This window comes from Chlorocebus sabaeus, unplaced genomic scaffold, assembly GCF_047675955.1.
Source record: "Chlorocebus sabaeus isolate Y175 unplaced genomic scaffold, mChlSab1.0.hap1 unalloc_scaffold_217, whole genome shotgun sequence".
Taxonomy (NCBI): Eukaryota; Metazoa; Chordata; class Mammalia; order Primates; family Cercopithecidae; genus Chlorocebus; species Chlorocebus sabaeus.
This window is the reverse complement of record NW_027327501.1, coordinates 154,461-298,639: the sequence shown is the minus strand read 5'-3', so window position 1 is coordinate 298,639 and position 144,179 is coordinate 154,461. Positions and strand designations below refer to the sequence as shown.

The window sequence follows — 144,179 nt, the reverse complement described above, 5'->3', positions numbered from 1 at the left end:
GTGGTTGCTGGGAATGGGAGGGTATGATTATGAGGCCCCGTGAGTGGGTTTGGGGCTGTTGGACTGTTTTGCTTGTGTGATGATTATGGGAATACTTGTGCCGAAATTCACAGAACTGAACACTGTCCACTTTACAGTAATTTTTAAAAGGTGGTAATATGCTTATTTTCGGTACTGTTTTTAATGGAAGATGGAGTTTGCAGATGATTTGTCAGGGCAAGCCTGTCTCAAGAGTTTGTAGACGATTCGTTAGGGGCCTGTCTCAGGGCCGTTGGGTTGGGTTGGGTTGGGTTGGGTTGGGTTGGAAAAGCCTTCCCTGTTGCGGGCAGTAGTATGGGGCATGGAAAGGATATTGCCAAGGAAACACGTAGAATCCTTTGAGGAAACGTGTATTTCTAACTTGCTATAAGATAGAATTGGAAATTGTAATGGTTTTGTTTTCTAGAGTCTTGGTGGAATAGGGAAGACAGTGTAATAAAAGCTAATTTTGAAATGAAGAATTTTAAAGATTTTCAATAGCAATAGCTCTAGGAAGTCACCCTGGAAATGTTTTTAAAGATGTTCAATAGCAATAGCTCTAGGAAGAGTCACCGTGGAGTTGCTTCTTGAGTATTGGTTTCCTAGCTGTATCTTCCGACTTTCATTTTTAAGTTTTGCTGTGAGTTGAGGATGTGTGGGAATAGTCATCCCCAGGTGTTGGGTAGAAGTGGCCCTGCAGGGGGTGTGCATGTGCCCCGAGGCCTGAGGCACTGTTTCAACCTAGCTTGCAACATGGGTACTCTTGTCAGTGGCTGGAGTAAGAGTACCAGCCTGGCAGGCTGGGGAAGCCCCGGGGTGGTCTGGGCACTGTCCTCCCTGCCTGCAGGATGGCAGCTGGAGGAGCTTGAAGGCTACCTGCCTCGTGGCTGTCAGCGCAGCAGCCCCTCCTGGCCCTGGAGCAATCTTTGGGTCCATAAGTCTCTGCGCCGGGACTTGCCTCCTGGGACCTCTGCCACTGTCCTGAGGGCCCTGGTGCCACTTTCCCGGTGGGACCCAAGCCTCAGGCAACTGCAACCCCAGATTCAGTTGCTTTCCCTGCCGTCTCATTGCAGCACGAGTGCTCACCTCACTCAATGTAGAGCCTCAGGTTCCTTCAAGATCCCCAGAGATGGAATCTCCCAATTTAACAAGATAGTTGGTGACAAGATTTGAGCGACACTGATTTAACTCAGCTTCCAGAGTTTAAGTTCCCAAGACACAGTCCTGCTCCTTCCCTGGCCTCATCCTGTGTGGCTGGTGTGGATGCGGGGTTTCCAGAGGGTGCGGCTGAGGCAGGTCAGCAGCAGGGGGACGGCTCATTATTGATCGCTCAATGCCTTGAGGATAACTAGAATTAATGACCTTTATAGGGCTGTAGTTTTGGAGTATATATATGTGCGTGTGTGTGTGTGTGTGTGTATATGTGTATATATGTGTGTGTGTTTATATATATATTTAAACGAGGTGGACACGGTTATCACTGCATTTTTCTGACATGAAACTTGGAGAGCAGAGGGTTTAGGAAACTCCTGAAGCCACACTGTCAGCGGGACCCGGGCGGTCTGGCCTTAGAACTCACGCTGGTCGCCCCTCCCTGCCACATTGTGGGGTTTTTCCTGCTTCTGGGCAGCATTTGATAGCTTGTGAAACAAGACCAAGACTTACTATGAGTGGATATGCCATTATCTGAGATCCAGAACGTTTCCTGGACATGGCGTTGCCGATGTCACGTAAGGGAAGGTAAAAACATTTTCATTGTGGTCGCTGGGGCTCCTGAAATGGTATTTTTCCCAGTGAAAGTTTACTCATAAAAATCTTTTAACTCAATACTATGTGAACAGGAAGAAATGTGTTGGGCTCTAGTTAAATGTCTCAGAGCCACAGAAGTAAATGAGGGCACCTTCCGAGCACAGCCTCCCGGAGGAGGCCAAGGACGTTTGTCTGGAGGGTTTGCCATGAAGCAGGACTTGGGCAGGGCTGGTCTGCCTAGGGAGGCCTCTGCCATGATGTAGGTTAGTTGAAGTAGTTGAGGGGTGGTGGCGTGAGGTCGGTGGTCCCCGAGGAAGCCCCTAGCAAGGCTGGTTTCCGTGGGATGGAAAACTGCCTTTCAGTGGCTTTAATCCTGGCTTCACGGGTCTGATATACAATCCTGCACTTGGATACTTGGATCCCAGCCAGGTCAGATGGCCCTGAAAGGACATTCGGACTGTGACGGCTGCACCCATTCTCAGCATCTGTAGGGTCTCCTATGTATGTGTGTGTTTCCATTTTCTTTCAGCACAATTTCTGCCAGTGAAGTCGTGAGAAGTAGAAGGAAAGGTGGAATGAAGATGTGATTGAGGAAAGTGTGGTGTGGTCTTCGACCTTATTTTGCTTTGGTTGGTGCTCAAGAACTCCACCTGACCTCAGAACTGAGCGTTTCTGCCAGGAAGTCCTGCCTTTTATCCTGCCTCGAGGCCTGTTGAGACACTCCAAGAAGCTTCATTAACAAATTGCCTTTTCCTTTTACAGCAGTTGGATATATTTGCAGTAAAACAAAGGAATAACCCCCCAATATGGTGATGAAATGCGTTTAAGTATAGATAACATTCAGTCTTGAAGGGCCTGGGATTTTAATCATCTTTGGGTCATGTAACAAGTGGTGTCGGTGATTAAAATCTCCTGACAGCTTTGTTCTGCCACGTTCCTCAGTTTTGAATGATGATCTTCCTGGTTGTACCTTGGAGGGGCGTTTGTGTCAGTAGAGAGCAGAGTGGTGGTTCCCAGAGGCTGGGAAAGGACAGAGGTGAGGCCCCTGAAGGACACTGGTCTTCCTGGTTTAGGGATTTGGGGCTCAGTCACCTTCCTGGGTCCGTGTAAATTATACCCAGGATCATTTTCACTCGCCCCACTTTAGTTGAGCATTGGAGCTTCAGGATATGTGTGCCCACGTCACCTGGGCCATGATCCTGGAGTTGGGTGAGACTGATTCCCAGGTTTATAGAATTACTCTGGGATTATTGAAAACAGAAGCACTTGAGGCATTCATAATGCTATTTCCTGAACATAATTTATGTTCAGTTCTTCAGAAACATTTATCTGAGGAAGCATCTATAACTTTTATTTTCTGCCACTCAGTGCTAGAAAGAATTGTGCAACACTCAAGTGAGTGGCATTATTCCTCTCCCTCCACCATGCAAGCAAGATTAAAGGTACCTCTGGCTCCCCTTAATCTTCTCATCTGCGGGGCGCCTGGCGTGGCAGTGTGCTGCCTTCCGTCTTCCTTTTGGGGAGAATTAGTTGTGTTTGTGTGTACTGCTCAGCTCAGCGCAGTTGTGTGGGTGAGGAGCTTGGATGCTAGGTGACCCTCCCAGGCCTGCCTCCCACCTCCCTAGGCCTTGTTCTAAACTGACAGATAAACAATGTGTTTTTTAAGAGGACAGCAGCAGGGCAGGAGAGAGTTTGTTCAGACTTTCTCCTTGCACTGACCTTTGAGCCTTCATCCAGCTTGGGCACTTCTACAGAGCTGCGTTTGTGTGTTGCAAACCATTCCCTCCCAGTAACCGTGCTTTCAGAGGTTTGGAAATGTGACTTAACTCATCTTCAATTTAAAGCATACTATTAAATTTTAGTGTTGAAACTGATGTATTTTATGGCCTTTATTTGATTTCTCTTGATTTTTTTTTTTCCCCATATGAGACATGGCATCTTAAGGGAGACAGCCTGGTGTTGGCCGCCTTTCCTAAGGATGGAAGTGAATTCTGAAAGCCCTTTATGTAGGCAGCGAAATAATCAGGGAACCGTTATTATAGCTATGCCTGTCCATGTAAAGCGAGCACGACTCATAAGCAGAAAAAAGTGCAGCCCGGGGGCAAGGTGAGCCCTAATGCTGCCTGTGCCTCGCCTCCCTGCCATGAGGAACGGAAGTGCAAGCGCAGGTGGTTGAGTTAGCCTCCAAGCCCAGCCTGCGCCCCCCTCACATCCCTCTGCATCTGCAGGGGCACAGGCCGTGCTGCCACCCCTCGCTCAGTGCCAGGGCTGATGCGTCAGGAACGGGGAGTACTGTCCACCCCTTGCTCAGTGCCAGGGATGATCTGTCAGGATCCCTCGTGCTCATCTGGTCCTCATGTCTTCATCACCAGCCTCCTGCTGGTAATGGGCTTGTTATTACCTTGGTATGGGTAATAACATACCCATACCAACGTATGTAATAACAGACCCATACCAACGTATGTAATAACATACCCATACCAAGCTGTTGTGGGGCGGTGCTCAGTCCTCCGAGGGAATCGGCCCTTAGCCGATTCATATTCAACAGGATCGGGAAATGGGTTCTTGTTCCCTGTCCTGGATCCCAGGAAGCCCTTGCCCTGGACCCTGTCATGCCCGGGGTCTTCCTGAGAAACGCTGGTGCCACTGGAGCACAGCCCGACCCCCTCCAGTTTCTCCGCTTTGTAACTGCACTTGTGTTTAGCAGGTCTTCCAGGACTTAGACGCTGCTTGGTGTGAGCCAGGTTTTGTGTGGAAAGGGGACAGATCCGAGCCGGCAACCAACCAGCCCAGAACCATCTTTTACGCTTCCAGATTCTGTGTCCAAAAACTCACCCGTGGACATTGAGGGTGATGCATTTCTGCTCCAAGACATCTGTGGACTCAGCTGGAGGGATGGAAAGGATGTGGAGCCTCTTCACTCCTGGCCTGGGCTTGGACCTGCTGTGCAGCCTCTCAGTGGCATCAGGGCCCCCTTGTGTCACAGTGGCCTCGGGTTGGTGGCACTGCCCCAGGAAGTCCCAGGCTTCATGATGTCCAGGCTCCCCTGGCATGGTGGCCTCAGGTCGGTGGCACTGCTCTGACGGACGTCCCAGGCTTCATGATAGTAGGGCCTGCTTGTGCCATGGCAGCCTCTGGATGGTGGCACTGCCCCAGGGTGTCCCAGGCCCCAAGGCCAGTGTTCCGTCCAGCGAAGGGAAGTTGTACTGTAAGGTCTAGTCTCGGAAGATGCGTGGGGTCCTATCCTTCAGAGCGGTCCTGCACTCACCACAAATCAAGCCAGGGGAGGCCCTGCCAGAATTTGCAGCTGTGTTTCAGGTTGTTCCACAAGGCCTCTTTTATTTTGGGCTAGTCAGGTATATAATTCTTATTCTCTGGTTTTTTTGAGACAGGCAAAAAAAAAAACCTTTTTGTTGCCCAGGCAGTGGTGTGAGCATAGCTTACTACAGCCTCAACCTCCCAGGCTCAAGTGATCCTCCTGCCTCAGTCTCCTGAGTAGCCAGGACCCACAGGCACATGTTCCACATGTCCCACATGTCCTCATGCCTGACTTATTTTTGTATTTTTTGTAGAGATGGAGTTTTACAATGTTGCACAGGTTGGACTCAAACTCCTGGACTTAAGCAGTCCAGCTGCCTCAGCCTCCCAAAGTACTGAGATCACAGGCATGAGCCACCGTGCCTGGCCAAGTGTGTTTCTAATTTCAAAATTAAGAGGACCTAGAGTCAGTTAATTACGTCTCTACTGGAACATGTTGCTTATAGTACATTAGGAAAAATCATCCAGAACTTGGAAAAGGAGCTGGACAGACACAGCCTTTCGAGGTTGTCTGATGAACCCCTGGGGTCTTTAACCATCTGGAGGGATGTACCATGTCAGACTCACTGCTGTCAACCAGCTGAAGCCCAGGTTTCATGAGGTTATGTGTCAACTTGTAGTCCTTTCTCTGGCAGAGATGCGAGTGACTTCTGCTCAGTGAGAGGCTCATCTCAGGGACTTCATGGCCTGAGGGACGGCAGCCTGTTTGAGCTGATCGAGCAATCTCGCGCTACCCTTCTTTTCTGAAACGCCTATGAGTTTCACACTTTAAAGACGAGTTCTCACACCGTCTTTAAAGCGGCTTCATGCCCGCGCTCCTTGGTAACGATTGAATGCTTTTTATGACCCCTTGTCCCCTTTCTTTGGGGTGTTCCAGTCTCAGTTCTCATGATGTGTTCTGCTTCTGCAGGAATTTCTGAAGCTGCTGAGTGTAGAAAGCACTGAGGAGGCTGTGCTCCCACCCCTGTGAGTCTTCCAGGCATGATCCTCTCCCCTCGGCGAGGCGGCGTCCATGGCACACCGAGGAGGCTGTGCTCCTGTCCCCCGTGAGCTTTCCAGGTGTCCTTGTCTCCCCTCCAGGGGGACAGGAGGAACCTTTCAAACCCTTCTTAAACTTGATTTCATGTCTTTGTTTTAACAGATTTCTTTGCATCTTCTCCCTTATCCAGAAGTGAGGGTGAACGCTGAGTTATTCACGGGAGTCAAGAAACCACACGCAGCCCAAAGTGACGTTTGTTTCCCTGAAATGATTTGTGTGTGTTCACCTTAAAATGCAACTCAGTAAAACAGGTGTGTTTTGAGGAATGACTTTAAATTACTCAGGTAAAAATGTGACAGTTAAATTTCATCATCTGTGCGGGTGTCCACAACCCCCTTCTGTGATTGCTTGTGAGTTTGTGACTTGTGGTTATTTTTGAAGAAAGAAAATCTGTTGCTGAGGACTTCGAAGGGTGTGCTGGGATTGTGTAGGGTGGACATCGGGGGCTTCAGTGTGTGGCTTCCTTGAAGAGGTTCAAATTCAGGCTGAGCGTCCCTACTCCAAAATGCTCCGAAACCTGAAACATTCCGAGCTTCCTTGTGACGCTCGAAGGAGATGCTCTTCGGAGCACTTTGGATTTCAGGCTGGGGATGCTCAACTGGAAAGTGAAATATTGCAAGACCCTTCTGGCCCCAGGAGCTTGGATGAGGACATGTGGTCTGTGCCGGGCATCCGTGGCGTGCGAGGCAGCCTGGGCTCGCTGCACTGGTTTTTGTAGGAGCCACAGAAGGGAAGGAGGGTCAAAGTGGCCACGCCTGGCTCCTCAGAAGGCTTGACCAGAAGGAGGTGGGCGCAGAGGGCAGCAGCGGAGTCCCCAGCGTCCGGGGCTCCTGTCCCTGGTGGAGTTGAGAGCCTCCTCTAGTTGTGGCCTCTGCCCTGTCAGCAGCCACTGAGGCCTGAAGGGAGAGGGGGCTGAGGAGAGGAGGAAGGATAGGCCTACTTTTGGAGAGGGCCAGCATCAGCCTGTGCTAGCCTCGTGTGTTACTCCTGCATCCAGGGTGCATGGCCGTGCCTCATGGTGTAGCGGTTCCCGGGATGCACAGCGCTTTTGTCTGCAGTAACGGCTTTTTCTCCGACCCTTGGAGGCAAGTTACCTTTTTCCCCAGTGAAAAGAGGTAGAAAATCTTATAGAAATGCATTTGCTCTAATGTCTATTTTCCGATAAGACATGGTCGCTTAGGCTAAATCTTTGGGAGGTCAAGGCAGGAGGATCACTTGAGGCCAAGGGGTTCAAGACCAGCCTGGACAACATAGCAAGACCCCATCTGTATTACAGAAAACTTAGCTGAGTGTAGTGGTGCGTGCCTGTGGACCCTGCTACTCTGGAGGCTGAGGTGGGAAGATCACTTAAGGCTACAGTGAACTGCGATTGCTCCACTGTACTCCAATCTTGGCAACAGAGCCAAGACCCAGTCTCAGAAAGAAAAGTAAAAAAAAAAAAAAAATCCAGAAATGTCATTTTCTTTTTAAATCATCCCAAAAGAAAAATCAGTTTTTTTCTAAGAATGTAAAGGGAAACTGATACGATTCTTTCCTTGCATTATTTCTCCTTTTCAAATATTTACAGTAGTCCATCCACATCGTCTCTCATCTCATTACAAAGCAGCAGGTGTCTTTGAGGTTAGTGGTGTTTCTCTGTGTCGCACCTTGGAGAACAGCGAGCATGAAACCTCTTACCACGATCGTGCACACCGTTTGTAGTCCCAATTAAAATCCTCTCCAGAGACGCCTGTGCTGCTTATTATAGCAGAACTTTGGTTGTGCTGAAATGTACATTCAGCTAATGGTTTTAAGTTCATATCTGAGATGATGCTGTATAATTCCTGAAGCGTATGGGATCAGTAATGATTGAAGATAATTCTGGCTGATGTCATTTAGAGGATATTTTTCACTTCAAGTTAAAGCTTCCTTCGCCATAGTCATTTTGGGATTCATTTAACTATGTGCTTTATTTCATAGTTCAAATTTTCATTAGTCATTTCATAACATAGGATTTTGAAAGCAGATTTGGCAAAATGTTTCTAACAAAATGTTTGCTTATGACGTCCCAAGGAACAACACTCAGAATTGCTGGTAACTGTGGTACATTTTAAGACTGATGATAGAAGTCACTTGAACGGTAAGGGCTGCTTTGCGAGGCAGATGGGGTTTGAACCCTGACCCTCCTGATACACCAGTCCTGACCCTGGCCGCCTCTCCTCTCCACTGGGAGATGAGAAGGGTGCTAGCATCCTCCTCACAAGCTGTCCTGAGAGCCCTGGACTAAGGACTGGTGTTCCTCTTGCAGGTGGCGCAGATCTGGGGGCTTGACGATATACACACTGCAGGCTGCCAGTGTCGGGGTAATCCAGTGTTATTCATAAAGGTGGGATTTGCTTTGCTCCCCTGCAGAGCAGGTGCGGTGCTGCTGTTGTAGCAGGTGTGGATCCTCTTGGGTGGTCCTCAGGTGCAGAAAGAGTCACCGATTCGGATTCCCAGTGTTAGATGTGAGGGGACCATGGACCTCATGTGTTCAGAGGGGAGGAGTAAAAAGTTTTGCTTGTAATTCCAGGACTGTCTATTCCAGGAATGCCAAACCACTGGCTTTCACCTGACGCTGTCGTAGGTGACACGGTATGGAAATGAGGACTCATGTTGCCCATACCTGAGCCCAGTACCCATCTCCCTCCAGGGCCGTGGCCGAGCCCTCCTCATTTCTTTGGGTTGCCAGCCTGGGGATCTGTAAGCCCAGTGACGTCTCCGGTCTCGGCCTCCCTTCCCGTGGGGACAGGAGGTGGCTTCAGGAGACTGGTGATGAATGCCTGAATGAAGCTGACTTGTGACTGCAGTTCTGTCTAAGGGCCTCCCCAGGTGTTAGATGTCAGTAAATGACACCTGTGTGTGGATCTCATGAGAGAAACAGTGGGGGAAACCAAAGCTTGTGGAGTCTGCAGGTTCTCGACTTGGGGGTGTGTGCACCTGTGTACTTGGTGAGGGGTGTGATGTCTGGAATGAGTGTGCAGGTGTGTCACGTTTGTGCGTGTGTGGTGAGTGTATTTAGCAGGTGTGGCTGCAGTGAGCATGTTTATGTGTGTTGTATGTATTTGAGGGTGTGTGTGGAGTGTGTACACGCATCATATTTGGTGAGTGTATTTGAGGGTGTGTATGGAGTGCATACATGCGTTTGCGTGTATAGTATTGGGTGAAGGGGTGGCCTGTGTGGAGTAAGCATGCACACGTGGGGTTTCTACGTGGTCCTCCCCTGAGCCTGCTCCTGGGCCCTGCTGTCCTGGCAGCTTTACAGTTTGGTGCGTCTTTGATTCCGGAAGATTCTGGAAACAAATTCTGAAGCTGTGATCATAAACTTGCAGCCCTGGAGGACGCTGGCTCGTGGAGCCGGCACGAGAGTCTCTGTGCTGGCCTCTCCCTGGGCTGGGCTCCTCCGTCCACAGCAGAGCGTGTCCGATGATTGAGCTGTGCGGGTCTGTGGCTCCCCAGCCTCGAGTCAGCCCTCGGTTCTGGTCCCGCCTCTGTTTTTCTTGCTGAGGGGCTCCGGGAAGTGGTGCCTGGGATGACGTTTTCACCCTGGGGTTGCTTCGCCTGCTGCCCAGGTGCTGGCTGCCTGAGCCCTGCTGCCGTCCTGGGTGGACGGGGCTGTCGCGGGGGCATCCCTGAGCACCTGCGGGAAGGCAGGTTTAGGAAGTGCCAGAGGTGAGTGGCTTCCTCCCACACATGATTTTCTGGAAAGTTCTGGGCCTCATATTTTTCCCTAAGGGAAGTTAGAAACTGAGTTTCTCTTTAGGGGAATGTCTTTGCAGCGTCTGTTGTTAGAATGTTCTCCAGGTGTGGAATACTCGGGGCCATGTGTGTTTGGGAACATCCGTGTCCTGAGCGAATTCAGTAGGGAATGGAGAGAGGCCTCCTGTCAGCTTGGCCTCTGTTTCCAGCTTGTTGAGGGTTGACGGCTGCTGGTATCCCAGCGAGAGTTAAACACTGGGTTGTGTGGGATGGGAACGTTTGCTGTGACAAGGTCAGTGGGAAAGCATCTAAACAAACGTTGCTGTTCTCCGGGCTCCTCGGGGTCGAGCTTGTTTTGTGGGGTTGAGGGAAAGCTACCCTTGTTCCTGTTCCTCACCATTTGAAAGGTGTCCAGGACACGTTGTTCTGGAGAGGGGATGCACGTGAGTGGGGGTCAGGTCGTAAGCTCCGAGGTTATTTGGGACCTGTCAACTGATTTCCTGAACACACAGGTGTTTGGTAAAGGTGTTCCTGATTAGCTAAAACATGTCAACAGGACGTGATAGCTGGTGGTTGTTTAAAGACTATCACAATTTTCCTGTTACTCTTTAAATGCCTGTTGAATAAGGGAAGATTCGCATATTTTTCTTTTCCTGTCTGCATACTTGATATTTTGTTTTTTGTTTTTTATGTGGGTGTGCAGCTAACAGGAATTAGAAGCAGCCTCAGCCCTGGGGAGACTTCAGGACCACCTCAGTCAGTGCTGAAGGGAGGCAGGGATTTGGGGGCTACCTCCTCCACAGGACGGACACCAAGGGCCAGAGGTCAGCAATCTCAGTGAGGTCACACAGACGGGCACACCCAGCACCCTGGCCCATGTGCCTCTCCTTCACCTTTGTCTCTGCTCAAAGCTGCTCTCCTGGGTCATCACGGGTGATCTTTAGGCACATGCTTGGTTCTTTCAGAAGTGGTGTCTGGCTCTGGTCAGTGTGGGCCCTCAGGACTTCCATGTTTTTGGCTCCCATCAATATTGGGCAGTGGTGTATGTTTGTTTTGGAGTGGTAGATCCGGTGGATTTTGGCTTTGCCAACTCATTTAATGCCTGTTCTCCTAGGCGCGGGGACCCTTTCGTAAGCCGCATATTCTCCTGGGTTCTGGGACCCTATCATAAGCCGCGTATTCTCCTAGGCGCTGGGACCCTCTGGTAAGCCGCATGTTCTCCTAGGTTCTGGGACTCTATCATAAGCTGTGTGTGCTCCTAGGCGCTGGAACCCTATCGTAAACTGCATGTGAGGGATCTCGGAGGTGCTCCTTATGATGATCCAATGCCTGACCTGAGGTGGAACAGTTGCAATTCAAAACCACCCCCCAGAAAAATGGTCTCCCATGAAACCCATCCCTGGTGCCAAAAAGGCTAGGCAACAGCTGGCCTACCAGGTGCTAAGATGTCAGTAGATTTTTGGACTTGGGCCTCAGTTGAAGAGGATTAGATTTTGAAAGGTGGGGATTCAAGGCTTCTAAAGGGCACGTTTTCATCTCCAGTGGGGCCTGGGCAGAACTGGGTAGAACTGACCCAGAAGCTGACAACTAGTCAGGCTGGCTCACTGCCTGTGTCCTGTGTGTGCAGCCTTGCTGTTTATTCAATTGTCTGGTGTTGTGGATTCCATCCACAGTTTCAGAGTAGTGGAACCCATTACTTCAAGGCTGACCTTATTTAACTTTATCAAAAAGACATGAAAATCATTTATTAAAAATCTTCCAGATACCTGTATCCTTTCTTTTCCCAGAGGCTTTTAAGTATTGCAACTTAAAAATCTTCAAAAATAACTTTAAAGGAAAACCTCTAAGTACATTTTTGATGAGCACCCTTGACAGCTTTAATATGTGAAGTAAATTCCCTTGACTTTTGTATTCCTAGAAACTCGTTCATGTTTGCAGAAGACTTCGTATTTTCTCAACAGTGGCCACTGTTCAGTGACCATCATACCTGCCGTGTCTCATTTAGAAAGTTAGATGTGGATGTATTAACTTTTCAGACGCATAAACACATGGGCTGTTTGTTTTTGGTTTTGATTTTTTTGGGTTTTTTCCCCCCAGCTGAATTCAAGAAAGGGAAACAAGGAGACCGAGTAAGTACCCGAAAGCGTCTAAGTGGCTGGGTGGGGGATCCTACTATGGTGTTGGATTGTGTTCTGCCAGACATCGCTCCTTGAAAAGCTGACCCTGAAAGGGCTGGCATTGCCCTCACCCTGGGACATTCATCTGTCTCACCAGAAAATGAAGAATCTGCCAGAGCACTGTGAGTCAAATTCAGTCAGAACTCGATTAACTAAGAGGCTTTGTCTCAAAGGCCAAAACATGAGGACACATTTTTAATTTTTAAGGAGTGCTTTATCGTGAGTCAGTCCTGATGTGTACTGCATTAGGAAACCTTTGAACTTCCACGGTCAGGCCGAGAACTCTGAGGGAAAGTGGTTGTGCCCTTCCCACTGATTTTTGTCACTAGCTTTATTCATTTCCTTAAAACCCTTTTTGTATGAGTTCTATTATAGTTTGAAAAAAATTCACTTAGGTAGAACTGGAAGAGTTTCCGAAGTATTAATACTCATGACCCGTTCTGGGTCTCGGTATATGTGTACTCTATAAATGTACATGTGTGTATGTGGTGTATGCATACTACGTGTATTTCCACTGTGCATGTATTTACAACGTATAGGTATGTACACTATATTTGTGTCGTACACACGTGAATGCTGTAGGCATGCATGTACATGTGTATATGTGTGTATCAATGGTCACTATGGTTATATGCACACTACTTGTACACCTATCTGTTCTGCATGTGTACCTACATGCATGTATTTAATGCCATATACATACCTTTGTACGTACACCATGTGGGTATGTGCACATTATTTCTGCAGATGTATATATACATATGTGCACACAAGCATGCATGTACACTATGCACCCTGAATAAACTTCTGGATATGTACACACTAATACATACACATGCTGCATATGTATGTACAGTGTTGCATATATGTATACGCTTTATACGTTAGTGTACTGATGTACGTTGTATACATGTGCATATGTGTACACTGCGCATGTGTATGCATGCTGTAGCGCACCTACGTACATTGGATAAGAGTGTATGCTATACGCATGTGTATACATATAGCAAATAGCATACCTGTGTACATACGGATGTGCATGTGTATGCCATATGCATGTACATACAGGTTATAGTATACCTGTGTACACTGTATGCATATAGATGGGTGTACGTACTATGCATGCACATATGTGTTAGCTTACCTATGTACATTTGCTATATGGATGTGTGTATGCTCTATGCTTTTACACACGTAGTGAACTTGTTTGTACACTGTATTTGGATGTGTGTACACTTTATGCATGTATACCACATGGATCTGGATGTGTGTGCACTCTGTACGCATGTAGTGCACTTATGTACACCCTACGTATTTGGATGTGTGTACGCTCTACGCAGGTACATATGTTACAGTGTACCATAAATTTACACTATGTGGATGTAAATATGTGTGTGCTCTATGGCACCAGGAATAGGGCTCCCGCAGGGATCCAAGAACACACCATCTCGCTGGCACCGGAGAGTGTAGGATGAAAACAGTTGTTTGTTGCAACCTAGTTGAAATTTGGCAGGTTACTATATCCTTTGCAACGATTTAGGAACAGTCACTTGATGGATGTGTGTGTTCCTGAAATCACAAACAACTCTGTGAGGTGTGTCTCATCCCAAGACGAGAAAGGGAACCGAAACAACAATGACTCGGTCACTTAAGTGAGGTAGAACTAACATAGCAGCTGTCTAGCTTTCTGTATTATAACTTTGTCAGCAGCTCAATGAGAAATCGGCACTCATCAGGAAATGTGTCCACTTTCTACTGTTCTTTATTCGTGGCGTATTTCCTGCCTCGTGTTATTCCTCACGATGTAGCGAAATCCCTCCTAGAGTTGTGAATATAAACAGTTCGTGACAAATGTAGTATCTTCTTTGTTAACATTGGAAACGATATGTAAGTTCATCTTCAGATACTGTTTGGAAGGATGAGAAAGAAGATATTTAGGACAAAAGAATAGAGAGCTTTCAAGTAAACAGGGAAAATAAGGACTTTGTGCAAAATATTTCCAAATTTGGAATTTGAGAACACTAAATCTCACATCTAAGATCATAGGTAGTTTTTTGGGGGGGTTTTAAAATTAGTACTTGGTTTTCCATGCCTTTGGGAATTTCAGTCCTGATGGAAGATTGCAAGAATAATCTGATTTTTCAGAACAGAAGGACAGTCTGTCTCAAAGGTAAATTCCAGGTTCTACCATAGAGAAATAGAAATTGCTGTCAACTTTCTGTAAGGTTCTTCAGTTCTTTCCTCTTCTGTGGTTAAAAAACCATCTCTGGGTTTACTCTCAGCCAAGTTCCTCTTATTAGGCTGCCTTACATTTTGCACAGCTGTTGAGAGTCTTCATCATTCGTAGTTAACTCGTCAAAAGCAAAACTTTGTACTAGTTAGATCTGAGCACCTTGAAGGCAGGGCTTTGTTTTATATTTTTAATAAGCAGCAGGGTGATGGCAGGACTGAGGCCCTTCATCCCATCATGCGTTCCTCAGAGCTTTCAGAGTTCTCACTGCGTGCTGAGTGTGGTGTTGGCTGTGTAGCGTTTAAATAGGAATATGAGGCTCTGCGACTTGGGACGCCCTTACCACCTTCATAGAGAGCTTGGTGACAGCTTAGCATGACAGCTTGCACACCTGTTGTGTATACTTTATTACGGCCCCACAGAAAGGGTATTGATTTAAACGTGACTAATTTCTCGTGTTTCTTTTTGCCTTTATTCCTAGTTACAGTCCCGATACTTTTTCTTCCTTTAAAATCTTGCTAATCGCTGGTGAATTAGTGATAAGCTATATTTATGTATTCTCTAAATCTAGCGATTTAATTGGAGGTCATTATTCTTGTACCATGTGTCAGTGCTATGTCAGGATGGTTCAGTTTTACGTTGTCAAAGGATTAACTAGAGCAGGATGCAGTCTTACTGGAACTTGCTCATTTATGAAATATAGGCACTTTATTTTTTGTTATACTCGAGGTATGCTCAAATGTAAACATTTTGAGCCATGTTAGAAGGATATACAAGATTGTAATGAAGAAATCAACAACTTGATCAAGTACCAGCTAATGAACTTTGTTTGAAGTTTATGGAACATGGACCTTGGCAATCAGTTTTCATCTTGACCTTTTATTTTTTTACGAGAATCTTGGTCTGTCACCCAGGCTGGAAGGGTGGAGCACAGTAGTACGATGTCCGTTCACTGCAACCTCTACTTCCCAGGTTCAGGTGATTCTTATGCCTCAGCCTCCCTGGTAGCTGGGGTTACAGGGTGTGTGCCACCATGTCCGGATAATTTATGTTTAGTAGAGATGGGGTTTTGCCATGTTGGCCAAGCTGGTCTGCAACTCCTGACCTCAAGTGATCCACCCACCTCAGCTTCCCAAAGTGCTGGGATTACAGGTCTGAACCACCATCCCTGGCCTGATCTTCTGTTCTAATATAGGTTATTCAGTCTCAATGATAGCGCCTGGTTGTATTAATTTGTTGTAGAAAGCACAATTGCAATGAATCTGGTTGTGTATGTACGTGCTGACTTAGCGTTCATGGCTGCACTGTGAGGTGGGCATTGTTCCTGAAGGAAGGCTGGATGGGCAAGTCGGGGCTTAGATACGGGACTTGTGGGCAGTCACTGTTGTCCCATGACTGAGATCAGGCCTGTCTGTCGCCTGTACCCTGAACTCTTAACACACGAACGAGCAAGTGTCGAGTCGGTGCTCGAGTGTGATGTGGCCTGTGGTGTGTGCCTCTCAGCCTTGCTTTGGCTCGGGGTAACAGGGCAACAGCTCCGTCCCTCGTGCGGCTGCCTGGAAGTCCCAGCAGAACCCACTGATACGGTTTTTAAATGCCAGACATTGAACATTCTCCTTGGTACCAGCACATCTGGAATCGGACAGTGCAGTTAGATTCTCGGCCAACAAACCTGTACAGGAGTGTGTGAACTCTGCATTTGCTTCTCCCGGACAAAGGTGAATTCCTGGTCACTAGTGGATGACAACAGGTGTGGCCTCAGGAGCAGCACGGAGACGGGCACCCGGGTGCAGGAAGAGCATCTGCAAGAGGGGTCGGGGAACGTGACAGACGCACGTGCGAGTTTAGCTGCTACAGTATGGGGTATGGGGTGGGTGAGACCAGATTTTCTTATTGTTGCCCCTTTCTGAAAAGGACCCTGAATTGACTTCTCCGTGGCTCCTCGTGCCTCCTTGTCAGGTTGGAGGAGACTGCTCCCCTGGCTCAGGCCCTGCTTGCGGCAACACGGAAGCTGCTGTTGCTTGCCCTGCCCTCCCTGTGACGTCCTCTGTGCTGTTGTCCGGGAACAGTTCTGTTGAGCAAGCTTGGACTCTGCTCCCTTCTGCTCTTGGATTTCATGTCTGGAAGGCTTGTGTTCTTTCCTGATTTTTGATGATGCTGAGCTATGATTTTGCAAGGATCACACGTGCCCATACAGGGAGAAGCTCCTTTGCAACTTTGACATCTTGTCGCTCTCAAGCAGAGCTTGCTATGGAAGTTGACTCCTGTGTTTTTGTTTTGGCAGAAACTGAATTTCAGTCCTAGGACAGCTTCAGCACACTTGATCCTAGCTCTTCTCTCTCACTGCTCCCCTCGTGTGTGGCAGAAATCATATGCCCTGAAGTTTACCAGTCCCTTCATTTGAAAATCAGTTAATGTATGCGATCCTCATGAGAATTTTACTTTTTATAAAAGCAATCGCAAAGACTGGGTTTTGTGAAACCAGTGTTTTATGTGTATATTACTTGCACTCAAAATAAGCTTTGTCTTCTAAATATTTCATGTTTCAGATTAGCACTGGAATCATGCCCTGGAGTAGTTTTGCTTTTCCACTTTTATTTTTGGCTAAGGTAAACTTGAGAACATTGTGATATTAGGTGTAGTGAGCCCTTTTAGCTGCTTCTATGTCTGTTTTCCTTTAAGCCAGAACCAGCAGACGGATACCAGTTTGTGAGCACCTGGCATCTCCCGGGCCTTTCCTGGGTCTTCCCTCCGCTGTCTCGTGGACAGAACAGTCACTCGTGGAAGGTGAACCTGAGAATCTGTGCGTGGAATTAAGTAAATGTCATAGCTCTCTTCTGTGATGAACTGAATCACATTAAGCCCAGTAAATTGTAACAGCAGGTTTTGCACATACAAAGCATTGAACACCAGGACAGGTAACCAGGCTGCGACACTTCTGGTCCTGCACAAGACCTCCGGTATCACAGCGCATTTAACAAATTGGTAGCATTGAGTGTTTGAAAACGTTGTGTATGTGCCATGTCCGTGATTTTTGAGGGCCTGGAAAAACACCTCTGTGGTTATAGCAATCTTGATCAATGGGAGCTTAAGGTTAGTACTGGGGCAGACTGTGTTTTAAAGAATCAAGGTCTCTCGAGTATGTTTTGGTTTTCCCATGAAGAAGAAAGATGTTAGCTGTTCTTTCCTGGACTGTGACTATCAGAGTGCCCCACCTCGGTCACTCACATGTTTACTTCATTTCCGTTTAACCAGGCTGGGCTTGGGCCAGAGTTCTTCGGTTGTCAAATGTCATATGAGGCTGAGGAACTGTTTTCTGCTTCATCGTTGTCATGTGGAAATACTGTTTTCCAAAGCATACTCTACTTTCTCATTTGTGTTTATATAAAATAATGGAATGGTTATGTTAACTGTGCAGTTTCCTATGCTTGGTTATTTAATTGCAGAAAGATAACGGTTTTATTTTGCTAAAATCTGTGCTAGGAATTGTGCAAAATCTTTGTGAAATGCCCATTTTACTGGCTGAAATTATAGATCTTTTTATAGAAAAGAAAAAGCCTATTGCTACAAGGAGCATTGTCTTTATCGATGCAAAAAACTTTAGGCTTATTGGCCGTGTAGTCAGTAAAATGCATCAGAATGTGGCGAAAATTGAGAAAAGCATTGAAGTTTTAAAATCTGCTATGCAGTTTTCTTCAACTCCCTTGCAAGATACTTAATTTGAATAGAAGACAGAATAAAGTGTTCCCATTGAGGAAAGGGGCAGGAGGACTGTTGATTTTGTTACTCCTTGAACGGCTCTGAGATTGCTCATCGCGAGTTAGACATTTGCAGAAATGATTCAGCAGAGCTGCAGTCATCTTGCAGATCAAATGAAGTTTTTCTGAAAGCTTGTTACAGGCTTAAATTTCTGACCCTTTCCATCCACTGATCTTGTATGATTGGTTTCTTTTTGCACCCATTTGGGTCTGTGAAGCGTCTTCCCACCGTGGTAGAACTTTAGCTCTGATTTCATGCGTGAGTCGGTATCCTCCTCATCTGTGAGGAGAAAGCGCTGCAGATCCTGCGCAGTTTCCGTCCCCTTCCTGCACGCGGATAGATTGGGAGGTATTTGTGGTGTGTGAACTTGCTACCCCCAGAGGCTCCTTGTTCACTCCTCTGGACCGTACTCCTCCCTACTCCGATAGACTGCACTCCTCCCTCCTGGTTCATTCCCTGGACCACATTCCTCCTTCCTGGCTCACCCCCTGCACCACACACCTCCCTCCTGGTTCACTCCCTGGACCACACTCCTCCCTCCTGGTTCACTCCCTGGACCACACTCCTCCCTCCTGGTTCACTCCCTGGACCACACACCTCCCTCCTGGTTCACTCCCTGGACCACACACCTCCCTCCTGGTTCACTCCCTGGACCACACTCCTCTCTCCTGGTTCACTCCCTGGACCACACACCTCCCTCCTGGTTCACTCCCTGGACCACACACCTCCCTCCTGGTTCACTCCCTGGACCACACTCCTCTCTCCTGGTTCAGTCCCTGGGCCGAACTCCTGCCTCTTGTTTCACTCGCTGGGCCAAACTCCACCTTCCACCCTCGTGGTTCACTCTCCTGTGTCCCCACTCCTCCCTCCTGGTACACTGCTCTGGGTCCCCACACCTCCCTCCTGGTTCACTGCCCTGGGCCCCTACGCCTCCCTCCTTGTTCACTCCCTTGGACCCCCACTCTCCACTCTCCCTCCTTGTTCACCCCCCTGGACCCCCACTCCTCCCTCACATTTCCATCCCCAGGGCCCCCACTCCTCCCTCACATTTCCATCCCCAGGGCCCCCACTCCTCCGTACTCCCCTGGGCCGCATTCCTCCCTCCTGGTTCACACCCCTGGGTCCCCACTCCTCCTTCTTGGGGGTTTGATAGTTTCTGCTGTGCTTGTGCCAGCACGATAAGGCTGAGTGGCAGCTCTAGGGCTGTGGCTGCTCACGCCACTGTGGCATTAGTGCAGAGAACTGCGGGGATGCAGCTGCCCTTGCTGTGATGCTTCGAGTGTCATAGTCGGTGTCGGAAGCTGGGTGAGATGTGGATGTCCCAGGAAGGGACAGGAGCCTCCCCTCAGCCTCTGTCAAACACTTCTCAGCCATGCGTGGTGGCTCATGCCTGTAATCCCAGCGCTTTGGAAGGCCGGGGCGGGCGGATCACATGAGGTCAGGAGTTGGAGACCAGCTTGACCAATGTGGTAATTTTTGACACATTAAGGATTAAGGAAAATGACTCACACTCATTTGCCTTGCTTCTTTTTTTTTTTTAATTTATTTATTATTATTATACTTTAAGTTGTAGGGTACATGTGCATAACGTGCAGGTTTGTTACATATGTATACTTGTGCCATGTTGGTGTGCTGCACCCATCAACTCGTCATTTACATCAGGTATAACTCCCAATGCAATCCCTCCCCTCTCCCCTCTCCCCACTCCCCCCTCCCCATGATAGGCCCCGGTGTGTGATGTTCCCCTTCCCGAGTCCAAGTGATCTCATTGTTCAGTTCCCACCTATGAGAGAACATGCGGTGTTTGGTTTTCTGTTCTTGTGATAGTTTGCTAAGAATGATGGTTTCCAGCTGCATCCATGTCCCTACAAAGGACACGAACTCATCCTTTTTTATGGCTGTATAGTATTCCATTGTATATATGTGCCACATTTTCTTAATCCAATCTGTCACTGATGGACATTTGGGTTGATTCCAAGTCTTTGCTATTGTGAATAGTGCTGCGATAAACATACGTGTGCGTGTGTCTTTATAGCAGCATAACTTATAATCCTTTGGGTATATACCCAGTAATGGGATGGCTGGGTCATATGGTACATCTAGTTCTAGATCCTTGAGGAATCGCCATACTGTTTTCCATAATGGTTGAACTAGTTTACAATCCCACCAACAGTGTAAAAGTGTTCCTATTTCTCCACATCCTCTCCAGCACCTGTTGTTTCCTGACTTTTTAATGATCGCCATTCTAACTGGTGTGAGATGGTATCTCATTGTGGTTTTGATTTGCATTTCTCTGATGGCCAGTGATGATGAGCATTTTTTCATGTGTCTGTTGGCTGCATGAATGTCTTCTTTTGAGAAATGTCTGTTCATATCCTTTGCCCACTTTTTGATGGGGTTGTTTGTTTTTTCCTTGTAAATTTGTTTGAGTTCTTTGTAGGTTCTGGATACTAGCCCTTTGTCAGATGAGTAGATTGCAAAAATTTTCTCCCATTCTGTAGGTTGCCTGTTCACTCTGATGGTAGTTTCTTTTGCTGTGCAGAAGCTCTTTAGTTTAATTAGATCCCATTTGTCAATTTTGGCTTTTGCTGCTGTTGCTTTTGGTGTTTTAGACATGAAGTCTTTGCCCATGCCTATGTCCTGAATGGTACTACCTAGGTTTTCCTCTAGGATTTTTATGGTATTAGGTCTAACATTTAAGTCTCTAATCCATCTTGAATTAATGTTCGTATAAGGAGTAAGGAAAGGATCCAGTTTCAGCTTTCTACTTATGGCTAGCCAATTTTCCCAGCACCATTTATTAAATAGGGAATCCTTTCCCCATTTCTTGTTTCTCTCAGGTTTGTCAAAGATCAGATGGCTGTAGATGTGTGGTATTATTTCTGAGGACTCTGTTCTGTTCCATTGGTCTATATCTCTGTTTTGGTACCAGTACCATGCTGTTTTGGTTATTGTAGCCTTGTAGTACAGTTTGAAGTCAGGTAGCGTGATGCCTCCAGCTTTGTTCTTTTGACTTAGGATTGTCTTGGAGATGCGGGCTCTTTTTTGGTTCCATATGAACTTTAAAGCAGTTTTTTCCAATTCTGTGAAGAAGCTCATTGGTAGCTTGATGGGGATGGCATTGAATCTATAAATTACCTTGGGCAGTATGGCCATTTTCACGATATTGATTCTTCCTATCCATGAGCATGGTATGTTCTTCCATTTGTTTGTGTCCTCTTTGATTTCACTGAGCAGTGGTTTGTAGTTCTCCTTGAAGAGGTCCTTTACATCCCTTGTAAGTTGGATTCCTAGGTATTTTATTCTCTTTGAAGCAATTGTGAATGGAAGTTCATTCCTGATTTGGCTCTCTGTTTGTCTGTTACTGGTGTATAAGAATGCTTGTGATTTTTGCACATTAATTTTGTATGCTGAGACTTTGCTGAAGTTGCTTATCAGCTTAAGGAGATTTTGGGCTGAGACAATGGGGTTTTCTAAATATACAATCATGTCATCTGCAAACAGGGACAATTTGACTTCTTCTTTTCCTAACTGAATACCCTTGATTTCTTTCTCTTGCCTGATTGCCCTAGCCAGAACTTCCAACACTATGTTGAATAGGAGTGGTGAGAGAGGGCATCCCTGTCTTGTGCCAGTTTTCAAAGGGAATTTTTCCAGTTTTTGCCCATTCAGTATGATATTGGCTGTGGGTTTGTCATAAATAGCTCTTATGATTTTGAGGTACGTTCCATCAATACCGAATTTATTGAGCGTTTTTAGCATGAAGGGCTGTTGAATTTTGTCAAAAGCCTTTTCTGCATCTATTGAGATAATGATGTGGTTCTTGTCTTTGGTTCTGTTTATATGCTGGATTATGTTTATTGATTTGCGTATGTTGAACCAGCCTTGCATCCCAGGGATGAAGCCCACTTGATCATGGTGGATAAGCTTTTTGATGTGTTGCTGAATTCGGTTTGCCAGTATTTTATTGAGGATTTTTGCATCGATGTTCATCAGGGATATTGGTCTAAAATTCTCTTTTTTTGTTGTGTCTCTACCAGGCTTTGGTATCAGGATGATGTTGCTTCTTAATTGATGATTGGTGTAGCCCAGTAGTGTGAACTTGTTAAGCAACCATTCTTACTGAAAGACTAATCTTTAAAAGTCTCCTCCTCTGGACACGTCTTTGGCTGCTGTAATCAAATGCAATGTAATCAGCACTGGTTAATGGCTTTCCTTACTTGGCTAACAAATGCTCTTCAGAAACTTTGGTTTCTTGTTATTTTCATTTATAATTATGTTTTAAGCCTTCAAATTTTTCTAGCTTTCCTGTGAGTTGGGAATAACTGTGATGGGTGCTTAGTTTGGGATGTTGACATACACTCTATGCCCAGCTACTATGCCACTGTGTGAACACTGATTTGTCACTTTCTCATGAAGACTGATTTCACCTAGTTTGGTAAATTCTATTAATTTTAAGGAAGGGGGTGGAATGCAACTGCTGTTAGGAGGCTTTTTTAAGGGTTGAAGAAATGTTGCCATGATTATTACCATTACAGAAGGAACATAAAAACACGTGCTGCCTTCAGTCATGATGAATATGTAAGTGCGCATCTGTGACTGCAGAAAACGGCAGCCCCAAATCTTAAAATCGTGTGGATGCACCAAGCCCATCTGCAGGGCACTGTGGAGCAGCCTGCATTAGCCAAAGTTGGCCCACAAGCCCTGAGGGATGGTGTCTGAGTTATGATAAGGCTCTGATTTGGGATTAAACAGGCCTCCAAATACTGTGATATTCTAAACAAAGACATGATACTGCCCAGGGAGCCCAGTGGGCACCTGTAGGCAGTGTAGGTGAGAAAAGGCTCCATGGAAGATTCCTGCAGCTCAGCTAGGAGGATTCTGTAAGGCAGTAGACACATCAATATTCACATAGGAGTGTTGAGCTATATTCATTCCTTTTAAGCAGCCAGGCTTGTGTGTGTTTTTAGGGGCACTCACATGGCGCCCCTTCCACAGTCACTGCTGGTTGTGCCTGTTTGATGTTGCGTATTTCTGTGTTAAGTGTGTCCACTCTCCAAATGTATCTCTGTCTCTAGAATATTTTAGAGTAGACCATTTATTGGTTAAACGCTTGTTTTTAGTGAGGAAGAAATCTTTAAAACTGGCCATACAGACCCTACTATAAATGTTTAACAATGGAGTGTGTAATGTTTAACACGTAGTGTTTAAAGTCGAAGACAGTTTAATTTAGAAATCCTGTCGGAATGCCAACTTAAATTACCACCATCCGTATGCATATGGAAAAGAATGACAGTGTGTGGAAATGGAATTTTCTCTGTTTTGTAGAGATTCTGTAATGGATCAGGTACAAGCCTCACTTCATGATTTAAATGCATGAAGCTGAAATTACAGAACTTGACAAAAACATGCCTTTGAATGGTGAGCCTTTATCCTCCTTGAAATAGTGATTCATTCACTAAAAGGTCCACCTGCACCTTTGTCAAACACATTTGTTGCATTAGTTCTTAAGAGAGGTCAGTTTTCCAGACAGGGAGATTATTACTGCTTAAAGTTTGTCCTGATGATGTTAGTGAACAGGGAAAATCCTTTGACGTGGATCGTGTGTGTGTGTTAAATATCAGACGCGGCCTGCCCAACCCTCTGCCTGTAACTGGGAACTTTGACTGTTGGGATCATTGTAGAGAATCTTGAGGAAAGCAAAACAAAAAGCCTCTGGAGTAGCAAAAGATGTAGCTGATTTCATGCAGTAAAACTTACACATTTTTCTTTAAAATGCATCCTTCGGAACCTCAGTTTGCTGATTATTTTAGAATCACTGTAGTCTGCTGACAGCAGTTGTGGGAACAGGTGCATGGCCCGGCTGGTGCAGGAGGGTCTCAGAGCGGAGCCACACTGCTGACACCGAAGGAGGGCCTGGAGCCATCATGCTCGTGACTCGTGCAGATGGCCTTGGCTGACCTCCAGAAGAGGAAACGTCAGTATCCAAGGAGGAAAAAGTGTATTAATTTCATGAGTGTTTGCCTTCGCAATGGCTAAAACCCTGAGTTTGTGGCACCTGCTGTCTCTGGAATGAGGAGTCTTCCCTTCCTGGCAGACAAGCTCTAGATGGGAACAGGAGCTGTGATTGCTGGATTGAAGAAGTTTCCTTCTTGGGGAGGTGGCCTTCGAGCTTGACTCGAAGGAAATTGTGACTGGCAGGAAAGGTTCTTGGAGACAGTGTTTTTACCAGGAGGGTCGGTGACTGAGAACCATCCTGTTCCGAGTGTTGCCATTCTGGTTCTAGACTAAACTTGGGGAGAAACAACAGCCAAAAGCCTCGAGGAATCTTCTGTGATGTTGATCACATTTGGTAGATTTGTTGCTGAGACTCTGAAATGAGAAGCCCGGGAGGTGCAGGTCTATCAGACCGTGGGACGTGGGAGAGCTGCTGCTTCAGGGGTTGGAGTCCCCGTACCAGAGGCTCAGTCCTGCAGAGACTTTTGCACAGTGGGCAACAGCTGCCTCCAGTTGATTGTGAGTCCCCCAGATGAATACCCATGAAAGATAGTGTGTCAGTAAAGACTCAAACTCTGTGAAGCATTTGGAGATTTATTCTGAGCCAAATGAGTTAGCATGACCCTTGATACTGCCCTCAGGAGATCCTAAGAGCGTATTCCCGAGGTGGTCAGAGCCCAGCCTGGTTTTATAGCTTTTAGGGAGACATGAGACAATCAATCAAAATAAATGTAAGATGTACATTGGTTTGGTCTGGAAAGATGGGACAACTGGAAGCAGGGGTGTCCAGGTCACAGGTAGATTCTAAAATTTCCTGATTGACAGTTGGTCGAGAGAGTTGTCAGATAAGGGGTTGTGGAGACCAAGGCTTTGTCATGTGGAAGGAATCCTCCAGGTAGCTTTGGAGATAATAGATTGTAAATGTTTCCCATCAGACTAAGCGTCTAAGTTCTGTCTAATTCCAGAAGGGAGGTGGGGTGATGAGGCAAGTCTGACCCCCCACTGATCATGGCGTGGACTAGTTTTTCAGATTAGCTTTGGAATGCCCTTGTCAAAAGCAGGTGCTGTTCAGATGGCCAATGGGGCTTCGAATTCTAATGTTTTTACAACCAGAAAGTGATTGTGTTTTTTTCTGTAGATGACAGCCAGTGTGGTAATTAATATTTTATTAGCAGATTAATTTGGAAGTCAATGTGTTTTCAAGTGTGTTAATTATTAAGTCATCAACAAACAGAGAAGGGCTTACTTTGAAACCAGCCTGAGACTCAAGAGGCTCATCAAAGAAAACGATGGACTTGGGAGAACTGATTCACGTGTTTACTGCCCCAAGTTTCAGGCATTATGAGAGGTCTGTGCTGATACATTGTGACTTGAGAACTTAAATCTTGACTGACTCTTAAGAGTGAGGCTTTTTTTTTTTTTTTTTTTTCTCTTTAAACGTTCACTGTTTCTGTCTCCTGTGTTTTGTCTTCCAGCCGCTGAGTACTTTAGCTTTGTGTTCACGTGGCGTTGTTCCCTGAACCACTGGCTTTGCAGCTCCTCTGTCCTGCCCGCCTTGATGACGTCTTCCCCGCCCCGTGGGTTTTATCCTGAGGACTGTTCTCTGCTGTGTGGAGTGGAGGATCAGTGGACACTGGCTTTACCAACTCATTTTCTATGTAGCTCCCAGTTTCTCAAAATCATAATCATCTTGGATTCCCTGTGAAACTGGGAGTCAGGCCTTGGGCACAGTGCTGGGTGGCCTTGGGTGCAGTACTGGGGCAGGAGGGAGAGATGAGAACAGGACGGACGGTTTGTCAGGGGAAGGAACCCCTTGCTGAATTCCCGTGTCTGTTTTAGGTTAAAGACGAATGGCCGGGTGGTGGATGTCTCCCCTGCTGCGGCTGGACCTCGCTGTGCTGAACCCTGAGCAGGGGCCCCAGCAGCTGCCTCCTGCCAGGCCGGGGCCACAGGGCTGGGCTGCTGCCTCTGGGGTGGGTTGCGAGGGCTCGTGCCAAGGTGCAAGGGTCTGCACCGCTCCTGTGTGACCTGAGGAGCATGGGGGAAGCTGGTCTGTGCTCCTTACCTGGAAGAAGCTGAGCTCACCTGGGCTAGAGCCTCTGGGGAGGTAGGAAGGCAGAGGCCTGGAATTCCTGCTTTCCCCAGACAGCAAGAAAGCTCAGTGTTGCACCTGCTCTGAGATGCCCTCAGCAGCCATATATAGTTGACTTTAACATGAGGGAAGGTGTCACTTAACCCGGCTCTGTGGGGAGCTTTGGGGAGTACAGGCCCTGGGCCCCAGGCTTTTTAATATGTTCCTTCCTGAACAAAAAACAACAAAAGATCCCTGTGGCTGATGCCGACTGCGTGGGATAGGACATGCCGAGCTTGCGTGGGGCTTGCCCCTGAGTTTTCTTGGTGCTCCTCCCAGCCCGCACGGATACCAGCCTTTCCAGGCCGAGGCTTGTCCTGTTTAGACCCTCACTGGTGGGGTCTGTGGTCCTGGATCGAGAGCCCAAGCACTGCTTTCATCGTTATAAATGACTCATCCGAGATGCACGGTTGCCCCCAAACATCTCAGGAGCATGAGATACAGCCAGTGTCACCGCTGCAAGCTCATAATTCTAGTGGAAAGAGGAAATTTTACTTTTAATATGCTCGTGTGACTCAGATGCAAATATTCAGTTCCCGTTAAACTTTCAAGACTTTGAGAACCTCTGAGATTCCTTGAAAGCCGTTCCTTGGCCCCACAACTAACTCTACTGTGGAAGGAGGCTGGGGTGGTCCGCGGGGACTGGGGTCCTGCTGCCTTCTCCAGGATTCCTTAGGTTTCATCATTACTCCCAGCTCTTCAGCAGGTGGAGCTGATTGACTCTGACATTTCCATTATTTTGTTCTTGTGTTGTCTCAGTTAACTTAGAATAATGAGTATTTACCAGAAATAATTGATGGCGAGATGGGAATTATTGGTGATTCCCGGACATAGGCAGCCTGTATAGATAAGCGTGTTACACAGTGTCTGATTTCTGAGATGTTGGTCGAAACCTGCTCAGCAACACACTTTCATGGGTAGATTCCTGTGCAGGAGAAGCTGCTTTTCCCCGAGACACGGTGGCGGCCCCTGCACTGGCATGGCAGGGTGGCTGTGTGACTGGGCAGGGCTGGACGTGCTCCTGTCCACCCCTGCACTGGTCGCGTACCTCCATACCACATGTGTGTCGAGGGTGCCTGCCTTTGTTCCCCCAGCTCAAACTCATAGAATTGTATACCTTCCTTGACACATTCCTGCATAGAGATGATTAGATCTGGGGGTTGAATCTCAATCTGACAGGCAGGTAGGTAAATTATTCACATGAATGACTTGGGTCCTCCACGTTCAGGGTCAGGAGGCGCGAGGTGGGTTTGGACACAGCTGCCTGGCCTCAGAAAGTTTCTCTCAGAGCCTGTTTCTTTCTCTAGCAAAGTAAATGATGCCTACCTCACGGGGCTTGACACACGGTCAGTACTCAGATGCTGTCTGGTCTTTATTATAGTTGGTATTTGGGGAACAGTGTGGCTGGTAAGAAAATGCGTTATCTTTACAATTTATAGAATGTCATACAAGGCAAGCGTGAAACCGGGACTCTACCCTAATCTGAAGATGCTGGTGCTTACTCTTCTCCTTAAGCATTTTGTTGCAATTCTGGCGTGTGTCAGCCAAGTCATATGACGGCACCGCATGCGTGATGCCAGCTCAGTTACCTTGGAACGGGGAGCCTGAGACTGCCAGGGAGCATCCCTCCTGCCTCCAGCCCTCGGCGGTTTCTCTCTCTCTATCCTTCCCTCTGTCCCTCCCTATCCCCCAATCCTCCTCACCACTCAGGCTCCCCTCCCTACCCCCCTCACTTACTCTACAACAGAGGCCCAGACTTTGACAAATCCCAGCTGGGCCTATTTACTGCTTGGCTGGGAAACCAGAGGGAAAGGGCCCCAGTTACTACAAAAATCGAGAATTGAAATAGAATGTGAGCTACTTTTGCAGATTTTTTATTTTAATCTGAATGTAAAAGGCAAGTATCAACACAAAATCTGTGCTAACTGAGCCACACAGCTCCGAGTCTGCCTTGTCAGGGCTCCGTGGGTTCCCACGCCCTGGCCTTCTCTATGAGTGTCTGGACACGCTGAGACTGCGAAAGGAGCATTTAGTTATGGTCCTTTGAATGTTCCAGAGTCATGTTTAATAAAAATCTTCACGTTTACCCACAGCCAAGTCTTGATTTAATAACAGGTACTGCAGTTCTCTGGGTGGGCCTGAGCCTCTGTTTTAGAAGCAGCCGCACCATCCGAGGGGCAGGTCCGTGTGGGCTGGCAGGCAGCCTGGTCCTTGGAGCACAGGGTGGACCTGACCCAGTCCTGGCAGTGCGGGGCCTTGCAGTTCTAGAATGTAGTGATGCAACCTGTAGCATAAATAAAAAGCCTCATGTGCCCCCATGAGAAGCTGGGGCTTCCCCTCAGTACTGGGGTGTGCTGTGTTTGTGATCGTGCAGATGTAAAAGTGTGAGGGAGATGTCTAAAAACCAGGCTCCCAAAGACAGCCCTTCATGTCTGGTGCTTTCATGTGTGTATGCACACCTGTTTGACGCGTGTACACCTTCACTCGTGCCCGTTTCATGCGTGTACACCTGTTCATGTGTGCATGCACCTGTTTCGCGTGTGTATGTGCCTGGGCATTCACCCTGCATTGCGTCATATGTTGTATTTTACAGATTTTTTTTTTTCAGTTTGTATCGTCAGCTTGTAACGACTTTGTGAAGAAAAGAGGGGGCCCTGGCAGCCTTTGACTTTGAGAAACGTGATGTCACGGGACCAGATGAGACAGCCCGGGTGAGGCCGGCAGAGGCCATCGTGGCCTGGGAGTCCGTGCACATCCACTGTCTGTCGCTGTGTGACAAGTGACCCCAAAACCTAGGGGGTAAGGCAACGTACACGTACGATTGTACAGCTTCTTCAGGTTGCAAATTCAGGGCAGCCCTGCTGAGCGACTCTGGTCCAGTCCCCCGCGTCACCGTGAAGATGCTGTCCAGGGCTGCGGCCATCTGTAGGCTCAGCTGGGCTGGAGGTTCTGCTCCAGGATGCTGTGCTGACGTGTCTGCGGGCAGAGGCCTGGTCCTCCACACCTGGCCCCTCCCTGGGGCTGCCAAGTGCATTCCTGCCCAGGGCCGCTCCTTTCCCCAGAGACGTAGCAGTGCTGGTCTTATGCCCAGTGTCAAGGTGGCCGGGTCAGGAGCAAAGACTTGTTTCCCCTACTCAGAGTCTACTCCTGCAGGGTTGGGCGACAGTGGAGGTCGCGCAGGAAGGTGTTCGCTGAAGACCGTGCTCTGTGACTTGACGGGTGTTCCTCCCAGGAGGGTGAAATGGAGACTGGACGCTGGGAGCGGCGTCCTGCGCGACCCCGCATGTAGTGGGCTCACAGCAGAGCTACGTCCTTCCTTTACAGATACTTTTCAGAGTCTGCCCGCCTTTAGATTCTCTGATTAACATGTCTGAGGAGGGTCCCAGGAGTCTGCCACCTGCCAGGCCAAGGACATTCCCTGCATGTGACTGGTCCCTTGACACCCTGAGAAATGTGACTTGAGAGGATCACCCGAGTTTCCTAAATGAGTCACCTGCCTTCTCTTCCCTTTGCTTTCATGCCTCCCCCAGGCTGGGTCAGTCCTGTCAGCTGCAGCGATAACTGTATGCTGGGGTTACAAGGAGATTGGGGGTGTGTCTGGTCCCCCAGGGAGATTCAGTGACTGAGGATGCTGTCATGGCAGCCAAAATGTCCTTATTGCTTTCACTTTTAGTGAAGTTCAGTGACTACGTTTTCTGAGGCACAACGATGTCCTTGTGAACAATTGGTGATCAAGGAAGCAAACAAGTGTGGGAAAATGATCCTGCCCTGAAACCTGAAAAACGGCAAAATAGTAAAGAGCCCTGAAGAGCCCATGAACCTCCTCATGGGGCAGTGAGGAGACACCTCAGTAATGGCTTAAAAAAAAAATGAGATGATACTGAAGAAAAGGTAAACTAAATTTTGGGTCTCCTATGGGTAAAGAGATTGTGGTTTACATTTTGTAGGCATGTGTTTTCATAATTATTTATTTTTCTTTGTTGGATTTAGAATTAGTAGCAATAAATGTGATTTTTTTTTTAATTAAAAAATTAGGGTACACGAAGTCTAATCCCTTTGTGATATTTCTGTACTGTGAGGCTCCACATACAAAAGTGAAGCCCAGACTGTCTATCTCTACTGAACCAGAGAGAAGTGGTCATCTCCTGCAGGTCGGTCTGGCCTCCAGGCGTCTGGCCATCCTCCCAGTTTTGGGCACACATGCGTCACTGGTGCTTCCTGCCAGGCTGTGACTCTGCCCAGGTTTCAGGAGCAGCTGGAACAGTTTTCCTGGGGGTCCTGCTTTGTTCTGGCTCCTGGAAGCACAGGCTTTTGATGGAAGGACTCTCTCCACCGCCAGGTCAATTGGTGATTGCCCCCCAGGCTGTATTTCTCGCATGGGGCACAGAGAGTGCGGGCGTAGTGTCCTAGCCCTGGAGCCAGCTCTAGGACTGCACAGCGGCCTTGCCTCCACCCCTCATCTGGGAACAGGGCGGTGGGGAGGAGAAGGGAACCCCAGGGTCTTGCCCCTTCTGCATCTTGAGAACACGGGAACACATTGTCCCATTGTCTCTCACCATTCACAGCCCAAGCTTGTGTGAAGTATTTATTTTATAACCTCCCCTGACAATGATGTATTTTATATAAGCAGCACATAAAGTGGTGATTTAATACCCTTATCAAGCAAGATCGAAACAATAGGGAACAGATATCACTGTAGAAAAGTTACTTTATCCGGGAAACATTTGTCTACTGCAGGTGGAAATGAATCATGGCTTCCTCCTCGGCGGCTCCTGATGAGCCTGTGAGATTCTGTCCTGTTCGCCACTATTAGTTTATAAGCTACACCTTTCTTTCTATGACGTTAGTTACAAGCTCTACCTTTCCTTCTATGATGCTTCTTTCTTGCCTGTTCAGCACTGTTACAGTTACAAGCTCTACCTTTCCTTCTGCGATGTGTATTTCTTGCCTGTTCAGCACTGTTAGTTACAAGCTATACCTTTTCTTCTGTGATGTATATTTCTTGAAGGCATGGACTAAATCCTAATTCCACAGTATTCGATGCACATACTCAAGAGATACTTGTTTGAATGAATGGATTAATGGAAAATAGAAGTGGTGACTTCACTTTTAATTCATTATGCCAAACTTTGTTTACACACAAAATTTTATGGTCTTTTGGATAAACTAGGCTTCTGTGCAAGGTGGTTAGAGATTGTGGGAGTGCAGCAAATGGCTCTGTGCCTCTAGGCTCACAAGGGGCTTGAGGGACTTGATGGTGGCACCTGTGTTGAAAACTCGGTTCTGCAAATCCATTCGAGTGATCTGCCAGCACACATAGCCCTGCTTCCCAGCTGATTTCTGCCCAGAGGCTTCTCCTGGACACCCCAGGTGAACATGGGTTCAGCCAGCACTGCTGGACTTCCACAGCAAGCCAGGTGCTGCAGGGATGAGGGAGAAGAGGGGCAGGACCCGGATCTTCCTGGGTCCCAGGACCCGTGTGGGGACACTGGCTGGCCTGGCTCTTGTTGGGGAGGTCAGGGAAATGATGCATGGAGCCTCTGTTGGCAGGAGCCGCTTGTTCAAACATGGATCCCAGGTCTGTGTGTGGGAGGCAAAATAGAAATGTATGTGGATATCATCAGTAACATAGCAAATGTGGGCTTCTTCCCTAGGGTGGCTGACCCTCTCGCTCATCTGCTGAGCAAAGGCCCGGCCTGGCCTTCTGGTCCTCCACAGTGAACTTTTCCCAAGCTCTGTCCACTCCATGGAGATGGCTGGAGTCAGGGCAGACATGAGGTGTTTGCCACCTTTCTTTTTTTTTTTTCTTTTTTTTTTGAGACGGAGTATTGCTCTGTCACCCAGGCTGGAGTGCAGTGGTGTGATCTCGGCTTAGTGCAAGCTCCACCTCCCGGGTTCATGCCATTCTCCTGCCTCAGCCTCCTGAGTAGCTGGGAGCACAGCCACCCGCCACCACGCCCGGCTAATTTTTTGCATTTTTAGTAGAGACGGGGCTTCACCGTGTTAGCCAGGATGGTCTCGATCTCCTGACCTCGTGATCCACCCGCCTCGGCCTCCCAAAGTGCTGGGATTACAGGCGCGAGCCACCGCACCCGGCCAGGTGTTTGTCCGTTTTTGAAAGCTGCATTTAAAGAATGAAATAGACTGAACAGAATTACTTACTTTTGAATATTTAATACTTAGTTTACAAGAACACTTAAATATAGTTAATGTATTTGAATAATAAGGAAGAACTTTCCCTCTCTGTTTCCAGAGCAAAAGTACAAACCTTTACTTGGCAGGGATTTCACTCTGTTTCTAAAAAGCCAGCAAGCACTTTTCCTGAAATAGACCCATCTGTTCCTCTGCAAAGACCCTACTAACATTTTAGCTGTATTTCTGCTGCATCTTCATGTGATAGATGATAGGAAATTCCTTGCTACTGGAACTTCACGATGTTTCCTTTTACACATCAGATAGAAAGTATAGATAGTAAATCTCAGATTAGTTGCCATCTCGGTCTTGGTAGAGCTGCCACCAACAGCCTCTGTCAGTTACAACAGAGTGTGTCTCCCCAGCAACAAGGCTTAGACTGCAGACTGAGCCAGCCTCACCCAGGATTCAGTGCAACATCCTCCAAAGCTGTAGCCGCTGCTCTCGGAGGAGACTTGAGGAGCCCTCCCTTTGATGCCTGTGCATGGCTGTTCTCAGATCACAGCAGCTGCAGCTTCAGCAGCATCTCGGAGGATGCCGGCAGGGGTGTCCTGGGTATTGACACCACAGCAGGGGCCTGCAGTGTCTGAATGAAATGGGCCGTGACACTGAGCAGCCTAGAGGAGTCCACAGCCACGTTTCAAAGGTGCAGCGGCCCGAGGTGAACCCCAGAGTACTGAGGAGCCTGGAGTTGACGTGGCACGACTCCATTGAGAGAGCTGGCTGAATTCTGTACCTGTGGCGGCAAAAGATGGCTGTTTGGGCTTGGCCCCTTCCCAGGCCAGGGCTAGGGAGGTTGTCTGCACAGCTAGTGGGAGCTTGACTCTGTTCACACTCGGGGCTGAGTCCCTCACCTTTCTGTGACCCCAGGGAAGATAGACATGCCGAGCTCTCCTGGAAGAGGCCCCTGATGAGTCGAAGCTGAGCTTCAGGATGGTCAGCCTTGTGGTGTGCGGGACAGGTTCAGAGTCGGTGCTGCTACATAGGGGCCCGGCTGCTGTTGTCACTAATTGGGCTTAGTAGACGCTGCCAGTGGTCGTGGCTCCTGTGGTACTTGGTGGTTTTCTCCTCACAGGAGGTACTTGGTGGGTTTCCCTGCGGTGAAGGTGTCGGTCCTGTGACAGGCAGCCTGGCAGGAGGAAGGCCCTGGTAGAGTTGTGCCCCGAGGCCCCCTTCCTCTTGAGGAACAGGAAGGGGATTTGGGATCCTGCTTCCAGCTGCGCTCCCTTGCTATGTTCTTGGCCTCTGGGGCCGGGAGAAGCTGAGTGCCGGCCCGAGGCCTGGACCCGTTCCACAGCCTCCGCAGCGCTTGTGGTGGTATGTGGGATGTGGCCCTTGGAACTCCAAGCCCTACCCTGCCATGCCCGCCTGTTGGGGCGTCTCAGGCACCTGTGTGCCAGGCTCCGTGGAGGTGTGGGCGGTAGCAAGGACTGCGGTGTAGAGGGGACACGGTACGCGGATGAAGATGAGAAGCATCAGGGAGGCACTTGAGGCAGTGACAGCAGAGCTGAGACCTGCAAGGAGGGGACTGGCTGTGGGTGTTGGGGCTCAGGGATCTGCCTCTACCAGAGCCACAGTGGCCAGTGACGGCAGAGTAGGGGACCGAGGCCCGGGGAAACCGTGCGCACGGTTCGCATCAGGTGTGCAGATCTGCCGGGCTGTATTGCCCTTCTCAGTCCTGGCTGGGCCTGGGGTCCCAGAGGGCACTGAGGGTCCTCGCGTCTCCCTCTTCTTGCTTACCTGTTTCTTCCTGGTCAAGGGATGCTTGTTTATTGCAACTCTGGCAGTTATTCTGAATGTTAAGAGGAGTTTCACAAAATTGTAGGGGAGAGGGACCAGGGATTCTTTTTTCTTTTTTTTCTCCCCCCTGATTTTACATGGAGGTTTCTGCTGTCCCTTAGTGTGGAGGCAGAGTGCAGATGCTCTGCAGTTCTGTCCAGGAAGAGAAGAGCTTCTGGAAAGTCACAGATCTGATCATTGCAATAGCACTGACATTTTTAAATGGGAGAATGCTGATGTCTATAATAATCAGAGTAAAACTTTGGTAACTTCAATATAAAGATGCCGAGATGATCTTAGAGCCACTTCGTCCATAAAACCTTCTACAGTGTGGAGTGTGACATCTCTACCAGCCTCTGGTCAGTGGCCGCCTGTGGGTGACAGAATGCTTGAAGTGTAAATGAGAAACTGAACTTCTAATTTTATTCAATTTTAGTCCAATTTAAATAGCTATATGGGCCGGGCACCGTGGCTCATGCCTGTATTCCCAGCAGTTTGGGAGGTCGAGATGGGTGGATCACGTGAGGTCAGGTGTTCGAGACCAGCCTGGCCAACAGGGTGAAATCCCATCTCTACTAAAAATACACAAAATTAGCCGGGCGTGGTGACAGGTGCCTGTATTCCCAGCTACTCAGGAGGCCGAGGCAGGAGAATCACTTGAACTTGAGAGGCAGAGGTTGCAGCGAGCTGAGATTGTGCCACTGCACTCCAGACTGGGGGACAGAGGGAGATTCTGTCTTAAGAAAAAAAAAAAAGATTTAAAAGCCCCTACATGCCCCTAGTTGCTTCTGTGGGAGACGGCATGGTTCCAGAAGGTAGACTTAGTGTTGAGGACTCTGCAGTGTCAGGCTGGAGACAGTCTCCCTTTCTAGTAGCGTGTGCCCCTGGGCTGCCCCTCTACCAGAAGGGATGGTGACATCTCTGGGAGGTATCTGTGGACTCAGATCGGTGTGGATTAGTGACTTGTGTTACTCACAGATACTAAATTTTATGGGTAAATGAATACCTGGACTTGCTGCAACTTCAGGGTGAGATTCGGGAGTAGAGAGTGAAAAGTGACAAGGGGACCCAGGGCTTGTTCTGCCGCCCCCAGGACCTGCTTGAGGTGCCTTCCCGTCTGAAGCCACAGCACCTGCTTGGGGCACCCCCCCTCTCTGAAGCCCCAGCACCTGGTCGGGGCATCCCTCCCCTCTGAAGCCCCCAGCACCTGGTCGGGTCGCCCCTCTCCTCGGAAGCCCCGACACCCTCCTGGCCTGTGGTGCTGCTTCTCCAAATGTTGCCCTTGGCTGTCTCCCAGGAGTCACCAGCACCCGATCAGGCTGCGTGTGTCACTTCTTCACGGATCTGCGGTGTTGAAGTCGGTGAAGCTCATTTGTCTCATCTTCCTCCTCATGTGCCGTATCTCACCTGTTGTCTGTCCGAGTTCGTGTGTGTGCGTGTTGTGCGTTCTCAGGCTGTACTCGGTGCTTAGGTGAGAAGAATGTCAGAGCAACGGACTGTCTGCTCCAAAGGACGCTGTGTGTGAATCGAGACACGGTTTACTTGTGGGGTTTAAATTTCCTTGGTGTTGGAGGCAATTAGGGGGAAACAAGTTCTAAAAAAGCCCCTGTGGCGGAGGAAGACAATAAAGAAAAACATAACTTTATACACACTTAGCAGTTGATTTAATTTGAAGGTAAATTTTGCATTTTGGGGACTCCTAAAGCTACTATTTGTTGGGATTCCTTGATGAGCTTTTCTTGTTTTCTGTCAAGTAGAAAGTAAAGTACATCGGTTTTGCCTTTAGTTTTGTCTGACTAGAATCTAATTCCCTTTTTCCCCCATTCACATTAGGGTTGGGATTGGACTACAAGAGCTGTAGGATCTCTTTATTTCTGATCTTAAATAAATTTTTTTTTCCTTTTTTTTTTTTTTTTTTTTTTGGTGAGTTGCTATTTTTTCCTTCAATGCACTGTTCTTTGGTTTGGGAAATGTGCTATATTTGTACCATGTTTTAAATGTACACAGTGGTTCTAAATTGCTACTTTAAAGTTAGATATAACATCATAATTAAAATGTCATCTATAAATCAGGCACACAGTCTGAGGTCTGGAGACCCCTCTTGTCACTTCCAGCCGTTTCTCCTTCCCTGGCCACGTTGCCTCTGGCCACGTCTCCTCCCCCAACCATGCCGTGTCATCCCCCACCACGTCACCTCTGGCCACATCACCTCCCTCCCGGCTACATCACCTCTGGCCTCACTGCCTGACTCCCTCCCTCCCGGTGACCTCCGTGGCTCCTGCTGACTGCCCTCCCGAGGGTCTGGTTGAGGCTCCTTCCCCGTTTTCTGCTCCTGAGTGGGTCTCGGGGCCTGGATGTTTCACAGGATGCAAGTTTCTTCCCTTCCAGCCGTGGGTCTCTGGGTGACAACTCCAGAGAGGGCACTAAGCTCTCCTGACCCACCTGGGGGCCCTGAGCCCTGACCGCCAGGGCTTCACTGCAGGGTGTGGGGCGGACTCATGCGTGAATTGGACTACAAAGGTGCTTCCAGGAATCCTTGTTTTAAGTGCATTGGAGCAGAGATGGGGAGAGGGGACCACCTGGTTTGCTCAGAATTTGGTCGTGATCACAGCCAATGAGAAAACATAAGCACCTCCGAAATGAAGCATTCCACAAACTGATTTTACACATGACAGTTGTGATGGCTGGAAAAGGCTTCACACAATGAGTGAGTTTGTGCTGCATTTGAAGGACGAACAGGTCCCTGCTGGTGGAAATGAAAGATAAGGGTGACCCAAGCCATCAGCAGCAGCGGAGGTGGGGTTGTGCTGACTTCCCATGGATGGTTGGCATGGCTGAAATGCCATGGCAGGAGAAGGTAGGGGCACTAAGGAACAGCAGGGCGGCATTACAATCCCCCTGCAGGAAGGGGACGTGACTGAGGTATTTTCACATGTATACAACTGAGAGATGATTTGAGGAGGATTTCTGGGAGCCTGTGGGAAGAGCACATGGTCATCATCAGTTCTCTGGATCTCTTTTCATGAAATGAAAACAGTCATGCCTCTGCCTCTCTTGTGAGCTGTTAAGATCAAATCGGATAATCTACAGCGAGCCTTGTAAATGCTAAAGCTTAAGACAGACTGTTCCAGTCCCCTTGTCTTCACCCTCCTCTCCTCCCCGGTATCGTGAACCCTGCTGTGTACCACACTATCTGCCTGGCTTCCTCCTCCATAACGTGAGCCCTGAGTACTTGCTGGGTACCTCGCTGTCCACCTTTCCTTCTCAGTAACGGGACCCCTGAAGCATTTGCTGGGTACCTCGCTGCCTGCCGTACAGCTGGCTGTAGCCTCGTCAAACGTACTTGGCTGGGGCATAAGCAGAAGTGCTCGCCGGGCCTTGGGAGGGCTTTCTGACATGTGGGTGCCTACTTTTCCCTGTTAGGCTGGAGCTGCAGGAGCCCTCCTAGATCAGACAGAGGACCAAGGCTGTGACCTCGGGGTGGGGGCTGGGGGAGCTCCCTGTGTTTATTGTGTGGGTGAGAGAAAACTTCAGTCCCGCTGCGGCACTGGGATTCAGGGTTCCTTCTGGAATGTTCTGAGTGAGAAAGTGTGCACAGGTGCGTGTTCTGCGGATTTTATGGTTATGTAGGGAGAGCACTGGTGCCTCTGAACTATGAACCTGCAGAACCACTTCTTCCACTAACGGCCGCCTTTATATAAAGAATGACTTACAAACGATGCTACTTCAGACGGAGGCATTTGCAGGTGTGGCCTGAAAAATGAACAAAATGACTCACGAAAGTACCTTACATTATTCCCAGTGATTAGACATTTGAGATTTCCAGTGAATATTAAACTATAAAAATCTTGTGTCCACCACTTTCTCATGTGATCAGTGGTGATATTGATGTGGTTTTTTTGGACAAAGAATGAAATGTGGAAGCTGCTCATAACTCTGAACCAGTGTTTTCTAACCAATGTGTGATTACAAAATCCTGTGCCTGGTAATAAGCCATTCAAGTACAGGACGGACCAGTGGACTGAGAAGGAATTGGGGCAGAAAGGCCCGTCGACCAGAGCGCAGACTCCGCGTTGCAGACAGCCTGTACGGAAGTGCCGCTTGTTACATTTGGCAGCGGAGAATACCTAAAATTATCTGAAAACACAATGAAAATACTACTTCCTAATTGTATATCAGCATGAGGTCGGACTTTCTTCATAAACTTAAACCACGGCTCTGCAGCCTACTGAACGCAGATGCAGGCATGAGAACCCTGCTGTCTGAGGTGCAGAGATGTTAGGCGTTTTCACAGCAGCACAAACTGGTCACGCTGCTGCTTATTTTGGAAAATGGTTTCTTCTTTAAGACTGTGTTAAGATATAATGACTTTATCATTGTAAAATGAACCAAATTGTTACTTTTATGTATTTATTTTTTTGAAACGGAGTCTTCCTCTGCCACCCAGGCTTGAGTGCAGTGGTGTGACTTCATCTCACTTCAACCTCTGCCTCCTGAGTTCAAGTGATTCTCCTGCCTCAGCCTCCCTAGTAGCTGGGACTACAGGTGTCCACCACCATGCCCGGCTAATTTTTGTCTTTTAGTAGAGACCGGGTTTCACCATGTTGGCCAGGCCGGTCTCGAACTGCTGACCACAAGTGATCCACCTGCTTCTGCCTCCCAAAGTGCTGGGATTACAGGCATGAGCCACCATTCCCAGCCTTATGAGAAAGCATTTTTGTGATCTTTAATAAAGTGCAAAGGGTTCCTGAGACCCAAATTTTGAAAACCACTGGCTTAAACTGACAAAATTGTCCATGATACTTCAGTGTATCCTCTAAACTGTTGATGGAGAAAGGACATAAGGGTTGCTTTACTTTTGTCCTTTCACAACTCAATGGTGCTGGGACAACTGGGTTATCCACATGGAAAAGGATGGACTGGACCCTTCCTCACCCTACACACAAAGCTCAAAATGGATCCAGTGTAAGGAGTCGACTGTGAGACCCATTCTGTCAGTCTTCTGGGTACCGTAAAGGACACCACAGACCGTGCGGCTTAAACAACATCTTATTTCCTTTGTTCTGGAGGCTGGAAGCCTGGGGTCAAGGTGCGGGCAGGGTTGGATTCTCTGGGGCCTCACCCCATGCTGTGTAGACGACGTCTTCTCTGTGTCCTCACAGGTTTCTCTTATGTGTGTGCAGCACTGAGGATTGTGTGTCTAAATTGTCTTATAAGAACACCCGTCATACTGGATCAGGGCCTACTCTTAAGATCTTATGGGACCTAAATTGTCAAGTTAAAGGCACTGTATCTAAATACAGTGACATTTTGAGTTTCTGGGGTTGTGACTTTAACATGGGAAACTTGATGAGGGGGACAGTTCAGCCCATGACACCTCTAGGGGAGAATCCTGGTGAAACTATTACATTGGATTAGGCAATGTTTCCCTAGATGAGACGCCTAAAGCATAACAAGCAACTGATGCGAAAAAGACGGTATCAAAATGAAAAATGTTCATTTCAGAGGATGCTATTACAGTAAAAAAAACCCCACAGAACAGGATACATTATCCTGATAAGGGCCTGATATGAAGAATATATTTTAAAACTCTTAATAAAAATCCAATTTAAAAATGGACAAAGGATTTGAATAGACATTCTCCAAAGAAAGACATATAAATGCCTTAAAATGCACATGAGATGTTTAACAGAATTCATCATCTTAGAAATGCAAATCAAAACCAGCGTGAGGTACCACTTGACAACCACCGGGATGGGTAAAACCCCAGTATTGGACAGTGACATGTTGGTGAATTTGGGAAAACTGAAATCTTGATATATTGCTAGTGGGAGGGGAAGTAAAATGGTACAGTTGCTTTGGAAAAGTCGGGCAGTTAGTTCCTCAGAAAATTTAAGCATAAAATCACCGTACCACCCAGCAATTTCACTGCTAGGCATATGCCCAAGAAAATTGAAAATATTTTTACCAAAAAATCTTATGTAAGAATCTTCATAGCGGCATTATTCCTAATAGTAGAAACAGCCCAGGTGTCTGTCAACAGATGAATGGATAAAGACAATATGTACACAATGGAATATCACTCAGCCATAAAAAGGAACAAAAGAACGTGTGCCCCAACCCAAACGAGCCTTGGACGTGAAAGACGCCTGCACCAAAGGCCACGCCAAAGGTCACGCACTGTGAGATTCCACTCACCTTGGATGTGAAAGATGCCAGCACCGAAGGTCACACACTGTACGATTCTCTTCACAATGTCCAGAACGGGCAAATCCAGAGAAACGGAAGTCGGCTGGCGATTGCCTGGGGCTGGCGGAAGGAAGGAGCAGGTGCTGACTGTTGAATGGGTTCGAGGTTTCTTTGGCCGATGGTGAAAAATTTCTGGAATTACCTACTAGTTGTTGGTTGATGTGCAGCTTTGAGAATATGCTCTAAAGACTGAATTGTATCCTTTAATATTGGGGCTTTTATGGTTCGTACATTGCTTTTCAATTTAACAAGGAACTCAAGAATTTATTTGGTGTTGATACTTAGAATGTGAAAGAGACAGTATCCAAAACATGTTACTATGTAACTCATATTGTAACTCTAATTCAAGCCTACGTTTTCACACTCCTGGTCAGCCTCTACTTACACAACAACACCTAATGACTCACCAATTCCATGCTTATCACATAGTCAAACCTAGCCCCTGGCCACTAACAGGAGCTCTATCAGCCCTCCTAATAACATCCGGCTTGACCATATGATTTCACTTCTACTCGACTACCCTATTAATACTAGGCCTACTAACCACCACACTAACCCTATACCAATGATGACGTGATGTTGTACGAGAAAGCACCTATCAGGGTCACCACACAGTATCCGTCCAAAAAAGCCTTCGATATGGAATAGTGCTATTCATCATCTCAGAAGTCGTCTTCTTCTCCGGCTTCTTCTGAGCATTTTACCATTCAAGCCTCGCCCCAACCCCCTACTTAGGAGGTCACTGACCACCAACAGGCATTACTCCTCTAAACCCCCTAGAAGTACCCCTTCTAAACACCTCTGTATTACTAGCATCAGGAGTCACAATTACCTGAGCTCACCATAGCCTCATAAATAACAACGGAAAACAAACAATCCAAGCTCTACTCATTACAAAGGAAAGTGGCCATTTCCTTCCTCCTGGCAGGCGGAGTGGGCGGCAGGCTTGACCAAGAGAGATAAAGGCCCACTTCTGGGAGGCCCATCCCCTGGGTCCCAGGCGAGGCCCTGAGCTGTGAGCAGCGTCCCTCTGGGCCTGACACCTGGCACTTCCCTGTCTGGCTGGGACTTGGGAGGCCACAGGGACCGCTTCTGAGCACCAGGCTTGAGATAAATTCAGAGTAACGTAGGTGCGTTTGTAAGACGTCAAAGGGACCATCTCTCTGCTGGCGACACATGTTTTCTGGTATTGACTTTCTGAAAAAGGATGACTGGCATTCGGTAGAATCATTGCAAAATTCACCTGAAAGGCATCCACATGGTACCTTGTTTCCTCCTGACATTCTGGGCACCACGGGGAATTATTCTTGTCTTCACCACTAGCGGGGGACTTTTCCTGAACACCTGCTGCTCTTTGGCGTTGTGGGTGTGAAGGGGTCAGAGTGACCTTGTCTTCATGGAGCTTTCAGACATCACGGGGACAGTGTGGCACGAGTGTCAGGCTCGGGTGCGATAGACGCTTTCCCCAGAAAACAGCTGCCAATTCCAGGATGGCTCTCGACCCCTCCTGCCTCTGTTCCTCCGCGTCATGTCTGAATTAAGGCTGTTCTATTGTAGCGGGGGTGTCATGTTAAATGCAAGTGTGCTTTTGTTCTGGACAGTAAGTAAATTAATGGTACATTTGCCAAGGACAGCGAGGTTTGATTTGATGAATCTAATGGGGGAAAAGGAGAAGGGGCTTGGCCAGGTAGGGACGTGTGTGATGGGAGCAGAAAGGAGTAGCCATGCAGGCTGGTGGGATGGAGGGACCACACCCGCTGTTCCATGGGGTCCGTTGATGTTTGTGCCACTAGACCTGAACCTCTGTCTCTACTTCTAAAACCTGCATAGTGAGGAAACTCCTGATGGGCCTGAGTTGTTACTTCTGGTGGCCATTGCTGGGAAGTGCCCCGGACGCCTCTCCTGGCTGGTGACGGCCCCAGGCCTGGACACTGGGTTAGTCCTGAGCTCTGCGAGGGGCTTGGGCTCCATGCGCAGCAGGCACCTGTGCATCTCTTTGGATGTGAGATGTTGGCACTCGGTTTGGAGGCCACAGCGATCTGGGTGTGGTCAGGACTGGCTCATTCTTTGGGGAGAGAGCACCTGCCCGGGGGCCCTCTGAGGTGCGTAGCCCTGCAGTGCCCTCACAGGATGGCCTGTCCTCCGGGGACTTCCTGACATTCGCCTGGACTCTCAGGTGTGGGAGTCAAGTGTGGTGTGTGTGTCATGGGCAGGGGTGCTGAGGACACCACGTACCCGCTCATTCGAAGACACGAGGTGCTGCGTGGGCTCGTTTCCAGGGGGCCGTTGGCATCTGGGGGCCTGTGGGTGTCTTTCCACTGGCAGAAAATAATGGGTGGCCCGTGTTACCTTTTTTGTGTGTGTGTGGTTTTTTTTTTTTTTTTTTTTGCCAAAAAGCCATAATGCCAACGGTGCTATCCCACTGTGATAACTGCCTGTCTCAGGCTCACTGGCCCTCCTGTTTCTGGGTTGTTGTAGTGTTGTTGGGATAACCGTGTTAACTTCATCTGAATTTTCTTCCTGTTCCTTTGGAATAAGTGTTGATAGCTTGTGCTGCTTGTTCACCCCAGAAGCGAGGGTGTCCTTTAGGTCTGGCAGAGCACAGCGGTACAGGAAGGTGCTGGGCCTCCTCCTCTTGTGCCCTCCACAGCCCTCACAATACATCTGCTCTTCTCTCCTCGTGCACACGGCCGGGGTCACAGGCTGCTCGCTCTGCTGTTTGAGATCCTCGGAAAAGGTGGTGTTTACACTGAAGGGAGAGATTGGGGGTGTGCGGCTGATTTTAAATAGGAGGAAACGACCGTAACAGAATGAGCAATGCCTAGCACTTAGTCTTAGGCTTGAGAAATCGTGTTTTAGAAGCAAGGTATGCCCAACTCCGGTTTTTCTTAATTAAATCTTTTAAAGAGTCCACAAATATAAATAGTTGAAGCCTAAAACTATGTAACAGAGGGCCTAGAGCCCAAGCCACTGCCACCTCTGACTCCAAGACACCTCAGAAACTTGGTGGTCCTCCTCAGAGAACCGGCCTTCTTCTCCTCCCTCCACGCTCCTCTTCCTCCTCCTCCTTTTCCCTGGACAGCCTACCCCTTCCACCCCTTTCCCCCCTTTCCCCCATTCCTCCCTTCCCCCCTTTTCCCCCCTTCCCACCTTTTCCCCCCTTCCCACCTTTTCCCCCTTCTCCCCTCCCCCCTTTTCCCCCCTTCTCCCCTCCCCCCTTTTCCCCCCTTCTCCCCTCCCCCCTTTTCCCCCCTTCTCCCCTCCCCCCTTCTCCCCCCTTCTCCCCTCCCCCCTTCTCCCCCCTTCTCCCCTCCCCCCTTCTCCCCCCTTCTCCCCGCCCCCCTTCTCCCCCTTTCTCCCCCCTTCTCCCCTCCCCCCTTCTCCCCTCCCCCCTTCTCCCCCCTTCTCCCCTCCCCCCTTCTCCCCTCCCCCCTTCTCCCCCTTCTCCCCTTCTCCCCCTTCTCCCCTTCTCCCCTTCTCCCCCTCCCCCCTTCTCCCTTCTCCCCCTTCTCCCCTTCTCCCCCTTCTCCCCTCCCCCCTTCTCCCCCTTCTCCCCTCCCCCCTTCTCCCCCTTCTCCCCTCCCCCCTTCTCCCCCTTCTCCCCTCCCCCCTTCTCCCCCTTCTCCCCTCCCCCCTTCTCCCCGCTTCTCCCCCTTCTCCCCTCCCCGCTTCTCCCCCCGTCTCCCCTCCCCGCTTCTCCCCCCGTCTCCCCTCCCCGCTTCTCCCCCCGTCTCCCCTCCCCGCTTCTCCCCCCGTCTCCCCTCCCCGCTTCTCCCCCCGTCTCCCCTCCCCGCTTCTCCCCCCGTCTCCCCTCCCCGCTTCTCCCCCCGTCTCCCCTCCCCGCTTCTCCCCCCGTCTCCCCTCCCCGCTTCTCCCCCCGTCTCCCCTCCCCGCTTCTCCCCCCGTCTCCCCTCCCCGCTTCTCCCCCCTTCTCCCCTCCCCCCTTCTCCCCCCCTTCTCCCCTCCCCCCTTCTCCCCCCCTTCTCCCCTCCCCCCTTCTCCCCCTCCCCCCTTCTCCCCCCTTCTCCCCCCCCTTCTCCCCCCTTCTCCCCCCTTCTCCCCCTTCCCTTCTCCCCCCTTCTCCCCCCTTCTCCCCCTTCCCTTCTCCCCCCTTCTCCCCCCTTCCCTTCTCCCCCCTTCTCCCCCCTTCTCCCCCCTTCCCTTCTCCCCCCTTCTCCCCCCTTCTCCTCCCTTCTCCCTTCTCCTCCCTTCTCCCCTCCTCCCTTCTCTTCTCCCCCCTTCTCCCCTCTTCTCCCCCCTTCTCCCCTCCCCTCCCCCCTTCTCCCCTCCCCCTTCTCCCCCCTTCTCCCCCTTCTCCCCCCTTCTCCCCCTTCTCCCCCCTTCTCCCCCTTCTCCCCCCTTCTCCCCCTTCTCCCCCCTTCTCCCCCTTCTCCCCCCTTCTCCCCCTTCTCCCCTCCCCCCCTTCTCCCCTCCCCCCTTCTCCCCCCTTCTCCCCCTTCTCCCCCCTTCTCCCCCTTCTCCCCTTCTCTCCCCTTCTCCCCCCTTCTCCCCTTCTCTCCCCTCCCCCCTTCTCCCCCCTTCTCCCATCCCCCCTTCTCCCCCCTTCTCTCCCCTTCTCCCCCCTTCTCCCCCTTCTCCCCCTTCTCCCCCCTTCTCTCCCCTTCTCCCCCTTCTCCCCTTCCTCCCCTCCCCCTTCTCCCCTCCCCCCTTCTCCCCTCCCCCTCCTCCCCCCTGCTCCCCTCCCCCTTCTCCCCCCTTCTCCCCTCCCCCTTCTCCCCCCTTCTCCCCTCCCCCTTCTCCCCCCTTCTCCCCTCCCCCCTTCTCCCCCCTTCTCCCCTCCCCCCTTCTCCCCCCTTCTCCCCTCCCCCTTCTCCCCCCTTCTCCCCTCCCCCCTTCTCCCCTCCCCCCTTCTCCCCCCTTCTCCCCTCCCCCCTTCTCCCCCCTTCTCCCCTCCCCCCTTCTCCCCCCTTCTCCCCTCCCCCCTTCTCCCCCCTTCTCCCCTCCCCCCTTCTCCCCCCTTCTCCCCTCCCCCCTTCTCCCCCCTTCTCCCCTCCCCCCTTCTCCCCCCTTCTCCCCTCCCCCCTTCTCCCCCCTTTCCCCCCTTCTCCCCTCCCCCCTTCTCCCCCTTCTCCCCTCCCCCCTTCTCCCCCTTCTCCCCTCCCCCCTTCTCCCCCTTCTCCCCTCCCCCCTTCTCCCCCCTTTCCCCCCTTCTCCCCTCCCCCCTTTCCCCCCTTCTCCCCTTTCTCCCCATCCTTCCCTTCCCCATTTCTCCCTTCCCCGCTTTCCCCCATTTCTCCCTTCCCCCCTTTCCCCCATTTCTCCCTTCCCCCCCTTTCCCCCATTTCTCCCTTCCCCCCTTTCCCCCATTTCTCCCTTCCCCCCTTTCCCCCATTTCTCCCTTCCCCCCCTTTCCCCCATTTCTCCCTTCCCCCTTCCCCCTTCCCCCATTCTTCCCTTCCCTCATTCTTCCCTTCCCTCTTCCCCTCCCTCTTCCCCCCTTCCCCCATTCTTCCCTTCCCTCTTCCCCCTTCCCCCATTCTTCCCTTCCCTCTTCCCCCTTCCCCCATTCTTCCCTTCCCTCTTCCCCCTTCCCCCATTCTTCCCTTCCCTCTTCCCCCTTCCCCCTTCCCCCATTCTTCCCTTCCCTCTTCCCCCTTCCCCCTTCCCCCATTCTTCCCTTCCCCCATTCTTCCCTTCCCTCTTCCCCCTTCCCTCTTCCCCCTTCCCCCATTCTTCCCTTCCCTCTTCCCCCTTCCCCCATTCTTCCCTTCCCTCTTCCCCCTTCCCCCATTCTTCCCTTCCCCCATTCTTCCCTTCCCTCTTCCCCCATTCTTCCCTTCCCTCTTCCCCCATTCTTCCCTTCCCTCTTCCCCCATTCTTCCCTTCCCTCTTCCCCCATTCTTCCCTTCCCTCTTCCCCCATTCTTCCCTTCCCTCTTCCCCCATTCTTCCCTTCCCTCTTCCCCCATTCTTCCCTTCCCTCTTCCCCCATTCTTCCCTTTCCTTCTTTCCCCCATTCTTCCCTTTCCTTCTTTCCCCCATTCTTCCCTTTCCTTCTTTCCCCCATTCTTCCCTTTCCTTCTTTCCCCCATTCCTACCTTTCCCCCTAATTTCTCCCATTCCTCCCGTTCCCCCTTTCCCCCTTTCGCCCTTTTCCCCCATTCCTCCATTCCCCCCCTTCTCTCCATTCGCCCCCTTCTCTCCATTCCTCCTTTCCCCCTTTCCCCCCCTTCCCCCCCTTCTCCCCATTCTCCCCATTCCTCCCCTCCCCCCCTTCTCCCCATTCCTCCCTTCCCCCCCTTCTCCCCATTCTCCCCATTCCTCCCCTCCCCCCTTCTCCCCATTCCTCCCTTCCCCCCCTTCTCCCCATTCCTCCCTTCCCCCCCTTCTCCCCATTCCTCCCTTCCCCCCCTTCTCCCCATTCCTCCCTTCCCCCCCTTCTCCCCATTCCTCCCTTCCCCCCCTTCTCCCCATTCCTCCCTTCCCCCCCTTCTCCCCATTCCTCCCTTCCCCCCCCTTCTCCCCATTCCTCCCTTCCCCCCCTTCTCCCCATTCCTCCCTTCCCCCCCTTCTCCCCATTGCTCCCTTCCCCCCCTTCTCCCCATTGCTCCCTTCCCACCTTCTCCCCATTGCTCCCTTCCCACCTTCTCCCCATTGCTCCCTTCCCACCTTCTCCCCATTGCTCCCTTCCCACCTTCTCCCCATTCCTCCCCCTTTCCCCCCATTCCCCCCCCATTCCTCCCCCTTTCCTCCCCCTTTCCTCCCCCTTTCCCCCCATTCCCCCCCATTCCTCCCCCTTTCCCCCCCCTTTCCCCCCATTTCCCCCCATTCCTCCCCCTTTCCCCCCCCTTTCCCCCCCCTTTCCCCCCATTCCCCCCATTCCTCCCCCTTTCCCCCCATTTCCCCCCATTCCTCCCCCTTTCCCCCCATTTCCCCCCATTCCTCCCCCTTTCCCCCCCCTTTCCCCCCATTCCCCCCCATTCCTCCCCCTTTCCCCCCCCTTTTCCCCCATTCCCCCCATTCCTCCCCCTTTCCCCCCATTCCCCCCCATTCCTCCCACCCTCATCCCTCCTCCTTCCTCCCTTCCTCCCACGTTTCCCCCCACCTTTCCCCCCACCTTTCCCCCCACCTTTTGCCCCACTTTTCGCCCCCTTCCTCGACAGCTTTCTTCTTCTTCTTCCTCCTCCCTGTCCTTGGGCAACCTCCTTGAAACTCTGGTTGAAAGTCACTGGTCTGTGGGGCCGTCCATTTGACAGACGAGCACGCTGAGGCCCAGGCACAAGTGACTGACTCAGACCTGCATGGAGGCTGACCCAAGGTGGATGCCATCTCCTGCCTCCCGTACCACCGAGTTGTCCCTAATGGAAGAGAATCAATGATGCTGCTTCCCTGATCTCCAGGGAAACCAGGTTGATAACAGGTTATAAACATGGGAACGTTTTGGAAAATCCGTCGTCCACTTGTCAGCTCCATCTCTCCTGCCCAGAAGATGTAGAGAGAACCTGCCTTCAGCCCATCCTCATCCCGTAACAGGACAGAGGACAAAGGGGCAGAGACCCAAGTCCTGTCAGTGCCCTCAGGAAACCCCCGTTTCCTCCTCATGATGGAAGTGGAAACCGTGCTGCTGGATGATCTTCCCGGGAAGCCCCTCCACCCTGAAAGCAAGGAATCTGGTTTTGAGCGCACTCACATTCTTGGTATCATCACTTTCTGCAGCTGAACCCTGCGTACCTGGCCCATTAATCTTGCTAGTCCGGTGTTACTGGGTCGTGGGAGTTTCTGTGGGCTCATGGCAACTGTTTACTATTGTGTTTAGAGAGGAGAATAGAACTTTATTGTGTCAAAATCAGATGATAACCATTGTCATGTGATTCTTTGGGTTGGTTGGGGCCGGGGATGCTCAAAGCTTTTCCTGAGCGTTAAGTTGTTGTTTGAGACAGTCTCGCTTTGTCGCCCAGGCTGGAGTGCAGTGATGCGATCTTGGCTCACTGCAACCTCTGTTGGAATCTGACATTCTGATATTGAGACTCCTAGGCATCAAGCCCCATGGAAGGGGTGGTGATTACATGAGCGTTGGCGTTGATGTGGGCACTCTCCAAGCTGGACGCAGGGAGCTAGCAAGGGCAGAAAGAACAGGCCCCTCAGGTGCCATGAGAAGACAAAGTGTTGGCAGCAGTGGTGATGAGGGCTGGTGCCAGGGACCAGGAAGACGTGGCAAAGGGAGCATGTGCCTCAAGGCAGCCATGGAACTCGCGGTCCCTGCAGTGAAGTCTGGTTTGCAGAGGACGTGGACGGCCACGCGGCAAGGCCTACAGACAGCTTGGACTTGGTTGTCTCAGAACTCTGGTGGGCGTTGCAAACGGCCCCACAGGGTTGCAGTGCACATTCCACGGACAGAAAGAAGACGCTTGGAACTGTTTCCGGCACGAAACCAGCGCCCTGTGAACACTGGCCGCTGCTGTCGTGACTGAGTGCTGTCCAACTCGTGGCATTTGCTCTGCTCAGTTCACTTAATTGGGCCAGGAATGGGGTTGCCCTGCCTTCAACAAGTTTGACGCATTGAACGAGGACTCAGTGGATAATGTACTCTGTAAACACGCTCTCCGGCCAAGAGTGAGCGAAGCCCAGGGAGCGAGTGGTTCTTCAGTATTAGACAGGTGTTTGTGGCGGGGCCAGTTGTGCGGCTGCCAGAGCGAGTGTGACCAGGAAGCCTCTATCCCCCCGAGGTGGCCAGCATTCCTGTTACAAGCGCCGTAAGCAGAAGGTGGGCACTACTGGGGAACTTGCTTATGTTCCTGTTTTCTGATTGGAAATTCAAGGTTTCTGAGCATCCTACGTCAAATTTGTACATTGCTGAGACTGTACACATTTCAACACTTGTTTTTCTCTGCTTTTCGGGTCTATACAGTCTGGCATTTGGCCGTGGCTTCCAGGAGAGACTGGATGCAGAGCGAAGTCCTCTCCTCACTGTCAATGTTTGCCGATGTCTTTTTGTATAAAGTTTGTATTTCTTGAGACTTTCAATTAGGTTTTTACATAACTAGACTTTTAAAATTGCCATGGACGTAATTCTACCAGTTACAATGGTGAGCTGACATGGGTTTTTGGTTTTACTTTGATGAATGTTTCACATTTGCATGCTGGATGTGGGGGCGGAGGTCATTTATCTGCTTTTCATTTCCTTCTTGGTTATACTTAGTGACTTTCAGGTAAGGTGTGGAAGGCGTGGTACAGGGTGAATTGCAGGCCGCACTGTGGTTGGTGGATGAGAGGCGCGGGTTGCAGCGGTGTGCACAGTGGATGACAGAAAAGAGGAGACTTCCATCCTCGAGGGAAACACACAACAATTTAAAAAACTGATCATATAGCTTACATGAAGTCCAACAAATTCAGTTTGCAAAGTTTAACTTCCAAGTTAATTTAGTAATTTTTTCCCTAAGTCATTAATTTAGTACCTTATGTTTAAATATATTTCTTTTGTCTAGAGCAAGTCATAAATTCTAAAATGAATGACTAAACATGGAATAATTTAGGCATACAGCACCTGAAGGGAAAGCTGCCAGTATGCTAAAATATTGGTTACAGATGCTTAAAAAATCGAATGTAGCATTCTTACAATGCATGTGCTTTTAGCATGTAACTTGGTGAGTAGTTTTAAGCTCTATTTGTAGGAATGTGTATCTTGAATACTTCAGGGCACCACTGCAGATGTGTGCGTGAGATGTAGAAATACTGAATGTTCTTCTCCCTTCCCTTAAATGAAAAACATTAGCTCCCTTTTTTTTAAATTTTAATTTTAATTTTTTTTGAAGTGGACTCTTGCTCTTGTTGCCCAAGCTGGAGTGCAGTGACACATTCTCAGCCCACTGCAACTTCTGCTTCCCGGGTTGAAGTGATTCTCTTGTCTCAGCCTCCTGAGTAGCTAGGATTACAGGCGCCCGCCACCATGCCCAGCTAATTTTTGTATTTTTATTAGAGATGGGGTTTTGCCATATTGGCCAGGTTGGTCTCAAACTCCTGACCTCAGGTGATGTGCCCACCCCGACCTCCCAAAGTGCTGGGATTACAGGTGTGTGCCACCATGCCCAGCTAACTCCCTTCTGTACTGATTTATACAGTTGTTTTTGCTTTTTGTTTTTTTGAGGCAGAGTCTCACTCTGTCACCCAAGCTGGAGTGTAGTGACTCAAATCTTGGCTGACTGTAGCCTTCACTTCCTGGGCTAAGGTATCCTCCCACCTCAGCTTCCTAAGTAGCTGGGAATAGACACGCGTCACCAAGCCCAGCTAATTTTTTTTTTTTTTTTTTTTTTTTTTGTATTTTTAGTAGAGACAGCGTTTTGCTATGTTTTCCAGGGTGGTCTTGAGCTCCTGGACTGAAGCGATCTGCCCGCCTCAGCCTCCCAAACTGCTGGGATTACAGGTGTGAGCAACACATCTGGCCCATTTTTTTTTCTTTCCAGGATTAGAAGGCGACTTTCAGAAAACTCTTCAACTTTACAAACTTAATTTTCCATAATATGCCTCTAGGATAAAAACAAGACAGAAACAAAGAAGTGTGTGTGGACTGCAGTTAAAAATGTTCAACACAACATAGCTTAGGAGAGTTGACATTGACAAAGAGCAGGAGGCCGGTTCAGTGCCTTCTAGGCATTGGAAATGGCGGTCTGTGGGCGACCCTAACGTGTGTGGCGTCCTGAGACGTGATCGTGGTGCTCACGCTTTTACCGAGGGCTCCCGGGAGTACCCGAGGCTCTTCTGCAGTCGGCCAGCCAGGCAGCAGCTGCTGGAGGAGGAGCAAACAGTAAAAGACAGATGTACACGGTGTTATTGTGGCAGAGAGGTTAAAACCAGGCTCACTCTGTTCTTACTGTTTTTAAAAGCTACTAATGAAGTCCTTAAATATGTATTGCATTTCAGGATTTTAAAACAGTTGTGGGTGTGTCTGTGTCTCTCTCTAGCTCCCGTTCGGGTGCTCCCTGCGAAGAGATCTCAGAGATGCCACCTTTTCTTGTTGAGGTGACAGGGCCTAGAGAGGTGTGAACCCCGTGGTCGGGGGTGACTGACCTGTGGGGAGGCTGGGTCAGCGTGGGGATCCACCCCCACTCCACGTTCCTGTAGGGAATCCACAGTTCTAAGTCTTTATGATACGGGTAAGATGAACCTGGAAGAGGTGTTATTTTTAAAGAATTAAGTGCCATGTTCTTTTTTCCTCATATTTCTCCGTGTTTAAGCAGCATTGGAGGATAAGGCACCAGTAGCATGTTGGTTTGGAAATAACCTTGTTGGTTATTTTACGTTGAATCTGATATTAAGGTTGTCTGGTAACAGAAGTTTTCCTTTAACAACATGGAACTCTGTAGAATCTGTTGCCCCATTGGCTGAGCCGTCTGAAGTCCTTGCGGTGGCAGCTGAAGAGGCGGCTTCCCCATGGAGGAAGCCGCTGGATTGGCAGGAGGCACCGCCCTTGATTGAGGGAGTGAGGCGCCTTTGCAGGGACCACTACACCGCACCTGCGGCTCTCTCCTGCCCCTGCTGGCTGGCCAAGCAGCCTCGCGACAGTGTGCTCAGCGTGAATGTTCACGGCGCAGGCCAAGGCTTTTGTTCCAGAAACACTGACTTCAGAAACGGCCGGTCGTGTGTGTTGAGCATGGCAAGAAAGACTTACGTGTGTTTAAAGCTCTTGAACAGAGCAAGCTGATGTTTCAAAGGGTATTGACTTTGCTATGATCAATATTCAGGAGAAAATAGGGTTTGACGAAATAGAAAGACTGGAGTGGCAAGTGACGTGCTTGTGCCCCGTATGACTAAGCGATGACCTGGCCCTTCCACACCATGGCCTCTAAGCAGCCAGCGTTGCAGATACTGGATCAATTTAGATGGGACTCCTGGAGCTGTCAGCCCCCCGGGGGAAGCACGAGGAGTTCTGTGTGCCCATGATCATGATTCCCGCTAGTGTGTCCAACAATGTGCCGGGTTCCAATTTCAGCATCGGGGCAGACACAGCCCTGAACACTATCACCAACGTAAGTCCGTGTGTGCCTCACCAGGCGGGTGCCGGCCCTTTTTTATCTACCAGTGCGCTAGAAACAGCCTTTTACAAATACCCTGAATGAGAGCTTCTCGTTATTTCCCCACCCCCTAGAAAATTATGTTTTTAGACTCTGAACATTTTTGATCTCCTTCCCAAAAATGTTTTACTGCCTCTTCCTCTGTGTGGTCACCGGCGGGGGATGTAGCGTGGCCAATACCCCGGGAGTGCCCGTGAGTACCTGCAGTGCTGAGGAGGGCTGGGCCGCAGTCTCCTGTGATTGCACCAGCATTAAAATTCGCTTTTTTTTGGACATGCTGAGCCTAAATTTTCTTTAAGCCTCCAATACCCGTTATGATGAACCCCTGCCTTGATGCTGAGGGTAGAAATTGAACTGAATATTTTATAAGTGTAGTCATTGTCCTGAGCACACCATTGCATTTGTTATCTCTTTGGTCTTGTCTGTTGACCTCATTTTCCTCTTTGTAAACCGGGGCTGTTAAATTACATCTAAGGCAATATTGGGGCTAGTTTAGGTTTTTGCCAAGAGACAATAATAAAACATAGAAATATATTCTTCTGTTTTTTTGTTTTGTTTTGTTTTCTTTGTGGGACAAGGTCTTACTCTGTCACCCAGGCTTGAGTGCAGTGCTGTGATCTCGGCTCACTGCAGCCTCGACCTCCTGGGCTGAGATGATCCTCCCACCTCAGCCTCCCGAGTACCTGGGACCACAGGCACGTGCCGCCATTCCCGGCTATTCACGTGGGAGCCTGAAATCCATACCTAATGCAGGAAGCATTTCATTTTTTTAAAATTTTGGTGTCTAAAATTTTTCACTAATTCTCAAGTTTTAATTTTTCTTGTGTGACTTAGTTCTCATGAATATTTTTCAGTTTTTCTTTTCCTTTTTTTTTTTTTTTTTTTTTTTTTTGCAAATCCTTGGCATGAAACTTATTTCTAGCACTGGTAAATAAAAAAAAGCATTTACCATACAGCACATATAGTAAGTAACGCTTAGCACTTGATTCTTGCTTTTCTGAGCATCTTAAACTTTCTTCACTTTCTTTGCGAAGGAAACCTGCCCAGGTTTTCCCGTGTTCACTGGCTTTGGGGGCAACTTTCACCTTTTTTTTGGCAGTCACTAATCTCTGACCTAGACGTTGCTTCTCTTCTCCCGGTGATGGGTGTCACGGCTTTGCTGCTGCGGGGCTGGCCCAGCTCTGGGCTGACCTTCACGCTGGGAACATGAACATGAGTGTCAGTTTCACAGAGGGGATGCCAGCATGGCTTTCGCTGCTCTTTCGCTGGCTTTAGCTGGATTTTTGGGTCCGTGAAAGTTGGGTGTGCAATGGGAGGGATTGAAACTTCTTTTTTCCCAAATTGTTACCTAATAGGAACTTGCCCAGAGGGAATGGGTGGAGAATTTGAGAGCAGTCACTGCAGTTAGCTGAGCATCTGAAGATGTGGGACAAAGCTGCTGTTGATCTCCCTGTGACTTTTTTTATTTTCAACTTTCCACACAAAGCAGAGGTCCTTGTGGTATGTGATGTACACTTTCAGGCATAAAAAAATCTCTCTTTAATTCCAGGGTCCTCCGCTATAAATAACTTTTTTGTTGTTGTTTTTCAGATTGTAAATATGTAATAAATGTGTAGGGTCAAAATTTGAAAACCAAAATACGTGAGGCAAACACCCCCCAAATGATCAGTTCTACCCACTTTGACTTCCCTTGGAGGGACTGTGTAATTTATTATGCGATTGTTTTAAATTCAGTTTTTCATTCATTCAAGTTTCTCAAAGCTAGGTTAAACAATTTCGTTTTCTTTCTTTTTTCTTTTGTTTTCTTTTCTTTTTTTTTGAGACAGGTCCTTACTCTGTTTCTCAGGCTGGAATGGAGTGGTGCAATCACGATTCACTGCAGCCTCCACCTCCCAGGCTTAGGAGATCCTCCCACCTCAGCCTCCTGAATAGCTGGGACTACACGTGCATGCCACCGTGAGCAGCTAATTTTTTGTATTTCTATAGAAATGAGGTCTCCCTGTGTTGCCCAGGCTGGTCTCAAACTTCTGGGCTCAAGCAGTCCCCCTGTCTTGGCCTCTCAAAGTGCAGGGGTTACAGGGATGAGCCACCACGCTGGGCCTTAAGTTAACTGATTACAATAGAGAAAGAACTAGAAAGTGTAGTTAGTTGAGGCTCCCGTTGGCCAGGCACAGCCACCTTGGTAAGGGTATGTGTGTGTCCTCATTGCCCTTCTGATCCTGAGCTCCGAGGAATGAGGCTGTCTTGGGAGTGCTGTGCTTCTAGTCTCGTGATGGATGAGTGACACCGGCCGATCAAGGTCACCCCGGCGAATGCAGCAGCTGCTTGGGAGCCAGGACAGGGATGAGAAAGCTGCTGAGGGGTCCCTCTGTGGACGCCTGAAGGGAGAGGGACGGAGATGTGAACATGGCAGCTGTTTTCTCCAGAGTCCTGTTTACTGATGGCAAAACAGGATGAAGCCTGAGAAGGTTTGGATTTGGGTCTGAACTGGGCTTGTCTGGCCGTAGAACAGGAGCTGGTGACGAACTCAGGACATGAGGGTGTGAGGCGACTTGATGTGGATGGCTCCGGGTCGCTCCAGCCACTGTCCTGAAGCCATCGGAGGTTGAGGATGTGTGGGAGTGAGCGTCTCTTCCCTGTCCGGCCACACCCTCTGTGCCCCATGACTCATGGCCTGGTCCTGGGCAGCATTTATGTTTGGGGTCTGTGGATGGCTCCAGTTGTTCAGTATATTCGGTGATTCTCATTGGGATGATTGTGCCCCAGGGGATGTTTGCACCGTCCAGGGAGGTTTCTGGTTAGAACTGGGAGAAGGGATGCTCCCAGCTTCTGGGGCTGGAGACAAGGGACACTGCGGAAAGTCCCTCCAAGCACAGGGCGGGCTCCATAGTAGGAGTCTGGCTCAGGACGTGGCCGTGTTGTGCTTCAGAAGCCTTGGGCGGGTCTGATACGGTGAAGTCATCATCTTCTTTGGACACGTGTGTCCTCATCCTCACTCGTGATTTCCTTCTCGCCAGCATTGATGCTTAGCTGATGCCACAGCCCCTCAGAATCTATGCGGTGCTGGTGAGTGGGTCTTCCAGGCAGAACAGAGTGAATGAAATACCTCAGAGCAGGTGTTACACATTCTCAGGATGTGGCTGCAGGGAGTTTCGGTTGGACTCCTTTCATTCCCTAGCGCTGGCTGATGCATTACTCTGTCCTGTAAGCTTGATCAGGTCACATCAGAAACACAGTAGGTGGGTGCCACGCTGCCGTCAGGTGTCGCGAAGGTGGCGGTGACCACAGCATTGAGAGTAATTCCTTGTCATAGTGCCCCCCCCCCCCCCCACGTACCCAGGGGCCCGGCTGTGTTCGGTCTTGAGAGTTTTATGCTTTTCTGGGCAGGGTCTCCCCCGTCTTGAAGCTTCCCTCCCCTTTTTTGGAGACTGAAGGAAGGAGAAGAGGAGCGATAGGGAAGGAGGGGAGAGAGGATTTGCAGCAATGGGTCCATTCCCACAGATTTCAATGTGGAGTTAAGGAGCCGAGACCTCCCCCACCTGCCCTCTTGTGTGCCTCAGGCACCAGGTTACACACACCCTCTGGCTTCCAGTGAGGGCTTCTTGGAGAAGCAACCAGCTCCCCGCAGCCAGTCTTGGTCAGTCCTGAGCTAGGGCATTCCACAGTAAAGGAGTGACATCACCTGTCTGAAAAGCATAAGGAGCCCCCCACGTGATGGTGCTGACGGGGCCACATCCTGGGCACCAGGCCAGCGAGTATCTCCAGATAAGTGTTTCTGGCTGGCAAGCAGGCTGGCATTTGGATTGAAGTCCTGCACAAACTGCCATGGCCAGAGCCTGCAAGGCAGAGCCTGTACAGAGCAGCCCAAGAGCTGGGCATGTGCTGGGCCTGGGTGGACGTGGAGGCCATGCCATGGGGCGTGGGGGACCCTGCTCACAGCTCACCTCGTGGTCGCCCAGCACTGACCCATCCACCTTACCCTCCTATCCACCACGCTGTGAACTCACCTGCCACAGATCTCCACCCACTGTCGGAAGCCCTCGGCCCACACGGACTCCTGGCCTTGGGATGCTTTGGGTTGCACCAGGGCTGCAGAGCCTGGGTCGCTCACTGTCCAACTCTCCTGGGGCGATGTGGGCCCCGCCCTGCGTCCCAGCAGTAGCATTTCTGCAGCAGATGTGGGGATATTCACAGGAAGAGGGACAAGTCCAAGTCCATAAACAGTTGGTTTTGCCGCCAAGTGGATGACAAAAATACCTTGCTGTGTGGGGCCGCTTGGAGGTGGGAACAGTGAGCGTGTAGACCTGTCCTGCTGTTACCTTGGTTAACACCTTGAGGTGGAGTCTGGGAAACCCCGGTGCACATGGGCTCCAGAACCGCTCCCCTTTCTGACACCAGAGCCCATTTCCCAGTGGAACCCCAGAGCAGCAACTCGGGCTCTTGCTCGCCTGTGTGGCTTTGTGTGCGGCTTCCTGCCGGTGAGCAGAGATGTGGCGTGGGGCTGAGTGTGGCCCGCCGGTAATCCAGCTGCCTGCCTCCTTCCCTGCCTGAGCGTGGAGGCTGCCTCTGCACGATGAAGGCTGTCACTTGGTGTGGTCCTTACAGCTGTGTGCCCATCCCACTGATCGTGGCCTGCCTGCAGGAAGCTACAGGAATGGCTTTGCCTTTAAACCTGCTGACCGCCCCGGCCTCCCTTACCCACGATGAGATGCCGAGAGCTGAGCTGTCCCGCTTGTGACTAACTCACCACTGCCTGCAACCTGCTCTGCTGCCTGCCTCACCCCCACCCTGCTGTGCTGCCTGCAGGCCTCCCCTTTCACGAGGACCTGGGCTGTGCCCAGGCAGTCCCCTGTGTCGCTGAGGCCTGTCCTGCTACCGCACGGCCTCCAGAGCTCCCCTCGGCCCCTTGACCCGCATGAACCGGCTTCCGCTGGTGATTCAGACACCTTCTGTCCCTTCCTGGACCTCAGCGCAGGCCCTGGGGCTGGCAGGTGAGCACCCAGCACCCCCCGCTAACTGCTTGGCCCTGCTGCTTCAGGCTTACGAGAGCGCGTGCGACATGGCCGAGGCGTGAGGCCGCCGCCAGGAGCTTTGCATCCACCTGTGTGTGGTGCCGGCCACGATTAGCAACAATGTCCCGGGCACAGAAATAAGCCTGGGCGCTGACACTGGCCTGAATGCTGTTGTCCAGGTAAGAGAACCCCGTTTCCTCCCATTGCTTTCTTTCATTTATTTTAGCAATTTGTTTTTTCTGTGCTAAGAATGAGCCAGATTTATTATTACTCTTCTCCACCCACCCCCACTCTTTATTAGCTTGACTTTATGTCGATCACACTGGCCAGAACAGGGTAAATTTTTTAGCTTCTCTGCCTTAGGGAGAATCTGTCTTTACTGACTAAAAGTGAGATGATATATTCAGTCCTAGGGGTCATGTTTCTATCCCACCTAGACTAGGGGAGCGGTGAGCACCATTTCTCTGGAGCCTGCCTCTCCTGCCTGCATTGACTAGCGAGGCTGCAGGGCCAGCTGTGGGAGCCTGCAGGAAGGGGTTTGAGTGCGTGGTACGTAAGAGCTCTGGGACACAGCCGTGTCCACTGGGGGCCGCTGCCTGGAACCACAGCCTTCCTGGTGAGATGAGAGGTTCTTGAGAGAGCTGAAATCAAGTCCTCCTGGGCAGGCAGCTTCACCAACATGTGCTATGGGAGGAGTGGATCCTGCTGGTGATGGGCGTGGTGCTGACAGCCACATGGTGGCCCCTCAGGTCCCTGATAAGCTGACCCACCTCTATGGTCATGAGCTGGACATGAGGACCTGTGGGAGTTTCACAGGCCTTTGCTGCGGAGAGGGTCCTCACTCAGCTGCAGATGGGACGGTGGCCACCTTGGCAAGTAGGGTCACATCAGTGGCTTGTCCGCCTTGTGCCTTCTGAAGAGCAGCCGCTGTCCTTTACCTTAGATCTTCACGTCCAAACCACCTCCGGAGTTTGCGGTGAAAACTCCCAGCCCTGTTGGAGACTCCTTAGTTCAGCTTGGCACAGAACCTCGGAAAACAGCAGTTCTGTTCCGGGTTGTTCCTTCAGAACTGACTTCCAGTGCAGGGAAGGGAGCGGAGGGGCCGTGAGGTCGGCTGCAGCCTCCTGTGCCTCCCACTCGAGCTGAGGGCCATCTCTCTCCTGGGCTTCTCCTTGTCGTGTTCCCTGGTGCTGTGCTGGCCTTGCAGAGGCTGGCCCAGGCTCGTTCCCTGGACTTTCTTGGGCCCCGTGCTTGTCCCCTGTTCATTGAATGCCGTTAGGTTCGGGCCATCGCTGGCTTAGCTCTCCTTTAGCACCTTGTAGATGTCCACACATGCTTCCACCCTCGCACCCCACACGTGACGCAGCACAACCCCGGCCAGCGGCTGTGCTTTGCTGCGGGTCCCTTGCTGTAGCAGGGATGGGACCCCCACCCCCTGCCCCGTCTGGCCACCGACTTCAGTAGAGGCTCGGCTGCCGTGAGGGATAGCAGTCATGGGAAAACTGGCCTCCCTGCAGATTCACAGAGCAAAGTGGTTCTCACAGAGAAGTCAGTGGCTTTTTTCTACCTTAACGCTGTAGCAAACGCCACCTTATCTTTCACCACCAATTTATAGTTCTTTACACCCACGGAGCAACGTGCCGGTGATGTTTGAACTGTAGCCTGGGCTCTCGCTCCCATGGGACTCCTTAGGGAATTTCCTAGCAGGATCGTGTGTGTGCCCTTGCAGGGGGTTGTGTCTGCCAGGCACATCCCATTGTGTGGCAAGAATGGCTGAGGTCACAGGCTCTGCCTGACGAGTGCGGCTCACAGCTGCTGTCCACACAGGGCCACGCTTGGGATCGGCTTTTTTCTTGTCAGTGCTACTTTGACTAATTGCCTGAGGCACGGCTGGAGTGACTTGCTATTTTTAGAGGCTAATTCAGGCTTCAGATGCCATCTAGGTAATGAGGAGAGAGTTCAGGAAAGCTGTATCTAAGCTCCAGCAAAGGCGGGTTCTTCCATCCCAGCTTTCACTGCGTTTACAATGAGAGGAGCACACGGTCGGGGGCGTGGCTCAGGTGTCAGGGCTGCGCTGTTCCACGCACCCACAGCAGCAGCCTGGCGGGAGCAGAACTCAGACACTCTCGGGCACAAATCAGCCTCCTGGGAGAGCTGTTTTGCCTGCGGAATTCTTTTGCCATTAAGTGGTTGATGTCATTCTTTGAATGAGTGACAGTAATTCCCCACCTCAGGGTGGGCTGCGGGGGAGATTCAGTAGGAAAAATAACCCATGAGGCTTTGTGCCTCTGGGGGTCCTGACGCCCCACCCACATTTTCCTTCCCATGCCCAGGATTCTCTAACACCAAGGGCAAGTCTTAAAGCCTTATGGCATCTTAAGTCTTAGATCGCAATTAGAGAGAGAGCCGGTACAGGTGGAACAGTGACACCCTCAGAATTCTGCACTGGCCCTTCAAGAAGGCAGTTGTGGGCTCTTTGGACCCTTGACGGGCTTCTGTCCTCTGTCCTTCCTAAGCACAAAGACAGGAATTCTTCCCATTGCCTGTTTCTCTCCCCACCTCGGCTTCTACACAATGCAAAGTGGCCCGCTAACTAGAGCCCGTGTTCAGTTTTGAATACATCAACCAATTATTTTGGGAGGAAAAGAATCTGTCAAACGAAGTATAGGTTGGAATGGTTTAATCAAGCCTGTGTTTATTCAACAAAGTGCGCTTTTAAATTTCATCCGAGGCACTCAAGTGAACATTTCCCAGTGGGTGTTAAACTTTCGGGCACAGCCTCTCATATGGCTCCCAGTCTCAAGTCCACACCCCCACTTCATGCTTTTACTCTTGGCTGAGTCCCATGGAGGCCGGTTAGGGAATCCTGCAGGATCAGCCCTTGACCTGGACAGACGGATGGACAGACGACTGGCTGGGGAATACTGTGCTTATGTCATTCAGTGACAAGTATTTCTTGAGCGCCTGCTGTTTGGGCTCGGCCGGGTCCTGCTGATGGTGCAGTGGTGTGAGCCCAGCCCACCGTTCCTGCCCTCATGGAATTTGCAGCCTAGTGAGGACTGCAAGTCAAATAACCACGAGGTAACTGCAGGGAGAGACACCGGGGTGATTTCTATGAAGAGAGAACATGAGGTGTCCCGAGAGCCCATGACAGAGGGAACTTTGCGGTCCTAGAAACCAGGCGGTGTTTTCCTGAGGAAATGGCATTTCCCTCTGGGTCAGAGCTGAGGAAGGTGCCTGTGTGTGTCCCGTGGCCGCTGTGACCCTGACCATACACCTGGGGCTGGAAAATAATACTGCCTCTCCCACAGCTCTGGAGGGCAGGAGCCATGGACTGAGACCGGAGTGTTTGCTCCAGGAGAGTCCCTCGTGGCCCATTCAGGTGCCCAGAGCTGCGGGCCTTGCACGCCTTGTTCCCTGGCGCCGCCTCCTCCCATGTGGGTGTGCAGCATCCTGCTCCAGGGCCTTCAGCCTCTGCACCCCTCATCTGCCGATGCAGGTCGTGGCACTTAAGGCCCACCTGGGTAGTCATCAGAATTCACCTTTATCACCGCATGAGGGAACAGTCCCAGGTTGCAGGGATTGGAACCGGGATTCCTTTGGGGGTCGCTCTCCCGCCCACCACTGTGCCTGAATGTGACGCACACGGCGGCCAGCATATCCAGAGGCCCCAGGAGGACCTGGGGTGGCTGGAGCTACAGTGGGACCTGGTGTCAGAACCAGGCGAAGCAGGGATTCTCGAGAAAGGCTTGACGTGTACTTGAAGTGAGCAAAGGGTTTTGAATGACTGGATCAGATTTATGTTTTTTATAGATGGGTCTCCAGTCTGTGTGAACAGATTGGAGGGTGCCGGGGTGGGAGCTGAGGCACAGGTAGAGGCCCCGCGAGGTGGGGTCCAATAGCCATCCCCTCTCCCCTCCTTGGCTATTGGGAGCCATGGTGGACTCATAGCCTGTTTAAGATATTGTGAGTAATATTGTCTCCCCCTCTGGAAATAATGAACTCTTTCACAGACGGGTGTACACCTTCAGTGTATTGCTCAGGGAACAGTGATATAATTAATTATTAAACGTCAAGAATCGATTGTAATAATTATCAGTAATACTATCAATTAAAATTTTACCATTAATATGGATAATTATTTTAAATAGATGATGTCAAATTACCGTTTAATAATTATATCATTTATTAATGTTACTAATTTTTAATATTATCGTTTTTTGCCAGCATCACTCAGTATTGATTTAAGATTAATTGTTGATATCTTTATTTTATTAATAGTGTTAATATTAATACTCATCGTTAATATTTTTAATCAGTATTAATATTTAGTATCTTTATTGTCATTATTAATCTCGATGATTAACATTAATTTGTATTATATTAATATTAATAATAGACTTGTTCCTCATATGCGGTGGGTAGAAGATGATATTCCTCCCAATATCGCAGAAAGTGTACATTCCTCTATGATGTTTTTCCTAATAACCAGGGGATAGAAGATGATATTATTGAAACTACCGCAGTCTGTGTACATCCTTTCGATCATCTTGTTCCTTCTATCCAGGGTACGAGAGGATGATATTACTCCCAATATCGCAAGGGACCTGGACCTCCACTGTGATATTTTCCCTCACATCCAGCCGGGGAGAGGAAGATATTACCCCTCATATCACAGGGGTGTACATCACCTTGTGATGTTGTTCTGTATATCCTGGGATGGAGAAGATAATACTAATGGCAATATCGCAGGGGTTTTACACACCCACTATGCTATTGTTCCGAACAACATGGTATGACTCCCAGTATCACAGGAGGGGTACATCCTCCTGTGATATTGTTTCTTATATTCAAGGGGAGAGAATGATATTACTCCCAATATCGCAGGGGTTGCACACACCTCCTGCGATATTGTTCCTAATATCCCGAAGAGGAGAGCATAATATTACTCTCAATATCTCAGCGGGTGTACACCTCGTTTGTAATATTTTTCATAATATCCAAGATGGGAGAGGATGATAAGACTCCCAATAGGCCAAGAAGTGTACATCCGCCTGTGATATAGTTCCTAACATCCAGGTGGGGATAGGATGGTATTACTGCCCATATCGCACGAGTTATAAAACCCTTTCGATATTTAGCCTACGATCCTGTGGGGAGGGGATGATATTACTCCCAATATCAAAGGAGGTGTACACCCCCTTGAGACACTGCACCCAATATCCACGTTGGGTGACGATGACAATATGCCCAATATCGCAAGGGATGTACACAAACCCTGGGATATTGTTCCTTATATCTAGAGTGGGAGAAGACACTATTACTTCCAATAACACAGGGACTGTGGCTGTACACCCTTCCTGTGATATTATTCTTAATATCCTAGGCAAGAGAGGATGATACTACACCCAATATCGCAGGGGGAGTAAACCCACCCCGTGATGTTGTTCTTAATGTACTCAACCTCCCACCTCCAGGGATATCGTTTCTAATATCCAGGGGAAGAGAGGATAACATTATGCCCAATATTGCAGGGGAGTGTGCACACCCTCTCTGATGTTGTTCCTAGTATCCAAAGGTAGAGACAATGATGTTACTGGCCATATCGCAGGGGGTGTACACCCTTCTGTGATATCGTTTTTGACATTCAGTGGGGGAGAGGATAACATGAATCCCAATATCGCTGAAGGTGTACAGACCCCTGTGCTGTAGTTTCTAATGTACAGGGATGAGACAAGAATATTGCTCTCAATATCACCGGGGGTGTAACCACCCTGCCCCCTGTATGTTGTTCCTGATATGCAGTGGGGTGGAGGCTGATAGTACTCCCAATATCCCAGAAGGTGCACACACACCTGTGATATAGTTCCTAATATTCAGCGAGAAAGAGGCTGATTTTACTTTCGATATCGCAGTGGGTTTACACCGCCCCCAACCCCGGGGTATCTTTCCTAATATCCAGGCGGGAAGAGGATGACATGGCTGACAATATCGAAGGGGGTGGACACCTCTACTGTGATATGGTTCCTGATATCCAGGGGGTGAATGGGTGATATGACTCCCAATAACGTAAGAACCGTACAGCCACCCTGGGATTTTGTTCTTAATAACCACAGCGGAGAGATGATATTACTACCAACATTGCAAGAGGTGTACCCCCCTCCTGTGATACTGTTTCTTATATCCAGGAAAGAAGATGGTATTACTACCAATATTGAAGAGATATACAACCCCTATGGGATATTGTTCTAAAGATACAGGTTGAAAGAGGATGAGACTCCATCCAATATAACAAGGGGTGTACACACCTCCTGTGATGTGAATCGTAAAACCTAGGAGAGAATGATATTGCTTCCAAAAACACACGGGGTGTACACCCACCCTGTGACTTCGTTCCTGTCATCTAAAGGAAGAGATGATGATACTAGTCCCACTACCGGAGAAGGTACACACCCCTCTGGGATATTGTTCCTCATAACTTGTGGGGGAGAGCATGATATTATTTCCAGTACGACAGTGGCTTGACACCCAGTCTGTGATATTGGTTCTGCACACCAAATCTGTGCCCCTCATTTCCCATGCATTCTCTCCACACTTTTGGAACCTCGGGGGAGGCTTTGTCTTTGGTTACAGATGAAGAGACGAAGGGTCTGAGAGGTTAAGCAAGTTTGTTACTGGAAAGCAGTTCCGATCCAGACCCCAAGAGAGGTTTCTTGGATCTCACGTAAGAAAGAATTCCGGGCGAGTCCATAAAGTGAAAGCAAGTTTATTAGGAAAGAAAAGGAATAGAAGAATGGCTACTCTGGCCAGGCGCAGTGGCTCACTCCTGTAATCCTATAACTTTGGGATGCCGAGGCAGATGGATCACCTGAGGTGAGAAGTTCGAGACCAGCCTGTTCCAACATGGCAAAACCCTGTCGCCACTAAAATACAAAACATTAACTGGGCGTGGTGGCAGGTGCCTGTAATCCCAGCTACTAGGAAGGCTGAGGCAGGAGAATCACTTGAACCCAGGAGGTGGAGGTTGTAGTGAGCCAAGATCACGCCACTGCATTCCAGTTCAGCCAATAGAGCGGGACTCCATCTCAAAAAAAAAAAAAAAAAGAAAGAAAAAAAGAATGGCTGCTCCATAGGCAGAGTGGCCCCAAAGGCTGCTGGTTGCCCTTTTTCATGGTTATTTCTTGATCATACGCTAAACAAGGGTTGGACTATTCATGAGTGTTCCAGGAAAGGGGTGGGCAATTCGCAGAACTGAGAATTTCTGCCCTCCCTTCTGAGACCACGTAGGGTAACCTCCAGATGTTGCCATGGCATCTGTAAACTGTCGCAGCGCTGGTGGGAGTGTCTTGTAGCAGCTAATGCATTATAATTAGCATATAATGAGCCGTGAGGAGAACCAGAGGTCACTCTCGTGGCCATCTTGGGTTTGGTGAGCTTTGGCGGACTTTACTGCAACGTGCTTTATCAGCAAGGTCTTTATGACCTGTATCTTGTGCCGACCTCCTATCTCATCCTGTGACTAAGAATGCCTAGCCTCCTGGGAATGCGACCCAGCAGGTCTCAGCCTCCCTTTACCCAGCCCCCATTCAAGATGGAGTCGCTCTGGTTCACGTGCCTCTGACAAGTTGGCCTGGGTTGAGTGTTCCCTAGTGTGTGGTGGTTGGAGCTGTTCCTAGGAGTAAGAGGTATTGCCAGTAGGAAACAGGTCTCTGTTAGCCCGGGGGCTGGCACTCTGCACCAGTATGTCGGCCTCATTTTAGTGGTGACAAAACTGGGGCTCAGAGACATCAACTCCCTCATCCCGACCCCCAGACTGTCAGTGGTGGGCTGGGGTTTGAATGTGGGGCTTGAAGACCCATCATCTCCTCTGGTCCCCCAGTCTCTTCTGCCCAAGAGGAACAGGATCCCAGGATCCAGGCCCCTCATGGCACCAGCCAGGGTGGGTGGAGATGGGGAGGCAGAGTTCCAAAGCCCCCCGGACTCTGAGGCAGGTCAGGGACCAAGAGCAACCCGGACCTACGGGCCCCACCCTGAGAAGAATGGCTGCCGGCCCGGCCCAGCGGGCAGGAGGTCTGTGTCCTCACTCAACGTGACGGCGCTTCCGGCTGCTCCAGCCAGGCCGTGCTGTCTTCAAGTTTCCAATCATGCGGCCTCCTCTCCAATTCCCAAACCCAACCCACAGAGACAGCGATCTGGGGTCTTCGTGAGGTTTGTCAGCAGCTCTGACCCGCTGCTGGTTCTGGAAAGCTCTCTGCTGCCCCCTGCTGGGGAGGCTCAGGGTAGGGCTCTGGCTGCAAGCATGGGGTCCCAGAACCTCCTGGCTCTGTCACCTCTGCTGGGTGGAAAACCAACCCAGGATTGAACCAGCAGATGGGTGCCTGATTCCTTATTATCAGAGCTCCGCCTAATGGCAAGTCTCTCTCCGGGCCTCAGTTTCCCCTTCCATTAAACGAGGGGCTTGGGGGATACCAAGGAGGGGTAACTGCTTAGTGAGGATGGGAGGTTTCTTCTGGGGAGATGAATACATTTTGAAACTAGATGGCGTGAGTGGTTGCACAGGACTGTGAATGCACAAATGCCACCACATTATTCGCGTTGAAATAGTTGCATGCGATGTGAAAGTCACCTCATTTAAAGTGTTTAAAAGAGGGGCCTGGGAGAGTGCAGTGTACGTGAGAATCAAGTGAGACACCCATAGTCTCTGAACCTCTGTTTTCTTGTGTAAACTGGCAAAGAGACCGTGTGAACTGTGTTCCCTGGGGCCAAGAGATTCCAAGAAGGAAAACCTGGGATTCCTGGCTCTGGGATGAGGGCTGGGGGCCAGAAGGGGAGGGGCATGTGAGGATGGCTGGGGTCAGCCCAGATAAGGCTTTCAATACTGGGTAGCAGCGTCTACACAGGCGGAAATCCCTGCATCTCACTTCCCGCAGGGCTGACCAGTGGCCAGAGGTAGGACTGGCCAGGCTCGGCCCAACCAAGTCTGGGAGCAGAGGACACTAAGTGAGGGATCCCCGTCGCCACCCTCACTGGCCTGTGGCTCTCCTGACACCACAAGAGAGCTCCAGGAGCTGACCTTGGGTCCTAATGGGGGACACCTTCCTGGCTGCAGGCTGGCAGGGTGGTGTGGTGGTCAGTGTACTGGGCTCTTCGTTTCCGCCCCTACCTGCTGTGTGACGGTGGGCCAGACACCTAACCTCTCTGTGCCTCTATTTCTTCAATGGAGCCCCCACATTTGGGCACAGTGGCCTGAAGGTTAAAGGCAAGAGCAGCACGAGACCTGCAGTAAAAGCTCTGAGCAGGGAGAACAGGGAGCTGCCCAGGGAGTTCCACCACCATCTCCCCTCTGGCCGCCGAGGAAACCGAGGTTCATGGTGACCTGGCCCAGGTCTGTTGGACTCAGGGTCCTTCTCATCCCCAAGATCAGAGGGCTGCCACCAGGGAAGGAGCTGGCCCCTAGACCCAGCCCAGGAAGCACACAGGGAAGGATGCCCTGGGGACTTCGGTATGTTATTGCAAAAAAAAAAATTTATTGCTATATGAACCCTGCTTTCATTCCTCCATTTCCCAGAAAATGAGCCACGGGAGACACCAGGAGAGGCAGGAGACCATCCTCCTTGCACAATACCCACTCCCTTGGATGCTGTCCACAGCGAGGGTGGCTGGGGTCAACCAAGGGGCCCACCCGCAGGGTGGCAGAGGAGGTAGGTTGACCCTGTGGACGTTGAGCTCGGTGGCAAAGGTCCTGGCCCTCTGGTAGAAGAAGAGCGACTTCTCGCTGTCCAGGAGGAAGTTGTGGGAGATGGTGGCCAGCCGCGTGTAGATCTTCAGCTGTGCCTTCTTGTTGCCCAGGTCCACGGCGGCTGCCAGTGCCAGCTGGTAGTACCTGGCTGCATCAAACGGGTTCTGAAGGAGACAGGCCATGTTCAGCAAAAGGGGGACTCGGAGCCCATCTTCCCAGAGGCCATTCCTGTCTCCAGGTCATTCCACATGTCCAGCCAATGCTGGCTCACCCCATGAACCCCGAAGCCTGTGACACTGCTGTGGTCTCAGCTGCAGGAGGTGGGGACGACCCTAATACCCCTGGAAGACTTCCTGACTGTCCCTACGCCCCACTCACCCCAAGCCTCCTGCCCCAGTGCCACCCTCTCTGCAGGCAGTGGCTGCTTTCCCCATGGGCTGAGGTCAGGGCAGATCCTGCTTGCTCTGAGAGTTCCATGCAGGACCCGTGGCTCCAAGCCACAGCAGGGGCACAGTGTTGAGTGACCCAGGCTCCCCTCTGGCCCCTGTCCATGCTGACCATTTCCAGGCCCTCCACGGGCCAGGCCAGGTAGAAAACCATCTCTAAGGTGTCCTCTTTGGCAATGTTCCCTGAAATATTGACAGAATGTGACTCCCCAGATATCCACTCCCATTGTCAATGCATCTTTGGCTCAAACTCACCATCGCTGGGATGGGATGCCATCTCCCAGACCTCCTCCTTGACCCTCCCATCCCCCACCCGGCTTCTCCCCAGGCTCCTCCTCCACATGGGGGTCACCTAAGGGACCTCTCTAAGACCCATGCCTGGCCTGTCCCTCTTTACCATCTCAAGATGGCTCCCAACGACAAAGTCCAAGATGCAGCAGTCCATTCCCTCACTGTCCCACCCCACACACGGAGCAGGGGCGTGAGAAGGCCCCAAGTCACCGCCACTGCTCATCCAATGCACCCGGCCCAGCCGAACACTGGACTCTGTGCTGGGTGCGTGGCTGAGCCTAATGTCCTTGCTCCCAGTCTGAGGGCCTCGGGAGTGAACACTGACCACACAGGGTGGCCCGGGCTGTGGCAGAGGGAAGCCCAGGAGGTCCCAGACTCAGCCAGGGGTGAAAGGCAAAGGCTTCCTGAAGGGGTGGGGACTTCCCAACTAAACAGGAAGGAGCCAGCCAAAGCATATGTCTCTACATGTGCCTGTGCGTACGTGTCCCTGTGTGTGTGCGCACACCTGTGTGTGCCTGTGCGCATTTTCATCTGCCTGTAGTGTGTACAGCAGCTACTGAGTGGCAGGCTGAGCCAGGACACACCTAATCCACCCTATTCCAGGGCTCACTCTCATGTGTAGACTAAAGGGGACACCATTTTAGAGGCAGTTGGCAAAAATGCCCATTTACCCCTGCTTCTCTGCCAACCTTCCAGGTCCCATCCAGCCCGGCTTTTTCTCCCACTCCTCTGGGCCCTGGGTCCAGAGCCTCCTATACAAGGAGGAGGGTGTAGCCTTGGAAAGACAGCCGCCCTTGGGGAATTCCAAGGGGGCCTCCCTGTGGGAAGCTGGCCTGCGCTGACAGCATAGTCACGATGAGGCCCAGAGGGCTGTGCATGGGAAGGAGGTGAAGGAGGCCACTGTCCCCCGACCCCAACCATGGACTTTGGCCTCTCAGGTACTACTTGGCGCTTTCCTTTCTCCTGGACAGGCGGAGTGGGCGGCAGGCTTGACCAAGAGAGAGAAAGGCCTCCTCTGGGAGGCCCGTCCCCCTGGGTCCCAGGCAAGCCCCTGAGCAGTGAGCAGCGTCCCCCTAGGCCTGACACCTGGCACCTCCATGTCTGGCTGGGACTTGGGAGGCCACAGGGACCACATCTGACCACCAGGTGTCGCCAGCACTGGGCTGAGGCATATCGGGCCGCTGTAGGCCTGCAGTGGGGGATACAGGGCAGGGTCTTAGGGCTGCCCCGCTCCTCAAGTTGTTCTAAGGCCTCCAAGATCTCGGCCCCTGGACTGGAGTGCCCGGGCCCCTCAGCCCATAACGAGTACTGACGCGGTGCCGGTGTGATGCTAAGGAAGGGCGGTGCCTGCTGGGCAGAGGGGTAGAGACACCCCAGGTCTGAGTCTGCCAGTCCCAGCTCTCCAGCCCTGCAAGGCTGGGGCAGACAGAACACAGCACGTCCCCTCCAGACACACCCGACCCAGCAAGGCCTCAGCCTGGCTGGCTGGGGCCCCGCCCCACTGCACCTGCCCTGAGCTGGGGTTTCCCTGTTTGTGAACCCAATGGTAAGATACTGGTCCCACCCCACCCTTCCTGGGTGATGTGAAGATTCAAGGTGTCTCGGGACTCCAGGAAGGAGTTGCTCCGTGCAGGCTGGCACCCTGCGCAGGCTTCCTAGAGGAGGTGCCAGGATTTGGGTTGGATCTTGCAACGTGGATTCAATGTGAGGATGATGCTGTCCTCCGAAATGTCCTTCTCCCGACCCTATTTTCTTTGTTAAATGCACCTTGACACTTGACTGTCAAGACTCAGCTTTGATGTCACCTCCTCCAGGAGGGCCTCCCTGACTACAATCCTCCTTCTTAACCCAGAGGCCACCATTGCCCACTCATGTGTCAGCCTCCCTGGCTGAGACTGAGTTCCTGAGGGTGGGGCCTGGCCATCTTGGGAGCTGAATTGTATCTGCTAACCTTGCTGGCTCCTCCAGCCGGGCATAGAGCTCCAGGGCGGCCACTGGGCCATTTCTAAGGAAGGCTGGAACCCAGGCCTCGGGGCTGGGTGGAGATCCCACTCCAAGGGGACTGGGAACACCCCGAGCCCTGCCCCTCCCTCCCACCTTCAGGTCATAGAAGATGATGTCACGGAGCATCAGGTACACCTTCACGTAGTAGAGGGTCTCCTCGTCGAACCCCAGTGGCAAGTTGCAGAGCTACAGGGTCTTGAGGTAGAAGTGCTCCGCCAGCTTGTCATGGCCCAGCCGGTGGTGCAGGGTGGCCAGCCGGTGGTAGGCCACGCGCTCATTCAGCCGGTCCCCTGGGGTGCAGGCCAAAGGGACAGGTGTGAGGACGTGGCTCCCTGGGGCAGGCAGGGCACAGGCCCCTCAGGAGCAGGTATACAGACCCCAGGCAGCACTCGTGGCTTGCCTCCAGGCACCTGTGGTCACCTGGGCAGCTCTGGCCATTCCCTTCTGGGTTCCCAGACTCACTTTCCCGTCTGGAAAGCAGAATTAATAAGGCCTGCCCCTTTCTACTGTGAGGCTTTGGCAAAGTCGGACCTGGATGGCCCAGCTCTGTGTCTACACATAGCCACCTGCCTTTGCTCACTGGTTTTAACCAGGGGAGCCCATGCAGTTCAGGTGCTCCTGGGTACCCCAGCTCCAGGCAACCCACAGATGTGACATCTGACTCCTCCTGGGTGTGTCACGATCAGATCCCCCTACCTTGGGAAGTCAGCTGCACACCTACTGTGTACTGGTCCACAGGACACAAGGCACTGGCACATGTGGCCTGCCTAGGGTTCCCTGTCTCTGGAGGGGGACAGACGACCCTGGCACAGCACCAGGGGATGCCCGGCCTTAAGGGGCAGACTGCTGGAAGGGGAACTGGGATTTTATCAGCCAGAGAGCCGTGTGGTTGATGACGGTGGGAAAGGCACAAGACAAAGGGAATGTGCCACTCAGCCTGGCACATACAGGGACCAACGAGATGCCTGGCATGTCTGGAAGGCAGAGGGCACACTGGGCGGCCCTTGTGGTCAGCAGCGGGAACAGGCAGAGGAAGCAGAAATCAGGCAGGCAGGGAGCTCTGCACTGCGTGAGAGACCTCGGGCTGTGCCCCACAGCCGGACGGGGAAGCCAGTTGGGCAGATCTGCCTGCCTGGACAGGAGACCAGGAAAATGCAGCAGCTGTTTCAGCTCCTGGCCTGCAGACCCAGAGGCTGGGCTCTGGCAAAGTGTGGGTCCTGGCAGGGTGGGGGCTCAGGGGACGTACCCAGAGTGATGCTGAGTGCTAGGACCATGTGGGCAACCTCCAAGCTCTCCTGTGGCTTCTCCATTGTGACCAGGAGTGCCACCAGCTTGCTGCACAGCTGTAGCTGCGGCTCCACCCTGCGGTTGTCCGTAGTCACTGCCAGGGGCAGGGCCTGGTCCTACCACACAGGCAGGTGGGGTCAGGTTTCCCACAGCACCCACCTTGCGCAGCGTCCTCGTCAGAGCTCAAACATGTGCTTGGAGCTTCCCACACCCCAGCTACTCCTGCACCTCGACACAGCTCTGTGCTGTGGGATAACACATAGTTCAGACACCCAAGTTGGGGGCTGAAGAGTCACCTGAGGCCCATCCAGCTACTCCCGACAGCCTCAAACCAGCCTCTCCCACCTGAGCACTGGGGGTCTGACTGGGGGGAGCCAACACTCCTCTCTGCTCTAGAAACACCACACTGATCTGTGCCCAGGGCTGAGCCACACTGTGAGCTCAGAGGAAAGGAGAAGTCGTCCCACTTCGGGGTACATGCAGACCTGGGCCTCCCACTGATATGCTGTGTGTCCTTTGACATGTCCCTGTGCCTCTCTGAGCCTCAGTTTCCTCATCTGGAAGATGGGGACAGGACTTCCCACTCATGGTTGCTTGAGGTCATCAGGTACAAGGGTAGAGCAATTGTCACGTCCAGGCTCCGAGCGTTTTTCCCGGGCAGCGGCATGGTCATATGCCTCAGACCACCAGGTGCCCCACTGAGGCCCACCCACATCAGCCCACAGGCCAGCTCACTCGGTAGAAGGGCATGCCTTCCTCCTGCTCCCAGGGCCCATTGAAGAAGATGTCTCCAACTGCCTCCAACAGCTCCAGCCCCAGGTTGGGGTCGCCTGTGTGCACGTCCACATTCTGTGCCACCTGAAAGGAGACAGAAGTTCGCTCCAGACCCACACCTAGCAACGTGGCTACGCGCACCTTTGCCAGCCTCTTTTCTCCCACACACTACAGGTACACCTGAGCATTTTTCAGACCCTGTGCATGGAGGCTGCCCCCACCACTGGCATGAGGACAATGAACTGATGCGCCTGAGTGCCAGGAGGTGACTGAGCAGCTGCAGCCCAGGAGCCCGACACCTGTGAATCCTACCACCAGGGGTAGCCCTAGCCCACTCCCCCTGCACTCAAACCAGTCTCCGTGGCCCCTAGATTGCTGGGAGCCCAGCCCCTGTCTCCTTTCTGCGTTGTCACATCCCTGCCACATCAGCAGTGTTTCAGTGTTTGTGGGTGGGCCTGGTCCCCTCTTGGCCATGAGCTCTTGATCCCTCTCCTCAGCTCAAGGAGGTATACAGCAGGTGCTCAATAATGAAAGCTTCACCAGGCTCCTGGGCTTCACAATTTGTACCAGATCACACAGTGTTTCGGAAAGCCTCTGAAAACAGCCACTATGATAGATTCATTTTGTAAGGAGATGTGCCACGTGTCGCTTGGAGCAAGTTCTTCTGTGTGTTAACTGAGTGGTCACATTATTTGAGGATGTGCTGTATACCAGCAAGTGCTGTGCACTGTGAGGGGCCGCGCCTCTGCCCTCAGGGAGAAGATGCTGGCCACCGGAGGAGGATGTGAGGGAACCAGTTGGAGGGAGGGAAAAGGCACACAACAGGTGCTCAGCAGTGGCTTAGGAATGAGTGGATGGATGGATGAATGGATGAGGAGATGAAGACACATGGATGGATGGAAGGGTGTGTGGATAGATGAATGCTTGGATGGATGGATGGATGAATGGATGGATGGGTGGGTGGGTGGAATGATGTGTGTATGTATGGGTGGGTAGATAATGTATGGATGGGTGGAGGGTAGATGATGTATGTACATGTGGATGGATAGATGGTGGACAGACGAATGTATGGATAAACAAATGGACAGATAGATGAATGGAGGGATGCATTAATAGGTAGATTGGTGGGTGGGTGGATGGACGAACGGTGAATGGATGGATGGGTGAGAGGACGGATGAATGGAAAGATCAATTGGTAGGTGGATGGATGATGGATGGATGAACAGGTGAATGGATGGATGATGGAAGGATGAACGGACGAACAGATGGACGGATGGTGGCTGAATCAATGGATGATAAAGGGATGGATGGATGAACAGGTGAATGGATGGATGGATGGAAGGATGAGCAAGCGAGTGGATGCATGATGGATGGATGGATGATGGATGGATAGAAGAATGAACAGGTAAATAGGTGATGGAAGGATGAACGGATGGGTGGATGGACAGGTGAATGGATGGATAGACGGGTGAATAGATGGATGATAAAAGGATGGATGAATGATGGATGGATGAAAGGACAGACGGATGGATGATGGATGGATGGATGGAAGGATGAACAGGTAAATAGATGATGGAAGGGTGAATGGATGGGTGGATGGACAGAGAGTGAACAGCACAGGAGTCCTCCTGCATCCCTTGCCACTCACCTGGATGTACAGGTCCACCAGCTCGCTCTGCCGCAGGAGGTAATAGATCTTCCCTGCTTGCAGCCAGGCATGTGCCTCCTCTTTCCTCTGGAGGTCAATGAAAATCCCCAGACTTCGTTTGGTGTAGTCCAGAGAGGATTTGTAGGCCCTGGAATCACTGGAATCAGACACAGGTGTCAGAACAAGGGCTCTCATCCTCCTGGAACCAGTCTGCCTCCTCCCGTGGGTCTGATGACAGATGAATCTGGCATGTGGGGACTGGGAACGGCCCTCTTGTGTGTGCAGTGTTCTGCCCTTCCCAGGCTGCTGGGATGGCCAGAGTGAACACACACGGCATGGAAAAGATGAAGGACATCCTTCTGAGGGAATCGAGCATCATGCTGCCCTGTGGCAGGAGGAGTGTGCTAGTCCATCTCCCCTGCCTCCCAGTCATGGCCTGTGTCTTCTCCAGACGCACCAGGAGCCGTTAGTGTTCAGAGGCTATCTAGGTCGATGGTTCTCAAGGTGTGCAGGCATCACAGTCACCCGGAGGCCTGTCCTTATAGCTTGCTGGCCCTGCCCCCAGAGCTTCCGGCTCCACAGGCCTGGGGCAGGCCCTAGAACTCCCACTTGCCACAAACTCCTAGGTGACATGGATGCTGCTCTACTGGTCCAGGGACTACACTTTGAGAAGCATGGCTCTAGCACACTGTCCCATTTTCCTTCTGTGAACTTGAGGCCAAGACTACAGTCAGTCTCCCAGGTCCCTATGGAATCTGGCTCCTTCTCTGCTCTCTCAGTAAGTCCAACACTCAAGGGGCTGGGACTGCAGCAATGCCACTGGGCCCTATGGGTGGGGTGGCCAGGGCCATGGTTACCCCACCAGGTCAGGATGCTTGGGGGAAGCTGACTAGGCCAAATATGGGATGTGAGACCTTGAAACCCTGCCCCAGGGAAGCAGGTGACACAACTGGCTCTGTCTTCTGTGGGAGAGAAGCCACAGGTGGCTGCCGTGGTCACATTTAAGGGGACAGACGAAGCCCAGGAGTGAAGATTCGGGGCAGGCACAGGTAAGATGACAAAAGCCACCATAGTAGGAAGAACAGCCCAGAGTGCACCTACTGCCTCTGCTGGGGTTGAGGTGACCTTTGCCCCAACAAGGGAGGCTCAAGCTGGGACTCATGGGCCAGCAGCAGCCCTGGGATGACCCCAGGCCGGCCAGCTCAAAGCATCTGATGCCAAAGCACCAAATGATCAAAAGGAGAGGGGCTGCTGGGCCCTGGGCCAGCTTCCCTGTGCCCTTCTCCCTGCCCGCCCCCACCTCCACCACTGCAAAGCCAGCCCTTACCGCTCCGTGCCCAGGGACAGGTAGAGCTGACTGATGGTCTCCAGGAGCTGCCCCTCCAGCACCTTGTCGGCCACCTTGCGGGCCAGGGAGAGCTGGAGATCGTGGTAGATGACATACTGGGCCTCGCTGGGCATGACGGCGCTGTAGAAGTAGCACAGCCACTGGACGGCCCGCAGCTGGTCTGGGCAGAAGACAAAATGGAAGACGTTAGTCTCCCAGCATCGAAGCGAGGCTGGCTGGGCTCAGAGGCCCCTGCTTGCCTCCTTCACACCTCTGTGAGCCTGGGCCCCATAGGCGGGGCGCCTGAGCGCAGACAGGCCATGCACCTGTGCCAGGGCAGACGCCAAGCACACTGTGACATGGGCACATCTTGGTGCAGATGCTCATGGTACAGGCCGGCCTTCTTTACAACTCCCAGGGCCGAGGTTGTGGATGGACACAGAGTGAACAGCAGGGGCTTGGCACCTGCACCAGGCCATCTATTTCTGCTTCACAAAGACCCTCTGGCCAGGATCAGGGCTGCCTTCAGCCTGAGCTGATGAGGCCAGGGGCACAAGTGGCCCCTGTCACAGATGGAACCCTGAGAGAGCAAAGCCAAGCATCACGTCTGCCACACATGGCATCATGTTGGGGGAATGGGATTCAAAGCTGGCCCCTGGCGTTCCCACACATGCTTCTCTCATGCAACCAGGCTCCCTAGCCACAGGCTCACTGGCCTCTCCCAAAGCCTGATTTTCTAGTGTCAGAAACATTCCGGAGATTAACATAGGAAACCAGGTACGCCGAATGGACATCTGTCACACACGCCACCCAACAACAGCCGAATACACAGTCCTCTCGAGCACCCATGGGACATTCCCCATGACAGACCATGTGCCAGGCCACAAAACGAGCCTCAGTGAATGGAGAAGGACTGAGACCAAAGCAGAGGTGTTCTTCAGCTGTACTGGCACAAAACTGGAAATCGACAGTGAAGGAAATGTGGGAAATTCAAAAAATATGTGAAAACTACACACTCCTAAACAACCAGTGAGTCAAAGAGACCAGCAGGGAAACCAAAAACTAATTTGAGAAGAATGCAAACAAACGCACAGCCCCGGCCAGTGCGGTGGCTCACGCCTCTCATCCCAGCACTGTGGGAGGCCGAGGCAGGAGCATCGCTTGAGTCCCGGAGTTTGAGATCAGCCTGGGAAACATGGTGAAATCCCGTCTCTATATTTAAAAAAAATACAAAAATTAGCCGGGTGGAGTGGTGCACATCTGTAATTCCAGCTACTCGGGAGGCTGAGGCATAAGAATGGCTCTAACCTGAGTAGAAGTTGCAGTGGGCCAAGATTGCACCACTGCACCCCAGCCTGGGCAATAGAGCAAAACTCTGTCTTTAAAAATAAAAATAGCACAACGTATCAAAAATTCCAAGATGCAGCTAAGGCAGTGCTGAAAGGGAAATTTATAACTGTAAATGTCTACATTCAAAGAAAGAAGAAAAATCTCAAATCAAAAACCTAAACTTCCACCTTGAGAAACTAGAAAAAGAACTAAACCCAAAGTGAATAAAAGGAAGAAAATAATAAACGTGAGAGTGGAAATGGAAAGTAAAAATACAGAGAATGGAAAAACAAAAGAGACAACAGAACCGAAGGTGGGTTTTTTGAAAATAACACAATTGACAAATTGTTCACTAGACTGACCGAGGAAAGAAAGACGGGACACAAATGACTAAAATCAGAGACTGAGCACCATGGCTGACGCCTGTCATCCCAGCACTTTGTGAGGCTGAGGTGGAAGGATCGTGAGGCCAGCATTCAAGACCAGCCCGGGGGAACATGATGAGACCCCATCTCTAATAAAAATGAAGAAATAAAAAATTACAAACCCAAGTTTCTAAAATCAGAAATGAAAAGGAAACATTATTGCCGACCTGACAGAAATAAAAGGATTCCACGAAAACACTACGAACAATTGTACACCAACAAACCAGACCATCTAGACACAACAGCCAAATTCTTAGAAGGACACAAACTACCGAAAGTGACTCAAAAATGACCCCAAGGAAGCATGTGGGGTATCAGCCCCGCCCTTGGCCTCCTCGATCGTTCAGCGCAGGGTGGGGAGACAGGGAAGCATGATCCCCGTTCCCTGGCCTGCATTTCCAAGTCTGAATCCCCCAGCACCCCGGGGAGGGCCTCGTAGGAGGAGGTACCACAGGCTATTGTGCCAAGAGCCACTGGAGGCTGCAGTGGGGGCTGGGGCACTGGGTTCCTGGAAGGTCTCCTTCCAGTAAGAGAATGTCCCTGGGGAAGAAGCCTGGGTCTGAACCCCCCAACCCTCCTTGGGCAGATGTGTGGGACCGGGGCCCCTTCACACGGTCCTTTCCAAAATCTTATCCCTCCTAGGGCCAGGAGTGGGTGCCAGGCCTGTGCTGGAAATGGGCAGGTTTGGTCACAGCCCCTGGGGCTCTGGTCCAGGTCACAGGAGGCACCTCTGAGTGGTCTCACTATGCCATGACAAAGCGCTGCAAGACAGAGGGGACCCACAACAGTATCCCTTGTCTCAGCAATTTCCCTGGACTCAACTTCCTCATCTATTCTCTGTGGCCTAGATTTCGGACAGCCCTGCACACCTACTGTCCGTTCACTGCTCAGTCTGCAGTGACTGTTCGATAGCACTCCATGGCTCCCCAGTGCTCTTGGGGAAAAGGCTAAGCCACAGCCTGAGGTCCCAGGCCCTGCTTAGCTCTCCAGAAGAGCTTCTCACCATCCAGCACCCAACCCACCCCCTCCCAACTCTGCACCTCCCTGCATAAGCCCTGTTCACTCATCCCCGCTCCCACCCCACTCAACCCCGCTACCACTCCCGCTCACTCACCCCCACTCACACCCCACTCACTCTCCCGCTCACTCACCCCATCACACCCCACTCATCCCCGCTCACACCCCCCCACTCATTCCCACTCACTCCATCACACCTCCACTCACTCACCACCACTCACACCCCACTCATTCCCACTCACTCACCCCCACTCTCTCACCCCTAGGCCTTCACACAGGCTACACCACCAGCCTCTCCTCCACCAACTATTACTTGACTAAATGCTCTCAACCCTCTGGTTCTAGACTAAAGAGGCTTCCCTAACCCAGGGCCAAGTGCTGCCCCGCCATCACGCCATTCACCCTTTTGTGGCTTCTGTGGCCTGAAGCTCACATTCCCACGCTCAGTCTCTGCCACCCGAGGACCCCACAAGCCCCATTTGTGGGTGGGGCCTGGCACACTGCACAACGAGCTGCTTTTGCATGAACTGCTCTGCGGCTTTGGGCAATCACCCGCCCCCGTGTCCTCTGTGAAGTGGGATGACAGGTGCGCAGGCTGCCAACATACCAAGCAGATAACACGGGCACAAGAACTGGTGTTCAGGGCCTGGCTCATGGTGGGGCCCGAAGTCCCAGCGCAGCCGAGCCTGCCTTGATCCCAGGGTTATGTCTAGGAATTCCCAGCATGCAGGACTTTCAGTGCCCAAGGCAGGATGGTCCCTGGGCAAACCAGGAAGAGCTGGCTGCCTCAGTAGGCCACAGAGGGCCTGGCCCTGCATGGGAACCGCCTGTCTCCAGGGCGCTTGCCAACATCTGCTGCTGGACATGGCTCAGCACTTTCGATGGTAGAAAAACCACCACTTGTTTCTGAATCATAAACCCCAGGTGAGCCCTGACCCGAGTGGCCCCAGAAGGCTCACAGGAGGAACTAGGGCACTCACTCTCCACATGGCCTATTTCTACGGTGACCAGAAGGGCCCACTCATAGTAGCCCTTGCCCTGCTGGGCTGGGCCCTGGCGGGTGCAGAGGTGGCCCAGCTGCAGGAGTACGTGGGTGAAGTCTCGGCCACACTCCCTGCAGGACAGCCTCGAGAACAGCCGCATGGTCCCCAGGAGGTAGTGCTGGGCCAGCCTGCTGGCACTTGCATGCAGGCACAGGGTCCCGAAATTGGCCAGCACCACTGCCTGGTTCCTCCAATGGCCCAGGTCCCAAGCCGCTCATAAGGCGCAGTAGTAGCCCTCAGCTGCCTGCCTCGTCCGGCCTGTCCTCTTCACAGCCACGGCCAGCATGTTGGCCATTACACCCTCTGGTCCTCTCTGGCCACCACTGCATCCTGGACAGACTGCAGGATGTTCAGGGTCACCAGGCTCTGTCCATGAAGCACGTGAAGCCAGGCCAGGGCCACCAGGCAGTCCACGATGGCACGGACTCTGGTCATGAAGAGGCCAGCTTTCTTGGCCGCCCCTCGGGCATGTGCCAGGCACTCAGTCAGCTCCTCCTCGTCGCTAAAGCTGCAGAACATGCCGCTCAGCCATGGCAGTGCCACGTCGTACAGGCCACAGAAGCTGGCCTTGTACCCGGGGGCGTTCAGGAACAGCAGCAGTGAGCTCAGGGCCTCTGGGTCCTCCCAGTCGTCCTCAGCTTCCAAGAAGAAGGAGGGGTCCTCGGGGTCCTGCAAGCTCACGTTGCTGGATGCCGCACAGAGACCCCAGGACGCTGGCTCCAGGGGGCAGCCTGGGCAGGTCTTGCATTGTTCCAGAACATTCTTCACCTTCGACAGGGTCTCCTGTGGATCCAGGCCCAGACAAGATGGAGGTATTTCTGCAAGTCACAAAAACACCTAGACATATTAGAGTCCGGCAGTGAGTCCTTGGTCCACTGGGGGCAGGGTCCCCCCATCCCTGCCCTCTGTGTCCCCGGCGCAGCTTGCCATGAGCCCTTAAGAATTATGTGCAACGCAAACTCGGGGCCTGGAGCACGTACGAACTCCGGCACTACGGGGACAGAGAGAACACGCAGGCCCGTGGCCCGACTCTCCTACAAAATCACCCTCCTGTCCTGTTTTGTCGCCCACCTGACAGCAAGGTTTTAGGAGACTGTGTCAGAACAGTGACCCCTCAGAGATGCCTTTCCCTTTAGAAAGAATCAAAGCCTTCTAACTGGACCCATGAATATGCAGCACCACAACTACAAATGTAACTTCTGTCAGCACATTGGGCCCCCCGGTGGGGTAGAGGAATCCATGAAATCCTCAACAGCCAATCAGAGCTATGGATCAGCTCAAAAGCTGCTATGCAAAATTGGTAAAGCCACCGACGGCACAGGACAGGGGTGTTGTACCCATGTGCCCAGCTCCGTGCAGGGAAACGGACCATCCCTGCAGGAAGGATGGGAAAGCTTCCAGGCCCCTGTGGCCACCTTCACCGTGGATGGTCTGAAAACCTGAAGCCCACGGTTCCTAAAGGGTTAACAAAGGCCAGACTGCTCCAGCAGCCCACTGGTGTCTGCTGGCTTTGGTGGATTCCTAGCCAAAGCCCCCTCCCAGAGGTGAGCAAACAAGCGCATTTCCTGTTGGAAAACCTGGGATGAAAGGAGGCATTACTGGGAAGGGAAAAACCTAGCTTTAAACCGACCCTCTGTTTCAAGCTCACATGCAAAAAATATGTTCAATACAAACTGCCTCCTTATTCATCTGTAAAGCCTTAGAATTAAAAAAATAAATAAATATGATTTAGAGGCAAATGTCTGACTTGACTACACTAGATTAGCTAAGAAATCGCCCCCACCCAGCAGAGGCACACAGCCCCTCCCAGCCACTACCCTGGCCTCCGGGGCAGCTGGAGAGCCACGTGCGTTTGCTCCAGTGACTTTGGCAGAGGGTGGAACCACCCCCTCCCTGAGGCAAACCTACAACAGCCTTCCCTTCCCCCCTGGCTCCCCTCAGGAAGGAGAAGACCCTTCAGGGACCTCAGTTGAGGCCCCTGCAACCTAAGGCTCTGAATTCTGCTACCCGCTGAGGGCAGTGTGGCCTCCCATCTCTGAGGCAGAGCACAGGGTGAACTGCAGCTTCTCCAGGTCATGAAAAAGGAACCCACAGCTACATGTGGGTCCCAGCAGTGGAAAGGATGCCCCATCTCGGTTGGGGACCAGGCGGGGGTCAGCATGTTCATTGGAAGAAATGTGGGACCTCACGGCCTCCAGTGTCAGAGTAGACGGGAGGTTCAGGCCCACCTCAGGCGATGTCCCTCAAGTCCCCGGCCCACACCACAGAGGGGTGACAGCCGCATCCAATGCCCACCGTACTCACCTCTGTCCCCTCCCCTGCCATTATTCCAAAGCCCAGCTCATAACCAGAGAAGCCTGAGCCACGGGCAAAACCTACCTTGTTCCTGCGGCTGCTCGGTCTCAGCTTCCTCTACTGAGTCTGGCAAGGGAGAACAGAGAAGCAATGAACACCCCCAGCCAGCACCTCTGGTCCCATGTCAGGTTGAGCTGGTGTCGGTGTTGCAGGATGAGAGCATTGCAGGGTGCAAGGGTTGAAAGTCATATCGTCCTCTTCCCTCCTGGATCATGGGAACAACATCACTGTGTGGTGTACACTTTCTGCGATATTGGGAGTAACATCGTCTTCTGTGCCTTGGAATATTAAGGACAATATCACGGGGGGACGTGTACATCTTCTGCAATATTGGGAATAATATTATCCTCTCTCTCCCTGCATACTAAGAAAGATATCACAGAGTACGTGTTCACCTCCTGCGATATGGGGATTAATACCATCTTCTCCCCTTCCAGATATCAGGAAGAGTATCACACGGGGGTGTACGGTGTCTGAGATACTAGGAGTAATATCAACCTCTCAGCCTTGGAATATTAAGAAGAATATCACAGGGTGGATGTACACCCCCTGCCATATTGGGAGTAACATCAGCCTCTCCTCTCCATGGATATTAGGAACAATATCCCAGGCTGGGTGTACGCCTCCTGCTCTATGGGGAATCATATCTTCCTCTCCCAGGATATTAATAACAATATCACAGGGTGGGTGAACACAGCCTGCGATACTGGAATTATTATCATCCTCTCCCCCTCCAGATACTAGGAACCATATCACAGAAGAGCTGTACCCTCCCTGGGATATTGGGAGTAATATCATACGCTTCTTCCATGAATATCAGGAGCAATATCACCGGGTGGCTGTTCATTCATTGCTATGTTGGGAGTCATGTCATATTCTACCCCTCTCAATATTAGGATCAGTGTCACAGGGTGAGTGTATACCTACTGTGGTATTAAAACTAAAATCATGCTCTCTGTCCCTAGATATTAGGAACAACATCACAGGTAGGTGTGAACCCCCTGCAGTATTAGAAGCAATAATATGATTAATTAGCAAACATCAATCATCGATTTTAATAATTATCAGGCTAGTCTCGAACTCTTGACCTCAGGTGATCTGCCCGCCTCAGCCTCCCAAAGTGCTGGAATTACAGGCGTGAGCCACGGCGCCCAGCCAACACTACTTGACATCCCTTTTTGGACCTCAAATTTAGCATGCGGAAAACACACTTTTGATTCCCCCTACTATAACCCACTCCTCCCATAGTCTTCCCGATCCCAATAACAGCATCTCTAGTCTTCCAGTTACTCAGGCCAAAATCCTTGACATCATCCTTAATACTTCTTTTTCTCTCTCTTGTCATCCAACCCATTTAAACTCTCCTTTCAAAATATGTGCCAGACCTAACCACTTCTCACCTTCCTCATCATTTCCAACCAGGTCCAGCCCTCATCATAGCGCTCTGGGTTACGGCAAAAGCCTCCCAATCGCCAGGCACAGTGGCTCACGCCTGTAATCCCAGCACTTTGGTAGGCCAAGGCAGGTGAATCATCAGAGGTCAGGAGTTCAAGACCAGCCTGGCCAACATGGTGAAACCCCTCTACTAAAAATATAAAAAATTAGCCGAGCATGGTGGTGGGCGCCTGTAATCCCAGCTATCCGGGAGACTGAAGCAGGAGAATCACTTGAACTCAGAAGGCAGAGGTTAGAGTGAGCCGAGATTGTGCCATTGCACTCCAGCCTGGGTGACAAGAGCGAAACTCCATCTTAGAAGGTTAAAAAAAAAAAAAAAAAAAAAAAGCTTCCCAACCCACGTCTCTCCTTCCACCTTTCACCCTGCCCTGCATTCTCCCTTCCTCTCTCAAACATTTCAGAAAAAAAAAAAATTATATCCACAGAGAGGGAAAGTACAAATGGGGTGAAATGTTTGGGGAATCTGAGGGAAGAGTATATGGGAATTGTCTGTACTATTTTTGCAACTTTTCCATAAGTCTGAATTATTTCGAATTCAAGAGTTAAACAAAGAAAAAAAAAAAACATTATCTCCCTTTGTGAATCCATCCTGTCTTTCCCCTGGCAACTTAAGGACACTCTCAACTAACACATCTATTTTTTCATGAACACTAAAAGAACCCTTGCCGAGTTTTGACTTTCTGTGCTTGGCAGTAGAAGTGTGTGTGTGTATGTGTGTGGTGTGTATGTATATATAGAGAGGGAGAAATATATATATGAGTATATATATAAATATATACTATATTTACAATGGTAATGTATATATATATAAATATATGTGTATGTGTAGATATATATAATACGTACCCCATAGCCTGTCCTTAACCAGTTCTAAACTTAGTCCGAAAAACACACATCTAAGCACAGAATTTCAAAATAATACGATGAATATTTTGATAGAGGGATGTGTTGCTATGGAACACGCTGCTAAGACACAAAACCTCCTAGATGGGACAATGAATGAACGAAGTTTGCACCTATAGGCACCCCCTCTGATATCCCCTCAAACGTTTATAGTTATATGCATTTGCTTCCGCCAGGACCCCTATTTCATAAGGGTTAGTTCTAGAGTCTAGCAAGTTCCTACTACAGCTGGCACACATATGCCATTCAAAAAACAGTGGCGGAGTGAATGACGAGTTAAGAACCGTTTGTCAGCCAGTGCTCAGTAATACAACATGCACTGGTATGCAAATGATATTTTTGTGGAAAGCAACAGCAGGATCACAAATTATCTTTCCAGAGAAAGCAAACCTCAAAAGCTTCTTTACCCTACTAAAGCACATTATAAGAAGCTCCCCTTATATAAAAGAAAACCTCCTCATTCGTTATCAATGGCATGTAAACCTAATAAGCCTCCGTCTCTGATGACATCTCTTCCATCCCCAGGGCTAGATAAAGGAAGTTCCGGAAACCCTGGTAGTTGTGAAGGTGGCTCCCAGCTCTGACAGTCTTGAACCCTGCATGCGTGGAGGTCACACAGCAGAAGAACAACAGAGGGAAGCATCATCAGACTTCGAATATGTTTGAACCAGAGATAGCAAATAGGCTGCAGCCAACTGAAAACACCAGAGATTCATGGTGGCCACCTGAGGGGTTGTGCTCTTAAAAAACAAAAATAAAAAATAAAAATTAAAAAATTAAGAAAGGAAGGGGTCAAGAATCCATCAGGTCTGACTGAGACGTGTATCAGTGACTAACACCCCGTATGGCAAAAGTACTCCGGTGCGCTTTGGGTACTCACAGCTTCAGCAGTATTCAAAGGCTTGTGCTCCCCTAAGACTAAGCCACGGGAATACCCCCAGCAACACTGCCAGGAGAAACGTCTCCCATGGATTTGGCTAGAAATACAGTTGTCTTTAACAAATTCACACTGAATAAATCCTGACTTATTAGAGCCTGTGAGAATGGCATTCTCAATGATAACAGTTATCACTACAATCTCCAAACATCTGCGATCCTGCAGGGAGGAGCTGTGACAGTGCAGGCCACAGGCCACATGTCCAGAATGTTTCCCAGATTGCCTGTTACAGAATAAAAGAAATGAATCCCCCCCCAAGAATGTCTTCACTCACATTTAGCCAGTTGTTCCTTTGTGTGCATCTCTGTGCTAAAATGGCCATTCTTCCCCACAGCCTGAAGTCATATGCTAAAATAAAAGAGACTCACATGAAGTCAGAACCATGCAGATGCAAGGAAACCACCACAAAGGAAATGGGCTGGAGAGTGTGGCCAGGAGGATGGTACTTCCCAGGAAGCAATTACTTCATCTCTGCCCATGAAGCAGGCAGCTGTTATTGTCCCCCAGGCCCACGCCAGCCACTCAAAGTAGGTTCTAACCAAACTACCTCCAACAAGCAATATAAATACACCACACAATTGGCTTCTGAAAGGACACCTTGCAACCAACAAGAAACTGTTAGCACAACTTTGACAAACTGTACAACTAAAAACCTTGGAAAGGGATAAACACTGCCACATTTTGACTCAAATACTGCTACGTGGTAGCACCGCAATAATTCACTGAAACAAAAGAATGAATGAGGAATACGTTTATATAGGAATCAGAGGAAGCATGACTAATCATTTAAAGAAATAGGTCAAGAAACTGCTAGGTTCAAATGCTACCGTGAGACACTGTCAGGGCCTTAGGCAAATTCACTTCTCTTGGTCCTGTTTCTAGGTTCATCAAAAACCAGCTTTGGATTAGGGAATCTATTGCTTCCCCAAGTCTTCCTTCTGTGATTCCAGCCCAGATTTTAGGACTGCTCTCCCACTTGGTATATGAAAGCACTTTCTATGTATAAAAGCAAGAGTGCATTTCTGTGTTGAATGCGGTTTGGGACCTACTCTATGAGGCAGAATATCATCATGTAACTTTAAACGTGACGACAAGGCGCACTCTAGATAAGGATAACACATAAGATGGGGCCATACACCTGTGCATGCCTGACAGGGAGATGGGGAAGTCTCATGTAATGAAGCCAGGGTGCCTGTTGCACCTGAACATCCTCAGTCCACGTCAAGTTCACAACGTCCTTCTGACATCAAACCACAGGTATCACATACTTTTCCATACTTTCCACCCAAGATTAAAATATGCAGAGCACCGTGATAAAGACACCTCCATTCCCAGCATGTTGGCTTTCATTCCATAGAATTACATACTTTCGGTGCAAAATGGTGACCAGGTTCCAGCGGCAAGCAAGACTGGGCTCAGTGGGGACAGCAGGCCCTGCAGGAGCCACCACTCCTGTCGCCACAGTCTGATGCAGCTGCAGAGAAGCTGTGGCTGAGGCCATTCACTTTGTGAGAGAACCGCACAGGAGGGAAAAGGTAGGGAAGAGGGCAACGTCATGCTTCTGAGCCCAAGCCAAGGAATCGCATCCCCTGTGACTTGCACTTATATGCCCAGATGACCTGAAGTAACTGAAGAATCATAAAAGAAGTGCAAATGCCCTGTCCCACCTTAACTGATGACATTCTACCACAAAAGAAGTGAAAATGACCGGTCCTTGCCTTAAGCGATTATATTATCTTGTGAAATTCCTTTTCCTGGCTCAAAAAGCTCCCACACTGAGCACCTTGTGACCCCCACTCCTGCCCACCAGAGAACAACCCCCCTTTGACTGTAATTTTCCTTTACCTACCCAAATCCTATAAAACGCCCCCACCCTTATCTCCCTTCGCTGACTCTCTTTTTCAGACTCAGCCCGCCTGCACCCAGGTGATTAAAAAGTTTTATTGCTCAAACAAAGCCTGTTTGGTGGTCTCTTCACAGGGACGCGCATGACAGGCAGGTGCAGAGCCAGGGAAGGGCCAGTGATGAGAACAGAAAGGAATGCGTCTCCCTGTACACACACTCGGATTTTATGACAATGTGCGCAGGGGGCTGAACTGGATGCCTGAGAACATTCCTCTAAGTTCTTTTGCTGATTTTCTAAATATTGGTGTAAAATCTGAACTCAGACAAAATTTTTTTAAATCGCTTCAATCAACATCTTTGTCTAGTGCTCAGCATCATATCTACGTGATCATCTAGAAAACCAACTTCTGTTCTAAGGCTCACATCTTCCTATTAAGTCCCAGGGATTTTACAAGGGAATGCACCTCTCATTCGCATCAAGAAGACACACAACTACTATTAAAGAAATGATTAAATTGCTTACATAATTTTTTAAACACCCAGATTTGAAATACAACAGAGACAACGTTTTGATAGCTCTGCTTTCCAACTGCGAACTGCGAGTGGAGAAAATAACCTACCATGATTTCTAACCAGTCAACAACCTGTCTTCCCTGGCTGCAGTAGGAGCAATCTTTCTGAGCTCAGGATGAAAAAGAACCCAGCTGGTTAGGGGACAGACAATCATCAGTTCTCAGTGGACTTCCCGGGTCCCAAATCCCCATGTGACACGTGGAAGTAAACAGCTATCATTGACCAAGCATCTGAATGCTTATCTCACCTCGCCATCTGATTCTCCTGCCATGCAAATTTAAAATTAATAAGCCTGCTATTAGAGAACAGAGTTGGTGCTACATCTGTCTTCCTAAAATTATGGATAATTACCAGCCCACAATGGCTTCTAATCAGATTTGAGTAGTCCCTTAGACAGGAAGCTAAAGTGCCTCAGCCCTAAACTGAGAAGAAAACAGAAACTGGAATGCTCTAGGTTTGATATTTTCCCCCTTGTTCTAAAGTTGCTGTTCACGAATCTCCTTCTACTGTCTTGTTTATAAAATGTATGAGAAACAGGGAAATTCAAAGACATGATAGAAATGGCCACGTTTTCTAGGTACAAACTTTGTGAACATTATTTTTAGGTGCTGGGCTTTTTCTCCACAAATTGTGAGCCTGGAGTACATTTTCTCCCTCGTGGTTACACATTCAGAGTCAGGGAAAGTGGCTTTAGGAGTAAAGAGGGGAGTGCAGTGAGAAGTGACCGGACACTGAGAAGGACAGACAGGGACTCTACCTTGGTGGCCTACAGCATTCCTGGGCCTCCGACTTTACTTTTCTATCTGTACAAGGGATCTAAAGGCCCGTGATTCTAGGCCATGACAGCTCTTCATACACACATACGCAAACATCACACGCCTGTGTGAAAAGCTGTGACACTTGGCTGATTTCCTGAAGAAGTTATCTTGTATCATTTCTACTCAAGTACTCCACCTCCTTCCAGACAATTATCTGAGGATGATGGGCTATCCCACAGCCATGTGTGTAACCTCTGCTGCTTATGATCCCTGTTCATATAGCATTTTCCAAAAGCATTTGGTGTGAACTGACAGAAGAAAGAAGAATAAGGTTCTTTCAGCCCATTCATTCATTCATTCATTCATTCAACAAATATTGACTATCTATGTGCCAGGCACTGGTGATATAACAGCGAACATATATTTTTGTAGGTAGCGACAGACAACCAAAAAGTATGTTAAAGAGTGATCAATACTGTAGAGGAAAATACACCAGGAAACAGGAAAGAAGAATACCCCTAGCCACCCTACACTGGGGTGACGCTAGTGTTACAAAATGAAAACAGCGGCCGGGGGCGGTGGCTCACATCTGTACTCTCAGTTCTTTGGGAGACTGAGGCAGGCAGATCACCTGAGTTCAGGAGTTCAAGATCAGCCTGACCAACATGACGAAACCTTGTCTCCACTAAAAACATAAAAATTAGCTGGACGTGGTGGCACACACCTGTAATCTCAGTTACTCAGGAAGCTGAGGCACAAGAATCACTTGAACCTGGGAGGCAGAGGTTGGAGTGAACCGAGATCGTGCCACTGCACTCCAGCCTGGGTGACAGAGCAAGACTCTGTCTCAAAAAATGTAATAAAAAAAAAATGTAAACAGAGAATAAGATACCGAAAGAAAGAACATGAACGATTAATTGTAACAAAAGCCTTTGTAAGCTGATTCTTTCCTTCCTGGATCCTTGTCCCTTACAAATGGAAAAAGAGGGCGAAGAGGGGGTAGCATCCAAATGATGTTGTAAGATGGCTTCGGGTTTCAGATGTCTGACAGCCATACTCATGTACTTCAAGGAAAAAGCTCTAGCTCTATAAGCAATCTGGGCAATGGTTTAATGATCCTGTAAGATCAGTACCATATTCTCTCATTTTTCATAGATGAGGAAACTGAGGCATAGAAAGGCTAAGTAAATTGTCCATGGTCACGGGTGATTTAGAAACTTTTCTTCAAACTTTCAAAAGTTAACTACTGCCACTATTACACATGGGTTTTTGTTTGTTTGTTTTTGTCTGTTTTGAGACAAGGTCTTGCTCTGACCAGGCTGGAGTGCAGTGGCGTGATGATGGTTCACTGCAGCCTCGACTTCCCGGGCTCAAGTGATTCTCGCACCTCAGCCTCTCCAGTAGCTGGGATTACAGGCATGAGCCACCACACCTGGCTAATATTTTAATTTTTATTTTTTGTAGGGATGGGCTTTCACCATGTTGCCCAGACTGGTTCCAAACTCTGGGCTCAAGAGATCCTCCCAGGTTGGCCTCCCAAAGTGCTGGGATTCCAGGTGTAAGCCACTGTGCACAGCCCTACACATGTGACTTATACAAAGTCAGAGCAGTGAGCAGGAAGAGAACAGAGACTTCAGCGAGTCTCCTGGCTGTGGCAACGCCGTATCCCTCCTCCATACCGTAATGTGTCTACACCCACCAAGCTCCTAGACGTTGAAGGCAGGCCAGCTCAGAGACGAAACAGCAGTCAAGAAAGAGAAGATGCAGACACGCGTCTTGATTTCAGCTCGAGCGTGCCTCTCTGCCCTGCAGCTGCACAGGCAGAAACCAGGGACCGTGAGTCTGAGGCAGTGTGTTCGGTTCATGGCAGGTAATCTTTTGGGAGACCATTCCATACAATTAGTGTTACACTTCTCAAAAAGGAAGTGTGAGTTTTATAGAAAAATCGATTCCATTTGGGAGAAAGGCCTAATAAAACCACAAAAGGATAACACATTCATACAACAACAAATTCAATTCATCTGTCACAAACTGAAATCCCAAAGCCATCTGGGCACACAGCTGTTTTTTCTGAGCTGAAATTCAACTCCAGTTGAGAAACAGGTCAACTTTTCTAAAAAGATTTCTTTTTCACATGCCTTCAATAGAAATTCCTTTCCCTCACTTGTCATTTTCCAGATTTAATGACTCTGTTGGCCTTTCTCTCATTTAGGCCGTGAACACTGACTGCATGTCTACTATGGCCAGGACTCCAAGGGAGGCACCCTAGGGAACACAGATGACCGCAGCACAGCGACAACCTCAAGGAGCACACACGGGGAAGGCAAGATGATACAATCGAAGACTTCACACAGAAAAGAACTTGGCATCCATACCCCGTCCCATTTCTAGAAAACAACGATGCTCACTTAGGAACATTTACCGAACAGCCTGCAGTGTGGAGGCAGCACGAGGGGGCTCCATGCGGGGAAGAGCACCTTCAGAAGGGGGCGTGCAAGCAACGTGGAGGCAGGAGATGCCCCCACGCACAAGGACCAGCCTGAGGGCCTGCAGAAATGCCCATGCATCTGGGAAGAGGGAGAGAGGACAAGATACTTAAATGCTCCAAAATGAATAAAAGCCTCCCAAGAACCTCCCCCGAAATGGGGCAGGGATTTACAAAAGACCAAACCGAACGTGTGCCGTTACCTGAGCATAGCGCCACCAGAGCGAGCTATCAAGGAAGAAACAGGGTCACTAGAAGCCTGAGCCTCTACTCCCAGCTCTGCGACTCATTCACCCTATGACCTTGGTGAAGGCTCTTAGCTTCTGTGAACCACAAGAGAATCATGGGAAAACAGAAGATATGAAAACTGCTCTGCCTTTTTCACAGAACTGCTGAGGGAATGAAATCAGATAATGGATTTTAAAATTCTCTGTGAATTACAAAGCAAAATGCAAACATACGAAATCATTCCTACCATTAATAACAGCACTATCAAATTAAGAGCAGAGTTAAGACCACTGCATTTTCCACCCCCCGACTCCCAAGAGAAATAGTGAGACCAGCCGATGTATTTGGGCAACCCCAGTATCTAGGCTTTGAGAGCCTCACACCGCTCATGAACTCTGACAGTATCACTCCAGCCCAGTGCTCATTAAGTTCTCCAAGACAGCCAACTGACAGAAAATACTACAGCTTTTTCAGCTGGGCTTGAAGCCCTCCAAGTTCACAGCACAGCTAAACAATGAAGAAGAGGTTTTCTGCCACTAGACTCAAAACCTGGCTTTTGTAGATTCCCACAGAAAGAACATTCAAGGCCAGGCGTGGCAGCTCATGCCTGTAATCCCAGCAATTTGGGAAGCCGAGGCAGGAGGATCACCTGAGGTCAGAAGTTCAAGAACAGCCTGGCCAATATGGCAAAGCCCCATGTGTACTAAAACTACAAAAATTAGCCGGGCATGCTGGCGGGCACCTGTAATCCCAGCTACTCGGGAGGCTGAGGCAGGAAACTCGCTTGAACTCAGGAGGCCGAGGTAGCAGTGAGCTGAGGTCACGCCACTGCACTCTAGACTGGATGACAAGAGGGAAACCCCATCTCAAAAAAAAAAAAAAGAAAAAAAAAGCATTCTTTTTTGCTGATGTTAAATTTCCTGTGCTTAACACAGAGAAATCATACAACACTGAAATCCTGAAAAACATATCATAAAAAGCATTTAGTGACTGAAAAGACATTCAATATAACCTGCAACAGTGAGTTCCCCTCCTCTTTCCAGTCAGCTCCACTAACGCTGTGACCCTTAACAATGCTTCCACTACCACAGAGGAAAATTAATAGAACCGCTTACCCCTCTCAGCTGACAGCTAAACCACTGTTTCTCCCTGGGCTCACTAAAGATGACCTTTACCCAAAACCAGGCTGCAACGACCCTGTAGATGTTGACTAACAATTTCAAAATTCCCATATTCTTTGTCCACTCCTAAGGAAGATGAACTGAAGCCAGGTGTCTCCAAGTCAGAACTAACAGAGGCCTTAAACATCAGATGGCCCATTCCCTTCTTTGACAACCGGGGGATCTAAAGCTGAGCTTATGGAAGAAAACAGCCTGTTTAGTAACAAAGTGAAAACTAAACCCTAGTCACCCAACCTCTGGTCCGGAACTCCTGCGACAATCCACCGCCCATACAGGATGAGTCTCCCTAACCAGAAACTCCAAAATCCACAACTTTTGAGTGCCGACGTGACACTCAACGAAATGTTCATTGGAACAGCTCAGACTCTGGATTTTTGAATTCAGGAGGCTCAACCAGCAAGTATAGTACAAATATTCAAAAATCCAAAAATATAAAAAAATCTGAGACACTTCTGGTTCCAAGCAGTTTGGATGAGGGATATTCAACCTGCATTTTTTTTTTCTCTCTAATGAAGGAAATTAAAAACGAGGCCCGAGCAAAGTCATTCAATCCATACTAAAGTCATTCAATAGTTTAATTAGTACCCATTTAAAGTTAAGTGCTACCCGCAGATATTTAAAAGGATGAATACTTACATGCCTATAATCTCAGAACTTTGGAAGGCCAAGGCGGGAGGATCACCTGATGTCAGGAGTCCAAGACCAACCCGGCCAGCATGGTGAAACTCCATCTCTACTATAAATGCAAAAATTAGCCGGGCATGGTGGCGCACACCTGTTATGCCAGCTACTCGGGAGGCTGAGGCACGAGAATCGCTTGAACCTGGGGGGAGCACGTTGCAGTGAGCCGAGATCACACCACTGTACTCCAACCTGGACCACAGAGCAAGACTCTATCTCAAAAAAAAGAAAGAAAGAAAGAAAGAAAATTTAAATTGTGTTTTCACATGGAGCCCATGTTCCCAGAACACAAGCCCTGCTCTATGCTCCAAGGGCACACAGGGTGCCCCTTTATCTTAATGCTCACCATATTCCATGGCAGCCATTGGCACGTGTCTGTCCATCACACTAGACTTCCTGTGCATGAGGCAGGGATCACATATTATTACCTTTCTGTCCCCAATGTCTGGCCTAGAAGACACTCAGTAAATGATTCCTGAACTAAGTCAGTTACTAAGATATGTTAAACTTGTATTAACAAAATTGATTTAATAAGTTTGCCAATGCAGCGCTCATACCACTCAGCTTAAATCTCAACCTGCGGATTTATCTTGTGTTCTGCTAGATTATCACCTATTAACATTCAGGAGGCACCTAGTATATGCTAGGCATTACTAATTGCTGGGGACCTAGTAGTGACAAAACAACATTCCTTGTTCAAAGGCAAGTTCTAGTATAAAGAGGAATAGAAGGAACAGGCTAGATTGATGAGAGAGCTAAGAAAAGGACAGGCTGCCATGGGAAGCACCTGGTCTTGTCTGGATGGTACACAGTTAACAAAGTCTGAGTGCTTCATATAGCATAAGATCATCTCCTCCAAAGAAGCGAATGAAGCTTTGATTCCCCAGTACCAGAAGTCACCATAAAGGTGTGCACAGCCCCAAGCTTAGAGTAGGAAGTGAAACCAAAAAACAAACAAAGCTCCAAGTTCCAGAGGAAACGGTCCAATTATGAAATCCTCTGGCTACGTTCAATTGAAATTCAAGGTATTCAAGAGGCCAATATTTAAGTGATAAATTCACCCAACCGCTTAAAACTAAAGTAGTCTTTGATTCAAGGGGTAAAGGTATAGTACCTTTTACAAATTTATTAGCTCTTAATATTTACATTTAAATATGATGATGATGGTGTAATAATAACTTTACTGAGTAGTTACTATGTGTTAGGCACCAAACTAGGCACTTTACACACACATTTGCACGATCATGTGAGATGATAATTACCCCTTGTCATTCCATTTCATAGATGAAAGTCAGGTTTATATATGCTTAAAAACTTGTCCCAAATGACACAGCTAGTTAGCAAATCCCAGGCAGCCTGACTCCATAGGCCTTGTTTAAAGAAGTAATATTTATAATCTGTCCAGCACAGCGGTGGTACAAACAAGAGTTCAATAAATGCCTAAAAGGTACTTCATACCCAAAATCGTTTCCTGCCAATCAAACTGGACTTACAATGGTTCTGCATAACCAACTGTCAAATCATTGTTCCATGAAGAAAAGGTGGAATGGGTAGAGATCAGAATAGAGTGAATAACTGGTCAATGTACTTCATGACAGGTAGTAACAGGATGTGGCATTTAGGCTATTTCCACACTTGTTTGCATAACACTTTTTCACAGTTCTAAAGCACAAGAACCATTCTAAGCTGGTGAAAGCGTAAGGCATGTCTATGATCCAGGACTCCAATTCACTGTGGATCAGTGGATCTCAACCTTTACTCAACCTTTAGGGTATATCAGAACCACCTGGGGTTTTTTAACAGCATTATAGCTGCCCAGGCTCCATTCCTGCAGATTCTATTTCAACTGGTCTGGAGTAAGCACGCATGTGTTTTTCACAGCGCCCCAGATGCAGCTAGGTTTGCAAACCACTGTCCAAGATGCTCTCACACTTCCACTCCGTTCAACACACACTCACTGAGATTCTAAGCACTATGAATCGGATTAAGTTAACAAGTCAGGCTCCACTCCCTAATAATATTGGCAAAGAAACCAATATCAGAGATTTATTCCAGTCCAAACCAAATAAATTACCGGGTGAAAAAAATGCCCTGGCATAGTTTTTCCTACAAAACAACTTCCTGCGTCTTCCTGGTCCGTAGCCTAGAGACTGACTCTGAGCCATGAGAATTCAGAATCAGGGGAAAATGCCAGTTTGAGGCATCTGCCTGCCAGTTTGAGGCATCTGCCACACTCCTAGCACACCCCCAAAAGCGTCCAGCTACATTTCACATCCACTGTCCTAACAGGGGTCGAAATAGGGAAGAGCAGTGCAATACAGAAAACAGAGCCTGCTCTGCTGGGCATTAAAAGGCTGGAGAATTCCAGTCCTAGCCCTGCTACCAATCGATCTGGTCACTTCTCTCTGGTCCTTGTGTGGCCAACAGTTACGCGAGAGGGTGAGGCATAAAAACACAGATGTCAGGCAAGCTCCAGCATCCAAAATACATAGAAATTAAAAAGCATTAAGGTGATATCAAGGAAAGTATGCCATCAACCAGAAAAGTAACTGAAGTATTCCTTTTTCCATTCTTAAGAAATCAAAAGTGGAAGCAAAAAATTGAACAATCAGCCTACCAAGTAGACTGGGGCAACAGAATACACTCACGGATTCTGTTCACAACAGCGGGAGTGACAGACCAAAAGGAGAACGGCAGAGCGTCCCTCTCCCCTCTGTCCACTCATGCCACCAGCACGTGAGTGCGTCCACATGCAGCGCCCAGTCTCCTGTTCCACTGACGCCAGCGTCCACTCACCACAAGCCTACTAAGCGCCACATGTGCTATGATGCTCCCTCATCTCATCACCATAGACGTCCCTGCTGGAGGTGAGTATGTGACAGACGAAAATCACGGAGGCCTAGGGAGGTTGAGACCCGCATTCCCACTGCGGTGAGGGTGTGCTTGAGAGGGACCCCACGGCTGGGCCCTCCATGCCGCTCTCCTCAGTAATCACTCCCAGACCAGAGCAACGAGGGTGGATTTTCTTCCTCTCACTATTTTCAGCCCCTTGGCTGACCCACCGTTCCCCAGAAAGCTATCGAGTTCTGGCAGCTCTGACTCCACAAAGCCATAAACGCACGGGACACACAGCCCATCTGTCTCTAACGGGTCTTTTACTTGTCATGCTGGTCATTTCAAAGAGCAGATGAGTTAAGAAAGACTTGGCAAGTTACCACGAAATGACCCCTCCACTCCTTCCTGAGGGAAGGGTGACTAGCGAGCAGTCAGGCCGGATTTCTTCCCCGACTCCCTGCATTCCTGTCCCCAAGGAGCCACAGACATTCCCACCAAATAGAGGCAGGAGACAGCCGCCTCCTTCCTACAGCTGGGGGGGAAGGGTCCTCTCGGGCCTTTCTAACTGCATGAAAACCAAACTGTGAGCTGTACTGACCCGGGCCTCACCCATGTTGCAGTCACGTACAACACAGGTGCCCAGTGGTATCATCAGGCAGAACTACGAATGTGCTTTCCATCGTTTTCATACAGTGATTCCAGAACCGCTATCCACACAGCTCCACTTCTCACACATACGACGTACTTCACGGATTACACAGCATGTTCACCATGCCCCTCATCTGCTCCTCCCAGCAGCCTTGTGTGATCCCTTGAGTATGCTTCCTCATACTGAGGTTTGAAACCAAAACTTTCTCAAGAACATCCAGCTAGTGTTAGAACCAGGATATGAGGGCTTCTGATTCTAGAACCAGTATTTGTGCCACTGTTCCACATGGGCCCCTCCAGGGATTTCTGCCTGATCTTAAAATGCAGACAGCAAATCTGTCTCTCTACAGTCCTCGGGATCCCTATAGGCAAGAAGTCAAACTTCTAACAGAAAGCTTATACTTATTTGGAAGGCTACCTGGGATATTTCTTTTAAGTTAGTTTGTTCATGTTTTGGAAAGATTGTTCCAATGACAATGCGGGACATGAAGTGTAGAAAGGATTCCATGATGAGGCAGATAAACAATTCGGGGGCTCTTACAACGGTTCAAATGAGGCATGAGGTGCAACCAGAAAGGACAGAGGGAAAATGCATTGGAAAGAAATACAAAATGAAGTCCACCAGGATGGAAAAAAGGGGAGTAAGCACGATGGTGGTTTCTAGTTTGAAAGACTGATGAACAAGGATGTCATTAACTACTGCAGAGTGGTATCTGGGGCCTGGGTGCACCAGTTTGTTTAACCATTCACCTGCTGAGCAGTCTCCAGGCTGTTTCCAGTTTCTAGCCTTTATAAATAATGCTGCTATGAACAGATACATATAGGCTTTTGTGTGAACATAAGTCTTCATTTCTCTGGGATAACTGCCCATGAATGTGAGTGCTGCATCCTATGGCAATTGCACATTGAGTTTTTTAAGAAACTGTCAAGCTGTTTTCCAGATTGGCTGTACCATCTTCCATTCCCAGCAGCCAAGTGTGAGTGATCCCGTTTGCCTGCATCCTCACCAGCATTGGTCTTGTTACTACTTTTTATTTTAGGCATTCTGATAGGTGTATAGTGATGTAGCTTTAGTGTGCATTTTTCTGATGGCTCATGATGGTGAACATCTTTTCATGTGCTTATATGTTATCTGAAATGTCTCTTAAGGTCTCTTATTCATTTTCAAAGTAGATGATTTGGTTTCACTGCTGAATTTGGATAGTTCTTTATATATTATAGATATGAGTCCTTTATCAGACATGTAGTTTGCAAATAGTTTCTCCCAGTCTCTAGCTCCTCTTTTCATCTTTATTTTGCATTTTACGTTCTAGTCCATGATCCATTTTGAGTTAATTTTTGTACGAGGTATGAGGTTTAGGTCAGAGTTCAGGTTTTTTCCCTATGAATAATCAGGTAGCCAGTAACTTTTCTTAAGAGACAACGTATCACTCTGTCACCCACGCTGGAATGCAATGACAAGATCAGAGCTCACTGCAGCCTCGACTCCTGGGCTCAAGTTATCCTCCTGCTTCAGCCTCCTGGAGTAGCTGGGACCACAGGCAGGTGCCACCATGACCAGTTAATTTTTTTAGTTTTTGTAGAGACAGGATCTTGTGCCATGTTACCCAGGCTGGTGTGGAACCCCTAGGCTCAAGTCATCATCCCACTTATATGGGGCCAGGCAGTGGCACAGGATGGTAATCACAGCACTTTGGGAGGATGAAGCAGGAGAATCACTTGAACCCAGGAATTCCAGACCAGCCTGAGCAACAGAGGAAGGCCCTGTCTCTGCAAAAAAATTTTAAACATTAGCTGGGCATGGTGTTGTACACCTGTGGTCCCAGCTACTTGGGAGGCTGAGGTGGGAGGATCTCTCGAGCCTATGAGGCTGAAGCTGCAGTGAGCCACGATCGCACCACTACACTCCAGCCTGGGAGAAAGTGAGACCCTGTCTCCAAAAAAAAAAAAAATGCTAGAGCATCACCCATATTAAAGACAGGTATTGTCTTTTTGAAAATTTAATTACAGTTATAAAATGGACATGCAAAATGTCCACTTTGAAAGCTTGAAAAATATATAACTCTAAGTATTCTTACCTTAAAATTCTGATTCCTACCTAAGATATTGTATACTGTTTACATAAGTATCACAATGCCTGTACAACAGCTGAAAATGTGTACAAGGGAGAAAAATGAGCATGTATGCCTATTAATTAAGGTATATTTCCCCCTTATTACATAAAAAAGTCATCACGGCCAACCCCTGTGACTGTATCTAAAGTAAACTTACAGTTTTACTTCTCTGTATTATAAAATGCAAGGCTAAAATTCAAATACTAAACATTTCCTAAAGCCAACGGTAGTTTACTTAACATAAATGCCTAGGGTCTATACCAAAAATATGAAAAAGCTAGCTACTTCATAGCCATTCCAATCTAAGTTCAGCTTTTTCTTTTTTAATTGACACATAATTGTGTACTGTACATATGTATGGAGCACACAGATGATGTTATAATACATGTAATGTATGTGATCAGTGTAATTAGCATATCCACCATCTCAAACATTTATCATTTCTTTGTGTTGGTAACGTTCAATACCCTTCCTCCAATTATCTGAAACTACATTTTTTTTTTTTTTTTTTTTTTTTGAGACAAAGTCTTGCTCTGTTGCCCAGGCTAGAGTGCAGTGGTGTGATCTCAGCTCACTGCAACATCTGCTTCCCAGGTTCAAGCTACTCTCCTGCCTCGGCCTCCCTGGTAACTGGGGTTACAGGCACCCACCACTATGCCCGGTTAATTTTTGTATTTTTAGTACAGATGGGGTTTCACCACGTTGGCCAGGCTGGTCTCAAACTCCTGACCTCAGGTGTTTCACCCACCTCAGCCTCCCAAAGTGCTAGAATTACAGGCATGAGCCACCGCGCACAGCCTGAAACTATATATTCTTGTTAACTATAGTCATCCTATGTTATAGAACACTAGAACTTATTCCTATCCAGCTATAATTTTGTATCCTTTAACAAATTTCTCCCTATCTCCCTCTCCCCCCACCCTTCTCACCCTCTAGGATCCTCTGTCTACTTTCAACTTCCATGAGATCCACTCTTTTTTACCTTCCACATAAGAGAACATGTGCTGTGTGACTTTCTGTTCCTGGCTTACTTCGTAATATCTTCCAGTTCCATTCACGTTGTGGAGAATAACAGGACTTCATCCTGTGTTATGGCTGAATAGTACTCCACTGTGTATAAAGACCACATTTTCTCTATCCATCATCTGCTGTTGGACACCGAGGCTGATTCCATATCTTGGCTATGGTGAACAGTGCTGTAGGAAACAGAGGTGTGGATGCCCCTCCGACACTGATTTCCTTTTCTTTGGGTATCTACACTGTAGTGGGACTGCTGGATCACACTGTAATTTCATCTGCAGTTTTCTGAGGAACCTCCATACTGTTTGCCATAGTGGGTGCCCTAGCTTACTCTTACTCTTTCTCTTTTTTCTCTTCGCGACAGAGTCTCACTGTTGCCCAGGGTGGAATACAATGGTGCAATCTCGGCTTGCTCACTGTAGCATCCGCCTCCCGTGTTCCAGTGGTTCTCATGCCTCAGCCTTCTGAGTAGGTGGGATTACGGGCGCCCGCCACTGCACCTGGCAAATTTTTGTATTTTTTAGTAGAGATGGGGTGTCGCCACGTTGGCCAGGCTGGTCTTGAACTCGTGGGCTCAAGTGACCCGCCCACCTCAGCCGCCCAACAGCACCGGGATTACAGGTGTGATCCACCGCTCCCAGCTAATTTTTGTGTTTTTAGTAGAGGCGGGGTTTCACCATGTTGGCCAGACTGGTTTCAAACTCCTGACCTCAGGTGATCTGCCGGCCTCGGCTTCCCAAAGTGCTGGGATGTCAGCGTGCGCCCTGCGCCCAGCCAGCTGCTCTAGTTTACACACCCCTACAGTGTGTAAGAGCTCCCTTGTCTCCATATCCTCGCCAGCACTTGTTATTTTTTGTCTTTTTGATAATACCCATCCTAACCGGTGAGATGATACCTCACTGTGGTTTTGATTTGCATTTCTCTGATTATAAGTGATACTGAGCATTTTTTTCACATATTTTTTCGCCATTTGTAAATCTTCTTTAAAGAAATCTCTGTTCGCTTGGATGTGGTGACACAAACCTGTAAGCCCAGCACTCAGAACGCTAAGGCAGGAGAACAGCTTGAGCCTAGACCAGCCTAGGCAACATAGTGAAAACCTAGCTCAAAAGAAAAAAATGAAGAAGAAGAAGAAGAAGAAGAAGAAGAAGAAGAAGAAGAAGAAGAAGAAGAAGAAGAAGAAGAAGAAGGAGGAGGAGGAGGAGGAGGAGGAGGAGGAGGAGGAGGAGGAGGAGGAGGAGGAGGAGGAGGAGGAGGAGGAGGAAGAAAGAAGAAGAAGAAGGAAGAAGAAGAAGGAGGAGGAGGAGGAGGAAGAAGAAGAAGAAGAAGAAGAAGAAGAAGAAGAAGAAGAAGAAGAAGAAGAAGAAGAAGAAGAAGAAGAAGGAGGAGGAGGAGGAGGAGGAGGAGGAAGAAGAAGAAGAAAGAAGAAGGAGAAGGAGAAGAAAGAAGAAGGAGAAGAAAGAAGAAGAAAGAAGAAGTAAGAAGAAGAAAGGAGAAAGGAGAAAGGAGGAGAAGGAGGAGGAGTAGAAGGAGGAGAAGAAGGAGGAGGAGGGGGAGGAGAGGGAGGAGAGGGAGGAGATGGAGGAGAGGAAAAAGAAGAAGAAGAAGAAGAAGAAGAAGAGGAGGAGGAGAAAGAAAATGAAAGAAAGAAAGAAAGACAGAAAGACAGACAGAAAGACAGAGAGAAAGAGAGAAAGAAAGAGAGAAAGAAAGAAAGAAAGATAGATCTGTGTCTGTTCAGCTTTTTGACCTCCAAAAAGTAAGAGCCCATTTTGGAATCTGATGACCTGCCTGATTCAGAGACAATCTGTGTTTGGTTCTACTCTGCTACTTCCTATGTGACTTTGGGAAGTTCCCTTAGCCACTTTGAGCTCAACTTCCTCAACATTAACCAGGAATAAGTATCACCTGCCTCTGCTGGTTAACGCTGAGGACTGAAAGGAGAACCTCCACAATGCCACTTGATAATGCCGCCTGGTGGAAGCCCCTCAATGCTGGGCTGGTAGGATCATCTGAAGCTAAGTACAACTTTCCTTCCCATTGTCCCAGGCTCACTCTGCATAAAATTAGCAAGGAATAGTGAATAAACGAAACCAAAATAATTGCTTAATTTTTTATAAGAAATTTTTAAAAAGTGGGGGTGGTGGAAAAATAGGAGGGAGAGGAGGGGAAGGAAAAGCAGCCGGTGACAAGTTCTAGTCCAGGGCTCATCCCCGGCCTCCTCCCTCAGGCAATCACCAATCCCCACCTCCTGGGGAGGGATACTTTCTCGGCTGGCTTCACCCACATGGAAGGCACTGCCACAGGTGTTCAGAAACCAGGAGCATCTTGAAATGGGCAATGTGCTTTGGGTAGGAGACCTACAATTTCCCCAAAGAAACCACAGCACAAAAGTGACCCACATAGGAGGCACCGATGGCTGTAAATACTTGGTGGCAAAAACTGATGTCATACCTTCTGTACAGGAGACACACACCCAAATAAAACTTGCCAAAATAGTAGAGAAAAAATACAGCAGACATCCAGTACCATTCTGTTACAGAAATATTTATATCCCAAAGCCAGGGACCTCTCTGGAACACTATGTTTATTTCCCCGCTTCATGGAAGATGTTTGAGTGCACTCACATGTGTCTCAACAAACTTCCAGTCCCTGCTCTAAACCCTGTGACTCCTCAGCAAAACCCAAAAACAAGTATCCGTTTTCCTTCCAAATGGGAAATTTCCTGACCTAGCGAAACCAGCATCAAATCCACTTATTATGAGATAGCTGATTACAGGCGAAGCCCTCTAGTCCCAGGATGACTCCCCTCCTGCAGGAGCGGGAAGGATGGGCATAGCACTGGCCTTCCAGACCACATCTCCAGGCAGTTTGAAACCATGGCTGCTCAGGTGAGCCATGATAAAAATCAAAACCAAGTATCTCTGAAAAGTGTACATGTCAAGAACCAGACCTCGGGCCAGATTCGGCAGAAATGGATGTTGCAAGGTTTGTTCAGAGACCTCCTCTCCATGCCCCCTCTCCCCGGGACCTCCCTCCTTGCACTAGGGGTCCAGGGCCAATGGACCACTCCCTTACCTCTAGCCCAGTACATTTTCAGGAACAACTCCCAGACTGTACCAGACCCTGAAATCTATTCACTGAATGCACTATTTCTTGAAATGATCGTGAATCACCTGGCTATAACAACAATTGTTTTAAAAGTGTTCTCTCTCTCGGGAATCGTGCCATGAGTTTGAGCAAGCAGCTCTGCTTCTCTCTACTGCAATTCTATCATTTGCAAAATGTTAACAATCACTGTGTTCACCCATAGCATTGTTGTAAAAAGCCTTAAGACCCACTTCATGTAGCCTGCCTGGAGCACAGACCCTGCCACATGGTAAATGCCCGCTGAAGGTGAGTTATCTGTTGCTATTATTACCTGTCACTCCAGCGAACAAAAGGAGTCGATCAGGTCTCATCGTATCACCATGAAAGGATGTCCACGTAGACTGCGCAGTGGGAGTAGGGAGACTCAGTGTTTATCAGGTACTATTTTGTTCTTTACAAAGTGTACATACATATTTGTAGGTACACTGGAAAAGATCTGGAAGGAAATACACCCAGTGTTAATAGTGACTACCCCAAAGACACATTCATCCAAACACACAACAGAAAAACATTCACTATCTTTCTGTCTTCTATATCATTTGAACTATTTTCAATAAGCATCTATGGCTTTTGTAAAATTTTTGAAAAGAATTTATTGCAATTTTTTCTGGAGAAACAAGCAGGAGCATGAAAAAGGTGGAAACAGAAGGTAAAATGGAATTGAGTCCCAGCCAGGCTCAGCAGGTACACGAACCACACACCTCTCACTACAACTCAACACCAGCTCTCTCTTCTCTTGGTCCAATGGCCCAAGACTTAGAGATAAAATGTTTATTGTGATCACATCAATCACACCACGGAGCTTGGAACCACCCTTCCAAACTCCTCTGGTTCTGTGTACCTGCCCGGGGCTGTTAGCTTTCCTCCTGTGTCTTTGCTGGACTGTAATCCCCTAGTGGTGGAAATGCACCCTGACACTTAGCCATCATCCCCACAACACTCAGCACCGCAGAGAGACCAGGGCAGTGATGCCCACTCGGACTGTGATTCTACTTATAAAGCAAAGGACCAGGGGCCAGATGCGACTTGTCTTTGGTAACTCACCAGCTGTTGCTTGAACCAGAAAAAAGCCAGGTCTGCTGATGCCCAGAAAAGAGCTAGCACATGTCCCACTAGAAACGTGGTGAAAATGTGTTGCTTGCTGTGAAATGATGCACTACTGGAGAAGATGGGTGCAACTTCTCATGGAGGTACTCAGCCCAGATCACCAGGAAACAGGGCTGCCGGATGAGACACTCGGCCCAGGTCACCAGGAAACAGGGCTGCCAGATGAGACACTCGGCCCAGGTCACCAGGAAACAGGGCCATCGGATGACACACTCGGCCCAGATCACCAGGGCACAGGGCTGCTGGATGAGACACTAAGCCCGTCCACCGGAAGGGAAATCTGGCTGGGCAGTGGAGGGAAATTCACACAGCTCAACGGCTGCAACAGCATGAACGAAACAAAAAACACCTGACTGGAAAGCCATAGCCTGGCTAGCAAATTCGAAACAGAGCCACAATCCTAGCAGCACACATCACTGCAACACAGAGCTTCAGTCAGTGTGCGCACACTGTAAGTAGAAATGTAAAATGTCCATGCTTTTGGAACAAGCGGGCTATCTGTGTGTGTGTGATGTCAAACAAAAAAGTTGAGAAGAAACTGTTGGCAAGGAAATAGAAATAGGCGCCCTTACACTTTGACAGTGAGATAACGGTATGGCCCTAACGGAAGGGAATCCGGCAACACCCATCAATATTTAAAATGCACAGAACCCTGGATCCCACAATTCCATTTCTAGCAATGCATCCTATGAACATATTCACGCAAATATGCAAGAATTATGTACATCTCAGCATTGATTAATGCAAAAGGTTGGGAACAACCTAAATACTTACCGGTGGACAACCGTGTTTATCTTATGCCAACATCTGTGTTTTTAAAAACAAGACACATAGGCTGGGTGCAGTGGCTCACGTGTGTAATCCCAGCACTTTGAGAGGCTGAGGCAGGTGGATTACGAGGTCAAGATATCCAGACCATCCTGGCCAACATGGCGAAACACCGTCTCTACTCAAAATACAAAACTTATCTGGGCATGGTGGTGCACACCTGTAGTCTCAGCTACTCAGGAGGTTGAGGCAGGAGAACCGCTTGAACCCGGGAGGCGGAGGCTGCAGTGAGCGGAGATCACACCAGCCTGGTGACAGAGCAAGACTCTGCCTTGGAAAAACAAACAAACAAACAAAAACTGGCAAGAGTGATCACAGGGCAGTGATGGGAGTAGAACTGCCTTTCACTCTCCAGAACCTTTTGATTGTCGCTCATATTACCTATTCCAAATATGTGACTACAGCAAATATTTTCAAAGTAACTATGAAAAACTGGGAGAATAATAATATCTAACACACAGGACTGCTGTATAATTAAAGGATGAAAAACATAAAGCACTATCAGAGTTCAAAGGAAGAAAGATTAATTCTAGCTTGGACGTCAGAGCGGGGATCATGTAACAGAAGTATTTCAAGTCTTGAAGGATGGAGAAGATTTAAAGAGGCAGAAGTGTGGAGATGATGTCCCAGATGGAGATAAGAACATAGGCGAAGACGATGAAGAGATGAGAAGGTATAAATTCTAAGTGCAGCTCTCAGTCTGGGCTTCAGAACAGGGCTTAGACAACAAGCTAGAGTGCAAGGCTGAAGGTGTGAATGGAAACACGAAACCCAAATTTGCATATCACGCCCCGATCATGAGCCTTGAATGCCAAGCCAGAGAATCTGTCCTCGATCTTAACAATGAAAAATCACTGGGCCGGGTGTGACAGCTCATGCCTGTAATCCAGTGCTTTGAGAGGCTGAGGCGAGAGGACTGCTTGAGGCCAGGAGTTTGAAACCACTCTGGACAACACAGCAAGACTGTCCTTACAAAAAATTTAAAAATTAGCTAGGCAGGATAGCACACCTGTAGTCCCAGCTACTCAGGAGGCTGAGGTGGGAGGATCACTTGAGCCCAGGAATTTAGGGTTACAGTGAGCTGTCATGACACGCCTGCATTCCAGCCTGAGCAACAGAGCAAGGGCATGTCTCAAAAATCAAATCAAATGAAATAAAATCACTACAAGTTTGTATAGACATAAAGTATAAAATCATACCATATATGATTTAATCCAGCGATATAATATAAATTAGAGGGGGAAAAGAGAAATTAGGAAGCTATTATAAGAAAACAAGACTCAACTAAGACATGAGCAAAGGCCCTCGGCTCACAGCGCTATCTTTATATAAAGGAATGAACTACCACATTTATTTTCATGGCATCACCAACTCAGATACAGGCTACAGTATATTCTGGAACCATTTCTGTATCAGTCAAATCAGATGGCCATAATACCATAGGCAAATACCATCAAAAACACCATAGGCTGTGTGGTTTAAGCATTAGTTTATTTCTCACAGCTCTCGAGGCTGGAAGTCCAAGATCAAAGTGTCAGCCGACTCAGTTCCCTGACAGGGACCTCTTCCTGGCTTGCAGACAGCGACCTTTCTTCTTGTTTCCTCACACCAGGACAGTGCGAGCTCTCTGCTTTCTCCTCTTCTTCTTTTTTTTTTTTTTTTTTTATTTGTTTGAGACAGACTCTCGCTCTGTCACCAGGCTGGAGTGCAGTGGCAGAATCTCAACTCACTGCAACCTCCGACTCCCTGGTTCAAGCAACTCTCCTGCCTCAGCCTCCCGAGTAGCTGGGATTACAGGCACGTGCCACCACACCCAACTAATTTTCGTATGTTTAGTAGAAACAGGATTTCAGGATGGTCTCAATCTCCTGACCTCGTGATCTGCCCACCTTGGACTCCCAAAGTGCTGGGATTACAGGTGTGAGCCACCACACCTGGCCTAGTTTCTCTTCTTCTAAGGGCACCAATCCTGTCAGACCAGGGCCTATGCTCATGACCTCATCTAACCCTAATCACCTCCCAAAGGTCCTATCCCCTAATACCATCACACTGGCAGTTAGGGCTCCAGTACAAGAATCTGGGGGAGACATAAACATTCAGTTTGTAACAATGTCTTTTCAATCCTTGAAATCCTTGTTGTTGTTGAAAAAAAACCCAAATGAGTAGGTGACAAAGTACCTTGTATGTAAACAAGTCAGGACTTTTCATATTTCTGCTAACACATTTAGGTCAATTTAAAATGTCTGATAACAAGAGTCAGAAGCAGAGATAAATGAAAGTTAGTTACTCTGCATTTTAGGCCCACATTGAGCTGTCTTCCAATGACATTGTGGCACAAAGAACACTGCTTTCTATTCCTGGTTTTGTCACCAAAAAAGCTGGAACATTTCCCTGTATTTCCGTTTATCTCTAAAATCACTGGGTCGACCTAGCAGACCTCCAAGGTCCCTTCCATTCACAAATTCCACAAATAACTTCCTACCAACAGAGGTTACACAAATAAACTACACTGACGAAGGGGAAAGCTAACACTAGCAAACAATGAGTTGCACACAAGACAAGACGTATAGAGAAGTGGATCAACCACAAACTGGTGGACGATGAGCCGGCGGTGGATAAAAACACATTCCCTAACGATGGACAGAGAGGCAATGGCGCCGAGGTAGTATTGTTGAAGATTTCCTATTTTACATCTTCAAGATAAATGGCCCAATTGTTTACATTCATTCTGATTAAATGTGAACGTCAAAACTTCCTCCAGGGGACACAGACATCTAAAATCTTCCCAATGTGTCCAATTTGTCACTTGATATTTTTACTGACAAGAAAAATGAGGGACTGAATATACAAACAGACCATGCCTGATCATATGTAGAAAGACAGAACTCAGATCACAACCTGTAGCTGCCCACCCAGGAAACCAATCCCCTATCTACAGTCAACAGCCAGGAGGCCAGCCAGGCTAGCACATCAGACAGGAAGCCAGACTGCTCTCTCTCCACAACCCAGAGACTAAACCACAACTCTGTCCACGTGGCCAGGACTTGACTCAAAACTGACAGCCACCCTAATTTTGGCCCCTGTTTCCAGTTAGGATCATTCAGAGAAAGCCAAATATGCCCCTAACCAATCACATAGGACACCCCACTTCTGCACAGCCGCCTCCAGCCCCCACAACAGCCTCCACTGGGAGCCATTCTTTCCATCCTGAAGCTTCCCCACTCCTCATCCGCCACTCACTTGCATGTCAGTCCCTGCCACACGCAAGTGATGGTGCTGACTTTCTTGCCACAGCAGCTCTGAGAAAGTCGCCTCTGCCTATCTCATGTGGGCGGCTTTCCTTTATTTCCCCCGAAGAAGTCTTAAATGAGGGGCTTCTCTATATGGTCAAGCTATACAATTCAGAAGCCCAGCATGGCAGATTCCAAGCCTGGAAAGACCATACACCCCTCAGGTCCTCTTTCCACAAAACACAGCTTCCTTGAGTTCTTCAGTCACTCCCACCAACCAGGGAAGGAACCATGTGTTATGGAAATATCAAGGGCCTTGAAGTGAAACTTCTGGGTTCATCAAGTACTTCATCTTTGCACTTAAGAAATTACATGGCCTTGGTCAGGCGTGGTGGCTCGCACCTGTAATTCAAGCACTTTGTGAGGCCGAGTTGGGCGGATTAACCGAGGTTGGGAGTTCAAGACCAGCCTAACCAATATAGAAAAACTCCGTCCCTACAAAAAATACAAAATCAGCCTGGCATCGTGGCGTATGCCTGTCATCTCAGCTACTCGGGAGGCTGAGGCAGGAGAATCACTTGAACCTGGGAAGCAGAGGTTGTGGTGAGCCGAGATTGCACCATTGCACTCCAGCCAGGGCAAGAAGAGCAAAACTCTGTCTCAAAACAAAACAAAACAAAGCAAAACAAAACAAATGACGTGATCTTGAACAATTTTCTTAACTTCTCTAAGCCTCTATCTTCATCTTCAATAACATAATTTTACCTCCAAGATTTCATTAAATGGAATCCCACATGTAAAACAGCTGACAAATATTAGGGGCCCAACAGCTGTGCGCTCCTACTGCTGCCCCACTTTACCCCAAGGGAGAAGCACAGATGTCCTGAAAAAGCCTGTTGATCCCTACACCTCAGCATCCTGGGTTTACACAAGGCACAGTGGCATCCGGAATTACCGGGGTCACCCAAATACAAGACATGTTTTGATTTTTCAACTTAGGTACACGTGGCTTTTAACGTTCACCATATATGATCCATAATTTAGAAGAGATTTTCCTACACTACCCCGTGGTTCTATTTTAGCAGACTTAGATGTGCCATAATAGCTCACTCTTTTAAGCCCTCTTCAGTGTCAAAAACAAAACTTTCATTTGTAACACAGTTATCAGCAGTGAAAGTGGAAAAGCACCTATGAGTCAAAATGACCCTCTGCCCCACCCCGCCCCACCCTACAAAAAGCTGTTCAGGAGGATTTGGGCTGCTTATGAGAATGCTGTCTGTATTCCCAGGGACAGAAAAATGCCTACCCTGGTTAGAAGCTGCGCTGCTCAGCCTCCAGGGTAGAAAGCTCCCCACACCCTCTACCCAAGGAGAAGAGAAGCAAATGGGGTGGCCAGGCTCCAGGATGTGGACTGTTTAATGTGGTTTCTGCAGTCCAGGTCACCGCCATGGGTGAAGCTCTTCCTTCCTTCCTTCTTTTCCACCCAAGTGGCCAAGGTCCTACGGCTGCTGCAGGGCCTCTTCCCTATGAGTCAGCCCAGCCATTCCCCTTCCCCCTTCTTCTTCTTCTTGTTTTTTGAGACGGAGTCTCGCTCTGTCACCCAAGCTGGAGTGCAGTGGCATAATCTTAGCTCACTGCCACCTCTGCCTCCCGGGTTCAAGCAATTCTCCTGCCTCAGCCTCCCAAGTACCTGGGATTACAGGCACCCGCCAACACGCCCAGCTAATTTTTATATTTTTAGTAGAGACGGAATTTGAACTTCTTGGCCAGGCTGCTCTTGAACTCCCGACCTCAGGTGATCCACCTGCCTCAGCCTCCCAAAGTGCTGGGATTACAGGCATGAGGCACTGCGTCTGGCCAAGTCAGCCCAGCCATCCTGACTTTTTGTTCTGGTAAAATTACTCTCTTCCACGTCTACCTTCCAAGTAGCTAAATCACAGATCTGGCCCTTGGGGCAGGCTTGAAGAATCCCTGTTTTTGGTCCTCAAGAGGTCCTACCAGGGTCTGCGACAATTCCAAGACTTGTGTTCTTAAAGAGGAAAGAAACCTCACATACACGGCGCTCGCAGAGCTCAGGCGAGCCCGTATCGGAGGCAAGGCTTGGGAGGGCCCTAAGGTTTGGGTGTGCCGTCTATGATAACAGCTAAGAGATCTGAAGCCAGCTGTCTGGGTTCAAACCTCAATTCCAACAGCACCGGCTGTGTGATGTTAGACAACGTCCCCAGCCTCTCTGTGGTACAGTTTCCTCACTGTAAAAGGGCCACAATAATAGAGCTGCTCTAAAAATTAAGTGAATTGGTGCATATAACGTATTCAGAACAATGCTTGGCACATGGGGGAGTTCAATAGCCACGTATTGAACAGAGTAACTTAGCAATTAGTAAATATACTCATGCAGGCCAGGCGCGGTGGCTCATGCCTGTTATTCCAAAACTTTGCGAGGTTGAAGCAAGACGGTCACTTGAGCCCAGGATTTTGAGACTAGCATGGGCAACACAGCAATATTCCATCTCTAAAACTGTGTGTAACATACAGGTCTATATACACTCAAATGTTCACAGTGTATTTATAGTATACAAAATAGCTGGAAAACAGACTTAACTATTCACAATGGTTACTTCTAGAGAAGGGAGAATGCAAATTTCAGCTTTTTACCCCACACATATATTCTTGTATCATCTGAAATATTTAAGCAAATTGTATGTATACATTTGCCCCGAAACACATAGCAGAAAAATGTAGTTTTGACTCAAAATCTTCAAATCGTGATGGAATTGTCCTGTGAAAGTAAAGTTATAGAGATGAAAAGCCTCCCTCCAGCCTAAATGCTCGTTCATATGACCTATATTACACAAAACAATGCAGACACCCCAATCCTTTCCGCACTGTCATAAGAATTTTTCAGTGAACTGCATTCCCCTTTACAAACTAGATGATACTTAGAGTTACCAGGCAAGAACGTGGATCCAGTTCTGCTTTTTCAAAGCCCAATGTTCCTCCCATAATAGCAATGCATTCTTCAACCGGTCAACTGCCCCCAACACCTGAGCTCTCTGTTGTACACAACTCAGCGAGGCCTGGGAGAAAACAGGTGCAAATTTCACTTACTCAGTAACAACACATCCCACCTGATTCCTCTGCTGGGCTAGTTCTCAAGTCGTCTTTTTCTAAGCTTTCATTCGGCTCTACCACACATACCTAGGCTGGGTAAAACACTTTACCAAGTTTTTTTTTTCCGAGACGGAGTTTCACTCGGTCGCCCACGCTGGAGTGCAGTGACGCCATCTCGGCTCAGAAGCCAGCGCCCGGGTCCATGCAGTCCCCTCCGCGGCAGACGCTGGGAGCCGGGGAGCAGTGGGGACCGGCCCCCACCCGCAGGGCGACCGGGACCCCCGCGCAGGCCCACGCGGTATCGCAGTAGGCGCGAAGCCCCCGGTGCCACCCGACGCCGAGAAAAAGCCCAGGCGCAAGGACCTCGCATCCTGACTTCGGACCCTGCGGAATCCAACTCGGAGCCGCCACGCCCGGGGCAGAGACCCCCGCCCGGTCCGGAGACCCCGTCGCCCGGTCTCACCTCAGGCCACCGGCTCACAGCGCCTGCTCCTCGCCGCGGCGCCTGGGCCGACTGGAGCGCAGCTGAGTAGCCTACAGAGCGGAGGCAGCCTCAACAATGGAGTCCCGGGGCGGGGCCGCCGCTGCCGCTTCAGCGCGTGTTCTCCGCTCAGGATCCGGCTCGGAGCAAGGAGCTGCAGCTGGCGCGGGGCTGCGGCCTGGACACACACCGTGCAGGTGCACAGGGCCCCGCCTGCCGCCCGCCGCCCCGCCCGCCGCCCCACTCCCAGCGGAGGCAGGCGCCCAGGGCCCGCCCCCCGGCCAATGGAGAGCGAGCTGCACGGAGAGGGCGGGGCCTGGGGGAACAAATGGAGGTTGGGCGGGAAGGCGCTGGGACTGGGCATACCGAGTCCCGCGGGAGGACTGGACCCAAGAGCTGACCGGATCCTTGCCTTCTAGAAGACCCAGCTCAGCGTCCACCTGCAGTCTGGTCTACAGGACGCGCTCATCTCAAGCCCAGAACTCAGGCTTTTAGGGCAGAGAGCGAGAGACAGGCTTGCTTTACAAAAAGTGAAACAGAGGTCCAAGGAATAGGATTGCCTGCTGCCGGAAGTCACATAGTCCCATTCACTCGTTCACCTTGCCATTCAGCAAACATTTGGAAGCACGTATGGTGGGCGTTAGCACTGAAGAAGGTCCGGGCGCCGTGGCTCGCGCCTGTAATCCCAGTATTTTGTGGGGCGGAGGCAGGTGGATCACTTGAGGCCAGGAGTTCGAAACCAGCCTGGCCAACAAGATGAAACCCCACCTCTGCTAAAAATACAAAAACTTAGCCGATCGTGGTGGCGCGTACCTGTGGTCCCGCTACTGGGAAAGCTGAGGCAGGAGAATCGTTTGAACCCGGGAGGTGGAGGTTGCAGTGAGCTTAGATCGTGCCACTGCATGTGCTCCAGCCTGGGCCACAGAGTGAGACTCTGTCTCCAAAAAAAAAAAAAAAAAAAAAAAAAAAAATTAATAGATGGGAAGTAGAAGTGAACTTAGGCCTTCCCTGAAGGAGCTCGGCTAAGGAGTACCTGAAATGTCTTTGCATCTCTTTAAGGCCTGATAAAGGAACCAGGAGCGAGCACTAATCACTTCCCTTTCCTGCCTCAGAGCTTTCATGTGTTTGCTGTTCCCCAGCCGAAATGCCAAGTACCAATGGTATTTATTTATTTATAGAAATGGGATCTCCCTATGTTGCCCAGGGTGGTCTCAAACTCCTGGCCTCAAGCTATCCTCTCGTCTCAGCCTCCCAAAGTGTTGGGATTACAGGCATGAACCACTGTCCCCAGCCCTGATCGTCTTTAAAACTTCTTTCCTCATCTTATTTGAGATTCCTGCTTCATGTGCCCCCACACCGTTGGTTTTTCTGTACTTCCGTAGCTGCTCTGCCCAACTTGTATATGTCTGGGCTCAGGCCAAATGCCCTTCCATTTGCAGTGCGCACTGCCACAGGAAATCTCATGCCCTTCCGGGCTTCACAAACCATCCACATGCTCTGCTGCCAGCCAGAGACATCCATCCCAGTCAGATGCCCAGCCCTGACCTTTCCCAAAGCCCCAGCTGGACAGAGGGAAGCATCTCAAATTTTCCAAAACAGAGTGCTTTATTAGTGCCCTAACCTGCTCATCCACATTCTTGTGATTCTCTGTAAACAGCCCCTCCATCCACCCAGCTGCTCAGGTGAAAATCTCAAATCCTCCTCCAGTCCTTCCTCCCTGAACCTCTCATGGAGCCCTCTGCCTTCCTAGGACACTGAGCACCCCTCACTCCCAGCACCAGCTGGGGTGCTGTCTGAGTCGCTGCCACCCACTTGGCATGGAGTGTGACCTCTCGCCCAGTGTGGTGGCTTACGCATATAGTCACAGAGCTTTGGGAGGCTGTGGCGGGCAGATCGGTTGAGGCCAGGAGACTGGGACCAGCCTGGTCAATACAGTGAAACTAAAATACAACAATTAGCCAGGCATGGTAATGCGTGCCCATCGTCCCAGCTCCCCTACCCAGGAGGCTGAGGCAGGAAAATTGCTAGAACCTGGGAGGCAGTGGTTGCAGTGAGCCAACATCACACCACTGCATTCCAGGCTGGGCAACAGAGTGAGACTCTGTTGTAAGCTAAAAAAAAAAAAAAACAAAAAAACAAAAAAACAAAAAAACAAAAAAAAACAAAAACAAACAAACAAACAAAAATACAAAAAACGAAGAAGAAGGAGAAGTGTGACATCTCTAAGGCAAGGCAGTGTCCCACTCTGATTCACTTCCATGTGCAAAGCAGGACCTTCACCCTGAAGGCACTCACTCAGGGATGCTGCTGGGATGGGTGGATGCACAGTTAAGGTCTTCATGGTGGCTGGGGCTAACCCCATCCCCATCGCTTATTCCCACAGACACCTGTACACTCATCACTCCCACGCTCACACCCACCACTGAAAGCCTGGCCCCTAATCTGATTTGCCTAACAAGCTCCCCAGATGAACAACACAGGCTTCCCTCCCTCTCCCCTGCTAGGGCCCCACCGTGTTCTGGGATGTACTCAGGGATCAGGAGAACAAAACCTCAGGGAGTGAAAGGACATTCCAGGATGCAGGCCTCTGCATCGCCCTCCATGCCCTCACCCCTGCCTGACACACCCTCACCCCTGTACCTGGCCAGCTCCTACCAACCCTTAAATTCTCACCAAGTTCAGTGGTGTCAGCCACACCCTAAAGTGACTGACTTCCCAATAACCTATGCCCTTGCATAGTCTTCCTGACCTTGGGTACGAGCAAACCGGTGACTGGCTTCTAACCCATAGAGCCTGGCAAAAGCAATGGGATGTCACTGTCACAGTGCATCACCTTCGCACACTAGAAAGGAAGGTTCCGCCTGCAGGCGCTCCAGGAAGGAGATGCTGTGCTGAGAAAGGACCTTTGGAGGGGCCCCGTAGGCAAGGAAGCAAAAAGCTGGGCCCTTGCCAAGCGGGTCTGAGGAAATGAATTCTGCCAGTAACCTCAGCGGGCCTGGAAATGGATTCTGCCCTGGTGGAGCATCAGATGAGGATGCAGCCCAGCTGCTTGGCGTGAGATCCCAAACACAGGATCCGCTAAAATATGCTCAACTACTAGCTTGCCAAAATTGGCTTAAAGGTGTGTGTTGTTTTAAGCTTCTCAGTTGTTAGTTTTTGCCTACGAAAGTGTTAAAATGTGAGACAATAACTTAGGTCCCCTCCCCATCACACACATTCTTCTTTCTGGCATTCATCATAATTCTACTTATTGATTGAAAATCTCCCTCTTGACTGGGTGCAGTGGCTCAGGAGTTCCAGACCAGCCGGGCCAACATGGTGAAACCCCATCTCTACTAAAAATACAAAAATTAGCTAGACGTGGTGGTGCAATCCTGTAATCCCAGCTACTCGGAAGGCTGAGGCAGGAGAATTGCTTGAATCCAGAAGGCAGAGGTTGCAGTGAGCCGAGATGACACCATTGCACTCCAGCCTGAGTGACAAGAACAAAACTCTGTCTCAAAAAAAAAAAAAAAAAAAAAAAAAAAAAATTGTCTCTTGCCACTAGCATGAAGGTCCCATGAGAAGAAAAGTGGAAACTCTTGCTCATAACAGTGTCCCAAATGCCCAGCACGGTGTAGTTCTAGGGCAGTGGGTCGATGGTGGAAGCTTCTGGTTGAAGGGCCCAGCTGGCCCTCCCAGCTGCCTTCTCCTTGGTGAGGTTCCGTTATAGAGAACAGAATAGTTTCTTGCCTTTCCAGAGTCCCTCTTAGTGGGGATCGGCCAAGTGACATTGTCTTGCCCCGGGAGACATAATTGGAAGTTGGCTGAAAGGTTTCTAGCCGTGGTGTGCTGGGGCGATTTGAACCAGGACATGAGAGCTGACCATCCATTGTTCAGGAATTCTGCAAGTTGATTGTTCAACACATTCAGTACTTAAAACTATCAAATAATATGAACTCGCAATTTAAAAATGCATTAGACCAGATGCAGTGGCCCACGTCTAACACATTGGAAGCCTGAGGCAGGAAGATCACTTGAGCCCAGGAGTTCAAGCCCAGCTTAGGCAAAAAAGGAAGACCCTGTCTCCACAAAAAATGATAAAATTAGCTAGGCATGGTGGTGTGTGCATCCAATCCTAGCCACTCAGGAGGCTGACGTGGGAGGATCCCTTGAGCCATCTGTTCAAGGCTCCAATGAGCTATGATAGTGCCACTGCACTCCAGCCTGGGTGACAGAGCCAGACCCTATCTCAGAAATAAACATATTTCATATATTAATAAATTTATAATAAATGTATATTTATATACACATTTATGTATTGTAATTATATATTTAGACATAAATACATATTTCTTGCTTTATTTATTTATTTATTTATTTTGAGACGGAGTTTAACCCTTGTCACCCAGGCTGGAGTGCAATGACGCAATCTAGGCTCACTGTAACCTCCACCTCTGGGGTTCAAGTGATTTTCCTGCCTCAGTCTCCTGAGTAGCTGGGATTACAGGCACGCACCACCACACCTGGCTAATTTTTGTATCTTTAGTAGAGATGGGGTTTCTCCATGTTCTCAGGCTAGTCTCAAACTCCTGACCTCAGGTGATCTGCCTATCTCGGCCTCCCAAATTGCTGGAACGACAGGTGTAAGCCACTGTGCTCAGTCTATATGATATATTTATATATTATAATTATGTATATTAATTTTATATAATTATATATAAATATAAAAACTTCCTTGCCTTCTCTTGTTTCTACCTACAGTCAGTCCCATGACTTCAAATACTGTCTACATGTAATAATTATAAATGTATATTATATATACACATATATATATATATATTTTTGAGACGGAGTCTCGCCCTGTCGCCAGGCTGGAGTCCAATGGTGCAGTCTCAGATCACTGTAACCTCTGACTCCCGGGTTCAAGCGATTCTCCTGCCTCAGCCTCCCAAGTAGCTGGGCTTATAGGCACCCACTACCACGTCCAGGTAATTTTTGTATTTTTAGTAGAGACAGGGTTTTGCCATGTTGGCTAGGTTGGTTTTGAACTCTTGACCTTAATTGATCTCCCTCCTCGGCCTCCTAAAGTGCTGGGAATACAGGCGTGGGCCACCTTGGCCAAAATATTTTTCTGTTTCCAAGCATTTTACATGAGAGGAAAGTGGAGAATAAATCATCTGACACTCTACTGTAAAAGAAATATTTGTGCCTCCCTTCTTTTCATCTTTCCTAAGTGTACATATTACCAAAATGTCTTTAGGTTGAGGTCCCTCGGTGAAAACTTTACAGGGTGTTGTGTCCTCAGCCACCCTCCTGTCTTTCCCTAGTCCTGGAATTTTAAAACTGTCTGGGGATGACCCAGGATACCCACAGTGGCCATGTCTATTGGAGGGTCTAGTGACTATCAGCCCCGGGGTCATCTCATCGCCAAGGACAGCCTGAGGTAGGGGGTAGAGTCGCTCAGGGGAGCAGCTGGATGCTCTTGGCCTTAGAGGAATCTCTTGGTATAGTTTTCTCTAAAATGGTGACCCCTTAGGATTATTAAAATTTTAGGACATTAAAATGAATGGACAATTCAACGTAATGTCATTAAAGTTAGGTCATTAAAACTGTTCCTCCAGCCAGAGCTTTTATTCCTTGGAGACACAATGATGGTCTGCCAATGGGATACTGATATTGAGAGGAAAAGGTAGAAATGATTTCTGCTCTCTAGATTGTCTCAGACTTGTGAAGATAGAAAAACTGTCCCAAAGGACAAGGAAAACCCACCCCAGAGAGGATGTGCAACAACCTGAACATTAAAATGCACTGAAGGCGCACAGGAGGACAAAGAGCAGTGCCAGTGCCTCCTGGGTGATCACTGAGCACTTTACTGAACAGGATGGGTGTCCCGAGGGACAGAATGGCCTGCCGTGACACTTACAAAGGTCTGTGTTGGAGTCAGCACTGCCTCTCCCTGAGTTTGTTACCTTGAAAAGGCTTGTCTGCTTATTTGTGTTCCAGTTTTTCATTGGCTGTAAGATACATTTTATCAGTACAGCTTGAAAGATAAACATACTATTTCCAAAGAGGCAAGGTAAAATGGTGTATTTTATTTGCTAAAAATTCATATTTATTTCTTCCCCAGAGTGAGTGTAGTAAGTTTTAAAGGTGTGTTCTTTTTAAGGGTAATTTCAAATGGAATTGTAGGACTTAGCTTTATCAACGTTACTGGTGAAATAAAAGTGTGATAGATAAATTGATGATTTACAAAGATTCACCAAAATGTCAGTTTCCTTCTTGCAGCATGGTGAAGAATTTATGACAGTGGACACATCTGTATCCTCTTATCTGGATATTCGAGGGTTTTGTTTTGTTTTGTTTTGTTTTGTTTTGTTTTGTTTTTGGAGACACTGTCTTGCTCTGTAGCCCGGCTGAAGTGCAGTGGCGCCATCTCTGCTTACTGCAACTGCCGCCTCCCGGGTTCAAGTGATTCTCCTATGTCAGCTTCCCGAGTAACTGGGATTATAGGCACCCACTACCACACCCAGCTAATTTTTGTATTTTTAGTAAACAGGGGGTTTTAGGCCTGACACAGTGGCTCAGGTCTGTAATCCCAGCCCTTTGGGAGACCAAGGTAGGCCGATCATGAGGTCAGGAGTTCCAGAGCAGCCTGACCAACATGGTGAAACCCTGTCTCTACAAAATATACAAAAAAATTAGCTGAGCCTGGTGGCAGGCACCTGTAATCCCAGCTACTTGGGAGGCTGAGGCAAGAGAATTGCTTGAATCCGGGAGGTGGAGGTTGCAGTGAGCCAAGATCTTGCCATTGCACCCCAGCCCAAGCGACAATGGGAGACTCCGTCGCAAAAAACCAAACAAACAAACAAACAAACAAACAAACAACAGAAAGACAGGGTTTTGATAAGTTGGCCAGGCTGATCTCAACCTCCTGACCTCAGGTGATCGCCCTCCTCAGCCTCCCAAGCTGCTGGGATTACAGGCATGAGCCACCATGCCCTGCCCATTGTATTTTCTTTTTATTCCCTAAATTTTAATATGTTTGAGTTTGTCTGTTCCTTCATCACTTTTTTCTTACATAAAAGAAATTCTGCCTAATCCTTCATAAAAAAAATCTTCCTGTAACTTCTGAAAGTGTTCTGGTTTTATCTCTCATATTTGAATGTATAATAAGTTGATTATGGCTCACGGAATAGAGAAGAATGCAATGCATTTTCCCAAGTAGATGCCAGCCTGGTTTGCCTCATATTTTAAAGTGCATGTGATTTCTTTTTCTATTCTACAGTGCCTACTCTATCATTCCTCAACTCTCCATATAAATGCTGGGTCATTAAGACTTTCTTTTCCCTTGGTCTGCTTGCTCATCTCTCTGCTAATACTGTGCTGTCCTGAATATTTTCGTCTGAAAATCTTAGAAGTATGTTAGACAAGCCATCACTCTTTTTTTAGATGACTAAAAATCATTAGACATTTGTCATTTTTACTACGTATGAAAAAGTACTTTTTCTTGCCTAAAAACAACCTGATTTGGGAATTTATGTGATTTCATAGGAATAGCATCTGGAAGTGATGACATTAATGTCATTTTAAAAAACGTGTGTCGTATTTCCTCTTATTCTTTTCTGCCTTCACATTGTGCAATAGAAATTTTTTAAATTGTTCTATTAGTATTGTCAAATATCAATTATTGGTTTTATTTACTACTCAATTAAATTTAATGAGCCTACTCTGTCTTGGTGTAATCACATGGAATGGGCTCAACTCCCCAGTTAACAAGTGACAGCATGTGTAAAATATTGTCTACCAGGGAAACTCATTGAACACTTAGTGTTCAGACAGTGTTTTGGTGTCTGGTTCCCTAAGCACCACTGCAGTGACACAAAATAATAGACGTTCAGCAGAAAAAGTTTTGGCAAATACATTGCATAAGCCATTTACATGCAGTGAGTCATTCTTATTAGGGTTGGTGGAATCCCTTTCAAAATGTAAGTTACTAATACAAAGATGGAACTTTGCGAGCAGACGTTTTTAAGAATAAGTAGTCTCAGGACTGATAATATTAACTCCCTTATGCACATCAGGTAGGACTTTATTATGACAGATACTAGAATTGTACAAAGTGAAGTTAAAAGGTAACTCCTAGCAGCACATCTTACTCCCTGGATTCTCTAATAAGATGGGTGTTTCTACTTTGCTGTTGCCTTTTTGAATAGTTCGATTCTAGCATTCGTACTGCTGTGTGGGAGGGAGTATGTGTGAACAGAGTAAGAGTTCTGACAATCAAGGCACAAAATAAATGCTTGGAAATTTTAGAATCATGTAAACAGCTTATGGATTGAGTACAGATTCCCAGTGCTGTCAGTCTCACCCATCCTTCTATCCACATGTGTGGAATGTTCTAGGACTCCATGGCTTTTGAGGATGTGGCTGTGAACTGTACCCAGGAGGAATGGGCTTTGCTAGATTCTTCTCAGAAGAATCTCTGCAGAGAAGTGATGCAGGAAACCTGCAGGAACCTGGTTTCTGTAGCTGAGAATGACAAAACATTTCACTTAATTACAGAACTATTTCCCTATCATCAGTGCTATTTGTGATTTGGAATGGCGCAAGGGAATGATTTGGTGAAGAAATCAGGCATGGGCACTGTGTACAATGAACATTAAATCTAGTAATGTTTCTATAGTTTGTAATAATTCATGATAATTTTGTGGGTCTGTATTTTAGGAAACAAACGAAAAGACCAGAATATTGAAGATCACTTCGAAAAACCTTGGAAAGCTATAAGATAATTTGCACGGAGAAGAGGAAATAAAGTCCTCTGAAGGAATCTTAGCTTGTCATGAACTTAAAAGCAAGCGATCAAAACAAATGAGAGTCACTTGAAATTTATTTCTTTTTAGAAAAATTTCACCCAAAATGCAATGTACTTCAGTGTAGCAGTCAGTGTTTGGAAAACAGTTTACTTGAAAATAGTACTACAAAACTGTGTGCATGAATGTTACTAATTTGGACATAGCCATGCAGGTGGTAACTGTGTTTTCAGTAGTAACCCATTTACTTTCCAATAATTCAGTCATGGCAAAAAAAAAAAAAAAAAAAAAAAAAAAAAAAGCATTTTCCTTGGTATTGGTAGCAGTGTAAGTCCAACACCTATTAGTAAGTAGAAAGTTATTAAACCAAGCAATAATTATGTGCTTTACATTTTTTTTACAGAAATCATATGATACAGAGACTGTGTGAAAACAAAGACGGTAGTCAGTATGGACAGTTGTCAGCCAAATTCCAATGCTTGATCTGAATGAGAACATTTCTGCTGGATTAAAACAATGTGAATGAAGTATTTGTGGAAAAGTCTTTGTACGTCATTCCCTCCTTAACAGGCACATCTTAGCTCACTCAGGATACAAACCATATGGAGAGAAGCAATATAAATGTGAACAGTGTGGGAAACTCTTCGTTTCTGTTCCAGGTGTTAGAAGACACAAGATAATGCACAGTGGAAATCTAATTATAAATGTACGATATGTGGGAAAGCTTTTTATTTTCTCAATTCATTTGAAAGACATCAGAGAACTCACACAGGAGAAAAACCCTATAAATGTAAACAATGTGGTAAAGCGTTCACTGTTTCCGGTTCTTGTCTAATACATGAACGAACTCACACTAGAGAGAAACCCTACGAATGTAAGGAATGTGGAAAAACATTCTGATTTTCTTGTTCTTTTAAGACGCGTGAAAGGACTCACACAGGAGAAAGACCCTATAAATGTACCAAATGTGATAAAGCCTTCAGCTGTTCCACTTCCCTTCGTGACCATGGAAGCATTCATACTGGAGAGAGACCTTATGAATGTAAACAATGTGGCAAAGCCTTTAGTCATTTGAGTTCCCTTTGTAACCATAGAAGCACTCATACGGGAGAGAAAGCCTATGAATGTAAACAATGTGACCAAGCCTTCAGTCGTCCCAGTTCCCTTCACCTCCATGAAAGAATTCATACTGGAGAAAAACTCTATGAATGTAAGAGATGCGGTAAAGCCTACATTCGTTCCAGTCAGTTTACTCGCCATGAAAGAAGTCATGATATAGAGGCTGGGTGTAGTGACTCAGCCTATAATCCCAGCACTTTGGGAGGCCAAGGAGTGTGTATTGCTTGAGCCCAGGAGTTCATAACCAGCCCGGATTAAAACAGCGTGAAACAACCTGGGCATCAAGGTGAAACCCTGTCTCTAGAAAAAATAAAATAATGCCGGGCACGGTGGCTAACACCAGTTACTCGGGAGACTGAGGCAGGAGAATGGCGTGAACCTGGGAGGCAGAGCTTGCAGTGAGCCGAGATCGCACCAGTGCACACCAGCTTGGGCGACAGAGCAAGACTCCGTCTCAAAACAAATAAATAAAAATAATTAGCTGGGCATGGTGGCACATTTCAGTTGTCTTAGTTCTTTTTCAAGGACATAAAAAGCAATGGGGGGTTGGGGGAAAGCCCTGTGCATGCGGATCACGAGGTCAGGAGATCGAAACCATCCTGGCCAACATGGTGAAACCTCGTCTCTACTAAAAATACAAAAAGCAGCTGCGTGTGGTAGCATATGGTTGTAATCCCAGCTACTCAGGAGGCTGAGGCAGGAGAATCACTTGAACTCAGGAGGCGGAGGTTTCAGTGAGCCGAGACTGTGCCACTGCACTCCAGCCTGGCGACAGAGTGAGAATCCATCTCAAAATAAACAAACAAATAAATAAAGCCCCTTGAATGTAAGAAATGTGGTAAAACATTTACTCTTTCCCATTCCCTCATAAACATGAAAAGGCTCACACTGCAGAGGAACCTTAAGAATGTAGGAAATGTGGCCAAGCCTTCAGATTTTCCTGTTTTTGAAGATTTGGGAGGCCTCAGACTGGAGAAAAGCCTTTTGAATCTAAATTTGTGGTAAGGCCTTCAGTTGTGTTAGGTCCATATGAAGACATCAGCTCATTCCTGAGAAAAACCCTATGAATGTCCAGAATGTGGGAATGTTTCATTTCTCTCATACCCACTCAAGGACCTATGAAAATGCACACTGTAGCTGGCTGGACCTTGTAAATACAAGAACGTACACAGGATTAAGACTCTAATAGTTTAGAAACTGCAAGAATATTTTCAGTTTTCACATTTAATTGAAACGTCATGTGAAAACTCCCACAGGAAAGAAGTTCTATAAGTGAAGCTTTTCTAATTTGGAAAGCCTGATGCAAATTAGTTATCGAGTAGTGCTTGAAAAAATGTATGAAATGTTACACAAGTTACAAGTATATTGTTTTTCCCGTGGCTCATTCTTAAAGAGTCTTGAGTATGTATTTCACCTTGTTTTGCAGGGAACCCTTGAGGTGAGAGTTCTGTAAATGCTCTTTAAGCAGTAGTACTTGAGTTTCATAGATAATGATATTGTTTGTTGGTAGAATTCTTGTCTATTGATTTGATAATGTGCTGGATTCATGGTTGAATTTTGATGTTTTTCTAACATGGAGGTAAGTTTAATTTTTTTCTTTCATTATTAACTTTTTTTGAGATGGAGTCTCACTCTGTTGCCCAGGTTGGAGTACAGTGGTGCGATCTCAGCTCACTGCAACCTCCACCTCCTGGGTTTAAGCGATTCTCCTGTCTCAGCCTCCTGAGTACCTGGGACTACAAGCGCCCACCACTACGTCCAGCTAATTCTTTGTATTTTTAGTGGAGACAGGGTTTCGCCATGTTGGCTAGGCTTGTCTTGAACTCCTGACCTCATGATTTGCCCTCCTCGGCCACCCAACATGCTGGGATTACAGGCATGAGCCACCACACCTGGCCAGGTAAGTTTCATTTGTATGTATTGCCCTGTGATTAATGGACCAGTGAATAATGATTGGCAATTGTTGGGATAGCCTTACTAGCCTCATTTGGAAAATTTTGATTATCCCTTGTTCATTATACACATTCCACCTTTCCTTGTTAAAGGAAAAACTACTCTTGATGTAAAGATGTTTATTTTTTGCTAATAATGAGTTGGTATTAATTCCTAAGTACATAAAGTTTACCATAGAGTATCATCTCGTGAGTTCTTTGCATCTGTTGCCCTTTATTCTTTATTATTTCTGTCTGTTATTTGGATCGTTTACTTTGAATGAAGGAGAGTGGACTGTCATAGGACGATACATTGTAACCAATCTGAGGGAGGAAGCATTCAGTCTCTCAGTCACATATGATAACATTGGGCTTTTCATCGATGCCTTTGGTATTGTAGTAGATCGTATTACACCATTATGGTATGATGGTTTATATATTGTATTTTAGAGTATTACAGTCTTACCTGTCAGTGTCTCATGATTCAGTTCCCTACCAGCCAACAGACAAACCAATCACATACTCCTGTAGGAACAAAGGAACATCTTCGGCCGGGCGTGGTGGCTCACGGCAGTAATCCCAGCACTTAGGGAGACTGAGGCGAGTGAATCACGAGGTCAGGAGATTGAGACCATCCTGGCTAAAACGGTGAAACCCCGTCACTACTAAAAATACAAAAAATTAGCCACGTGTGGTGGTGCGTGCCTGTAGTCCCAGTTTCTAGGGAGGCTGAGGCAGGAGAAGGGCAAGAACCCGGGAGACAGAGCTTGCAGTGAGCCGAGATCACACCACTGCACTCCAGCAAGGGTGATAGAGCGAGATTCTGTCTCAAAAAAAAAAAAAAAAAAAAAGGAAAATCCTCACTTTTTTAATGTGATACCACTCTCTGCTCCCAAGTTAATCCCTGTTTGGGGCTGTGGGAACTTACACCATCCTTCTATATGTAATTAATAACTGATGTCTGGTTTTTCTGTTTAGTAAGAGATGTTATGTGTTTAACGGTGCCAGTAAAAGTAGGGCGCAAATTCCTTCCTCACCAGTGGGGTGCATGAGACGGTATTGAAACAATTGACAACACAAATGGAATGGACCAGCCCTCATGAAGGACACCTGCTCAACTTGACCTACCTGCTGTTGGCTGATGGTTCCATAACACCTCAGCAGTCACCTGAGTCAGAACCGTGAGCTGATGATGGGCCTTCCGTTTGGTCTGCACAGCGTTTTGTTTTCTTCAGGTGTTGTCATCTTCTCCCACACTAAAACGCTCTCATCTCCTGGACATGAATGTTTAATTGCACCCCAGCATGACATTTGGCCTGTGCTTAGCAGGCAGTTTTGAGGTCCTGGCTTATTAATGCACAGAAGCACAGCACATAAGCCGACACTTATGTCCTAATTAGCAAGAATCAGGCTGTATCTCTGTAGTCCCTGCATCTACTCTGGTCACCATCTCTGTATGCTAAGAGCAGCCATGTGAACATTATTAATTATTGTACACTCCAAGACAATAGTTATTATGTAGGCAGAAGTAGTGGCCTTGATTGTTTCTTGTGCTGCTTCTCCCCTTGCCGCTGTCCCATACACCCTCCTGATGAGGAGTACATCCATGGTGCCTCATGGTTCAGTCACTGATGAGTAATGAAAATGGGAAGAAAGAGTTTGATATTAGCCCCTATCGAAGCATATGAAGAAGCATCTCAGCTGCTTGCATTGAAAAATTCCTAGCCAATGTGTGGGCTTTTCTTATCACTGCTGCTTATCAGCATGTCAAAAGTCGAATCTTCGGACTGAAAGTCTTGCCGGCCTTAGACATAATGGCCTTACTGCATGTGGAGCTAACCCTAGGAAGATGGAGTGACAGTCTCTGGAGGATTAGGTGGTCTCCTCCAATGTGGCTTGATGGGCTCCTGAACTCTTTCCTGTAACTATACAGAGAGTCTACACTGCCATCGATCGTGTGCCTCAACTCTGTAGATGTAGAAATTCAAAATATTCAAAATATTCCGAAACAGTTTCCATTGAAAGGAAAGAGAAAAGCAGTCAGGTGCCACGCTCTGGTCAAGAGAACTAGTAGATGACTCACAAGAACACTCTGTTGTTACTGTCTGTGCTTCTTTCACAGCAAATATTCTGATCCTTCAGTTTGAAGGGTGCAGGGCCATTTTGCTCCCTTTCCTACTGGTAATTCTCAAGATAACTGTATGATATGCTGGGAAGGCAATATCCTGATAATCAGGTGACATTAACCAGAACAGCTCAGGCTCTATTAGAGTCCCTGCTCGAAACAGAACGGCCTTTAACGCTTGTGTCCAGCAACCACATCGTGGGAGAAAACCCAAGGTGGGCTGCTTGCTGGGGTCCCTCAGTTGTAGTGCAAGTGAAGGGTTTACAGTCAAAACTCCATCCATCTTCTCTGGGTAGCCTTCCTGATCTTGTGGTAGTGGTTCATATTGAATCCTAGGCTTCTGTTGTCTTTTGTTTGCTATTTGTAAGTAATAAATTCACTTCATGGAATTTATGTATGAATGTGTTTGGTCTCACTGTACTCAGAAAAGTTGGTAGCCATTGCACAGTGAACCCGCTTCATAATTAGTGAAAACACCTATGCCCCCCTTGTGCGACAGGAAGAAGGTTAATTCAGCCAAACATAAACTTCATGTTCATAAAACCCTGTAGCACAATTATTACCATGTGGGAGGCCTTTAACAATGGTGATGCTGATTGGAAGAACTCTGAAGGAAGAAATTTATACAAATGGGTTGGGTACGCAGGAGTCCCTCCTAACTTAAAGCAACCCTTACTCCCCTCCGTTTAAAAAGAGTGGAGAGGCCAGGCACAGTGGCTCAGGCCTGTAATCCGATCACTCTGGGAGGCCGAGGTGGGCAGATCACAAGGTCAGGGGTTCAAGACCAGCCTGACCAACATGGGGAAGCCACATCTCTACTAAAAATACAAAAATTAGCCAGGCGTGGTGGTGGTCACCTGTAATCCCAGCTACTTGGGAGGCTGAGGCAGGAGAATTGCTTGAACCTGGGAGGCGGAGATTTAAGTGAGTCAAGACCATGCCACTGCACTCCAGCCTGGGTTACAGGGCAAGACTCCGTCTCAGGAAAAAAAAAAAAAAAAAAAAAAAAAAAAAAAAAAAAAAAAAAAAAAGGGGTGGATAAGAACTGAAACAGGTTTAAAATTTCACCTAATTGGAAATGCAAAGTTTACAAAAATAATATTTAAAGTAAAAGGTTAAGTGAGTGCTCACTGAATTTTATGCCTCCACAAAGTAGGTTGTGAATTAACTTCCACATCTGCTGAAAGCCACCAAAGTTGGGCAGCCTCCGTGTCTGAAATTCACATGTGGCTCAAATAAGAATTATACCTGGGGATACCCCAAAGTTTAAATATGGTATCCCCTGTGATATTATGAAGAATTACTGTGCATAAAACAGGTTGTCTTCCTTTAACTCTGAAAATCATATTATCTTGCCTAAATTCTCCAAAACGCATCACTCTGCGGTATCCTATAGTGGACATAGGTTTCCTGACCAGTGAGCACTAAAAGTAAGTGTGTGCAACTCACCTATGTTCTTATCAAAATGGAAATCCCCGAATCCCACCAGTTAGAATAACATGACAGAATATCAGATTTTTGGAATATATAGGTTTTCTGTAAGGTTATTAGGTATTGATTCCATTTTTAAAATAGATATCAATATATTCAGATTACCTATTTCTCCTATGTTTTAGTATTAATAGATTGTGTCTTTTAATTCATCCAGTTGGTCTAAGTTACCAAGTTTGTGACTTATGGAAATTGTAATATTCTTTATTATTTTATCATCCATGGGCTCTCTAATGTAAAGGCCTCTTTTAATTCTTCTATTATTAGGTTGGTGTCAAAGTAATTGTGGTTTTGGACCATGAATTTTAAATTTTTATAACTAGGCTGCAACACATCTTTATTAATCAAAATAGAATCCATTGCAAAGGACTGGGCACAGTGGCTTACGCCTGTAATCCCAGCACTTTGGGAGGCTGCGGCAGGTGAATCAGGATGTCAGGAGTTTGAGACCAGCCTGACCAACATGGTGAAATACCATCTCTACTAAAAGTATAAAAAGTAGCCGGGTGTGGTGGCATGTGCCTGTAATCCCAGCTACTCAAGAGGCTGAGGCAGGAGAATCTCTTGAACCCAGGAGGCGGAGGGTAGAGTGAGCCGAGATTGCACCTTTGCACTCTGGCCTAGGCGACAGAGTAAGACTGTCTTAAAAAAAAAAAAAGAAAAGAAAAGAAACCATTACATTGAACACATTTTTGCCAATAAGAAATAAACTTGTTTATTCCATGCTTTCAGGGTTCGACGAACTCCTGGAAAGCATTTTCCGCATCCTGCTGGATGTGTAAGTGTTTTCCCTGCAAAAAGTTGTCAAGATGCTTAAAGAAGTGGTAGTTGGTTGGCGAGAGTTCAGGTGAATATGGCAGATGAGACAAAACCTCATAGCCCAGTTTATTCAACTTTTGAAGTCCTGGTTGTATGACATGTGGTCAGGCGTTGTGGAGAACTGGGCCCTTCCTGTTGACCAGTGCCAGCTCCAGGTGCTGCAGTTTTCCGTGCATCTCATCGAATGGCGTGGCATACTTCTCAGATGTAATGATTTCACCAGGATTCAAAAAGTGTAGTGGATCAGAAGACCGGCAGCTGACCACCAAACAGTGACCATGACCTTTTTTTTGGTACAAGTTTGACTTTGGGAAGTGGTTTGGAGCTTCTTCTCAGTCCAACCAGTGAGCTGGCTCTTGTATGAAATCCACTTTTTGTGGCATGTCACAATCTGATCAAGAAATGGTTCATTGTTGTTTCATAGAATAAGAGAAGATGACACTTCAAAAGGATGATTTTTAAAATATTTGGTCAGCTCATGAGGCACCCACTTATCAAGATTTTTCAGCTTTCCAATTGGCTTCAAATGCCAGATGACCATAGAATGGTCTACATTCAGTTCTTCACCAACTTCTCGTGTAACTGTAAGAGGATCGAATTCAGTGGTTGCTCTCAATTGGTTGTTATCAAATTCCGGCCCAGAGCCTCGGGCTGAGGCTGCCATGACCACCCTGTTGTCTTCCTTCTGGGGTCCCCAGGAAGCTCCCAGGACTGAATGATCCCCACAAAATACAGTGGCCAGGATGGGAGGGCTGGAGGTCAACTCCCCCCCGCCCCTACCACCACGACCAAGAGGCCCACATGGAGGTTGGCCCTGAGCTGTGGGTTCCTATGGGACGCAGGCTCCCATGGAAACTTCAGGGGATGAGCATGGGTCCTCCTGGCTGACAGAGCCTAGTGGGCACTGGGTGTGTGGGGCCTGTGTAGGTAGATTGGACAGCACTGGGCCTAGCCAGGGAACCGGGGACTGGTGTGGCCAAAGTGGGCAGCAATATGTTGCCAGAACCAAAACTACAGTGCAACCAGCCCAGCTGGTAGGGAGAAGGAGGCCTGCCTAGCAGGACCATCCACCCCTGTCCTGGCCCCAAGCCCAGTCTGCCTGCCTGTACTGGACATTACCTGATCCAGGAGGCCTGGGCATGATGGTCAGGTGGTGTGTCCCTGGGTTCCAGGCCTTGGTGGTCCCTTGGGAGCTGAGCATCCTCTGGGCAGGAGGAGGGCCCGAGGTCCACTGTTTGCATCTGCCCCTGGGGGTGTGCCCCCACCCCAGCTTCTCAGCGCACACAGGGACATGGCCAGGACTCCTCACCTGCTCTGTGGCTCCAGCTCTGAAGAGCTCACTGGGTGACTCTGACAGCTTCCTCCCTAAAACTTGGGTCCTCATCTGTGGGAATGGGGTGTCCCAGGCTCCCTGCAGGCAGGAACCCACCCCCAGCTCCTCTGGTGGGCCCTCCTGGGCTTTTTTACCTACTGGCTTGTGAGACCCAGTTGGCCAAACTTGGTGTCCTATTTTTATTTTGGCCTTTTTCTTAGTGTGTGTTTTCTGTAACTACTGCTGTGTAGATCTTCTATATGAGTTTTAGGTAGAGAATCTTGCCCACCCAGAGGTTCCGCACCCCAGAGGTTCCGCACCCCAGAGGTTCCGCACCCCAGAGGTTCCACACCCCAGAGGTTCCGCACCCCAGAGAGCCTCCACTTCAACCCCCCGGGCTGGTCCTGCCTGTGCTCCGCTTTGTGTGAATGTTGAGTGTGATGGATCCACACGGCTGCTTGACCCTGCGTCTCCTTCCTTCTTGTTGCCGAGGCCAGTTCTGTTCTCTCTTTCTCCACCTGAGCTGCACTTGAAGCCAAGTTGAAGGATGAGAAGTGGTTGCTAAGAAGGACCCTCCTGCAGTGAATCCGCTGTGAGGAGGCTGCGCTGGCCCAGCCTGTCATTTCCTTCTCTAAGTTCATTCCAGAGGTCGGCCAGGGGCAGCCTATCCCTGCCTGCTCTTGTGGCCTGTGAATCAAGAACGGATTTTACATTTCCAAAAGGTTGAACAAATAAAAAACTAACACTTCATGACACTGAGAAGCTTCTATGTCCATAAGTAAAGTTTGATTGGGGGTGCAGTCATGTCCATCTCTTCACAGGCCACCTGCAGAAGGCTGCTGTCATGCAGCCATGGCAGAGTTGCATCCTAGAGGCAAAGATCAGTTGGCAAAGCTGAAAATACTGACTCCTGGCTCTTTAGGGAAACAGTTTCCAGTCCCTGGTTTAAGGGCTGTGTGGCAGAACCCCAGGATCTTGGTCAGCTTGTTCCTCACTCAGCGCCTGCTGTGGCCTTTGCTAGTATGTCTGTAAAGTTTGCGTACTATGGTGCCTGTCATGGGGCGTTGAGCTCTGTCGTGCTAGATTTCAGGGTATCTGACTCATGGTCATCTGTCTCACCAACAGAGACCCTGTGGCCAGATTCAAACTAGCAGGAACAGTTGGTCTTTGGCAGCAGGGATACCTTCGAGCTGAGCTGCCACCCACCCTGAGGTGGTCCCATGACACCCACTGTCTCAGTCAAGGTTGGGGCAGAACTGGTGTCCTGAAGTGCCCTGCGATGTGGATCATAATAGCCAGGGGGTTGAGGGGGTTGCTATTACTCCCCATATCGCGGGGAGTGTCTCACGCCCTGCGATGTGGATCGTAATAGCCAATTACTCCCCCCTGCAATGTGTGTCCATTATTAGCAGTGTCTTTTGTTCAGGATATTAGGAGCAATCTCCCATGTTGTGTGTAAACAGCCTGCGATCGGAGAACGAATACCATCCTCTGCACCTCCGGATATTAGGAACCATATCACACAATGGGTGTACACTTTTTGGGACATTTGGGTTAATTTCATCCTGTGTTTCCCTGAATATTCGGAGAAATATCACAGGGTGGCTGTACACCCACTACTCTCTTGGCAGGAACATCATATTTTACCTACTGGAAATTAGGAGCAATATCACAGACTGGGTGTCAAGCCACTGTCATATTGGAAGTAATATGCTCTCCCCCACAAGTTATGAGGAACAATATCACAGGGGGATGTGTACCTTCTCCAGTAGTGGGAGTAGTATCATCATCTCTTCCTTTAGATGACAAGAACAATATCACAGGGTGGGTGTACAATCCGTGTGTTTTTGGAAGCAATGTCATTCTCTCTTCTCCTAGGTTTTACGACTCATATCACAGGTGGGGTGTACACCTCTTGTTATATTGGATGGAATCTCACCCTCTTTCCACATGTATCTTTAGAACAATATCCCATGGGGGCTGTCCATCCCTTCAATATTGGTACTAATACCATCTTCTCCTTTCCTGGATATGAGAAGCAATATCACAGGAGGGGTGTACACCCCTTGCAATATTGGTAGTAATGTCACCAATCCCCTGTGGTTATTAAGGAAAAAATCCCAGGGTGGCTGTACGGTTCCTACTTCATTGGGAGTAATATCACCCTCTCACCCCCTGGATAAGAGGAACCATATCACTGAAGAGGTGTCCACCCCCTTCGATATTGTCAGCCATGTCATCTTCTTCCCGCCTGGATATTAGGAATGATACCCTGGGGTTGGGGGCGGTGTACACCCACTGCAATATCGAAAGTAAAATCAGCCTCTTTCCCGCTAGATATTAGGAACTACATCACAGGTGTGTGTGCACCTTCTGGGATATTGGGAGTACTATCAGCCTCCATGCCACTGCGTATTAGGAGCAATATACAGGGGACAGGGTGGTTTCACCCCCTGCGATATTGAGAGCAATGTTCTTCTCTTTCCCCTGTACATTAGGAACTACATCACAGGGGTCTGTACGCCTTCTGTGATATTGGGATTAATGTTATCCTCTCCCCCACTGAATGTCAAAAACAGTATCACAGAAGGGTGTACACCGCTGCGATATGGCCAGTAACATCATCGTCTCTATCTTTGGATACTAGGAACAACATCTAAGAGGGTGTGTATACTCCCCTGCGATATTGGGCATAATGTTATCCTCTCTTCCCCTGGATATTAGAAACGATATCCCTGGCGGACAGAGGTGGAGTACATTAAGAACAATATCACTGGGTGAATGTACACCCCCTGCGATGTTGGGTGTAGTGTCATCCTCTCTTGCCTAGGATATTAAAAACAATTACACAGGAGGGGTGTACAGCCACAGCCCCTGCGTTATTGGGAGTAATAACATCTTCTCCCCCTCTCGATATAAGGAACAATATCCCAAGGTGGATGTACATCCCCTGCGATATTGGGTGTAATGTCATCGTCTCCCAAAGTGGATATTGAACATAGTGTCACAGGGGGTTGTACATCTTCTTCGATATTGGGAGTAATATCATCTTCTCCCCTCAGGATCGTAAGCAAAATATCGAAGGGGTTTTACAACTCGTGCGATATGGGCAGTAATATCATCCTCTCCCCACCTAGATGTTAGGAACTATATTACAGGCGGTAGTACACTTCTTGTGATATTGGGAGTCATATCAACCTCTCCCACTCAGGATACAAGGAACAAAATGACCGAAGGGATGGACACCCACTGCGATAGTTTCAATAATGTCATCCTCTACCCCCTGACTATTAGAAATAATATCATAGAGAGATGTACATTTTCTTCGATATTGGGAGTAATATCATCCTCTCCCCGTCGGATATCAGGAACAAGTCTGTTAATTATTAATATTAATAAATATAATAAAAATTGATAGCAATCATCAATATTAATAATCACAATAAAGATAGTATAAATTAATACTGGTAAAAAATGTTAACGATTAGTATAACAATTAATCATAATATCACTATTAATAAAATAATGATATCAGCAATTAATGTTACTTAAATCAATACTAAGTGATGTTGGTAATAAAATAATTATTAATATTAAGAACTAATAATATTGTTAAATGACATTAATATTACAATTATTTTCAAGAGTACATAATCATATATTTAAAATAATTATCCATAGTTAATAATGGTATCCTATTAATTGTGTCATTGATAATTATCAAAATCGACCATAGATGTTTAATAATTAATCCTATTATTACTCCTAATACCGCAGGGGGTGTACACCTACCTGTGATGTGTTCCTAATATCCAGGGACGGAGAGCATGATTTTAATTTTAATATCGCAGTAGGTGTGCACTCACCCTGTGCAGTGATGCTAATATCTAGGGGGTAGAGTATGACATGACTCCCAACATAGCAATGAATAGACAGCCACCCAGTGATATGGCTCCTAATATTCACGGAAGAAGCGTATAATATCTCTCCCAATATCGCAGGGAGGGTACAACTCATCTGTGATATGGTTCCTAGTATCCAGAGGGGGAGAGGATGATAATAATTCCAGTATCGCAGGCTGTGTTCACCTGCCCTGTGATATTGTTATTTATATCATAGAAGGGAGAGGATGATATTACTCCCCGTAGAGCAGGAGGCATACACCCAGTCTGGGATATTGTTCCTAATATCCATCGGGGGGAGAGGCTAATATTACTTCCAATATGACAGGGGGTATACATCCACCCTGTGATACTCTTCTTAATATTCCTAGGCCGAGAGGTTGATATTACTCCCAGTATCACAGACACTGTACATCCCCGTGTGATATTCCTCCTGATATCCGGAACAGGAGAAGATGGTTTTAATCCCCATATCGAAGGAGGTGAACACCCACTCTGTGATATCTTTCCTAATATGCAGGGGGAGAGAGGATAATATTATTCCCAATATTGCAGAAGATGTGCACATGCCCCCGTGATATTGTCCTTAATAATCCAAGGCACAGAAGATAATGTTACTCCCAATATTGCAGAAAGTGTACACCCCCACAGTGATGTTGTTTCCATGATCCAGGAGGGAAGAGGATGATATTACTTTCAATATCGCAGGGTGTGTACACGCCCCCGGTGATACTGTTCCCAATTTCCACCCAGGAGAGGATGATACTACTCCGAATATCGCAGGGATTAAAAACACGGGGGTGTACAGTGTCTGTGATACTAGGAGTAATATCAACCTCTCAGCCTTGGAATATAAACAATATCACAGGGTGGATGTACACCCCCTGCCACGTTGGGAGTAATATCCTCTCCCTTTGAAGACATTAATAACAATGTCACAGGGCCGGTGAACACAGCCTATGACACTGGAATTATTATCATCCTCTCCTCCTCTGGATATTAGAAATCATAACACAGAAGACCTGTACCCTCCCTGCGATATTGGGACTAATATCATACTCATCTTCCGTGAATATAAGGAGCCATATCACCGGGTGGCTGTCTATTCATTGCTATGTTGGGAGTCATGTCATACTCTACCACACTGGATATTAGGATTTGTGTCACAGGGTGAGTGTGCGCTTATTGCGATATTAAAACTAAAACCATGCTCTCCCTCCCTGGATATTAGGAATGACATCACAGGTAGGTGTACACACCCTGCGGTATTAGGAGTAATAATATGATTAATTATTAAACACTAATGACCAATTTTAATAATTATCGATGACACTATTAATCTGGGAAGTAAACTCCCAGATTTGGGATGTACTTCAGAGGTAGAATATTCATCCCGTCTTCTTTCCAGATGCCTGAGCACAGGGCCTTTCCGTGCTTCTCCCCCGATCCTAAGAGTAGCTGAGGTCGAGACTCACTGAAAGCTCTAGGTAAAGATATCCCACCATGCACAGGCTATCTCCGTTCTCTGACCTGGGAACAACTCTGACCAGGATTGCACATCTAGAAGGCCTGGGAACTGAGTGGGATTTTCTGAGCAACGCCAAATGGCTGCTCCCTTTCCACCGCCGTTGAGGGTCGTTACCTTGGTTATCCAGATCACCTAGAAACTATCAGTATCCAGAATCAACAAGATCAACTCTCTGCTCCTCTGACAGCAGAAGGAGCATGACCAAAATGAACCAAAGAGCATGGCAGGAAACGATGTGACCGGAAAGCTCAGAGAATGGCCACAGGGGGATGTAAGCAGGCGTTCCCACCTGAATCATGAATAATTAATGAAGCGCAAATCCAGGGGAAATCGAGTTTCAGCAGGTGCAACTCATCCAACAGGAGATGGCCAGAGGGCCAACAAGATTCAGCAACTGACAGTCGGGTGTAGTGTCAAGTGGGACGCGACTGGTTCCAAAGCTCTAGAAGACCATGGGGCCACTTGGACCAAGTGAGAAAATGCCCCCAGTGTGCTGGTTCACCATTCCGACTCCTGCCTGTCTCTTCCCGTCCAGGGAACTTGGACCCTAACTCGTGCAGGTGCAGATGACGAAGGGCAGAATGAGGGGACGTGGCACCCAAGTTCCCCGACAAGAGAGTTCCACAGAAAGTCCGCTGGATCTTCGCAAATCCAGAGAAATGGCAACAGGACCCAAGGAAATAGAGCCCCACCGGTGTCCTGGAGACTCTTCAGGCATAATGCCTGGAGCCGCAGGATGAGCTGAAAAAAGAGCCAGGCACCGAAGGACAAAGAGGTGTTGACTTTCTTCATCTGGGTTTCCCAGTGCAGTCCAATTCACGGTGGTTTCCAAGGGCTTCCTGGAGGAGAAAACACATGAGGGTGTGGTCAGGGTTTTCTGATGACGCACTTACTGTGGGGAAGAAGGAGAAGCTCTGAAGATGGATAACGACCGAGATTGCATGTCAAGGTGCACCTCCTTGATGACACTGAGGTCTACGTTGAAATAGAGTAAATATGGTCCAATTACACTGTGTCTATTTTAGCACCTTGTTTAAAAAAAAAAAAAAGAGATGTAAAACCAGACAGGGGTACATGCACCAGTGCTACATACCTGACGGGAAACATCTATTCTTCAAAGCTTGCAGCTGTACAGGTAGGTTTTAGAATGTCTGTCCATAGTGAACATCGTCTTAGAGTGGGCTGGGCAAATAGACCTTTCCAGGTCATGTAATTGGATTAAGTTGATTAGGTTAGGGTCCGTTTCGCGTCAGGGGTCCAGAGGCACTATAAAAGGCAACCTGGAAAGCAAAGGTCCCTCTCTGCCCCTTCCTCCGGCTTCCTGAAGGCTGCACCGCTTCCAGCAGGGCTGCTCCAGCACCTGCCCATCTGAGCGCCAGTGCACCTGTCCATCTGAGTGCCAGCCGAGGAAAGAAAGTAGACCTGTAATTTCAGGTTAGTTTCCCTGAACGACTGGTTGTTTCACGTAATCCCTGAGGGGTTGGGGGAAAAGAGACAAAGGAAAGTGAAAGAAACAGATCACACTGGGGCTCGCTGATGCGGTAGGATGTGTTCTCCTTACCCGTAATTCTTGGAACAGAAAGCGAGAAAACATTTCCATCTCCGTGCCTGGGAGAAGAGCCAGATGGAAATGCAAAAAGAAATTTACTCCAGCATGCTGAATTGGTGGGTAAATGGAAAAAGAGCTTTGGAAAAGGGGTGGTTTGCCCTTTAGCCATGTAAGAAATTCATATGCCACTTGTTCAGCGTTTGTTTAGATGAATTCGTATGGCGTGTGTAAAATACCAGAAAAATAAATAAAGAGGGGCTGGAGCTAAAGCCAAAAAGAGCAGGAAAGACCATCACCTGCTAGTGTGGTAGAGAGGGAGATAACTTCTCTCGATGAATTTGTGTTTGGAAGTTGCCTAATGAAACGGCAAGAGTAGCCATTTGAGTTCTGATAGGAAGCATCCCTTATCCCTGACTTCAAGCAGACCTGCCAAGGGGTGACATCGGCCATGCCCTGTAGCTTCTATTCTTTTGTCCCTCAGGGGAGAGAGAATCATTGTGTCTTCTACTGGAGTGAGTGGTGATAGACCTAAGTCCAGTCTCCAGAATCAGTTGTTTGGTTGGGATTGAAATCTCAACTCCAACTCCGCATACCTAGGCCGTGGGCCATGTGGCAGGTGAAGTTTACTCTTGGACCAGGTAGTCACAGCAGAGGAACACACAATATCTGAGGATGCACACACCACATTGTGATCCACAGATTTGACCGACGGGTGGTGAGGTCTCCTCATGACCACACCGTCATGGAATTAGCTGAGGGTTTCTTGTGGGTGTGTGAATATCCAATGTGCCTAACCATCGCTTTGTGTGTGTTTGTGCGTGATTCAGGTGATCCAACCATCAACCCCTGAAAAAGGCGGCCATAAAACGCCCAGGAGATGAAGATGATGGCACGTCATGACCCCAAAAGTGGGGTAAACAGACTCGTGAGAGCCCAGACACTCCAGAAGCAGCAGAGGGCCCCAGTTGGGCCAAGGGCTCCCCCACCCGATGAAGAAGATCCCAGGGTATGTCTAGCCCTGGAATCTTTTGGGTATCGAGGGGGGAGGAGGGGGCGAGTGTCACACGGTCCTCAGAGACTGGGTTGGTTTCCAAAGAGTTCTGCCAGCACCACCCGGGTTGCTTTTCCCATCCAAGGTGGGCCTGGCTTGGGACCTCCTCCGCGGTCCGACAGGTCCCTGGAGAGACTCTTGGGAGCAACTTCCCTTTCCACTCAGAATCTTGTGTAGCCAGGTTGGGCTGTGTTGTGGACATCGGGTTCACGATCGTCCCCGCTAGAACCCTGAGTCCTTCCTTTGAGAGTTCCTCCCTCACATGGGCTTTGGGAGGGAACATCATAACCGAACCCTCCCGCCACTTAAGGGCCCCCATGCCGGTGTCCCCGCTTTGGAATCCTCACTCAGTTCTGAATTCACAATCCATCTCAATGTTGACATTGGATCACTGCCTGTGGCTTCAGCTCATTCACTGACATCACTTCCTTTCCACCCACAGGTCAAGTGCAAAAACTGCGGGGTCTTTGGCCACACGGCCAGAAGTACCAGGTGCCCCATGAAGTGCTGGAACGGAGCCCTGGTTCCCCAGACCTTTGGGAGAAAGGAAGGGTAGGAAAACCGGAAACCATGGAAGCCCCAGGTTCGAAGGAACCCTGGGCCCTTGAACAAGGAAAAGGGAGAGAAGGAAGCCAGACCAAGATGAGCAGTGGGAGGGGTTTTCACCACCCTTAGGGTACTGCCACCTAAGGACACAGTGTCTCTGCACCCGCACACCGTGTGCCTTTCCGTCTCTGGGACAGGGAAGGAACGCTGCAGAGAAACAGACCGGGTTCCCCATCCGGGAGCTCCTTTGGCTCTGGGAGATTCAGGGACGGTGGAGAGGCGGGGGCGCTTCGTGCAGGTTCTCCATGACAGGGGGAAAAGCAACGGAATGCAAATGACAGTCCTTACTTGGGAAGCCTAGAGGGCCACCAGCAGGATGGGAAGGTTGGCACATGAGGGAAGGTGCAGAGGCGGAAAGGGCACAAAAGTTCCATTTATGTATCACAAAACACAGAACGGGACTGGGCCCCAGACAGGCTTCTCCCTGTCTCCTGGGGAGAACCAGGGGGCAGGGCCTGAACTTTTTCTCTTCTGCAGGCAACAAGACCTGTAGAGGAAGGCTCTCCTCCAGATCTTTTCCGGGACACCTCCGGAGAAGCTGCCGCCAAATCGAAAAGAATCCATGGAATCTTGTGATTATCTGAGGGTGAGTGTCACCCTGGGCCGCTGGTCTTTTTCTCCTCTAGGTCACCCTGGTTGATTTCCTTTCAGGTTCCCGTGTGTGTGAGGGGATCGGGGAACCCTTCTTCCCTGCCTTCTTGGGGTCAGGGACTCCACGATCCTTCCAGGTCCATTTGATTCCAGATGAAGGCATCTGAAGATGCCGTATTTCCTGCTGCTTTCTTTCTGTGCAATGATGGCAAGCCTGCCAACAACATCTTCCTAGCGGCGTGAGGAAATTAGTCCCTCTGGGGCGCCAAACATGGAAGAGGCTCACCCCAGGAACATGCATGTTTTCAGAAAAGACGTCCTGGGAACCCTTGAGCCACCGACCTGCCTTCAGATGGACATTAGTCCGTCCCACTTCATGGAAGGCTGAGTGGAGGCGCTTTGATCCAGTGAATGCCCAAGACACAGTCTTTAGAAAAATGGTATTCTCAGATCATAGCTCGAGAGTGCATTTTTCATGGGTCTTGTCCCGATCAGCACTCACCTTGAGGATCTGTCCCTACTTCCAAGGACCGCCTGTCCATACCGTATTAAGAATTTCCTGCTGTGTGCACCTTGTCTTTGAATGTGATTGATTTCCATGTTGGCTCGATGCCGAGGAACCTCTAACGTGTGTGGTCTCCTTTCTTTCAGGTTGCAAGCAGGCCAATTCCGGTCCACACAATTAATAAGAGGCCACGCGTGGACACTGCCCTCACTGATGGCTCAGCTACCAAAATGTCTGACACGGTATCCGTCTTGGCTTCACTGTCTCCCCTCAGAAAAGCCAGTCCGAGCTCCTCGTCAAGTCTCCGACCAAAGGAACGACAGACAGGGGCTGTGGCCGACATCCCTCAGCCTGGAGTCAGGCAGCAGGGCCCGGAGCCTCTCGTCGTGGTGAAGCCGACACACAGCAGGCCTCAGGGTGGCAGTCGAGAAGTTCCCCAGGCTGCCTCCAAGCCCCACGGCCTGATCCGGGTCATCAGCCCCCAGGCACAAGACAATCGTGCTGCGGTGACCTCACAGCCCTGCCCACCAGCCGACACACACAGCTTGGGCCTCGGCTCCAATCTCAGTTTCAGGCCAGGAGCCAAGAGAGCTGCCCAGGCTCTGACTCAGGCTTGCCTGAACTTCCCCAAGAAACCGAGAATGGGTTCCTTCCAGATGCCCGAAAATGCCATCCAGGGAGGTGAGCTGGGGGCCCCGGAGACTCTCCAACCTCTGCCAGCTGCAACCGAACTCAGACCAAGTCCGTCACCCCAGATGAGCAGGGGGACACCCGCCCAGGTGCCCAGCAGCGACCGGCAGCCTCCGCACAGCAGACCTTGCCTGCCTACTGCCCAGGCCTGCACCATGTCCCATCACCCAGCGGCCAGCCACGATGGGGCCCAGCCTCTCAGAATGCTCTTCCGGAGACTGGAAAACGGATGGTGGAGCTCCAGCCTCCTGACAGCTCCCTCGTTTCTCTCTCCTGAGAAGCCGGGAGCCTTCCTCGTTCACAGCCGTCATGTCTCAGAGAAGTCTGAGGCTCCTTGTGTTCCTGTCCCCCTGAGTGTCCTCTATGAGGACCTTCAGGTTTCCTCCTCCTCAGAGGACAGCGATTCTGACCTGGAGTGAGACTACAGATGGCCGGGGCTCCATTGCATCCAGTTCCCGTGATTTGGAGGGGTCTGTGGGACTGAGGAGCACAGAGCAGAGAGCAGACTGTGTGTGGTGATTCCCAAGCTCCCCAGCTGTGGTGCTTCTGGGGATGTTGGAGCCCAGGCCAGGCAGGGACCACATGCAGAGACTCTGCCTCATCGAATTCTTGTGAGGGACATTGTAGTTCACAGGGCGCTCCGGAAACCCACCACCAGAAGCTTCTGTGCCAGTGATTCGTTGCCTCAGAAACTGGTTGATGGTGACGCGTGGGAGTCAGACTTCCGCTGTGATGTCAGTAGGAAACTGGGGAATGACTGTGCATTTGCTCTCTAGATGACTGAATCAGGGAACAGTTAGGGAACCCTGAGAGATGCAGGCCTTCAGCTGCGCCCCGCCCTGACAGCAGTGTTTTGGACGCTGTGAAGCGTTCTGCGCAAAGCGTTCTTGGGGTGTTTCCCCAGCCTCGAAAATTGGGCTCTGGAATGCCATTGGAAATAGGTGTGTTTAATTTGTTTTGAAGTGAATAAAATTCTCAAAAAGATGACGTACTCTCTTTTGACTTTCATTCCGTGTTTGTGTGTAACTGATTTTCCAAGGGCTTGAAAATTTCTTGACTGGTCAGCAATCCAAGTCATTTTGTCTCTGAAACAGAGTTGATTGAGGGGACCGCAGGTCTTCGCAGGACCTGTGACTTCTTAAGCATCCACAGGCGCAAGAGAACCTCAGCCCCACTCTACCAACACGCACCTAGTCAAATTCCGCCAAGTGAATCTCACGCACGCTAACACGTGGGGAGTGTTGCTTACACCACGAGTCCCCATTTGGCTCACGGTGATGCCACATATGGGGTTTCACACGTATGTGTTGCACCGTAGTCCACTTTACAGTGGTAGAATAAATGTATTGGCTTTCTGTCGGTTTGTTGGAGGCAAAAACCTGTGATGTTGTTGGTTTTTGGTGGGAGAGTTTCACTTTCGAAAAGAAAATACTCTGAAAATGGAGGTTGTCCTAGACTGTATTTCAAGGTGAGTCTACTTGATGCCAGTGAAGCATATTTTGGCATATAATACATATGGTTATATTATATTTTGTCTATATTACCTCATTTAAAAAAACCATTTTGTGAAAAATGTCAGAGTTAGATATACCAATGTTCAATTTCTGATCACGTGTCCAGAAGCACTGTAAAATGCAGCCTAGAATGCAAAATTCCCAGCCACTTCTTTGTTTAACTCTCTGCAGAGCGGCATTGCATTCAGGAGTTTTCAAGGTGCACTAGTGTGGCATGAGCTGGTCTCTGGCTTCCTGTGGAAGTTAGAATCCTGCAGATTGTTTAGGGGTGGTATCTGCTTGTCCCATCTTTCCAGGTCATCATTAACCTTTCCTTGGCACCCACGTGGACTCAGAACTTACCTAGAGTCACAGGCAGGTCTGGGAAGCTGGCCTTGAGCCTTTGTGCAGTCCATGATGGTTCCATGCCTCTGATCTGCTGGGGCACATTCTGCAGAGGGATGGGCTGGCATAAGCTGTCCCTGCCTTTCTGAAAATCACGGAGATTCCTGGTACCTGAAGCCACACAGAAATATCTGTGGAGTTTCAGGCAGGACAAGGATGCCATTCACAGGCTCCTGTTCTTCCACTTAATGGCAGCAAGAGTGATTCCTGGGTTTCCTAATTGACTTCAAAACAATTTTGGTGACTTTGTTTTGTCAATGACCACTCCTGTTTCTGTGGCATCCAGTTCTCCTGTAAGGTTTTTGGGGATTATGTGGAAACTCGTGCATTTTTCCAGAGCCTTACTTCATCCTGGATGCTCTCAGGCATGCACAAGCACATCCCTGCCTTGGTGGCATCTTGGAGCATTGCAGGAGACCCCTTAGGTCTAGGAGGCACTAGGAGGTCCATCAGGAATTGGGAGGGCATGTGTCTGCCCATCTGTAGCATGAAATTCTATTCACCTTCAGAATGCAGATTCTTCCTGAACTAATAAATTATCTTCATCTTGGTGTAAGTAGCCACAAAAGAAAAATTCATATTAACTCCATGAATAAAAATAACTGAAAATCAACAATGAAGTTAATAACGACAATGTTAATTATTATAATATTGATAGTAATAATAAAACAAAGGCATTAGAGATTAGAGATTCCCTTAAGTGAAGGACAATGTGAAGATATAGGGATACATGAGTTGTTTGGACTCAGAGTCCAATGAAACATGTTCCTCAAAGGCAAAGACAAGAAACATAAGGAAAATACAAAGTTCATGGATGACCTCCTGGGCTACCTTGGAACTCATGTGGGAACACTGCAGGCAAAGTGTACCTCGTCTTGGGACTGCCCACCACCCAGCCCCCACTCACCTTCATGAGGTAGGACAGCAGGATAACGGGGAAGGAGTTCATGCAAGGGATGCAAGACTTGTGTCACACCTGATTCAAAGAAGCACTGCTTATGACAGATGTTTATCTCCTAACACTGTGGCACCTCTAACTGCCTGGCTGCATGTCTGCCACCTGTTCTTCTTAGGTCACAGGAGGGACAGACATTACTGTCCACCCATCTGCATACAGAGCCATTGGAGGACGTTATCCTTCTTGCTTCCTCTTTGAAAAAGGGCAACATACATGGCAGATGCCATTCTCTGTCTCTTTGGAAAACTTTACCAGCACATTTAAGGTTTTCTTCAGCCACAGAAAGCCACCTGCTTCAAAGTCTCACCCTCCACAAGTGGCAAGCACACAATTATTAATGGAGGCAAGGGATGCATAGACTTTGCCATTTGATTCAATTGGGACAAATAGGGGAGGCCTTCTTAGCTGAACAGCTCTGTCTGTGCGGCCAGTTGACAAAGTCAGGCTGCGTTGCCATTAGACTTGTCCCTTTGCACATAAGGCTTCACTCTAATCCTTTCCACAGATGTGGATCCTCACATTACTTCCTAATAAACATCCTGCACACTAAACTTCATCTATATCCAGCTCCCTGGGAACAAAACCTGTGACAAAAGTGAAAAGTTTCTAGGGAAAATATGGTTTCCTTATCAGACAGGGATCAAATTCTGCTGAGCTAGAACATAAGGTAAAGTCTGATGCCATCTCATGATTTTTTTTATTAGGACATTACCACTGCCAGCAAAAATTATGTGCATCAATTCATGGGGACAAAAATCATATTGGAGTGGGATGAGGTTGTTGTGAGTTGAGGAGAAATTCTGATGAATGAACTTTACCCTCAGTTGAGTTCAGGAGAGGAGATGAAGATGAAAACAGCTGGAAATAAAAGATGTCCAAAAACATTTTTCTGGTTTTTTAAAAATCAAATTTCAGGTTGGGAGACACTATGTTTAAATTCTAAAAGAATGTAGCATACTGAGAGGAAATAACTATAGATAAATTGTCCTTTTTGTAAATAATACACTTTATGGTACGACAGGAGACCAAGGGACACAACACAAATTTGGAGTTAAAGAAACTAACAGACATTCTCGATACTCAGCTGTTATGGCAGAGATGCCGGAATGATGGATGTCCATGTAGCAGTATTTTTTTTTTTTTTTTAGACATAATCTTGATCTATAACCAGGCTGGGGGGCAATAGTGTGATCTCAGCTCACTGCAACCTCCGCCTCCTTGGTTCAAGAAATCGTCCTGCCTCAGCCTCCCAAGTAGCTGGGACTACTTGTGCACCACCACACTCAGCTAATTTTTGTATTTTTAGTAGAGATGTGGTTTCACCACGTTGGCTAGGATGGTCTCGATCTCTTGATCTTGTGATCTGCACCCCTTGGCCTCCCAAAGGGTTGGGATTAGAGGTATGAGCCACTATGCCCAGCCCATGTAGCAGTACTTTTGAACTTAATGGCTGAAAGCATCCACCTCCAAACTTATGTATTATATTCACAAAAGAGTACAAACCATGTAATGAATTTTAAGGGGAAGACAAGCCTGTGGGAATTCAACAGCCATGGCAACGTTTTGAACTTCTTTTTATTAAACATATAAGAAGTAAGTGAAGTTCAAGACCTAACAGAATTGCCAGGAATTATTTGAAGAATTACCAAGATGACTTAGACACTATGAAATCCTTACGATGCCCTCTGGTGGAGTTTCCTCCTGGAGCCAGTGATTTTAAGCCAGAGGCAAATGTCTCTGCAGGCATTAGAATTAGACTCAAATGTACTCTTCAATTTTAAATGAGATGACAATAAAATTGTCTCCTATATAGTAACAACTTTTTTTTTCTTTCAGACAGGGTCTTTTTCTGTTGCCTAGGCTGGAGTGGAATGGGGCACTCTTGGCTCACTGCAATCTCTGCCTCCTGGGTTCAAGTGATTTTCCCACCTCATCCTCCTAAGTAGCTGGGTTTATAAGCATGTGCCACCGTGTCTGACAGATTTTTGTATCAGCAAAATTATTTCTGGGGTGGAGAGTTAGGGACCTTTATTCTCCCATATCCAAAAACGTATTCTCCAAATGATCTGTCAATACAAATAACTGATACCTATATTTGCTAACCTATCTTTTTCTGTCTTTAAATTCAGAACTAGAGTGTGGAAAAGTTATATTAAGATGGTTTTCTCAATTTTCAACACAAGTGATGGGCTAGGCACTATTCTAGGTGCTACAGATACACATTCACATACCCACAATAGTTTTGCCTTATTACCTCCTACATTCTAATAATGCACCAAAAGAAAAGTATAGATTAGCTTTTTGTTTTTTTGAGATGAAGGTTAATTCTATCACCCAGGGTGGAATGCAGAGGCGCAATCTCAGCTCACTGCAACCTCTGCCTCCTGGGTTCAAGCGATTCTCCTGCCTCAGCCTCCTGAGTATCTGGGATTACAGGCATGTGCCACCATGCCCAGAAAATTTTTGTATTTTTCAGAAAGACGGCTTTCATTATTTTGGCCAGGCTCGTCTCAAACCCTTGGTCTCAAGTGATCCCTGCACCTCGACCTTCCAAAGTGCTGGGATTATAAGCATGAGCCATAGTGCCCAGCCAAAGAGAATAGCTTTAAATAGAAAGCATGAAAACAAAAGAAACGTATGCCCATCAATTTTATACTGTATT

General features: G+C 48.6%; 1 protein-coding gene, 1 long non-coding RNA gene and 2 pseudogenes across 2 annotated transcripts; 2 read left to right on the top strand and 2 right to left on the bottom strand.

Annotated features, from left to right (window-relative positions):
* Positions 1 to 66,757: 66,757 nt before the first annotated feature.
* On the bottom strand, positions 66,758 to 108,185 carry LOC140711138 (SH3 domain and tetratricopeptide repeat-containing protein 1-like). The gene is given in 11 exon segments (XM_073014051.1): positions 66,758 to 67,298; positions 69,969 to 70,165; positions 71,122 to 71,278; positions 71,898 to 72,020; positions 73,585 to 73,741; positions 74,912 to 75,092; positions 78,663 to 79,025; positions 79,028 to 79,543; positions 81,105 to 81,146; positions 102,165 to 102,329; positions 103,775 to 108,185. Coding segments are annotated over 10 exon segments (2,130 nt in total). The 5' UTR covers positions 102,205 to 102,329; positions 103,775 to 108,185; the 3' UTR covers positions 66,758 to 66,944.
* Positions 108,186 to 116,010: 7,825 nt separating this feature from the next.
* Positions 116,011 to 120,857, top strand: LOC140711142 (uncharacterized; annotated as a pseudogene).
* Positions 120,858 to 133,427: 12,570 nt separating this feature from the next.
* On the bottom strand, positions 133,428 to 134,871 carry LOC140711134 (uncharacterized). The gene is made up of 2 exons (XR_012092259.1): positions 134,763 to 134,871; positions 133,428 to 134,508 (listed from the first exon to the last, which is right to left on the bottom strand). It is a non-coding gene; the product is annotated as an uncharacterized lncRNA (long non-coding RNA).
* A 1,224-nt stretch (positions 134,872 to 136,095) lies between these two features.
* LOC140711132 (protein FAM90A5-like) lies at positions 136,096 to 139,968 on the top strand (annotated as a pseudogene).
* Positions 139,969 to 144,179: the final 4,211 nt, after the last annotated feature.